Source organism: Globicephala melas, chromosome 7 (genome assembly GCF_963455315.2).
Source record: "Globicephala melas chromosome 7, mGloMel1.2, whole genome shotgun sequence".
Classification (NCBI taxonomy): Eukaryota; Metazoa; Chordata; class Mammalia; order Artiodactyla; family Delphinidae; genus Globicephala; species Globicephala melas.
The window spans coordinates 839,347-963,852 of record NC_083320.1 but is presented as its reverse complement, the minus strand read 5'-3'; the positions used below and the strand labels follow the sequence as shown (position 1 = coordinate 963,852).

Genomic DNA, 124,506 nt, shown 5'->3' with positions numbered 1-124,506 from the left:
ACGGGTCACCCAGAGAGTCATGACAATGAGGTGATAGGTGACGCATGGGGGTGGCGGTGGGGCTGGGTGGTCTTCGACCAGCCTGGGGTCAGCCAGGTGCAGGGCAGGGGCTGGCAGAAGAGCCGGGCACCCTCAGAGAATGGAAAGAAGCTGTCTGTGCCTGCAGTGCGGGGAGTGGGCTTGGGAACGAGGCAAGAGCTGAGGCTGGAGAAGCGTGTGAGGGTCCCGAGGCCGTTCCAGGAGCTGGGGTCTCGCGTCTTGGGCAGTGTGTGCCCCATGTGTGCCTGCTTGACATCTGTCTCTGGCTGGAGTCTCAGGAACGACTGGGGGGAGGCGACCAACCAGAAGGCTGCTGCCTTCTTGCAAGCGAGACAGGAGGGTGTCCCGGTGCGCGGGGACCGGGCGGGGGGCGCTGAGGGGAGAGGGCAGTGCTGTGGTCTGCTTGGAAAGCAAAGCCCGCAGAACGAGATGCTTCGTGCTTCCTTAATAGGTTTGGTTGTGCAGATGGACGTGAGGAGAACTGGGTGGGACCTTCCGACCCACGAGCATGGTGTAGCTATCCATTTTTGACAGTTTAATTTCTCTCAGCGATATTTTGTGGTTTTGAGCGTACCTGTTTTCCGTTCCTAGTTTGCTGAGAGTTTCTGTCATAAATGGTATTGAATTTTGTAAAATGATTGTTTTGCACCTATTAAGAGGATTATGTTCTCCTTTATTTTATTAATATAGCGAATTATATTGATGGATATTCTAATGTTAAAACAAACCTTACAATCCTGGGATACTTGTGCATGGTGGCTTATTTGTTTTCTATATTGCTGGATTCAATCAGCTAAAAGTATTTTATTAAGGATTTTTGTGTCTATGTTCATACATGATGTTAATCTGTAGTTTTCTTGTAATACCATCTTTGTCTAGTTTTGCTATGAGGGTAAAGCTTGTCTTTGAAAATATGTTGGGAAGTGTTCCTCCTTATTTATTTTCAGAAAGTGTTTAAGATTAGCATTATTTCATCCTTAAATGTTTGATAGAATTCACCAGTGACATCATCTGGGTCAGGCGTTTTCTTTGTGGAAAGGTTTTTAATTATAAATTCAACAACTTTAATAGATGCAGGCTATTCAAATTTTATATTTCTTCTACAAATTTTGGCAAGTTGTGACTTTCAAGGAATTTGTGAATTTCAACTGAGTTGTCAAATGTCTCTGCATAAAGTTATTAATAATGTTCCTTTATTATTATTCTAATGTCTGTAGGATCTAAATGATGTATCCTCCTTCATTCTTGATATTAGTAATTTATGGATTTTTTTTCTTTTCTTTCCTTTTTTTTTGAATTTTTAAATTTTATTTTATTTACTTTTTTATACAGCAGATTCTTATTAGTCAACCATTTTATACCCATCAGTGTATACATGTCAATCCCAATCTCCCAATTCATCCCACCACCACCCCCCTTCCACTTTCCCCCCTTGGTGTCCATACGTTTGTTCTCTACACCTGTGTCTCAATTTCTGCCCTGCAAACCGGTTCATCTGTACCATTTTTCTAGGTTCCACATATATACATTGATATACGATATTTGCTTTTCTCTTTCTGACTTACTTCACTCTGTATGACAGTGTCTAGATCCATCCACGTCTCAACAAATGACCCAATTTCGTTCCTTTTTATGGCTGAGTAATATTCCATTGTATATATGGACCACATCTTCTTTATCCATTCGTCTGTCGATGGGCATTTAGGTTGCTCCATGACCTGGCTGTTGTAAATAGTGCTGCAATGAACATTGGGGTGCATGTGTCTTTTTGAATTATGGTTTTCTCTGGGAATATGCCCAGTAGTGGGAGTGCTGGGTCATATGGTAATTCTATTTTTAGTTTTTTAAGGAACTCCATACTGTTCTCCATAGTGCCTGTATCAATTTACATTCCCACCAACAGTGCAAGAGGGTTCCCTTTTCTCCACGCCCTCTCCAGCATTTGTTGCTTGTAGATTTTCTGATGATTTCCATTCTAACTGGTATGAGGTGATACCTCATTGTAGGTTTTTTTTTTCTTTCTTTCTTTTGTGGTACGCAGGACTCTCACTCTCGTGGCCTCTCCCGTTGCGGAGCACAGGCTCCGGACACGCAGGCTCAGCGGCCATGGCTCACGGGCGCAGCCGCTCCGCGGCATGTGGGATCTTCCTGGACCGGGGCACGAACCCACGTCCCCTGCATCGGCAGGCGGACTCTCAACCACTGCGCCACCAGGGAAGCCCGTTCTCATTGTAGTTTTGATTTGCATTTCTCTAATTATTAGTGATGTTGAGCAGCTTTTCATGTGCTTCTTGGCCATCAGTATGTCTTCGTTGGAGAAATGTCTATTTAGGTCTTCTGCCGATTTTTTTTTTTTTTTTTTTTTTTTGCGGTACGCGGGCCTCTCACTGTTGTGGCCTCTCCCGTTGCGGAGCACAGGCTCCAGACGCGCAGGCTCAGTGGCCGTGGCTCACGGGCCTAGCTGCTCCGCGGCATGTGGGATCTTCCCGGACCGGGGCACGAACCCACGTCCCCTGCATCGGCAGGCGGACTCTCAACCACTGCGCCACCAGGGAAGCCCTTCTGTCCATTTTTGTATTGGGTTGTTTGTTTTTTTAATATTGAGCTGCATGAGCTGTTTATACATTTTGGAGATTAATCCTTTGTCCGTTGATTCGTTTGCAAATATCTTCTCCCACTCTGAGGGTTGTCTTTTTGTCTTGTTTATGGTTTCCTTTGCTGTGCAAAAGCTTTGAAGTTTCATTAGGTCCCATTTGTTTATTTTTGTTTTTATTTCCATTACTCTAGGAGGTGGAGCAAAATATATCTTGCTGTGATTTATGTCAAAGAGTGTTCTTCCTATGTTTTCCTCTAAGAGTTTGATAGTGTCCGGTCTTACATTTAGGTCTCTAATCCATTTTGAGTTTATTTTTGTGTATGGTGTTGGGAGTGTTCTAATTTCATTCTTTTACATGTAGCTGTCCAGTTTTCCCAGCACCACTTATTGAAGAGACTGTCTTTTCTCTATTGTATATCCTTGCCTCCTTTGTCATAGATTAGTTGACCATAGGTATGTGGGTTTATCTCTGGGCTGTCTATCTCGTTCCATTGATCTATATTTCTGTTTTTGTGCCGGTACCATATTGTCTTGATTACCGTAGCTTTGTAGTATAGTTTGAAGTCAGGGACTCTGATTCCTCCAGGTCCGTTTTTTTCCCTCAAGACTGCTTTGGCTATTCAGGGTCTTTTGTGTCTCCATACAAATTTTAAGATTTTTTGTTCTAGTTCTGTAAAAAATGCCATTGGTAAGTTGATAGGGATTGCATTGAATCTGTAGATTTCTTTGGGTAGTATAGTCATTTTCACAATATTGATTCTTCCAATCCAAGAATATGGTATATCTCTCCATCTGTTGGTATCATCTTTAATTTCTTTCATCAGTGTCTTATAGTTTTCTGCATACCCGTCTTTTGTCTCCCTAGGTAGGTTTATTCCTAGGTATTTTATTCTTTTTGTTGCAATGGTAAATGGGAGTGTTTCCTTAATTTCTCTTTCAGATTTTTCATCATTAGTATATAGGAAAGCAAGAGATTTCTGTGCATTAATTTCGTATCCTGCAACTTTACCAAATTCATTGATTAGCTCTAGTAGTTTTCTGGTGGCATCTTCAGGAATCTCTAAGTATAGTATCATGTCATCTGCAAACAGTGACAGTTTTACTTCTTCTTTTCCAATTTGTATTCCTTTTATTTCTTTTTCTTCTTTGACTGCTGTGGCCAGGACTTCCAAAACTATGTTGAATAATAGTGGCGAGAGTGGACATCCTTGTCTTGTTCCTGATCTTAGAGGAAATGCTTTCAGATTTTCACCATTGAGAATAATGTTTGCTGTGGGTTTGCCATATATGGCCTTTATTATGTTGAGGTAAGTTCCCTCTATGCCCACTTTCTGGAGAGTTTTTATCATAAATGGGTGTTGAATTTTGTCAAAAGATTTTTCTGCATCTATTGAGATGATCATATGGTTTTTCTCCTTCAATTTGTTAATATGGTGTATCACATTGATTGATTTGCATATATTGAAGAATCCTTGCATCCCTGGGATAAACCCCACTTGATCGTGGTGTATGATCCTTTTAATGTGTTTTTGGATTCTGTTTGCTGGTATTTTGTTGAGGATTTTTGCATCTATATTCATCAGTGATATTGGTCTGTAGTTTTCTTTTTATGTAGTATCTTTAGTTTTGGTATCAGGGTGACGGTGGCCTCATAGAATGAGTTTGGGAGAGTTCCTTCCTCCGCAATTTTTTGGAAGAGTTTGAGAAGGGTGGGTGTTAGCTCTTCTCTAAATGTTTGATAGAATTCACCTGTAAAGCCATCTGGTCCTGGACTTTTGTTTGTTGGAAGATTTTTACTCACAGTTTCAATTCCATTACTTGTGATTGGTCTGTTCATATTTTCTATTTCTTCCTGGTTCAGTCTTGGAAGTTTATACCTTTCTAAGAATTTGTCCATTTCTTCCAGGTTGTCCATTTTATTGGCATAGAGTTGCTTGTAGTAGTCTCTTAGGATGCTCTGTATTTCTGCGGTGTCTGTTGTAACTTCTCCTTTTTCATTTCTAATCTTATTGATTTGAGTCTTCTCCCTCTTTTTCTTGATGAGTCTGGCTAATGGTTTATCAATTTTGTTTATCTTCTCAAAGAACCAGCTTTTAGTTTTATTGATCTTTGCTATTGTTTTCTTTGCTACTATTTCATTTATTTCTGCTCTGATCTTTATGACTTCTTTCCTTCTGCTAACTTTGGGTTTTGTTTGTTCTTCTTTCTCTAGTTCCTTTAGGTGTAAGGTTAGATTGTTTATTTGAGATTTTTCTTGTTTCTTGAGGTAGGCTTGTATAGCTATAAACTTCCCTCTTAGAACTGCTTTTGCTGCATCCCATAGATTTTGGATCGTCGTGTTTTCATTGTCATTTGTCTCTAGGTATTTTTTGATTTCCTCTTTGATTTCTTCAGTGATCTCTTGGTTATTTAGTAACGTATTGTTTAGCCTCCATGTGTTTGTGTTTTTTACATTTTCTTCCCTGTAATTGATTTCTAATCTCATAGCGTTGTGGTCAGAAAAGATGCTTGATGTGATTTCAATTTTCTTAAATTTACTGAGGCTTGACTTGTGACCCAAGACGTGATCTATCCTGGAGAATGTTCCGTGCACACTTGAGAAGAAAGTGTAATCTGCTGTTTTTGGATGGAATGTCCTATAAATATTAATTAAATCTATCTGGTCTATTTTGTCATTTAAAGCTTCTGTTTCCTTGTTTATTTTCATTTTGGATGATCTGTCCATTGGTGTAAGTGAGGTGTTAAAGTCCCCCACTATTATTGTGTTACTGTTGATTTCCTCTTTTATAGCTGTTAGCAGTTGCCTTATGCATTGAGGTGCTCCTGTGTTGAGTGCATATATATTTATAATTGTTATATCTTCTTCTTGGATTGATCCCTTGATCATTATGTAGTGTCCTTCCTTGTCTCTTGTAACATTCTTTATTTTAAAGTCTATTTTATCTGATATGAGTACTGCTACTCCAGCTTTCTTTTGATTTCCATTTGCCTGGAATATCTTTTTCCATCCCCTCACTTTCAGTCTGTATGTGTCCCTAGGTCTGAAGTGGGTCTCCTGTAGACAGCATATATATTGGTCTTGTTTTTGTATCTATTCAGCAAGCCTGTGTCTTTTGGTTGGAGCTTTTAATCCATTCACGTTTAAGGTAATTATCCATGTGTATGTTCCTATGACCATTTTCTTAATTGTTTTGGGTTTGTTTTTGTAGGTCCTTTTCTTCTCTTGTGTTTCCCACTTAGAGAAGTTCCTTTAGCATTTGTTGTAGAGCTGGTTTGGTGGTGCTGAATTCTCTTAGCTTTTGCTTGTCTGTAAAGCTTTTGATTTCTCCATCGAATCTGAATGAGATCCTTGCCGGGTAGAGTAATCTTGGTTGTAGGTTCTTCGCTTCCATCACTTTAAGTATATCATGTCACTGCCTTCCGGCTTGTAGAGTTTCTGCTGAGAAATCAGCTGTTAACCTTATGGGGATTCCCTTGTATGTTATTTGTTGTTTTTCCCTTGCTGCTTTCAATAATTTTTCTTTGTCTTTAATTTTTGCCAATTTGATTATTATGTGTCTCGGCGTGTTTCTCCTTGGGTTTATCCTGTATGGGACTCTCTGCGCTTCCTGGACTTGGGTGACTATTTCCTTTCCCATGTTAGGGAAGTTTTCAACCATAATCTCTTCAAATATTTTCTCGGGTCCTTTCTCTCTGTCTTCTTCTGAGACCCCTATAATGTGAATGTTGTTGCGTTTAATGTTGTCCCAGAGATCTCTTAGGCTGTCTTCATTTCTTTTCATTCTTTTTGCTTTATTCTGTTCTGCGGTAGTGAATTCCACCATTCTGTCTTCCAGGTCACTTATCCGTTCTTCTGCCTCAGATATTCTGCTATTGATTCCTTCTAGTGTAGTTTTCATTTCAGTTATTGTATTATTCATCTGTTTGTTTGTTCTTTAATTTTTCTAGGTCTTTGTTAAACATTTCTTACATCTTCTTGATCTTTGTCTCCATCCTTTTTCCAAGGGCCTGGATCATCTTCACTATCATTATTCTGAATTCTTTTTCTGGAAGGTTGCCTATCTCCACTTCATTTAGTTGTTTTTCTGGAGTTTTATCTTGTTCCTTCACCTGGTACAAAGTCCTCTGCCTTTTCATCTTGTTTATCTTTCTGTGAATGTGGTTTTTGTTCCACAGGCTGCAGGATTGTAGTTCTTCTTGCTTCTGCTGTCTGCCTTCTGGTGGATGAGGCAATCTAAGAGGCTTGTGCAAGTTTCCTGCTGGGAGGGACTGGTGGTGGGCAGAGCTGGGTGTTTCTCTGGTGGGCAGAGCCCAGTAAAACTTTAATTCACTTGACTGCTGATGGGTAGGGCTGGGTTCCCTCCCTGTTGGTTGTTTGGCCTGAGGCAACCCAACACTGGAGCCTTCAGGCTCTTTGGTGGGGCTAGTGGTGGACTCTGGAAGGGCTCACGCCAGGGAGTACTTCCCAGAACTTCTGCTGCCAGTGTCCTTGTCCTCACGGTGACCCACAGCCACCCACTGCCTCTGCAGGAGACCCTCCAACACTAGAAGGTAGGTCTGGTTCAGTCTCCCGTGGGGTCACTTCCCCTGGGCCCTTCCCCTGGGTCCCTCCCCTGGGTCCCAATGTGCACACTACTTTGTGTGCGCCCTCCAAGAGTGGAGTCTCTGTTTCCCCCAGTCCTGTCAGAGTCCTGCAATCAAATCCCGCTAGACTTCAAAGTCTGATTCTCTAGGAATTCCTCCTCCCATTGCCCTAGCCCTAGGTCGGGAAGCCTGACGTGGGGCTCAGAACCTTCACTCTAGTGGGTGGACTTCTGTGGTATAAGTGTTCTCCAGTTTGTGAGCCAACCAACCAGCAGTTATAGGATTTGATTTTATCGGATTGCACCCCTCCTACCTTCTCATTGTGGCTTCTCCTTTGTCTTTGGATGTGGGGTATCTTTTTTGGTGAGTTCCAGTGTCTTCCTGTCAATGACTGTTCAGCAGTTAGTTGTGATTCTGGTTTTTTTGCAAGAGAGAGTAAGAGCACGTCCTTCTACTCTGCCATCTTGATTCAGGCTCCAATACATAATCTTGTATTATGTGTGTTTTACAAAATGAGGATAAAGAGGAACACAGAGATCATCTGGCCACAGCTAGTAAGTAGCAAGCGCTGGGATTTAAAGTCAGTCTGTTTGTATCCAGTCTGAGTTCCATTGCCTCCAGCTGATCAAGGAGTGAATGATCCTTTGTCTGGATTTTTTTTTCTTGATCAGTTTAGCCAGAGGTTTACCAGCTTCATTGATCTTTTCAAAGAACCAACTTCCATTTTATTGATATTTCTCTGTTGTAATTTTTCTATTATATTACTTTTACCTTTTCTTATTTCCTTTCTTCTACTTACTTGGGTTTAGTTTGTTGTTGTTGTTGTTTTATAGCTTCCCAAAGTGAAATCTTAGATGAATGATTTTAGGCCTTTTCTCTTTCCCAGTATCAGCACTTAAAGCTACAAGTTTTTCTCTAAACACTGCATTAGCTTTATCTCACAAATATTGATAAGTTGTGTTTTCATATCAATTAGTTCAAAATATTTTCTGATTTCCCTTTGATTACCTATTTAACCTTGAGTTTGTTATACTTATGTTGCTTAATTTCCAAATATTTGGGCATTCTTTAGATAGCTTATATCTTTTGCTACTGATTTCTCATTTAGTTGTGTTGTATTTGAAGAACATATTCTATATGATTTAAATCCTCTTAATTGTTTTGAGACTTGCTTTCTGGCCCAGTATATAGCCTATTTTGGGGACTATTCATGTGTACTTGAAAAGAATGGGTATTCTGCTCTTGTTGGGTATGCTGCTCTGTGGACATCAGTGTGGGCAAGTCGATTGATGTTGTTCAAGTCTACTGTATCCTTAATAATTTTTTTCTCAGTTACTGAGAGAGGAGTGTCAAAATAACCTATCATAAGTGTGGATTTGTCTATTTATTCTTCTGAGTTGATCCTTTTATCAATATGAAGTGTCATCTTTTTATCTCCAGTAAGAGTCCCTGTATTGAAGTCTACTTAGATATCAATACAGCCATCCCAAATTTCTTATGATTAGTGTTTTCATTTTACATCTTCTTCCATTCTTTCACTTTGTTTTCATTTTTTGCTTTTAATCTATCTATTTGTTTAAAGTGTATATCATTTAGAGAGTATATTGTCACTTCTTGCATTTTTAATCAGTTTGATAATCTTTGCCTTTTAATTGGAGTGTTTAGACCAGTTATATTTAATGTGATTATTGATATGGTTGGGCTAGATCTACCATCTTGCTATTGTTTTCTATTTATCTCATCTATTCTTTGTCTCTTTTCCTCCCACTTTTGGATTGAGTACTTTGTTTCATATTCCATTTATGTCCTCCGTTGGTTTATTTATTATGCCTCCCTGTTTTATCTTTTCAATGATTGCTATTGTGCTTACAATCTGCATATTTAACTTATCAATGACTGATTAGATGTAGGAGGGAGTGGAAATTGTGTGTTAAGAATGACACTCAAATATCTGGCCTGGGCCACAAGAGGGATCATTCTCTGAGATGGGGAACTCTGAAGGAAGATTACAGCATGGGGGTATGATGAAGGGGCTTGATGATGTGGTCAGTTCTGGTCAAGTTGCGCTTACAGTGCTTGTTATATGTCCAAGAGAAGATGCCTTGTGGACAGTCCATGTGTGGTCCAGAGGTCTGGGCTGGAGCTGGCAGAGGCGTCAGGGGATAGGGGTGCTTCTTGAATCAACAGGACTGGGTGAATCTGTATGGAGAGTGTGTGATGGGGCGAGAAAGGGCCCAGGACCAAACCCCAGCAAACCCCAAGTTAGGGACCCAGATGGAGAACAACAGGGATGTGAGAGGAGAAGCCAGAGAGGAAAGAGCAAAATAAGGCGAGTGCACCGTCTCAGAGCCAGAAGGGCAGTGGCCCAACAGTTAGCCTGTGCCCTGGGTCCTGCGGCCAGATCCGGACAGCATGCAAGGGCGCCTCGGAGGCCATCTGAGGCCCTCCCCCTTACCTGTGCACAGGCACCTGGTGTGCATTAGACCTAGTTAACATTTCATTAAAACATTTTAAAAGTAAAGAACTAGGGATAGTTCACCTCTGCACAGTGCTGCTGGGAGATGGAACAAGGTGGTCTGCCAGGGCCTGCTGGGTCTACGACATGGCAGCCAGAGGGCCCTCAGGGAGGAAGCCTCTATGTGCTGACCATGGTGGGTCCCAAATCCCAGTGGCGGAGCAAGGAGGGGTTGGGAGAAGCAGACACTGTGCATGCAGACGTCTTTTGTCTTTTGGGAGAACGTATGGGCCTGAGGCACTTACTGTCCTCTAGCCAGGCTCTGCAGAGGGCTGGGCCCCCAGGGGAGGCAAGCAGTCAGCCAGACCCAGGCCAGGCTTCTCCAGAGGGGGAAGTGCAGCGGGAGGAGCATCGCAGCACCATGGCCGACAAGGGGCCCATCCTCTCGGCCGGCAGCACTTCCCTGGGGACGGGTCTCACGAGTTGTGTCGTGCTCTGTCCTGCTCCGGAAGCTGCTCTTGCAGCCAGCCCCCCCCCGCCCCCCCGCCGGGGCACGGTCCGCACGCCCCACCCCTCTTCTGGCCACTTATCTAGACAGGAGCAGCCCCAGCAGCTTTCCACAGCCCTGCAGTCGGACCAATCTGCCCCAGTACTGACTTCCTGGAGGTGCAGCCCCACCACATGGGGCTGTGCAGACTGACCCTGACCTCAAGCAGGAGACCAGCTGCTTGGCTCAGGGGCTGCCAGAGGGCGCTCAGCAGATAGTGGGGGGAAACGAACAGCTGGTGGATGGGGTGGCAGGCCTGCTGCAAGGGGCCCAGAACGGGCAGGTGGGGGATATAAGAGCAGAGGTTGGTGGCCCAGGTGAGGGTGAGCAGGTGCGAGGGTAGGGCCCATGAATCCGCCCTGAACTGCTGTACATATACGTGTACGCATGTATACATATATGTGTAGACATGTATCTGTGCCTGTGATCGCGTCTGTGTGTCTGTGTGTGTGTGTGTATGTATGTGTGCATGTGTGTGTGCGTGCACGTGTGTGTACATGCGTGTGTATATACATACATGTGCATAGGTGGGTGGGGTGCTTGTTAAGTTGGGCTCGCCCCAGACAGACCGGCTGAAACCAGCCTGAGCTAAAGGCCGGCTGCTCTTAGGGAAGGGGGGAAGGGGGAAACCCTTCGTGGAGAGACAGGAGCCTTTCAAGGGAGACGCGCCCCTCCTGCTCTGAATCCAGCTGCTGACTTTAAGGCAAGGATGATGTGTGCTGGGCACACACTTGGGTTGCTCTCTGCCCATTGGACTCCCCAGCCCGAGGTCGTCGCCGGGAGCAGGGCCTGGGAGCTGCTGTTGGGCAGTGGGGGCCCCTGCAGGGGACTGGCCACCTGGTGAGGAAGGAGGGCGGAGAGTGGGCAGGGGATGCCTGGGTGGGGCGGCGCGGGCCGGGATGGCCATCTCTGCTGGGAAGGGAAGCCCGAGACCAGGTGGGATGCTGGCGCTGGAGGGCCGCCCGGGGACGTGGAGTCCCAGGGGGGACTGTCATGGGGCCAGCAGCTGCCTTCCAGGCAGAGAAACCCTGGGCAGAGAAAGGGGAAGGAGACCATGGAGCAGGCAGGAACCTGCGGTTGGAGCAGCACCATGGCCCACCAACCGCCCCTGCGGGAGGGGTCCCGGGGTTCAGGGCAGGTGATGGAGCGGGCGGCCTGGGAGCTGCCCCAGAGGAGGCCCGATGGGCCGTCAGGCGCCCCTGCCCTCAGCCAGCTGGGAGAGGACTGGACATCCCTGGCTTGGCCTCTGTTGGGCGCCAAGGGGTCCCAGGGCGAAGGGAGCACGGGGGTAGGAAGGGGCTGCAGAGCATAGGAGGGCGGAAGCGGGGTCTGTCTGGGGGCACCAGGGGTTTACGAGGGGGACTGGGTGGGGGAGCTTGCAGTGAGAGAGTAGTGGCGCCGGGACGGCCGGACGCCAGGGATGCCCGTCCCAGGGCACCGGAGTGCGTGCCCTGGACCCATGGCCTCTGTCCGCCGGGCCCCTGGCCTGTGTGGTGGTCACAGACGGAGGGACATTCCAGAGCCTGGAGAGCATCTGCCGCGCTGGCTGTCTGACCAGAGGACCACAGGCTCCCTGCCCCGGATGTGCCTGCTCGTTCCTGGAAACAGGGCAGCCATCCTTGGGCCGCTCAGAGCCGGCCCCCCGTGGGCTCCCTGGCCGGGTGGGGACCGGGTGGCAGTGGAGGCCAGAGGCCGAGGGCAGGCATGCGGCGTGGCCGCCACGTCCTCCCTGGTGTTTCCAAGCCCGGTGCTCTCCCTCTCTGGCTGCGTCCCACTGACTCCACCGTTTGAGGGGGAAACACGAGCCCGTGCGGGTGACACAGTGGGCGTCCAAAGGTGGCCCGCGGGAGCTGGCCTCCCTGTCCCCTGTCTGCGGCACAGCCAGGCCCTGAGGGCGGCTGCCAGGGCTCTGGCACCCCCTGCCCTCCTGCCCACACCCTTCCCCGCTCAGCCACATTTGCTGAGTGGGTGAACGAATGAGCGAACGGGGGGCAGGGTGAGCAGGGCGGGCCTCAGAGGCCACGTAGTGGCTTTGTGGAAGGACAGAGGTGGCAGCCGCAGGGGCAGGGGCTGGAGGCCTTCCGCGGGAGGGCCCCTGCTGGCCGTGGTGGCATCTGCCACTGAGCCAGGCGGGGCTGGCAGGCAGGAGGTGGGGTCTAGGAGGGAGGCGGGTGGCAGAGCCGCCGGCTGCCGCGCGTGCCCCCGGCCAGTGGGCAGTGCACGGAGGTGAGTCGTGGGTCGTGCCCGAGGCCCTGCGCTGGCGGCCGGGTGAGCGCCAGGCTTGGCACAGGGCAAGTCTTGGGTTGAGGGCACCTCGGGCCGAAGAGCTGGACTCGGGCAGGCAGCCCCTCCCGTTCCACGTGCCCTTGCTGACCGGCCGCCTCATCTGCCCACCTAACGCAGACCCTTCCCCAGCCACGCACCTGTGTCTCTATTTTTATAAACTTTTTATTACGGGAAGCTCAGCTGTATATCAAGGTAGGGAGTCTAGTACAGAGAACCCCAGGTCTCCTGCCCCATGAGGATCAACTCCCCGGCTCCTGTCCAATTCCAGCCACTGTGTCACCCCAGCCAGTGACACTTGAGTGCGCTTCCAGCAGACAGGAGGCCAGCCAAGGTGCCAGGAAGGCGCCCGAGGACAGAGGGCTGATTCCTGGCCTTGTCCCCTTGCTGGCCGATTCCCAATGTCCAGTCACAGAAGGATGCCTTCCGCAGGTGGCTCTCCCCAGGTGGCGGGCAGCTGGGCCTGCGAGGCCCCATCTGGCCGTGCCTCTGGTCTGTGGATCCCACCGCCGGGTCCCCTGAGGGGCTGTGAGGCTGTGGGCAGAGCCGGGGACCTGGGCTCATCCATTGCCCCTGAGAGAGAGAGAGAGAGAGAGAGAGAGAGAGACCGACCAACCTGCAGGGAGACAAAGGGAGTGAGGCTGGGAAGAGCCAGGCCGGGGGGTGGGAGGCAGACCCAGCAGAGAAGGGCTCCTAGAGGCCAGCGGCTGCTGGGTGAGGGGACGGGGGGACGGTGCCGGAGAGGAGGGGGCGAGGGGGCAGCCCGGACCGGAAGGGTCTGTCCCCTGCCTCTCCCGGCCTTCCTCTGGGGAGCTGAGGCTGGTCTGATGGCTCAGGGGGGACCCAGGGCCCAGGGCCTGCGGGGGAGAAGCAGCCCGCCCAGTGCGAACAGGGCCGGCAGCGGTTCAGGGTGCGGGGGCTCGAGTGGCTGGCGTGAGGACCCGGGACAAGGCTGAAGGGACTGGGAGGAAGAGCGGGCGGCCCAGGGCAGGGCTGCCGGCCAGCGGGAGGAGGGCGAGGGGGATCCTCTTCCTCCCCCGAGCTGTGTCCCCATCGCCCGCAGTTTCCTGAGGGGTGTGCTCCCATCCTCCTCCACTCTCCGTGTGGCGTCCTGCAGTCACCCCCGCCTTGCCCCACTACGGTGAGAGCGGGGGCAGATGACAGGGCCCCCAGGCTGGCTTTTGGCCAAACCAGCGGGAGGCGGGAGGGATGTTTCCCAGGCCTGGTTTCCGAGAAGAGGGGAACAGAAAGTACCTGCCGTGACAGAAGCCCACGCCTCCTCTCTCAGCCTCGCAGGCATGCCAGGCCCAAGGCTGAGCCCAGGGCCCATGGGCCCACGGGCCCACGCCATCCCGGCCAGGCGCCTGGGCCAGGGTGAGGCAAGTGAGGCCTCGGCCCGGCACATCTACGAGGCCCCACAGAAGTCAGTAATCAAGATAAAGTCTCCTTTGGTGCAATATTTCAATACACCAGAGATAATGCAGAATCCACGAGAACAGAGAGTCAGCTATACTAGATTAAAGGCAGGTGGTGGGAGATGGAAGACCAGCCTCCACGGCCCGCCAGGCTCACCAGCCTCCACGGCCCGCCAGGCTCTGGAGGTGCCTGCTGCGCAGGGTCCCCCTCCGCCTGCGCCAACGGCCACATCTCCCTGCGGGCGGTCCAGCTGCCCCGTCCGCCCAGCTGTGCTGGGGATCGTGCAAGAGAGGTTGTGGCTCATCTCCAGCCTTCTGTCCCGGAGCCGAGGCAGGCGTCGTGCTTCCATCTTCCAGGAAGCCCCTCCCCCTCTCCACTCCTCCCACCTCCCAGGTCCAGCTCCAGGGCCTCCTCCTTCAAGAAGCCTCCAGGTCCTGACCTGCCCTCTGTGAAGCCTCGCGATATGACTGCACGCTGCCCCGTGCTGGGTACGCCCACCTGGCCATGGCCCCCGCCCCCACCCCCCGCCAGCCATGTCCAGCACGCTTGCCCACGCGTGGGGCGGCGAGGGTGGGCACAGAAGAGGGGCAGACCGTAGTGTAGAGTGAGGTCGGAGTGGACACAGAGTGTATGTAGCCTGGGGAGGACAGCCTGGGTGGGTCAAGGCCCTTGGCCAGGGGCCACACTGCCTGGCTCAGGACACCCCACCTGGGTGTCCTCAGGGTCCTTCGTCCTCTTTCTCGGCCAGGGTCCTGAATCCCCCACTCTCAGAGCTTTGTCCCCTCCTTGACCCTGACGGCAGGGGCCTCGCTGCCACCCGAGGTGAGGAAGCTGGGGCCCGGGAAGCAGTGAGGTTCCCGGGTGGCGGTGCGGTAGGGGCCCTGGGCCACGTCCAGAGCCTACGCTGGAGTGACTCCGCCTCCGGGGGGCACGTCCCTCGAAGGGAGGCTTACCTAGATAGGGTGGGTAGTGATGCCTATCTCCCAGCTGCAGCTGTTGCCAGCAGCCTTTTTCTCTCAAACCCCAAACGTTCGGAGGGGTGGGGGGCCGGGAGGAAGGGGCAGGAGAGACCCTCCTTCAGACATGCGCCTGGACCGCCACCACCCACGGGCCTGCCACGTGGGCTCCCTAGCACGTGCAAAGCCGGAGAGGAGGGTGCTGGGACGAGGCGCGGGGGGCTCCACGGTGGGTGCCAGCAGTGGGATCCTTCCCGGTCCTTCTCTGAGGAGGGTCCTTTATGGTTTTGAGACCAGCCGGCAGTGAGAATGGGCCAGGCCTCTCGGAGCCCCGGGGATCCAGTGGGACTTGAGGAAAGGACCCGGCCCTCCCCTGAGCAGCCCCAGCTCCCTCCACTGGGAGGGAGCTGGCCGAAGGGCCAGTAGACGGAAGGGCCGTGGGGCAGGGAGGTGGGGAGAGACGCTCCATCCCACTCCAGGCCGACAGGGTTCTGAGCCTGCGGCCACTCCTGTTTGCAGCGCCCCGCTATGGGCCAAGAATCTGCTTGTTCCTTGGCGCTGGCCACCCGGTTGGATTCTCCGGTTGGGGCCCCTGCTGACCGGTGAACGGGATTTGTTGAGGCCCTACTATGCGCAGGAGTGGGTGGGGTCCCAGAACAAGGACACAGTAGACATTCAGGGGAAGCCCTGTGGAGGACGCCAGGCAGGGTGGGGGGCTAGGGAGGGGCCAGGGGAGGAGGCTGGGGAGGCTGGGGGTCGGGGGACGGGCAGAGAGCAGGCAAGGCAGGGGAGGAGCCCACGGGGGGACCCTCAGGCCTGGGTCTGGAGGGTGGAGCCCAGGCCCTCCTCAGGGGCCTCTGGGCAGGGTCTCTGCAGGCTTAGGAGGCCTGGGCCAGCCACTCCCCTTCTCGGGCCTCAGTTTCTGCCTGTGGAGATGGGCAGGGCTGGGGTCGGAGCTCTCGCAGCCCCTGGCAGTCTGTGCAGAGAGAGGTGCTGAGGCCAGGTGCTGCGGGACCCAAGCGGAGGGCTGCGTAGCCCGGAGGTGGGCTCTGCAGGGGGCGGGAGTAGCCCTTTGAGCAGGGTGTCCCAGCCCTGAGCTCAGAGTGGGGAGAAGAGAACGCCCCGGGAGGGCCTGGCGGAGCGGGGGAGGAGAACACTCTAGACCAGGGGAAGGGATGGTCTGGAAAGAAGGCCCCTGAGGAGGTGGGTGTGACGAGGTGCAGCTGGTGGAGGGGAGGGACGAGCCTGCGGCTGGAGCAGAGCTGCAGGAAGCCCCCGTGTGTCCGCGGTCACCCCGTCAGCGTCAGCGTGGGTGTAGTGCGTGCGAAGGTGCAGGGCCTTCCTGCCAGCGTGCCGGGGTGGCGTGCGGGCACCGACCGCAGCCACGGGGCTCAGCCCTGGGAAAGGCTCAGCGCCATCCAGAGAGGCCAGAGACGATGGGAGAGAGGGTGCCTCCGCGCCGCCTGGTGGTCTGGACTCGCTAGCTCGGGCCGTCTCCAGAGCGAGTGCTGTCTTAGCAAGCACACCACTCCTCTGGAGGTGTTGACACAGGCGGCTTCTGGCACCCCACTTCCTCTCCCAGAAACTCCCCCAGGCAGCCCTGGGGTGGGGCTGGTGCAGGTGGTGGGGAGCCATGTCACCCCGACTCTGCTGTCATCAGCCTGCCCACCGCCTGCCGGCTTGAAGGAGGCGTACAGTCAGGGGAACCGGCTCACCTCAGCCCTGCTTCCCCACCACCCCCATCAGGTAGCACCTGCGTAGGCTTTGGCAGCTCAGTGCCAGCAGGCCAGCACCCCTGGGGCCAGGGGTCTCAGAGCGGAATGAGGGCTGGGATGGGGTCTCAGCAGGTGAGGGCTGGAATGGGGTCTCAGCAGGTGGGGGCTGGGATAGGGTTTTGAACCTCAGCAGAGTGTCCTGATGGAGGAGATCTGCGGGAGGTGATGGTCTAGAAAGGGGGCAGAGCGTGGACAGCAGTGCAGAGGAACTTAGGGTGTCTCGCAGGGCCTGGGCTCCCACCTCATTAAGTCTCTGAAATGTATCCGTGGGTGGAGACAAGCATCTGAAGCTGGAGGAGGAGGCATCTGAGTGGGGTTTTCCTCGCACAGTGAGCGCTGCCTTGTGAAACTTGTCCTGGATCCTGGGCTATTTCTAAAGTGGGGTCACAGCTCCAGAGGTTGCTATGGTGCCCAGGCAACGGGGGTCTGTGCCCACTCTCTGCCCCAGATCCCATTCAGGGAGTCTGTGGGGTTCCTTGGGGGGCCAGCAGGGAGGGCTGGCGGGAGGCTGCGCTGTGCTCGGACCTCCCAAACATGACCAGACTTATCTCCAGGTGACAGCAAAGGTATTTCAGCACATAAGCAGAGGGTGGCTTCCTACGTCTTGCAGGGGAAGCCGACGGATCTCACTGTCACCCCTGGAGCAGGAAGCGACACCTCTGACGTCCTCCTACCCCTCGGGCCAGCCTCCCCCAGCAGGAACTGGCAGAGGGCCCCTGACAGCCGAGGACCCTGAGCACCGGCCGTGCTGCGAGGGGCCGTAGCTGCCACAGGGCAATGGTGCACAGTGTCTGTTGGAGGTGACAGGTCTGTACATCCAAGCAGGAGGCCAGCTGGGGCCCCTGTTCTCCACAGAGGGCCCCACGCCCTCACCTGGCACAGGCAGGGACCTCAACTGGTTGCCATGCCTTCTGGGGACCCCATGCTATTTGAGCTGGACCTTGAGACTTGACTCCCCAAACTTTTTTCACCCTAAAGGACAGAGATGAGGCGCCACGAGCAAGGCATTTCCTCAGGGTCTCGTGTGCACCTTGAGACGCTTGCAAAGTTGGTGTCCTTCTCCCTGACAGTTAGTTTGTTTTATTATAAAAGGGAAAATTGAAAGACTGCAGTTAGATTTTTTAACTTTCCTGCACAAAATATTGGGCCACGCTGAGGCTACACTGAAAGTTATACGCCCCGGGGTGTGTGGACCGGGGCCCAGACCCTAGGCAGCCGTCTGCGTGGAGGGCATCAAGGGAGGGGACAGGCCTGCCTCCTCTTCTCCCGCCCAGGCAGTGCCCTGGGCTGCGGGTGATCCAGAAGAGACAGCAGCCACCCACGGGTGCCGCACCACTGGCCCGAGTAGCGAGGGGCAGGCCCTGGACCCAGCTCGGGTGGGGAGGGGCACGGAGGACCCCCTGTGGCAGCTGGGCCTGCGGAATCAGGGGACATTCCCAGTAGGCTCTGCGGGCTCTGGGCTGGGGGTGCCACACGCAGCTGGCCTGGCTGCGGCCAGCAGGGCAGGCGGATGGGAAGGGAGGATCCCAGCAGTTGTTCCAGTGGGTTCCGGGGTCTGAGGAGACTGCCTGCGTGGGTCTGGGGGTCACAGAACCTGTGCAGAGTGTCGCTCAGAACAGGGCGAGAACAAGCAGAACCCTGCGAAAACGAGGAGAGAGGCTCCTCAGGGGCTGTAGGGATTTCAGACACGGTGAAAGGGCCCATGACAACGTAATTCCTGGCAAATGTGCCGTGGATAATTCAGCAGAGGTGGAAGGGGGGTAACTGGTGGAAGACTTCTGCTCTGGCTACAGTCTGAGCTCCTGCCTCCCTAGTGGCCTGTGGCCTGGAGGCTCCCAGGGGGCCGTGGCTGAGGAAGTGGGCGCCCGCATGCCGGACACCAGTGAACCTGACACTGCAGCCGCGGGCTCCAGGACTCTTCCCTTCCTGTGTGGGGAGGGGGCCGGCGGAGCAGAACACACCAACCTGGCTGCGGGCCCTCCCCTGAGTGGACTGAACCCCCTTCCCTACCTCACCTAAAGGTCAGCGAGCCCCCAACAGGGCCTGTGCCCATGGGGGAAGGAAGGCCACTCCCGTCCCACCCCTCCAGGTCCTTCCAGCCAGAGAAACAAAGGTGGGGGGATGGGAGGGGGTCTGGTGGGCGTGCGCCGCTCACGCATGCGTGCTCCGTGGTCCCGCACGTTTGACACCAGCACCCCCGGGTGCTGCCCGGCTCAGGGTGAAGCCAGAGCTTGACCTTTGCACCATCTGCCCCGGCCCTGAATGTCAGAGCGCTGACCCCGCCCACCTCCACCCTGGTGAGCTGATCCCAGCAGCCCCGGGCTGTGTCACGGAGCATGTCCAGGGGAGCGAGAGGCACGGAGGGTGAGGCCAGGTGCGTGCTTCTGATGACAGGGTGTACGACGCCCAGGGCCACCCTAAGGCCGGCTCTGAGCCACGGGTCTGCACCCGGAGGAGCAGGGCTGCCCTCATGGCCCTGGCTGTAGGGAGCTCAAGGGGACTCCTGACCCCAGGGTGGCCTCAGGCCAATCTAAGTGGGACCTCAGGGCAGAGAGCTGGGGAGGGTCTCGGAGGGAGGGAGGGAGGGAGGGAGGCTGGCGCCTGGGGTGGCCCCAGCCACTGTGCCCTCAGGAAGAGGATAAAGCACTGGTAGGAGGGAGGGAGGGAGGGAAGAGGGGGGAGGGGGGAGGGAGGGAGGAGGGAGGAGGGAGGAGGGAGACGGAGTTCTGGAGTTTTCTGGAGAGCTGGTTGACTGAGCCACAGACCCTGCTGTCCTGAACCTCGGCAGCCAGGAAAGGCCAGGCGGGGCAGGTGCCGGCCCACCGAGGTGCAGGTGTGGATCAGACGCGGGCACCACCTGCAGCTGGGTTTGCCGAGCGGGTGGAGGGGGCAGTAGGCGGCCCGGGGCTTTGTCCTCAGCCTGTCTCGGAGTCGCCTCTGAGCGTCCCCCCACCCTGTGAGAATGGTACTGGGTCTGGGGCGAGGCTGGCCCCCCTGGCCCCCCCATCCCAAGAGCTGGCAGAGTTGGGGTGGCTGGGACTGGAGGTGGACGGTGGGCTCCCGATTTCCTCTCTGCCCAGCGGCAGGCAGGTCCCTGCAGACGGGGCTCGGGAGAGGGGAGGGGAGCTGGGTCCAGCCCTGGGTCTGCTCACCGTGCACCTTGGGCCCGCGGGCCTCTGAAGGCCTTGGTTTCCCCACCCATCCAGCAGGTGGGGGTGGCCTGGAGGGTGCCTCAGAGCTCCTTTTGATTTCTTCTTTGGGAAGGTGAACTGGGGGCTCCTGACTGCGGGGTGGGCGCTCACCGCCTGCATCCCTGGCCGGAGGTGGGTGGGCCCGGGCTCCCCTCCCGGCCTGCGGCCTGCGCGCCTCACACCCTGCTCCCCTCCTGCAGCCCCAGGACCATGAACAGTACCTGCGGCTCCAGGGAGCTCCCCGGGCCCCAGGCGGTCAAGTACATCTTATTCATCTACACGGGCGGGCTCCTGGTGCTGGGTCTGCTGCTCAACGGCCTGGCACTGTGGGTGCTGTGCTGCCGCCTGCTGCGCTGGACAGAGACCCGCGTCTACATGGCCAACCTGGCCGTGGCTGACCTCTGCCTGCTCTGCGCCCTGCCCTTCTTTCTGCACTTCCTGAAGAGCAGCACAGACTCGCCACTCTGCCAGCTGTCCCAGGGCATCTACCTGGCCAACAGGTACATGAGCATCAGCCTGGTCATGGCCATCGCCGTGGACCGCTACGTGGCCGTGCGGCACCCACTGCGAGCCCGCGGGCTCCGCTCCCCACGCCAGGCCGTGGCCGTGTGCGCCGTGCTCTGGGTGCTGGTACTGGGCTCCCTGGTGCTTCGCTGGTTCCTGGATATGCAGGACGGCAGCTTCTGCTTCTCCAGCCGCTCCAGGCAGAAATCCTACATCGTGGTCTTCTCACTGCTGGGCTTCTACCTGCCGCTGGCCGTGCTGGTCTTCTGCTCTCTGCAGGTGGTGACCGCCCTGGCCCAGAGGCCAGCCGCCGACGCAGTCCAGGCGGAAGCCACCCGGAAGGCCTCCCGCATGGTCCTGGCAAACCTGGCCGTGTTCGTGGTCTGCTTCCTGCCCTTCCACGTGGTGCTGACTCTGCGCGCGGCCATGGGCCTGCGCACCTGTGCCATCGGTCTTGCCCTCCAGATCACTAGCAGACTCTCGGACGCCAACTGCTGTCTGGACGCCATCTGCTACTACTTCATGGCCAAGGAGTTCCAGGAAGCATCTGCGCTGACCGCCCTCCGCACCAGAGCCAAGGCCCACAAAAGCCAGGACTCTCTGTGTGTGACCTTGGCCTAGGAGGTGGGCCACGGGCTCCTGGGCAGTGCTGCCGAGGCGGGGACTCGTGAGCAGCGACGAGGAGCTCCGGGGTCGGGCTGGGGGCGCTCTCACGAGGCCCAGGTGGGCAGAACAGCCCAGGCACGGAGCGTGGGGAGGAGACACCCCTAGCCCTGGGGCCGAAGAGGGGCAGGGAAGACGGCAGGAGGATGAGGCCTGAGCGAGGCCAACGCCAGGGGCCCTGGGTGGGGCTGCACCCGGAGCCTGGTACCTCTGGGGTGCCGGGGGGTGGGGCCTCCTGGGTACTGTGAAGCTCTGATGGCTAGCTTTCTGCTGCTGCCCCACAGGGGCCGGAATAAAGCTCTCGACCAAGGCTCTGTGTGTGCCACCCACACTCACATGGCGGGAGGTGGGGGCCTGGGGGCATCTTCCCAGGTAACTTTCTAGAGCTTTCCCCGTGGGGGCTCTCCTCGGGCCCTGCCACCTGCTTCACACCCCTGCCCACACTCCACATCCGTCTGGCAGTTCCTGGAGGGGCCACGCTGGCCGCCCTGGAGGGCTGGCTCTCATCTGCCTTGCCAGGCCCAGTCCCGGGCCGTGCCGAGTGTAGGCAGCTGGTCCTGAGCTCCCAGGCCAAGTGTAAGGAGGGGCGGAGGGGACGGTTGACGTCTGTGTCTGGCAGGTGACACGAGCGAGCATCTGTAAGGGCCAGAGGTGGGAGGAGCCCCACGTGCCTCAGCCCGGGGCGTGAGGAGGCCCTGGAGACAGAGACAATCTCTGGAATAGAGAAAAAGTGAGAGATGGGAGAGAATGAGAGACAGACGAGGAGAAGGCAAGAGGCAATGGGGGTGGGAAGTGTGGAGGAAAGGAGCAGGGGGACAGAAAGCAACGGGGGGAGAGTGATAGGGAGAGCAGGAGAGAAGGCCCGGCCAGAGACGAGAGTGAGGAAGACGTTGAGCAGAGCGAGAAGGGGCATCCGAGGAAGGTGAGGAGGGAGCACGAGGGCAGAGCCGGAGACGAGGGACTAACAGACAGACAGACGACAGGTCAGCCTGGTCTCCCCGAGGCGCCAGGCCCTCACGCCCTCCTGCAGACCGGGAGCCCCAACGGCTGGCCTGGGAGCCCTTCTGGTCCCTCAGAGGGTCCCCGAGAGCGGGTGGGGGTCCTGGATTCTTGAAGAAGGGCCAGGGGCCAGCTCTGCCTGCCACAGGAGTCTGGGGACCCCACGCCTAGGGCCGCAGGAGGATGGAACTTACAAGGGGCCACGTGGCCTGGGCGGACAGGGTAACCGGGCGGAGGTGCGGACCGGCAAAGGTGCTGGGCTGAGCAGAAGCCTTGGGTGGAGAGGCCCAGAAAGGACCCCCCACAGAGCCCCCTGCCTGGAAGGATGCCACAGTCCATGCCCAGGCACAAGGCCAGGGGCTGGGGCCCCTCGTCCCACGGGGCAGGGTAGGGGAGGTCCACAGGCTGGAGGGGGCCTTGGTGGAACCCCCTGAGGTTAGGGGAGCGACACCCTGACCCAGCTTGTTCGGGAGCCCTGGGGCTGGCACTGGAAGTCAGCGGGAGAGAGGGAGAGAAAGATGGCGGGGCTGGGGGAGGGGGAAGAGAAAGGCGGCGGCATCTCCCTCCCTGGCCCAGGTGAAGCTCAGCCCAGCCGGGGCAGTGCCGGCCCCTGACCCGCTGAAGCTCCCTCCATCTCCCCCGCCCGCTCCAGGCCGTTGGCCTCGGTGCCTGTGGCCGCTGCCCCCGGGAACGACTCCAATGGCTGCGGTACGGGCAGGAGTGTCCTGTCCAGGTGGTGACCAGTGTCTCCATCTGCCTCCTCACGGCGCTGGGTCTGCCCTCAGCGGCCCGGCACACTGTGTGTTCTGCCACTGTCGGCGTAGGCTGACAGAGACCTGCATCACCTGGTCAACCAGGTGGTGGTGACCGCCCGCTGCTGCTGAGCTGGACGGATCCTGCCCCCAGGGCCGGGAGGCCGCCCGTGCGAGGTCCTGCAGTGTCTCCTAGGTCAACACCTACAGGAGCAGGTGCGTCATTTCAGCGCGGCCTGAGGGGAAGCTCCGGGGGACCCTGCTATGCCCAGATCGTCATGGACCTCAGGATGTGTCCACTCCACTGGGGCCAGAGGGCCTGGCGTGGAACCAAATGACTGGATCAGCACAAACACCTGCACTAAGAAGCCCAGGAAGGCGACCGTCCTGAGGACTCATGCTAGAGCCCGGAACCCCCAAACCGGGGCCGGGCAGTAGCGGTGGGTTCCCCTGACAACCTCAGGTGGCCAGGTGACTGGAAGAAGGATCGGGAGGCCCAGGCCCCTCGTTGGCCTCCCCAGCCACACAGGGAGATTTGTTCATGCAGAATGAGGGCGGACAGGCCGCAGGCAGGGCAGTCCCAGGCCAGAGCTGCTTTCCTGCCTGGCCACCAGCCTCAGCCTGAGGGAGACAGACTTCTTGGCACTGAAACAAAGCAGCAGGGCCCTGCACCTGCAGGGTGGTCAGCATGGCCTGCTGGTAAACCCCCGTCTGCCCATGCAGGTGCCCCACCCATGGCCTGGCCCCGGGGTCTTCTGCTGCCAGGAGGTCCAGGCTCACCTGGAGGCCCCGGCCACGCTGCCCGCCAGCAGCAGTTCACCTGTCCCCTCCCGCACTTGCTCTGGTGAGGTGGTGAGTACCTCTGGCCCCTGGGCGCACTGCTCTGGGCCCAGGCCCAGGGACGCTTCAGATGGCCCGTCAGCAGGCTCCTCAGAGAGGCCGTTTATGTAGCCAAGGCTGGTGGCGGCATCAGTGCCCTTGGCCGCTGCTCCAGTGCCGAGGACGTCAAGAGCAGCCGTCCTGTCCTTGGATCAAGTGCAGAGCTTCTCGGGGTGCCAAGAGCACGGCCACAGCCCCTGTCCCCGTCTCCTCTCGGGGCTGCCTGCTGGCCAGAGTGGCAGCTGGCCGGCAGAAGGAGGTGTAGCCCTGGCCCGGCATCGCCCCCTCTGGAAACTGCAGGGCATGAAGTCCGCCCCACGGGGTCCAATCCTGACCACCGGTGGGTGGGGAGGGGGTTCCTGAAGGGGGCACCGCCATGTCATCGTGAAGAGGCAGCGCCTTGGAGGACAACCCTGAGCTGCGAGTGACCCCCGGAGGGCCAGACCCGAGTTGACTTATTCATCAGCAAGTGGAGATAAAACCAGCCCCGTGACAGGCACTGGACCCCAAAACGTGCACCCCGGAGCCTCAAGGGCTGCGTTCTGAGGCCTCGCATGGAGGGAGCAGGGAGGAGAGAAGCTGGGAAGTGGGCCAGATAGGATCATGGGGCCTTGCAGGGGGATGCGGGCTCCACGGGTGCTCTGAAGGTGGGGGAGGGTTTGCGTCAGAGGAGCCGGAGGCGCTCTTCGTGCGGGCCTCTCCTCGTGCTGCGCTGGGGCGTCCAAGGGAGGGCTGGCCAGGGCCAGGGTGGCAAGGGCAGAGGTTGGCCAGGATGAGGGCTCCGACCGTGATGAGGGGCAACACGGGACTCAGTGGGACACGCTAGAGGGGCGTGGCTAAGGAGGAAGAAAGGGTGCCCTCAGGAGTCCGGTGTCCTGGTTCCAGTGCGGAGGGGTGTGAGGGCCGGAGGAAGCAGGCAGCAGGCAGAGGCAGCGGAGTGACCCTCCGTAACCAGGAGGGTGCTCTCTGGAGAACAGCGGGGCGGGGTTGCCCAAGGGTCACGCTAAGTTCTGTCTCTTCTCAAGGACACCCCGGACCCCACCCCCACCCCTGCAGAACCCCCACCGGTTCTGTAGTCTTTGCGCCTCACACACTGGACTGGAGGCCAGAATCGCTGTCCTTGACGATGCTCAACTTGCTGGTCCCAGCCCTGCGCCCCGCACGGGGCAGGGACAGGCTGGACAGGACAGCTCTGGCGGGCGGGGGCGGAGCTTCGGCGATGGGGGCGGGGCCAGGCCACCGGAGCCGCCCACGTCCCCGCCGCTCCAGGTTCCGCCCCTCGGCGCCAGGTCCGGCCCATGCCCAGGGCCCCGCCCCTTAGCGCCCCGCCCCGCCCCCTCCCCTCCTTTTCTAGGAGGTTCCGCGCCCCGTGGGGCTGGGGCCCTCTGGTGCAGCCCCTCTTCCGTCCTCAAAGACTGTTCAGGCTCCAGGAAAAGAGCTGGGGGGCGGCTCCCGGCGCTGGTGGGGAGGGGGAGGAGGGCCGGGGCTTTGCCTTCCCCCTCACCTGCCTCTCACTACGCAGCTGTGTCCAGCTCTGCTTAAGGTTTTAAGTTAATTTACGAAGGGAATGTGAATTCTGCACTGCGACCGAGACCGACAGGGTGAGGATGGCATGCTCAACAGAGACCCAGCGGGGCACACAGGCAGCTCGGGTCATGGGTCTGTCCTGCCTGCCACTGTCCCTCGGCCCTAACTCCTTCCTGTAGGACTGTCCCAGTCTGCCGGGCGGTGGGGCGCTGCAGCGGAACACCACAGGCTGGGTGGTCTGTAAGCGGAGCCCCGACATCAGTGCCCACTTGGTCCGGGTGCCGGCGTGGCCGGGTTCTGGTGGGGCAGGCTCCTGGTTCCCAGACCACCGTCTTCTGCTGGGTCCTCACATGGTGGAAGGGATGCGGGAGCTCCCCGGCATCTCTTTCATAAGGGCTCTAATCCTGTCCCCGAGGGCTCCACTGTCGTGACCTAATCAACTCCCGAAGGTCCCACCCAGTACCATCCCACCCGGCCTTAGGATTCCAACATAGGAATTGTGGGGACACACAGACATTGTGACCATAGCAAGGGGCAAGTGATTTGACTTCGGTCATCACCTAGAGCTTGCCTGGTACATAGTCAGTATCACAAGGTGCTGGTGTCTGTTAGGAACTTCCAAGCCCCCCTAGATGAGAACCACTTTGTTAGTGAGAAGTGCTACCCAAGAGAAACAAAGCTGAGCCCTGGGCCCCTGCCCTCCCCTCCCTGCGTCCCGGCCAGCACACACGCAACAAGGCCCATCTCCCCTCGCCTTTCCTACCACCTCCAAAGTTTACACCCCAGCTGCCCAGTCCTCAGCCTGCCACAGCCTCTGGAACCCTCCCGCCTTTGCCCTGTTGGCCTCAGCTGGGAGCCCAGTGTGCCAGGGCCGGCAGGCTCTGACCTGCCCTTAGGATAGCCTGAGGTCCCGCAGTCCAGAGCGTGGTCCCGCAGCCTGGCTGCCTGCGTGCAGGTTCGCGTGGCTTCCTTACCAGCCGCAGTGTTCTCGCCTGTATCCTGGGATCCTTGGATCCAGGGTCGCCTCTAACATTTGTAGGGCCAAGGACATGAGTACAGGTGAGACCCAGGCATTGAACTTACACCCGAACCCTAGGAGTCTGGCCTTAGTTCCCAGCCCAGGTCCCCAGGCCTGGAGACCCCATCCCTGGCAGGGCTCTCCGGGAACCTGAGGCATATCCCCAACTTAAGGGTCTCCCAGGACTCCTGGGAGTGAGTCCCCGGCTGGGAATGATGGGGGTCAGGGTGGCCTCCCTCAGGCACCCCTTTTCAGACTTGGGATCCCGAGGACTCCCCCAAGCCACCACGTGAGCAGAGGACAGGGAAGGGCATGTCCCGCCTGCACTGTCCCTCTGAGCAACTCTGAGAAGCGGTTTTCAATGCTCCTCCCATCTCATCCCCTGGACGTGCTGCAAGGCCCCTGGGGGTCCAGGCACCACAGGCCTTGGTCCCTCTGTTTGTATGTAATATTGCCATGAATGGTCACTATCTTCCTGTCAAGATGCCGAGGCAGCTCTGCATCAGACTCGGGGAAGGCTGTGGGCCTGGAGAACCCCAGGCAAAGCTTGAGTTTCGGGTGTTGGCTTTGAGGCCTGGAAATGGGGAAGGCGTTAGAGAGTCAGGATAAATGGCCACCCATGAGATTTGGTGGCGAGACCTTTGCTAAAACGGTCACCTGCATCGAGGTCAGAGCCAAAGATCACCAGGAAGCCTCCGTCAGCAGCCAGCACCTGTTTTTTTTTTTTTTTTTTTTTTTTTTTTTTTTTGTGGTACGTGGGTCCCTCACTGCTGTGGCCTCTCCCGTTGCGGAGCACAGGCTCTGAACGCGCAGGCTTAGCGGCCATGGCTCACGGGCCCAGCCGCTCCGCGGCATGTGGGATCTTCCCGGACCGGGGCACGAACCCGCGTCCCCTGCATCGGCAGGCGGACTCTCAGCCACTGCGCCACCAGGGAAGCCCCTGCATCTGTTTTATTACTCACTGCAGCGGGGGACTATTAAGATTCACATTTATAGCAGGCACATTTATAAAACTCTATCCCAAGAATTATAATTCTATCAGGTCCCCATTTGAGATGTTGTTTGATCACTTAGGCGATAGCATTAACACTGAAAGAGAAAAACATCAGAATTATTCTAGAAGACAAAACAAAATTCTTGCTGTGGGGCTGGATTATTTTATTACCCTGTTTGCGACAACAAGATACTGTAATTACACTTCCCACAAATGGAATAACTTGGAAGCCCTCACCTTCTAAGGGAAAATAAAAATGATTTTAGTGGGCAAAAGCATCTCTCTTGGTTCTAGATCTTCAGAAGCTCGTGGGAAGGTGGGGGCAACTCGGAGGTGACTCATTGCTGGGACCCCTTGACGTAGAGCCCATGCCCTGTGTTTCCAAAACCTGTGGGCGAAGTCCCAATAGAAGCGAACATTAGATCTTAGGAGGAGAAAGGAACGCAAGAGTTGATGAGACTGAAGTGAAACTTCGGATGAAAATTGGAATGCTTGAACAGACTGCAGGGGAGGTGCATCTGCTGTAGCAGAACGTATTCTGGGGATATGTACTGTGTCTGACTGGGGACGGCATCCCCTACCTAATCCCGTAAAACAGGAGGCGTGTAAACGCACCCTTCAGCCAACATTGATCGGGAGTTCTAAGTGGGGGTCAATGAGATTGTCCAGCCCACAGAGGTTATTAATACGAAATAGTATAGGACGCCTGATGGACGAAAGGGGATTACCATCTTCATTATGTCCGGTAGAAGCTGGAGCGCAGTAAGGACAAATTGAACTATAAGGCAAAAGAACTACTGCCCCATGTGGAGCACAGACTGGGCCTTAGGGTAAAAGTCAGCGAGCGCCACCCAGCGGGGACCACTGGGATGCTGGACCGGAACATTTCCGTCTGAGATGATTGGTCAGCTATTGGGCTTTGATTGAGATCACTCCTCTTACCCTGGGACGTAAAGTAATTCTGAAACATCCTAAGTGATGCCAAAGAAACCGCCAGTGGGGAGGTGCGTGACCAGAAGAGCTCCCCAATAAGATGGAAATTTTATTTACTTATTTATACAGGTGCATGCTCCCAGAGGAACATCCATGATCAGGGAGCCTGTTTCCCCCTTGCACTGACTTTGGAACCCCTGAGGAGCCGCCAGACGCCACTACCGCATGGACGGTGCCCTATACACAGCTCTCAGCAGACCAACAGAGGGCTGCCTGGTTTACGGACGGCAGTTCCAGGGGGATGGGCAGCATCCTGCTTGCATGGTCACCATGTGATCAAAGAAGGTAAAAACGAATCAGCTCAGTGGGCTGAATTGCATGCGGTTTGCCTCTGCGTTTGAGTTTTTACTGACTCGCGGGTGGTGGCCAATGGCCTGGCCATACGATCAGGTAGATGATCAACAGAAAACTGACCTGTTAAGGAGACAGTCCCACGCAAATCACTATGGAAATTTAAGGGGTGCATTAAACTAGGACATTTCGATACCCATCAGAAGAACCCCCTTCCAGGATCAGAGGTGATCGGGATTGGCAAATGGCTATCCCGGTGCTTTTGCCTAAGGTGGCCACAGGGACCCATGAAATGAGGGGACATGTGGGCACTGCAGCCAGGCAGAGATGGGCTGAATCTCTACAGGGTCCTCCTGCACCTGCTGAGGCACAGAGTGCCGACAAAGGCTGTGTGTCCATCAACGAGAGAGACTGAGACTGCAGACGGCTGGGGGTAGGTTCCCAGCTGGCGGTGGCTCCCACAGGGCTGACAAGTCAGATTGATGCCCCATGGCCCCAGGTGGCCACAAATGGGTCCCACTAGGAGCAGACGCTGACCCTGCCCTGGGCTTTGCGGGCCCAGTGGTAGATGCAAGCGCTCAGAGTGCCGGCAGGGTTTGCACCAGTTTGTACGGTCAAGTTCCGTTTCTTCAGGCCAGAGAAGACACTTTCATCTTCAGAGTAATGGTCTGACAGAGAATTGCAGCAGGCGATTGAAGCACTGGCTGTCTAAGCGGTGGGGAGATGTGGCACAAAGGGCCGGTGTGTGCTAGGGGCCATGGGCAGCTCCTCCCAGAGAGCTTCCTGTGTTTTTCTGGGGGGTCCAGGGAAAGGGGGTGAGGGAGAAGCTCGTCCAACTATACAAGTCTAGGAAGACTTGTAGAAACGGGGAAGGATTCTAGTGCGACTGTGCGGTTTGGTGCACATATATTAAGGATTGCCTTGTCTTCTTAGTGCATTTAACCCCTCTTATCAATATGTAATGTCTCTCTCTGTCCCTGGTAATCTCTTTGCTCCGCAGTCTATATCTGATATGAACATAGCCACTCTGACTCTAGTTCATGTTTGCACGGCGTATCTCTCTCCATCCTCTTACTTTCAGCCTCCTTGTCTGATGAGGGTTGAAGTCGGCTTGTGAAAGGCGGCATGGACTAGTGTTTTCATGTCCATCCAGCCAGGCTCTCTCAATTGGCGTATTTGATCCATTTACATCTCAGTGGATATTGACATGATAGGGCTTTGTTCTGCCATTTTATTTACTGTTCCTTCTGTTTCTGTCTTTCTTCTGTAGAATTTACTTTTAGAATAATTTTAGATTTGTAGACAAGTTGAGAAGATCGTACAGATAATTCCCACGTGCCCTGTGCTCGCTTCCCCATTGTTAGCATCTTACATCTGTGTGGTGCGTTTGGTGCGATCAACGAACCAATATCGATTGTTGTTATTGACTCCTGTCATAGTTCGTTCCTATAGTGTAGTTTTACCTAACGTACTTTTCATGTCCCAGCATCCCATCCAGGATGTCACGTCACATCTAACTGTCCCGACTCCTGGGCTCTCCTTGGCTGTGACGGTTTCTTAGACTTCCTCGTTGTTGATGACCTGGGCACATGTTTTGTAGGATGTCCCCCTATTAGAATTTATCTGGCCTTTTTTCACTATTAGACTGGGATCGTGGGCGGGGGGAGGAAGACACAGAGGTAAAGTGCTATTTGCTTCTCGTCGTATCAGTGTGCGTACTAGCAGCATGATAGATCACCGTGGGTGTTGACCGCGGTCACCTGCCTCAGGTAGTGCATGTCAGGTGTCTCCACTGGAAAGTTGCCCTTTTTCCCCTCTTTCCATCATGTCATCTTTGGAAGGAAGTCACTAAGAGTGGTCCACACCTATAAGGAGGATGGGATAGGCTCCCCTCCTTGAGAGCAGAGTATCTGCGTCAATTGGAATTCTTCCACACAGGAGTTTCTTCTACCTCATTCATTTATTTATGCGATAATTTATTTTTATCAGCGTGGATATTTATTTTATAAAGTGGGTTATTGACTCAGTTTTTTTTTTTTTTTTTTTTTTTTTTTTTTTTTTGCGGTACGCGGGCCTCTCACTGCTGTGGCCTCTCCCGTTGTGGAGCACAGGCTCCGGACATGCAGGCTCAGCGGCCATGGCTCACGGGCCCAGCCGCTCCGCGGCATGTGGGATCCTCCCGGACCGGGACACGAACCCGCGTCCCCTGCATCGGCAGGCAGACTCTCAACCACTGCGCCACCAGGGAAGCCCTTTGTTGTTGTTTTTTTAATTTTTATTTTATGTTGAGTCTAGTTGCTTTACAATGTTGTGTTAGTTTCAGGTGTACAGCAAAGTGATTCAGTTATACACGTATCTATTCTTTTTCAGATACTTTTCCCATTCAGGTTATTACAGGATATTGAGTAGAGCTCCCTGGATACACAGCAGGTCCTTTTGGATGATCTGTTTTATATATAGGAGTGTGTACCTGTTAATCCCAAACTCCTAATTTACCCTCCCCCACCTTCCCCTTTGGTGACCACAAGTCTGTGAGTGGATTTTTGCTGTTGCTGCCCAGACTGTTCCAGTCTCGGCCACTGGGGAACCTTTTCAGCTGGGTCCTTGTCCCTCTGACATACTCCCACCAGTGTGGGTGTTTGGGGGGTTTTCCTACCTTCCTGGCGCTACAAGATGCTGCAGGCTCACCTTGTGTACTTCCAGCCCCAGCCCTAGAAGCAGCCATTTCTCCAGGAAGTGCTGGTTCCTTTGATCGGAGGATGGGTTTAGAAATCAAGCTCTGGGAGCTGGAGGGGTGCTTTTGGGCCCTCTCTGCAGGCACCGGACTCCTCTCCAAAAGACCCCTCCCTCGCCGCAGCCGGGCTCCCACACCCCACGCAGCCAGGACGGGTGGGAGTGTGCTGGGGGGAGGGAGGGGCAGCGGCCCGGAGATGGGGGAGCTCTTGCTGGAGCCAACCTGGACGTCGGGCCTGGTGTCTGGAGCCCAGGAAGCCAGAGGTGTTGCAGGGCAGCCCGGCCCTCGCTGCAGGCCCACGAGACCAGCCCCTGGAGTGCACCCCCCAGCGCCCCTCCCACCACTACCCTGATCACTTCCTGCCTTCAAAATGGGCAGTTTAGACCATCAGGGGCTGGAGGGTCTAGGAGGAGTAGGGGTGCAGAGAAAGCTCCAGGGCTGTGCCTGGAGGCCTCAGCAGAGGGCAGCCCCTCTCGCCCTGTAGCCAGGCTACGGTTAACGCCCGCTGCCGACAGCGGGCTGCCCTGATTCCTATACGTACCGCAGCAGGTGCGGAGCAGCCCACGCCTGGGGCACTCCCCGCGGAGAAGCAGGGCAGCCCCAAGGCCTCCTTCGGCTGCGCAGCGGACTCTCTGGCCTCCCACTGACCTCTTTGCCGTTGCGCCTCCTCCCTGGAGGGCCCTGGGCTGGGCTGGGCACCGCGCGGTCAGTCAGCCTCTCCCCCCCCTCCGGCACAGGGGGCTGTGAGGGCGCAGCCAGGGGACCAAGGAAAGGTCCTTGGAGCAGGTTAGCGGCGCTCGTTCCTTAAGTGGCCAGCGCGGGGACAGCGTAGGGGCTTAACCAGCACCCGTCAGGTAACGCTGACCATATAAAATGACGGGGTTGCCTGGGCATGAGGCTGGCAGTACAGGGGTGGCATACCCAAGGGCACCTGGAGCTGTTCAGACAGGTGCAGCCAGGTACTGAGGGAAGCAGCTGGATGCGACCACGATAAACACCACCTTGTACCTCCCACCCCTCAAGGCTCTCTCCCCTCCCCACCTCGCCACTGGGAGATGCGTGCTGTCTCCAGACAGCGCTGGACACCTGGCCCTGTGGCTATTTCAGGCCCCAGCAAACAGACCTAACGCATCAGTAAAGCCAGGCGGAGACCCGCGGGTCTGGTGTTGCATGAAGAGCCATGTTTATTTCTTAACTGGACAGAGCCTTAAGTGCACACACATCGCACAGGAGCCTAGAGCCTAACACTTGGGTTTCGGACATCAGGGAACTAGTCATTACATCAGGATGGCAGTTACAGTGCAGGGGCTGGGGTGTGCCACACAACCACGTATGTACAAGCCACAGGGGAACTCAGGGGACAGTTGGCCGCAGGACGCACGGACTGGGAAGAAGCCACAGCCTGTCGTCTCTCCCGGGGGAACACGTGGCCCAGCCCCAGGGATACAGGAGGGTGCCTGCGGGGTCCCCACACTGAGGAGAGCTGACGGAGGACCAGCGTGGCCACCCTGCCCGTGCCTGCAGCATGGGCGACGTTTGGGGACCCTCCCCGAGTGCCTTGCGACATCCGCCCCAGAGGTGTCGAGGGGGGACGCGGACTGCCGGGAGACCACGTCACTGCAGCCGCCCTGGGGTGTGTGTGTGTGTGTGTGTGTGTGTGTGTGCGCGTGTGCGCGTGCGTGTGCGTGCGCGTGCGCGCGCGTGCGCGTGCGTGTGCGTGCGCGTGTGCGTGCGTGTGCGTGTGCGTGCGCGCGCGTGCGCGTGCGTGCGTGTGCGTGCGCGTGTGCGTGCGTGTGCGTGTGCGTGTGCGCGCACGCACGCATTGTCGGTGAGTGAGACAATGATTACTCAGAACAGAGAGGCCTTGAAGCTTACGAGCGTCTCGGTAGCCGGCCCTGGGCACCAGCCGGATCGCTTTGGAGCCGGGAGCCCAGCATCTCCCTCCCTGGGGCTCCTACTAGGCCCACAGCGGAAGGAGCCCACCCCTCCCTGGGGGACAGAGAGCCCTCTCCAGGCGAGCACGGCCTCAAGCACAATGAGGCTGCAGCCTGGGCGGCAGCAAGCCCTGCACCGAAACCCGTCCAAGAGAGCCGGCTTTCTGGATCTTTCTCTCCTTCCCCGCTCGCAGGACACAGCAGCCACAGCCAGACCTGACTTTCCTGTCTGCACCCCACAACCTGAGGACCCTCACGGGCCTCCAGACCAGCCTCCCATGTCACAGATGTGGCAACTGAGTCCCAAACCACTCGTCTCTGGCTTACGTGACACCGGGCACGAGAGAGCAGCTTTCCTGACTACACACGGGATTCTCGGACCCAGGCCCTCGCGTGGAGCTGGCCTGAGAGGAGGAAGTGGTGGCGGGTAGGGGCCACCAGGTGGGCCACACCTGGTTCCGAGTCACTGCCAAGACGGCGCAAGGCCCAGACGAAGCAGCCCTGGAGGCCTCCATGGCCGTGGAGGCCCCTGAATTGGGGGCGGTTCCCAGAAACCCTCCGGGGGGCCCCCTGCCCCACTCAGCGGGTGCTCTGCAGGTTGGCTGGCCCCAGACACCTGTGCCCGGGGTGAGAGGGCCTCAGACTCTCAGGAGGCCTCCGCCTCAGGCTGGCTGACCTGAGTGGCCGTGGCCTGGCCCTGCACCTCCAATCTCCCCGCAGGAAGGAGGGGCTCTCGGAACCGACCCATCTTAGAGCAACTCACCCCACCTGTCTCTCCTCCCTGCCCTCAAGGCCATCGTGGTGGCCCGCGTCAGCGCTTGCTCCAGAGTGTGCTGTCCCCTCTGCCTCTGCGTCTTGGCCTCTGCCTCCAGGGAAGCCCTGTGCGGGGGGCACAGGCCTGCTGGTTTCTGGACAGTGTTTGACTTCAGTCTGGAATGTGAACCCTCCGTCACCCCCTCTTGGGGGACGTGGTAGGGGCGGGTCTTGTGCTGCGGTGGCTGAATGTGCCTCTGAGTGTAGGAACAGGTCACTGAAGACCCCGTGGTTTCTCTGAAGGGCTTATGGCCTGGGCATGACACACGACCAGACTCTGAGCCCGGGGCTGGCTCCTGCCCGGTCTCGGGCAACCCTCAGGCATGGGGTCTGCAAAGGGGACGAAATGGATATTGTCACGAGAGGGCGGAACAAGACAAGGGTGACACCCTCGGATACAGGAGGAAGCCCCCTTGATGACGGATGACCCCAGCACTGGCTGCCCTCACCTGACCCCATGGAGTTTTCTCACCAGGACTCAGAAACTCCGCTCTTGGGGCAAAGAGGGGAAGTCACGATTCCTTCCCTGGAGCTCACCCCGGGTCTCACAGTGGCTGCAGACGCCGCACCAGAAGCCCCTCACTGCCTGGACCACCTCTAAACACAGCTCCCCGCACCCAGCCGGCCTGGACACGTGACACTCCCGGTGGGACCCTGACCACTCTCCCGTTTGGTTCCCACCAGGACAGCTGCCAGCCAGGCGCCTGCTGCCTCACCTCCCACATGCCGCCAGGGACGGGCTGCCCCACATGCTGCCAGGGACGGGCTGCCCCACATGCTGCCAGGGACGGGCTGCCCCACATCCTGCCAGGGACGGGCTGCCCCACATGCCGCCAGGGACGGGCTGTCCCACATGTCGCCAGGGACGGGCTGCCGGCGTCACCGGGACAGTCACACCTCGGGTAGCTGCTGTCCAGGTGAGACGTGGGTCCTCCCTCCTGCGAGGAGGATGCACCCACCTTCTGCGCTGCTCAGACCTCAGGCATCAGACCCCCCAGACACACACACGCACACGCACACACACGCACACACACACACGCCCTGGGACCAGGGCCTGCCCCACGTGCCGCTGGGCAGAGGCCTCAGCTCAGGCCGGGCAGGTGCCCCGTGGTGCCAACCAGGAGGCGCCCGGCCTGTCCAGACACCACCTCACTGTGGTCTTCCCAGGCGGCTGCCCCGCCTTGTGTGTCCCCAAGAAGCTTGGGAGGTGCGTTTGGGAGCAAGCGGGGTGGGTCCACCTGAGCCCTGCGGGTCTAGGTGAGGGCATTAGAGGTGCACACTTATAAATAAAACAGTCTTACAGTTAACTTCCGAGTGGGCTGTTTCAGTGTCACTAACTGATGTATATTAATTAGAGTCTGTCTATGCTTAAAAAAATATTAGAACGGCAGCGATGCCCCCGTGGCTCCTGTCCTCTGGCCTTCCTGGCGTCTCCCAGCTCTTCCCACCCAGGGTGCGTTCTGAATGAAGAAAGGACAACAAACGCGGCCTCTGCTGGGAGCACGACAGGTCGTGTGGCAGGTCCCCGGCCAGAAGAGGTCTTTTGGGGCCCAGCGCGGGCATCCCCAGGAGGAGGGGGCGCGTTGGCTGTCTGCTGGGAGCAGGGCTGGGCGGCGGATGACACGACAGATGGTGACGAGGGTGGGAGAGCGGGGCCGGGCCTGCTGGCTGTCCAGGAGGGCTCGGCTCAGACCCTCATCTGGGCAGACCTCCTCCTGGAGAGCTTGGACCTGCCGGGGGCGGGAGAGACGTGGCGGTCAGGGCGCCAGGCTGCTGGCATTAGCGTCTCTGGTTCCCCGGTCGCCCAAGAGCCGTAACCTCTGTCTCCTGTCCCTGCGACTCGCGGGGAGCGGCCCCCCCCCCCCGCCCCAGCTTCCTTTGTGAGTCACTGACTAGGGGCGGGGCTCCGTCCACCGGGGGCCTGGCTGTCCCCAAGCCTGGTGCAGCATGTCCCCGACGTGGAGGCCCGCCCTGGTTGAGTGGCGGTTCTGAAAGTCGGGGATTTACACACTCGGTGAGGAGCGACGGCCCGCAAACGAGAATCCACGTCCTCAAGACCGCGCCCCTCCCTCTGTAGGCAGGACGTACCGTATGGTCCCCGCCAGGAGGGGGTTGAACGCGTACAGCCAGTCGTGCATGTCCTTGTCGCTGCTGGCCTGCAGCAGGATGCCCCGGTGCTCCGTGCACACGGCGAACGTGTTGGGGGTCTGTGGAGGGGCGCTGCCGTGAGGGGCGCCAGGCCTCCCGCGGTCAGCTAGGGGCGGTCGCCGCTCCCCCGGGGCCCAGGTTGGGGGGAAGGGCCCTCCCCCCCAGGGGGAGCGTCAAGGATGAGGAAGCAGAAAAGAAGACCCCGAGGAGGGGGCAGCGCTGCTGCACGCACAGCCCGTCCTGACCCTGCAGGCGGTGGCTCCCCTCCGGAAGCCGGTATCTTCTGGTCATCCCCGTGGTCATGCCCGAGGCTACCTTGTCACTGCTCTGTGTCCCCGTGGGATGAGTCAACCCCTCACAGGCCAAGGTCCCTCCCCCGGGGACCCTGGCTCAACTGCTCGCCCAGATGTATCCTCTGGGGCCCGTTAATCCTGGCGTCTTCTCTCAGGCCCGAGCCCTCGACGTGGTGGGCGTGGGTGGCGGGCTGAGCTCACACCTCCCCCTCCCCCACCACAGGGAATCAGTGCCCAGTGGGCCCTGTGGCCACCAGCCAGGAGTCAGGGCTACTCACGTCCAGGGCCACCGCTTGCTCAGAGAGGAGCGGGGCAAAGCCAGGCACAGGGCGCTGGACTCCTGGGCCCACTGCCCCGCTGGCCCTACAGGGCTCCATGACACCCACTGTGGGCGTCCCCAGGAAGAGGGGACTGTCGTTAGCCATCAAATGGGAGAGGATTAACGCCTGCCGCACCCATCACCGCCGTTGTCACCAGGACTACAAGCCCCGTGGGTGGGCAGAGTGGCCCCGGGACACGAGAGGCAGAGAGACAGTGAGGCTGACCCCAACGGCCCTGCCCGTGACAGATGGGCCCGGCTTCAGTCGGGCAGTGGGCAGACGCAGGGCCCGCAGAGGAGGACCCGTCCCGGCTCCCGCTCTCCCCGCCCGCGGCCGCGTCGCACCTTGAGCATCGCCTGCTGGTCCTCGCTGTACTCAACCTGGGCTGTGGACAGGTTGAGCACAAACCTCTCCACGGCGTCCTTGTCGCTGTTGTACATGTAGGCGTAGGGCCGCCGCACCACCACGAAGCGCTTGGCCCAGCCAGCCGTGTGCGGCTCCAGGAAGTGCAGGTACCCCTTCTTGGAGACGATCGGGCTGGGGATGGGGATGCCCCAAAACCATCTTTCTGCAGCTGCCCACCAGGTGCCCAGCCCCCGCCCAGCACTGGCTCTGGCTCTGGTCCACCCTCCTGCCCTTTATGTCTGCTTATTCTCCACTGCTGTCCTAGGTCAGGGGGCCCTGCCCGACCCCCGGCACAGAGCTGTCCCCTGTCCTAGGTCAGGGGGCCCCCGGCATACAGCTGTCTCCGTTCCAGGTCAGGGGCGGCCCAGCTGTCCTTGCAGGAGCAGAACGGGCTGGCCGGTGCTTTAGAAGGGCCCTCACGCACCTGACCCGGATCTCCTGGATGTCGGGCACCAGCAGGCGCCGGGGCTCCTTGTCGGCCTCCGTTGCCCGGGCAGGGGAAGGGGACTTCTTGGAATCCATCTCCGGCAGGGGCTCAGGTTCTGGGCTGGCCGGCCGGGAGCAGGGCTGTGGGGTCCTGGGAAAGCACAGTGAAGCCCCTGCACTCCTGCCAGAAGGTGCCTCTCCGGCCCGGCTTCCCGACGGCCAGCGTTACCCGCTCAGAACCGCCAGGGCGACTGCCTGGGCCTGCCCCCCACGCTGGCTCAGACCTCCGGCCGGCCCGCCGCTGCGCCGCGCTGTGTGGCGGGCAGGGTCCACGCCGACGCAGCGCCTTCTCCCGTGGCATGTTCTGGCTCCCCACCTCCACCCCCTGTGAAAGCGGCTTCCGCATCTCTTGTCTCCAAAGTTAAACTGAGGCTGACCCGACTTCCTCAGGGACCGTGTGCGTGCAGGGAGCTGCTATAGTCCACTGGAGCCACCAGGCCCAAGCGACGGACCCGGTGGCCAAGGAGGCCTGACTCAGGATGGCGCCCAGAGGGCTTGATGCCTTTTTCTTTCAAGAAGAAAATCTGGAAAGCCTGAGGTGTTATACGACCTGATGGGTCAGACACGAGCGCTGTCAGCAACGTGCGCCCCGCTCCCAACACCGCTCGGCAGGTGTCAGGTGGGCTCAGGTGTCCTCTAGGCTCCGCTCTGTCACCACTTTTCCCACTGAGTATTTTGCGAGAGCTGCCACTGAAAAGGGCTTTTTGTCCAGTGTTCTGACCCGTTCCTGGTTTTATTCACGACTGTATTCTAAATCTACACTTTAGCAGAAAATGACCTTGGACGGCGCCGCATCAGCTGGGCAGGGCAGACCCCTCCCCCGGCCCTGCCCTAGTGCGCAGCTGTCCCCAGACACGCAGCCCCTCGAGCCCTGGCTTCTCGCTCTGTGCCCCAGTCACAGCCGTTTTGTCGGTCAGCTTGTGCAGGTGGAAGCTCTGCCGGGAGCCTGGAGCTCACTCACCTCAGTTCAGCAGCCCCGTACCGGCCCTCGACCAGGGAGGGGCAGGTGGAGGAGGGGGTGAGCGTGGCCGCCCCCAGAGGGGACATGGACGGGTCCCGCAGCAGGGTGACAGACATCTCGGAGAGCTGCGGAGGAGAGACGGCTCTTCAGGGACAGCCTCAGGGCCCTCTGCGGGTGGGGACATCCCTGCCGCGGCCCCTTTGCCTGCATTTTACCCCTGTTTAGGGCAACCCCACTCCAGCTGCGGGCTGGGCTCTCCTCCCAGCCTCCCCACCCTCTCCCAGCCCCCACCGTCCCCCGGCCCACCCCGCCCAGGGCTTCAGGCTCTGCCTTTTGCTGAAGGAGGTCCTCGAGGCTGTGGAGCCCCAAAGACGGAGCGAGGACCGCTGGGTGGGGGTCGGGGAAGGAGTAGCCTCTGAGCCCCGACTTCAGGGTGCGCAGCCTGGCAGCCGCGGCAAGAGGAGGTTTGGGCAGAGGGAGAGGCCGGTGCAGAGCACAAAAGCCGGGCAGGGCTGTCTACCAGGCTGAGGGGGGACGGGTGATGGGCCCGAGCGCTGGAAGGGAAGCCTGGAGCCTGACACGGGCCAGGGCCAGCCTCCAGCACGAGAGCCGCCCCAGCCTTGGGCATGGGTGTAGGGCTGCAAGACCAGGGTGGGCCCCCAGGTGAGGGAAGGAAGCCGAGGAGAGGGGGCTTGGCCAGCCCAGGACACAGGCAGCTGGGTGAGGGCCAGCCTGGACAGGGCCGGGGACCGGGGAGAGTGGGAGCCAGGGACGACACCGAGTGGACACCCCTGGGCCCGGCGGGCCCCTCGCTCCCGGCCCTCCACGGACCCCAGCCTCAGGCCCCGGGAAGCCAGCCCCTTAGCTGTGAGGCATCCCTTTAGGCTGGGAGAGGAATGTTCCTAAGAAAACCCTTATCTCCCTCTCTCGGCCACAGCAGCCCCCCCCCCGCCCCCCCCGTGGGCAGCCCCTCCACGCCCACCTTGCTCTCGCTGGCGCTGACGCAGACGTGGCTGTGGGTGTACTCTCTGTTGAAGGAGTGGGTGAGGAGCCGTAAGCACTGCCGGGAGAGCAAACGCCTGGTCAGGGACCTCCCGGGACCCGGCTCTGCCACGGACACAGGCCCAGGACACGGGAGACTGGCCGAGGGGCCAGGCACCCCAGGTCAAGGTGGGAAGCACCCTCACCTCTCCCAGGTAATGCGGCGGTCTGAGGAAGCCCCCCGGGGCAGGCCTGGGGCCTGGGCGGGGGTGGGGGTGGGGCCAGCACCCCCTGAAGTGCGGGAGGCCTTCCCCGTGGCCCACCCAGCAGCTGAAAGGCCAGCTCTGGTGTAGGTGGCGAGCTCCCCATCAGCACAGATATGCAAGAGAGAGCAGGTCACTGCCTGGGGGAGTAGAGGCTATAAGAGGTCCCCGGGTTCCAATGTGGGTAGGGTGGGGTGGGGGTGGGGTCAAGGTGACCCTACGGACTCATTCTCCCAGGTCCTGGTGGCCGTGACAAGTCACTGGCACCAGGAAAGGGCCAGGAGCATGGCCGTCGCCCACCTGCCACCCACCTTGACCGCCAGCTCCCGCTGCCTCTCGTTGGGAGCCTCCAGGGACGACGGCCGGCCCGCAGCCGCGAGCGGGGAGCTGGACGAGCTGTGGGCCTCGGAGTCCTCGCTGGAGATGGGGGACAGGGTCTCGGGAGCAGGCCGCTGGGCCGTCTCCAGCTTCTCCCGCAGCAGCAGGTAGTGCCGGGTCTTCTCCACCTGCACAGAGGAGCACGAGCGTGGCTTTGCCTCTGCCCCCGCCAGGGCGGGGAGGGCGGGCGGCTGCTCTGAGCCCCAGGCCTGCTCAGGCCCGGGAGAGCCGGCCCCCCTGCTGGGCTGTGGCATGTGACGTGGCGCCAACAGACCTGCCCGTGCGTCGCCGTGAGCCAACGGGACGGACACTGTGTTCCCGCAGCTGCGTTCCGGGGGGCCGTGCGCGCTGCAGCTGCGGACTCGGGAAGGGCCCAGAGGGTGGACATGGCCCCCGACGCCCGCTTCCCACCCGCGCCCCGGGTCAGCAGTCAGTGCCGCTGCTGGACACTGGCCGTCCTGGCCCGAGCGACAGAAGGGCCTCGCCCCGCCCACTAGCTTCCCTCCCTGTTCCTTTCTTGTCTCATCTACGTGCCCAACAGTCTGCGCTTGGGTCAAGAATGAACTCCCGGGCTTCCCTGGTGGCGCAGGGGTTGAGAATCTGCCTGCCAATGCAGGGGACACGGGTTTGAGCCCTGGTCTGGGAAGATCCCACATGCCGTGGAGCAACTAGGCCCGTGAGCCACAACTACTGAGCCTGCGCGTCTGGAGCCTGTGCTCCGCAACAAGAGAGGCCGCGACAGTGAGAGGCCCGCGTACCGCGATGAAGAGTGGCCCCCGCTTGCCGCCACTAAAGAAAGCCCTCGCACAGAAACAAAGACCCAACACAGCCAAAAATAAATATAAATAAATAAATAAATTAAAAAAAAAAAAAAAAAAGAATGAACCTCCCATCCTAGCCGGTGGCGTCATGCGGCCCTAAGCCCTGTGACAGGCGGCTCGAGGGCCACGCGCTCCATCCTGGGTGGGGTGGGGACCTGGTGGGCTTGGCCCTCTCACCTCCTGCAGGAGGCTCAGCTTCTCCAGCTCCCACTGGTGGTCCAGGATGAGGCTGTCGCTCCGCGGCCTCCAGCCTGCCAGGTTCTCCTCGCCCCGGACGTAGGCCACGGACGTGTCCAGCACCCGCCGGCGCCGCCGCTGCATCCCTGGAGCGGACGCCCGTCAGACGTGTCCCAAGCTGCAGGCTTATCCCCCGAGGGAGGCAGGACCCCCCCCCCCAGAGCCAGGTGTCCCGCGGGGTCTCGGCTGCCCCTCCTCTCCCTTCCTCTCTCCCCTCACTGTCCTCCAGCCACCCAGCAACTCCGGGGGGCACGAGGTGAGCACTCGAGTCTCCAGGTGAGGGGCCCCCAAATGGCAGCGTGGCTGAAGTCACCCAGGTGGTCCCAGGGACGGGGCTCCCTGACCTCCAACGGTGCCCCACCCCACCCCCGACCAGAGAGCCCAGGGCAGACGCTTACCTGGGCTGCCCGTGTCGGCCACGTGGCACAGGCTGAGCTCGTACACGCCCGTCACGCGATTGCTGCCAGGAGTGGTGGGGGATGGGAGGAGGAACGTCGCCACCTGGCCCCGCGTCGGCCAGGCACCGACTCTCGCCACCACCAAACGCACACTGGGCACGAGTCCTGCAGCCGCCCACGCCAAGCGGCCTTGCACGAGGTGGCAGAGGTGCTTGGTTCCCCGCGATGCAGTCCCTGTACACGGTCCCCATCCCAGACTCCCGCTGGGCCCCCCTTCCTCTTGGGACCACTGATTCTGCCAAGGGCTCCCCGCTAACCTGCTCATGGAGAGGGGCTCACGCTCACGGGGTGACCTCCTGGACGACAGGACCATGGCCAGCCCAGGACCCCCACCCCCCCTTCCTCCAGGCTGTGCCAGGGCAGTGGGGACACAGGGGCCACGAGACAGTGCGTGGGGAGCCTCACTGAAGGCTGCCAGTGGTGACCCCCAAGAATGCAGGTCAGAGCGCAAGAAGGGACGCGGGTCCTGGTGTCCGACTCCCCCACGTGCCCCCAGCCTCCAAGAGCACTGGCTTAGCACAGGTCCTCAGGAAGTGCTGTCCAGAGTCCCCCTTCCCGCCCAGCCCCATGTTTACCCAGTTTCTCCCACAGAGTGGGGGGAGCAATCCCAATAGCACAGATCCGCATGGCCCCTGGGGAGGAAGGTCACCAGCACCTCCCAGGGAGGCCCCAGAGTGGACACCTCAGGCCTTCCCACTGTGCCCTGTGGGGAGAGCCTGGCTCTCTCACACCCCCCAACATGACATCGGGGTCCCCACAAGTGCCCGGCGGCGTCCACTGACGGTCCGAGTGAGATGGACCCCAGAGCCGGAGGCCTGACGGGACCGGGGCGGGTCCTCCGTCTCATGGGCCAGCCGGCCCGGAGTGCACCACGTGACATACTGCTCCGCGCAGAGCCCAGTCTGGTACCCGCTGCGCCCAGGGCGCCACTGCAGGCTCACCTCTCCGAGGCCCGCAGGCTCCCGCTGCCGAACAGGTTGCGGATGGAGCGCGAGGCCGGCAGCTTGGCATCGCGGGAGTAGAAGACCATGCAGAAGTCCTTGGTGATGACGGCCGGCTGTGTGCAGTTCTCCATCTGCGGAGGGCAGGGAGGGGCTCGTACCCAAGGACACCCCGGGGGCTCGGCTCCAGCCGCACCTAGCCATCTCCCCCTCGGGGCACAAGAGCCTCCGCACCGAACCACAGACACGAGGGAGAGACAGCGGGGCACCCACTGCCGGGGGCCCCAAGTGTCCCGGACACGGGCCTCAGCTGCCTCACCATTAAATCGGGGTGACACACTCCCCAAAACGTTTGTGAGGATCTGACCGGACCCTGTCTGTGCACCCACAGTTTAACTCTCAAACGCCACAGGAAATGACTGCACAGCAAGCGAGGTGCTGTCTTAAACAGCCGGTTCTTTGGTTTTCCCGAAGCTCCGGGATAACTGCTGACAAAGCTGGTGTCTTGTCTGGGCAAAGCCCTGCAAGTGTTTTCTCAGCCTGAGCCAACCTCATCCCGTGGGGCAGTCACACAGGTAGGTCCCCTTATTACAGCTGGAGTAGTTAGGCTCTCAGGGGGTGGATGCCTTCGTCTCTACCATCCCGCTGGCTGCCGACCCCAAACCCCCGGCCCCATTCCTCAGTACTGTGTACAGCAAGAAACACCCACGCCCCCAGCCTCCTCCTGTGCTTCAGAGGGAGGTCACGGCCTGAGACCCTGGGGATGGGGAATGGGACGCTTCTGCTTTTGTGCTGCCTGGAAGATAGATGCAGTGTCTGGCGGTGCTGCAGCCATCTTGCAACCCCAAGGACAAACCCATACACTAAAGGTAGCAGCATTAGTTAACTGCGAGCACAGCCATTAAAAGCACATAGATTTAATTCAAGGACTTAAGAAGGCTTCTGAGAAGAGAATAGGGTTGACTGGGTTTGTCCAGGGCTAACAAGCACCCTCACTGCCCCTTGGCAAGCAGCTCAGGCTTGGGGGATGGGTGATTTTGGTGGAGTGCCCCGGGGGCAGGTTTCTTGCCTCAACGTAAGCAGAGAGGGTCATGTAGATCTTCTCTCGGTAAGGGGTGACCCGGTTCAGCAGGAGGGAGTTGTGCATGGAGCTGTCCCACGCAGCCTCAAACTGGTAGAAGGTCCTGGACGGAAGCAGAGACAAGGTAGAAGGTCGGATGTGGCTTGCTCTTGGTAGAGATGGGGACATGCAGACGGACAGACACAGACAGACAGACGTGTGGGCCACCCGCAGGGAGAGCCGCTGGGGCCACAGGTCAGAGGCCCAGGTGTTGGTGTCCAGGGAGGATGGAGCCCTCCTTACTCAGGACCATGCCAGGTGGGGGACTCAGGCGCCCCCCAGGGTGAGTGCGGAGCCCTCTCAGCTCCACCCTGGGCGAGGGGGAGAGGGGTCCCCTGGAGCTGAGGCAGGAGTGAGAGGATGGAGAGGGGAGGAGAGGAAAGGGGAGGGGGCTGTGACAAAGGGGAGGGAGGGTGAGAGGAGGGGGGAAGGGGGCAGAGGCGACGGTGGTGGTGGGGAGACCATGGGAAGGGGTGCCCAACTCCACCCAGTCTCGGCCTGAGTAAGGAGGCACCCTGGCCTCTCCCTGGCCTCAAGGGGAGCCCGCCCGGCTTTGCCGACACTCTCCATGGCCATCTCCTCCACCAACCGACTCGCCCTTGGGGGAGGATGCTGGGGGTGAAAACCGGGGTGGCCCCTCTCCCAGACGGCATGGCCTCCGCCCACCTCAGCCAGGCCCCGTGGAAAGGCAGGGCCCCACGCAGCACAGAGCGGGCAGTGGTGGTTTCTTCCTGTCCCCAGTCTCTAACCCAGAAAGTAATGACCAGTGCATGAGCCAGGGGCCAGGAAACCCCTCTGAGGGCAGCTCAGGGCAGGCCCAGGGCCCAGACAGTTTGGTGGCCTCCAGGGCAGGGTTTCCTGTCATACGACAGCTTCCGTTTTCAAGCATCTGATGGCAGAGCTCTAAACTCTTGCCTCAGGCCGGGTGCTGTTTTGAGGACCCTCGTATCTGAGCTGGGGCTGTGCCTCAAGGCACAGTGTGGCCGCTCTGTGGGCCCTGGCAGCCCCCAGCCTCACCCGGTTTCCGTCCAAGCATCCTCACGCAGACACAGTTGAGGAACGCATCACCACAAGCAGCCCTGACACGGCCCGGCCCCTGCGGAGGAGCCGGGCCCACCCGGCAATGCAGAGGGGAGAGGAGGGAAGCCGCGGAGGGGCAGGGACAGTGCCACGGCCACCCCCTCTCTCCATGGCGCAGTCCAGGGGCGCGGGAGAAGCAGCGGGACAGGGCAGGGCCACTGCCGGACACGCCACTGAGGAGAAAGTTCCAGAGGCAGGACGTGAGGACAATGGGGTAACCAGAGAATGGGCAGAGAGAGCGGGGAGACACCGGGGGAGAAAGGAAATTGAAAGTCAGAAGAGGACAGACCGAGCGAGCGCAGAAGAGAAAAGTGAGCTGTACCTAGTGTCACTTCCGAACGAAACGCTAAAGGCGGTGGCAGCCAGGACACACACGTACACACACAGAAGAAATTCACATGTCAGAACGAGCACCGTCACCCAGCCAGGTACCAGCTAACTGATACGGAGCAGGTGGGGCTGGGCCACACCAGCCGCGGAGCTGCTGACTGCCGTCTCGTGGGGCCCAGACGCGGCCCACGGGGGTGGGGGGCTCCCTGTGGGTGGGGCCCACTCTAAGCCCCAGCCCGGGGACCTGCAGACACCCCTTCCCCTGTGTCCACAGGGAGAGCCTTGGGTCCATCTCCAGCAGGACCAGCCGGGCGCACCTGGAGCTGCCACCCAGACCCAGAGGGATGCCCTCTGTCCCAGGGGTCCGCAAACGCCCCAGGTCTGCGGACAGAGCCAGAGGCCCGCTGCAGCGCAGCTCAGAACAAATGCCCCCCCGCCCCCCGCCCCCGACAGCCCAGCTCCAAATGCCACTTCACAGCACGTGACCTCGGGCTGACAGCAGACACCTCTGTGCCCTGCTTCCTGGACCAATGACGGGCAGTCACTGCCCCTCCTCATTGAGACACCCTGCGGGTTAAGGAAGCCGGGGAGGAGCTGAGGACAGGCCTGGGAGGCATTACTGTTATTACAAGTCCTCTCCCCAGGAGGCCCAACCGCACCCTGGGCACGGCCCAGCCTGAGGCCCCGGCCCTGGCAGGCTGGCCAGCCCCAAAGCCTCCCGCTGGCCCCGGGCCTGGCTCAGCGCTGCCACCTCTGTCCACCTGCCTAAAATGTCGCTACAGGACGCTGCCGGCTTCCTTCCCGCCGCAAGTGCTCGGGGCGTGAGGACCCAGCCCAGCCCAGCAGGGCGGGAGGGCGGCAGCCCACCGACGTGGGACCCAAGCAGCCCCCCTGGGCCGGGTGTCACATGGCAGGAAACTAAGACCCAGCGGGCTGAGAGGGAGCCGCGGTGCCTCCCGGAGGTGCCTGGCCTGCGGGGAGACCACGCCAGGACCGACTTGTGAGCAGCCCCAGCGGACCCTCTAGGGTCAGGTCACCCGGAAGGCGCCCCTCCCCTGCGGCGTTGCTCACTCTACCTGAGCGAAGTTCAGTCGGCCCCCCAGGTACACTTTCAAGGGGAACGTGTGGCCCAGACTTGGGGTCCCTGGACCCGCAGCATCTGCACCACCGGGAACTGATCAGAAATGCAGATTCCGGGGCCCCCGCACTCACGGAAGCAGAAACGCTGGGGTGGGGCCACCTTAAGGGCAGAGCATCAGAGCTTCACCACCGGCTCAGCACCGTCATACTGTGGACCCTCTGCATCCAGCCCATTCTGGGGAAAGTGGCCAGTCCCTCCCTCCAGCGAGGCCGTGCCAGGCTCCACCATGGATCCTGGTCCTTCGCCCTTCCCTCTGCGTGCCGTGCCCTGGGACCCCGTTTTAAAGAAAGGGGCCGCAGGCAGGCCAGCCTGCACCCGCAGCAGAGCCCCAGGGGGTTCCTGCAGGGCCCCCAGCCGGACGGAAAATGCCCATCAACACAGTCCCTCTGCAGCAGAGTGGGGACCCAGCATGGAGAAGTCCCCCACTCAGACACCTCCGGTCCACTTCCGGGAGCCTCCGGCTGACATCCTGACTCCAAGCGAGCCTTCCAAGCCTGGGAGGGAGGGGTTCCTGGACGAGGAGGCCTGTCTGGCGGCTCTCCTCCAGCCAAAGGGGTCAGGCAGCAGACCCCGGAAACAGAACCACCCCAAATTAGCTCTGGGACGAGAGCGTGATGCTCAAACAAGCGAGGACCCACACGGGGAAAACTTGAAAACTCAGTTAGAAAGTTCTGTTGACGAAGAAAATGCCACATGTTGTAAACATCTTTTCTGTCCTGCCACAAGTAGGCTGCAGCTGCTTCGTTTTCCCCGGGGTTGGTGGAGCGGGAACCCTGCCTGTGAGCACGTGTGGGTCCGCGGGAGGCCCTGGGCTGCCCGGGTGGGAGGTGATGGAATCTCAGGGCTCTCGACACGAGCACCTGGTCATTCTGTATGAGACTCTACCACGCCTGCTGCCGACGGCCCATCAGAGCTCGTTTAAACTTCTGGCGTGCGCCACAGCCATCGTGTAGCAACAGGCCGGCGTGGCGGGCACCCTAAGGCGGATGGGTCTGCCGAGAAGCTGAAAATTAAACCCCACGCTCGAGGTTGCAACCTGAAGCTCGTGATGCTCTGGGAACTATGTTTCTCGAAAGAGTGTCACACTCGCAGGAGTGGCCCAGGTTCTTGGGGGTGGTGATCTGATGGGCAGGTTTCCAGGACTGAGCCCCCGGACTGCAACCAGGGCAGCCCTCCTGTCCGGTGGGGACCGTGATCCCAAGACGTGCCCACGCGGCTAAGAGCAGTGGAACGGCCTCGAACCTCAGGAATTCTGCTGTGTCTGGATGCCACACGTGCTCGGCCAAGTGGCATCACCCACCTCGCAGAGCGAGCTCTTAGACCAGAGGGACACAGGGGACGGAGGATCGAGGGGATGAGGGGACAAGCGAACCCCCGGGCCAGGCTTTGAGCTTCCTGGGGACAGACTGTTCCCATCTTAGTCTTTAATCCCCCTTTCTAACACCCCAAAGAACGTGGCTCACATGTGACAGATGGATGAATGAGTGAGGGAGGGTCACGGCCCCATAAGTGGCGCAGCATGGCAGGACAGAAGGGGAAACTCAACAAGATCCCACATCTGGGCCCTTCCGGGGAGGCTGGAGTAGCCTTTGGGGCACCTGGGCCACCTGTTTGGGGAAATCAGATCCCGCGCCTGGTGGGATGGTGGGGGTCACCGTGCACTGCCAGTGTCCCCCAGCCTTCTCCTCAACACCTTTGTGCTTTAAAGGGTCATGAGGACCCTTTCTGCTCCAGGCGGGTGGAAACCCGAGCCCTGGGCAGGAGCGTGAGCTGGGGTGAGAGGCGCGGACAGCGTGGAAGGTCTGACCCAGCTCTTCATGGGTCACAGGCTGTGTCACAACCCCTCCTGCGTGTCTCGGGGGCTCCGCAAGGTGGGCGTGAGTCCCTGGTATTTAAGTGGGGCCCCTTCGGCAAAATTGGAGTGGTTAGAAGAAACAGGCTTTTGCTCAGGAGGTATGTGTTTTAAATTAAGTACGAGTATTTTAAATTAAATACTAACGAGGTAGTAGTGAAAATAACCACACAACTTACATTAATGAAGTTCCACACGCAAGACCCCTGCTGAGAGCTTTCCACGTTCATCTCATTGAACATCACAACCTTAGGCCCTAATAAAATCCCCATCCTGAGGCGGAAGGAAACCAAGGTTCCAGAAGATTCTGCCACTTGTCCACATTCACAGCCAGGCTGCCCCAGCCCAGTCGGTACAGCCCCAGTCCCCACCCCACTCCAGATGGGATGGGTGGGGGTCACCGTGCACTGCCAGTGTCCCCAGTACTGGGGACTCTGCTAGTCCCCAGTACCACCCACCACAGTGGTTTCCTGCCCCGCAAAACACAGCCCCATGAAGCAGGCACTAGCCCGAGTCTTGGGGTGCTGACCCCTCACCCCTCTGAGCGCCCTAAGCCTCCTCTTCGGGTCAAGTCCACTGGGGGCCGATGAGCCCACCTCTGAAACTGGGGGCTGGGGCCCCCTGCTCGGGTGCAGGGGTGAGGTCCTCCTGAAGCCTAGGGGCTGGCGAAGGAGGCCCTGCCGGGAAGGAGGGGCTCCCCCTTCCTTTCCTGGTGCCATGTCTCCTCCTGGCCCGAGGGTATGTTTCCATTTTACCCAGAACCCTCCTGGAGGCATGAGGTATTTGTAGGGGGGTGTCCAGGACCAGCCTGAACACCCTCTATCATGCTGGGCTGCTCGTGGAAACGCAAACTTGAACAGAATGCCCACACACCCCCGTGCGATCGTACTGATGGGCCTGGAAGTTTCCACTCATCAGGGAAACAGCCCCTACATCGGGACCCCTTCAGGGATGAACCCGAGCCGATGGGATCCCGCCCCAGCGCCTTCTGAGACCCGGCAGACTTCCACCTCCAGGACCAGCTGGTAAGCTGCCACCTCCAGCAGGCCCTCCGGGCTGCCCGAGAGGCAGGTCCCTGCTCTGGGCTCCGCAGGGCTGTGACCCTCCCCTGGTACAGAGTCCACTGCCGTTTCCTCCTTGACCAGGTCTCGGCCGCACCCAGCTGCGTGTCCCCAGGGAGGGCAAGGATCTGCTCCTGGAGTGGGTGCGTACGTCCTCGGGCACACCCCGACAGGAACCACAGTCTGCTCACTGCCCCAGGGGGCCTCAGCTACAACTGCCCGGGGCACATTCACAGTGACCATCTGTCCTGACACACCACACCCATGACCTGACAAGGACACGGCCTCCGAACGTCCTGCTGTGCCCCCAACCTGGTCCTGGGGCTCCCCCCTCACAAAGGGGCAGGTGCCACCCGTTCCCCTCCCCGCAGCTTAAAGCCTCAAACATCGGCACTGGAAGCCTTCCTGCCGCTCCTTTCATCCTTCAAAACAGTGACCCCCAGGGCCACCAAGCTCTGGCCACAATCCACAGGGACCCATGAGCTGCCCGCCCCGGCTTGGCCCCCAGAAGCCTCTCCCTCCCTTGCCGCCCAGCCTGGCAAGACAGTTACGGCCTTGACCCTCCGCTCAGAACAGACTAGAGTCTCACGGACAAAGTCTGAATTAGGGACCGTGAGGCTGTCCGCCCCCAGGGTCTCAAGGACCCTGCACCCAGTCACCGCGCCAGGGCCTCACTGGAGTCGCGAGGGATCCGCTGTCCCCGGCCCAGGAGCCCGTGCCTCGGGGGGTTGGACCTGGGGCCACCCGAGCGCGTCCAGAGCCTGGGCCCACCCACCTACTTCCAAAAAGGGTGTGCGGTTGGAGCCACCCGCCTGGCCAGTCAAGGGGCTCGCACCCAGGCCTGGGAAGCGCAGAGCGAGGGGATCTCAGCCGGGCTGCTCCTGTCTACGGCCCCTCCCCCCTCCCTCTTTTCTCTTTCACTTTGCGGGGAGTGGGCCTGGCCGGCCAGCCTGCATGCGGGTGCTCCCGCTGGGGTGCAGGGACGGGCAAGGCTCAGGGGTGGGGTGGGGGGAGGGGAGCAGGAAGTCAGCCAGTGTCTACCGAGGGCAGGAAACTACCAAAGCGGCCAAAATCAAGAGTGGGGGCAGAAGGGACGCAGCCAGGGGAGGGTGACGGGGAAGGAAGCGGTAGGAAGAGAGAAATACAAAAGGAAATAAAATGAAAGGAGAAGATGGGAGAGACGGCAGGGAGAGGTGAGCAAGTGTGGAAGGAATCCAAAAAGCGGAAATGAAATCTCAGGGCTGCGGGGGTGGGAGGCGAGGCTGGAAGGAGACCAAGGGGCGCAAATGGTACCTAGGCATGTCCGAATCAAGAAACTGCCTGCAAAACACAAACAACCACAGGTTAGTGAGGGCGGGGCGGCGCGGAGAGAAGCCGTCCGCGGCCACAGAGGGGCGGGGCAGCGCGGGGAGAAGCCGTCCGCGGCCACAGAGGGGCGGGGCGGCGCGGAGAGAAGCCGTCCGCGGCCCCAGGCCCACTCTGAGCCGGGGAGGCTGCAAAGCGCGGCACCTTTGAGCGGGGAGGAGGCTGAGGCCGCGGCAAAGCGGGTGGGCAGCTGAGGCTCCGAGGCCCAAGCAGACCTGGGTCTCTGAGCCTCAGCGTCTCTCGGGGCAGAAGGGCCTGCCGGGTCCCCCGCAGAGCAGCCGGGCCCATCGCGGCTCCGCGGACGTCAGCCACCGTCCAGGGAAGACGAGGGCCCTCGGGAGGAGCTGCCGGCCTGGCCAGCTAAGCCTCAGAATGTCTCCTGCCGGGGGCCACCCCCCGAGGAGCGTCCCTGAGATTTTCCAGGCCGGGCTGGGGTCGGGGCAGTCCTGGGGCCGTACGGCACGGGCAGAAGCCAAGCAGGGGGCAAAGCAGCTACGGGCAAGGACTACAGCCCCAGCCCAAGGACGTCCTTGAGCCGTGAGGGCCCGGACCAGCCCAGAGCTGGCCGGCCTCACTGCCCACAGCCCCCAGGGAACAGGACAGAGCCCGTCAGCGATGGGTCCTCTGGCCTCCAGGAACAGGGAGAACCTCTTTAGCCAAAGCCCCACTGACCCGAGGTCCAGCCAGGAGCAGCTGTCCCCTCCACTGCCTGGGGACTGAGCCCAGGACGAGGTCCCCCTGTGCCCTGCAGCAGCCATGCTGGCCGGAGGACGGGAACCCAGAAACGCAGTCTCCCTCCTCAGAGCAGGGAGACCGTGTAGGGCGGGAGGCCCAGAGGCACCCCCGCCCCCTTCTCTCCCCCCCCCCCACCCTTTCTTGCCCCAAGAATCTAGGAATTGCCGAGGCAAAGGAAGGGTCAGAGGTCAGGGGAATGCTGAGGTCATTCTCCAGGTCCAAAGCGGCACTCAGCATGGCAGACAGAGCCCTCCCGGGCCCCACCTCCCCCGGGGTCCCCACCCCTGACGGCCCGGGCACAGCGGCCCGTGTCCCTGCAGGCAGCCCGTGCGGGTGGGCGCCAGGCCCTCTCTGCCATGTCCCCAGGGTGTGTTCTCATGGCGACAGGCCCCCCCTGCCCCCGCACTGTGCCTCACTGGCCCCTGCCCCGAGGTAAGCCCCGCCTGCCTGTCATGGTGTCCCCCGCCCCTGTGAGAACACCCCCCCAGCATTCTTCACCCAATCCCTCCCCGCTCTGGACATGAGTGCAGGGTGAGTTTCTTCTGGAAGGTTCTGGGGCAGGGCTGGAACCAGAGCCACACCTGCCCCTGGTGGGGTCTCTGCCCCCACCCCCCAAGCTGCCCACACCAAGGGATGGTTCCCTACAGCCACTCTCCAGGGAGTCAATAAAGAAACTGAGCTCCGTCTGGTCCCAGGACCCTTTATCCTTATGGATCCAGTTCTCCCTGCACGTGCGGGGTGTCCGCGCTCCGCTCTGAGCGCACCCAGCCCTCAAGACAGCTTTCCTGCAAACACAGCCGCGAAGCCCGCGGAGACGCCCATGGCTCGAGCGCAGGGCCAGCTCTCGGCTTCCTCCTCCTGGGCCTGGTCGAGCCCTCGGGACTCGGGAGCGCCCTCCCCGTGTCCCCGAAGCCCCAGAAAGCAGCACCTCAGACACAGCCAAGCCTTCCGACCTTCCCCCCGGGAGGGCGGCTCTCAGTCATGAGCTGCCTGCCCCGGCCGGGCCCCCACAGGCCTCCGCCTCACATCCCCGCCCGGCCTGGCAAACCCCGACAGGCCTGCTTTGTCAGGGGCTGCCGGGGGGCCACATCCACCCACCCTGATGCGGTCAAGCTCAGACTGCCCAGGTTGCAGAGATCTCGGCCATCACCTGGGAGCTTGGAAAGGAACAGCCCAGTGACGAGGAGCGTGGGCTAAGCTGTGCCGCTGGGCAGACCTCCACCCCGGGACGCCAGACTGCCGACCCAGCTCGACCCTGAACTCCAGGACCCTCGGCCCCAGCACCCCTGCCAGAGGGTACAGACTTGCCCGCAGTGGTGTGGTTGGGAAATCCAACCTGTTTGTTCGCCCCATGCTTCCCACTGCCCCATCCCGCCCACCCACCCACGACACTCCCGAGGACAGGACCCAGCTCATCCGCCGGCAACTCCCACGCGGCCCCTCTGTCGGGTGACCGAGTGAGCCAGAGACAGGACGGTGCGCAGACAATCCTGCCGGGGGAAGTCGCGGCCACAGGCACCCCTCCCTGCACCCCTTCCCGGAGGGCTCAGAAAGGAGGGCTTGGAAAGCTTTGGGCCCTTTGTGGCCGGGGGGGCCAAGTGGATGAGCTGAGAACGCACCCTGGGTTCTGACGCGGACCCTCCTCCAGGGAGTCGGGAGCAGCCCTGCCGCCGCCCCCAGGGGACTCACCGGTCGTCCTGGGCCGGGTAGATGTATCCAGACGAGAGGATGTTGAGGGACAAGATGTTGGGGTCGATCAAGGACTCGTCGGTTTCCGGGGTGTTTCGGATGCGACCTACAGGAAAGGGGACAGGCCGCGTGTCACTGCCCAGGAGGGCAGGTGGGGGGCTGGGTCCCTGCTCTCCGCCTCTGCCTGGGCCGGAGCCTCCACCTGTGAGGCCACATCACGTGGCTCCCCACGTGGCCACAAGAGCACCTGACAAAAGGCAACACCGGGGGCGTGGGGGACAGGGAGGCCCACACGGGGTCTGCACCTGCACGTGGTGCCGCCTGTCAGTGGGCGTCCTGCCATCTTTCCCTGCGGCCTAAGTTCTGAGTTTCTCAGTCTTTCAGCCATCGATAACTCTCGCAGTATCTCCCCCACCCCAACTGATAGACGCCAGTCCCTCAGCCTAGAACTCACAGGCCCTCCTACCTGCTGGAAAAGGAAATCTTAGCAAGATGAGAAGGAGAAAATGTTCCCTTTTCTCTTTACACTTAAAAAAAGGAAGAAAGAAAGAAAAGAAACACTATCTGCATCAAAAATCTCTCCCTGTGAGAAGCATCTCCAACAGCGCCCTCCAAGGCGCCCGCACTTGGGTGGGGGGCGGGAGTGACTGTAAACGGCACCGGAACCACTGAGTCAGAACTCCCTCCTGGTGGTTTCAGTAATAATTTCGTGCCTTGTAGAGATCCTTAAATTCACTGCTCTGCTTCCTCGAGGAATAAACAAATACTGACTTTTCTTTGTTAAGCCAGAAAGGAATCCCTGGCCTCTCCCCTCCTCCCCGCGCCCCATGCAGAGTTGAAATAAGACCCAGCACCAGGACAGAATTCTGAGCCCACACCCTGGGGCTCCACTTCCTGGAAGACTCTAGCAACATTTGAGCTCTGGGAGAAGGCAGGTGTGGGCCTCCAGCCACGTGTCCCCGAAGGGTGTGTCCCCCATGGCTGGAGGCTAAGGCAGGGGAGGGCCACACGGCCCCTCCTGGGGCAGCTCAGCTGCAAGAAGAGACCTGGCCCGTGTGCCAGCCTCACCCCTCCTCACCCCCCGGGCGTGGGCTTCAGCGGAGGCTCTTCGGAGGGACTCTGTCGGCTCAGAGTCTGCCCAGGGCTCCACCTGCAAAACTGATGCCCTCGGAGCCCCGGTCAGGCCGAGACGTCCACTCAGGTCTGCGAGGTTGATGCAGCCCAGAGCGGCAAAGCCCAAACCCCTTAGCCCAAGAGTGGGGGCCTTGGTGTTCCTGCCAGCATCTCCCCGAATCCCCTTCAATAGCACCCTTATCCCCTCACCACACACACAGGCGAACACCCCTGTCTGCATTTTCAAATGGGATGTGGCCCGGAGAGCAGAGAGAAAGGTGGGATCCCGGGACCAGGGCCTGGCTCCCCACGGCCAGCGAGGGTGCAGCCTCTGTGCAGACACAGTCCTAGGGATGAGGGTGATGGGGTGGGGCGTCAGGGAGAGTTTCCACCAGGACCAGAGCCGGGTCAGTAGGTGGTGTAGACCCTTCCCTCTGGGCAGAACAGGCTCGGGGTGACGGCGGCATCATTTCCCACCCACGTGCAGTACGTCCGCGAGCGAGCTGGGGGTCTGCTTCACCTTCTCTTTAAATTGATGCAGAGTTTTTAGACTCACCCTAAACAACATCTGAAATGGGTGTGTGTGTGCTTGTTCGACTGTTTTTCTGATTTGTGTGAAAATAGATGCGAAACGTCTAAACTAAAAGCGTTTGTCCTGGGGCCCCCAGAACCTCCCTGCCCACAGTCCTGCACTTCGGGTGCAGGACGATGGCTCCCTTGTCACAGTCCTGTTACTACACCCTCAGAACCCCCCCTACAAGCCCCAGGGACACTGCCCTGGAGCTGTTGCCCCCCGGCCACAGCAATGCCCCAGGGTGGGCCCTCCACGGGGCCCTCAGCTCCAGGCCAGGGTGGCGCGGGCAGCTTCATGCTGATGACACGCTGGAATGGACCGTGGTCCCTATCCTTGAACGGAAACTGGGAAGACAAATTCTTTACAAAGAATCAGCAAAGGAAATGTTTCCAGTAGATGAAAGAGTTCAGGACATGAAGTTACAGAAGGAAAGCGTCTAAGCTCCTGGGTGATCTCTGTAAGTTGAACTGTGTCCCCCCAGAAAGACGTGTTGCAGCCCTGACCCCCAGAACCTTATTTGGAAATAGGACCTTGGCAGACGTGATCAGTCAAGATGCTATCACGCTGGAGTCAGGTGGGCCGTCATCTAAGTATCTAGGCCCTGTGAAGACGGAGGACGGGGGAGATGTGTCTACAAGCCGAGGAGTCCCTACCAACCACCAGAAGCTGGAAGAGGCAAGAAAGGATTCTCCCCTGAGGTTTCGAGGCAGCGTGGCCCCTGCTGACACCTGTGTCACAGCACTTGTGCCTCCAGAACGGGGACAGGATACATTTCCGTGGTTTTAAGCCACCAGTTTTTGGCACTTCGTTACGGCAGCCCTAGCAAGTTAGTACAGCGATTAAATAGAAACCTGGACTCGTCACCTGAGGCCAAGCCCTTCTCTTCAGGTGAGGGGCTGAGGCACACGGCAACAGGGGCAGGGCCGCGGTTAGAACCCAGGCGTCCGGCCAGGGCCCGGGGTGAGGGGGTGGTCTGTGCTCTTCCCCCGAGGCCCCCCCCGCACCACTCACCCACGACCAGCTCTCGCACTTCCTTCCAGTGAATGTGGCTGCCTGTCTCGTGCAGCAAGGTCACGGTTATCCGTCTCTGGATGCCCTGCGAGGCACCAGGAGAGAAGACACAGTCAGATGGCCTGGGGTCCCTGGGGGGGGCGGGCACTGGAGGCTGGCGGGAGCGGCAAGCGCTTCGCACCTGGTGAAGCAGGAAGGTCCCCATGCACGGCATCCCGCCACGGTGGTCCACCACTGCAGGGATGTAACTGGGAGAGAGACGTGAGAGCTGAGGGCCGCTCCCCTCCTCCCTGCCCCCCACCCACAGCGCACACACCCGGCCCCCAGGAGCAGAAGGGGTGAACACAGGAAAACAGATCAAAGGTGGGGCGGCCCGGTCCAGGGAGACCAGATGCCACCACGTGCCACCTGGCCCAGCCCCCGGACCCCTCCCTGCCCCACAACCCCAGAGGACCCCAGCCCATCCCCAGCGTGGGCTGCACCAGCCTTGGGACTTACTCGCCATTGGCCTCCAGCTCACAGATCTCGAAGTAGACCAGCAGGTCGTACTTGCAGTGGCAGGGCCCGGGGCAGGGCCGCGTCAGCGTGCTGAGCTTGGTGGCGGGCACTGGGGGCGACAGGGGAGAAGCACACACTGGTGGGAAACTGAGAAGCCACGTGCCGAGGGTGCGCTCAGAGGGGAGGCCAGGGAGGGGACGCCTCAGGAGCAGTGAGGTCGTTGCCCTCCAAGGTAAAGCACCAGCAGACCCCTCCCCAGGGCCCAGGGTACGCCCCGCTCTGGGTACTGATGGGCCTGGGGACAGACGTGACCGTGGGCCTCTCTGTGCCCCGCGGGAGGAGCGCTCAGCCACGCGCACCTGGCACGGGCTCTGCAGAGGGCGGTACTTGAGCCACACAGAAGCAGCAGGACGGAGGAGCCCTGCCTGCTCGGAGGCCACACAACCTGCCCAGGACCCTCTGCTACACCACCCTCACCCTCAGCCGCCGCACCAGCCCGAGCACCTGCCTCCAGCTCAAGGGGCCCCGGCCCTTGGCTCCCACTGCCCTCCACAGCCCCTTGCCCATCAAGTCCCACCTGAGCCCCACCGCTCCACCACAAATGTGCATCTGGGTGTCCCCCTGGAGGCTGCAGGGAAGGCTGAACAGCCCAGGAAACACAAGGGGCCAACCTAAGACCCACAGAGAGGCCAAGAATAATGTCCACAAGTGGTCTGCAGGCCTGGAGGGGCTGGCGTGCGTCCCCCTGCGGCGCCCTCAGTCCGAAGGCCACCATCTTACGGGGACTCGGGGGCGGGTACGCAAGGGTCACCGCGGACGCGGCCCAGGAAGCAGCAGACGCACCTCCTGCACGGCCCCTCTCGGGCACCCATGCCGGGGACAACGCCCCCCGACCTCCAGGCGGGTTCCTGGACTGTGAGGGCCTCAGCTGCACCGCCCGCCCCCGTGCTGACGCTCCAGCCTTCTAGAGACTGTGTCCCTGGACTTCAGCCCTTGTCGTGAGGGCAGGAAAAAGCCCTATAACCCCTTTAAACTAAAACCCAACCGATCTCAAGAGCTCTTGCTCCGCCCACCTGCTCCCGGGGAGGGGCTCTGGGCGCCAGGCAAGGTGCGGACCGTCCAGGGACCCCACTGGCCTGGCCACCACTAGCGTCAGCCTCCTGTGGACCAGCTTCCGGGTCTGCCTTCCACCCCAAACCTCGTCCATCCTACGAGGTTCAGCTCAGATGTCCCTGCCCCGCTGAAGCCCCTGCCCCCCCACTGTCGGCTCCAGGCAGCCTCACGGGGCTCTGGGCAGGCACCCCCTGACCATTGCCCTGCTGCCCTGTACGTGCCGAGGGGTAAAGGACGTCCCTGTACCTTCGCCCTGTGCCCCCCGCTCCAGTGTGAGCCCCTTACTCCATGGGGACCCCATGAGGCCAGCAGGGGCAGGGTGGCCCCAGGAGGCCGGGAGAGCACCGACCCGTCACCAGGACTGCGCTCGGCCTTGGAGGGACCGCCTACACGGGCACCCCCTCGCCCAGGCGTGCACCCAGGAGGGCCCCGCCTACCTGGCTTGGACAGAGGCATGACCCGTGGGAAATGGCGGCGCGAGGGCCTCAGGGGGCTGTGGGGACAGAAGCACCCATGTGAGGTGACCAGAGGCTGGCGTCTGCAGGCCCCCAAGGTGGAGCGGGCAGCCGAGGGCAGGGGCTGGCCGGGGAGGCTAGCAGGCTGCCGGCGCCAAGCCCGGGTCTCCCTCCCTCCCTCCCACAGGGCCCGGGGAGGGCCCGGTCTCAGGCCCTCCACCAGCTCGGAGCGAGAGGGGGGCCCCTCAGGACCCCAGAGCCCACCTGCGAGGCCCCACGAGGCCCCGAGAACCGGGGCAAGGGCCAGGGGCTCCCGGGACAGGGCCCCCTTGGCACTCCCAGGGACCGACAAGGGTCCTGGGGCCAGGTGCCCCGAAACCAGCTCCTCCCTGGGCCCTCTCTTTCCTCGACACCCCAGATGCTTTGCTCTGGGCCCCTCGTGTCAGCTGAGGGGAGATGGAGGTGGCAACAGGGGGTCCCACTGCCCCAGACGCCCATCGGCTGTTCCCCCCACGCTCTGGGTGGGGTGGCCCAGAGGGCACTCGCCCCCCATCGAGTGAGCCCCCGGCAGGTTGCAGTAACGAGGGAGCAGACGAAGGGCCCCGTTCAGTCTGCGGAGCTGAGGACTCAGGGACCCTTCGGCGGAGTTCTCGGGGGGCCACAGAAGCCGTCTCCCCGTGGGCCACCCCGGCCTCCTCCAGCCCAGCACCCGGCTCCCCTCGGCCCCAGTACGCGGTCCATGCCCAGCCCAGGCTGAGGTTCTGACAGCGACGGTCTTTAAGAAACCCCTCCTCGGTCCTCAGGGGTCATCTCTGACCCGCTCTGGGTCCTGCCGACCCGGGAAACCGGCCGCTGTAGGCGGGAGATAGGCGGTGGGAGGCGCACGGCTCTGCGGCCGCCACACCAGGCTTGTCCGGGGCACGGGCCGACCCTGCTGGCCAGGGGGTGGAGAGGCCCTGACCCCCCGGCCCGGGGCCGCTGACCTGAGCACGTCCTTGCAGAGGGGCGGGAACGGGTGCTGCTGGTAATGACCGAAGACCTCGAACACGATGGGCTGGCTCTTGATGTACTCGATGAAGGACCTGGTCACCTCCACGGCGATCTGGAGGGAGGTGTGGTCGAGGGGGGGAGGGAGAGGCACAGAGGTGAGCGCTCAGCCCCCACAAAGGACTCGGCACTCCAGGCCCACATTGGAGACCCCCAGCCGGGCTGACCTGTGCCCACGAGGGGGGCAGTGCTCCTTGCCTAGGTCTGTCCAGCCCACCTCTCCTACTGTCACACTCCCAGTGGACAGGCCACCGGGCAGCGGCCCTAGGGCTCGCTCCCCGGGACAGATGGGGCTGGGGGCCCCTAGGCTCAGCTGCTCCTTCAGAGCACAGAGCTGGAGGAGGGGCCTCTGTGATCCGGTCTGACCCTCCTCGGGCCCTCGCCCACTCACCAAGAGTTGTGGGTTGAACTGTGTCCCCCCTGATTCATAGGCTGAAGTCCTAACCGCCCCCCGCACGTATGTTTAGAGACAGAGTCTTCACAGAGGTGATCAAGTTAGAATGGAGCCCCAACCCAACATGACTGGTGTCCTCGTAAGAAGGGGACATTGGGGCACAGGCACGGACGGAGAGATGCCGTGAGGACACAGGGAGAAGACGGCCGTCTACAAGCCAAGGACGGACCCTCCATCACAGCCTCAGAGGGACAGCCCTGCCCACCTGGGTCTCGGGCTTCCAGCCTCCAGGGACGAGAGCGGCTAAGTCTTTGCTGTTGAAGCCCCAGGGCGTGGGGCTCTGCTGGAGCAACAGGAAAGGAGTCCACCACGCACACCTTCAGCCCTGGCCCATTTCCCTGCCTTAGAAACCACGGGAGCCCCTCTTCCGAGGGTCAGGACAGGCCATAGCTCGCAAGGCCTTCTGAGCAAGGCCCCTGTGCCTGCTTAGGCTACACACCCACAGCCGGGCGGCCAGGGTCAAACTCGCATCCCCTGGCCGGGCCCCTGAGGCCTCGCCACCCGACAGTTTCCGGCATGGCCCCATTTTCCTGCCTCACAGCAGCAAGTCCCTGCTCTCCTGACAGCCTGGCTTGGAGACACTCCCCGGCCCGGAGCTCTCCTGGCCTCTCGGGCGTCTGCCCGGGCACCCTGCAGCTCTCCGCGTGCCCTGCCCCGGCCTCAGCCCCAGTGCCAGTCCAGGGTGGCCTCGCCGGGCACCCCAGACACTGCACGTCCACATCTGCCCAAGGCTCGCTGCAGGGAGCCCTCGGGGGCTCTGATCTGCCCCCACCCCCAGTCTTAAACCCACCAAGGCCCCCGGTGCCCAGGACAGGGCTGGTGCTCAGAGGAGGGAGAAGCCGTGTCGGAGGGAATGAATGAAGCTGGGGGAGGCTGCACGAGGCCCCGGGCCCAGGAGGGGCCGGCCATGGGGGGGAGAAGGGGCTCTAGGGACGTACGTTCTGGACGTGGTAGAAGCCGAGTGGGGGCCCCCTCCCCGTGTTCTTCAGGGGCTCCGTAGAGAAGGCCTCGTCATGGCGATGGATGAAGCTGTGAATGGGGAGGAGACGTTCGGCGGGTGTGGGGCCTGGACACGGGGACCCACAGCTTCCCGGGGGTCACCAGGTGCCCCCCGCACCTTGCCGAGACCCACCAGCACAGCCCGGCCCCGACGAGACTCACTTGAACTGGCAGAAGATGTCGGCGTACTCGGCGGAGATGCTGGACGCCTGCAGGACGGTCACGCGGAAGGTGAAGGTGCTGCCCAGGCCGAGGTGGTCCAGGGCGGCGTCCAGGGGCCCGTCCAGGGTGGCTTTCTCGGGGCTGTCCAGGAGGCCCTCCGGGGTCACTGCTGCTGGGAGCCAAGGACAGAGGGGCATGGCGGGACCCAAAGGGGCTAGAGCCCGGGCTCAAGGGCTGGGCCTCACCGCCTGTGCCAGCTAAGAGGCGGGGAGGGGGTGCGGGGCGGGCGAGGAGGAGTTCCAGGCCCTCGCGGGGTTGGGCCGTGTCCCAGAGCCTGTCCCAGCAGCCGCGGGGACCCACCTGAGCAGGTGTTGTTGTTGACCTCATCGGCCGAGGGCCCCGCGTCAGCACCCTGGCCCTGGCCCTCCACGATCCGCAGCTCCTCCTGGGAGGTCCCCGAGCGGGACATCCCCACCACGGGGCAGGACTCGGACTGGAACTGTGTGGGCAGGGGACACAGTCAGACAGAGCCGGCCTGGGTGCGGCCACTAGAGCGGCGTCGAGGACCCCGGGAGCCTCGTTCCAGGACTACCCTGCCGTGGGCAGGCACCCACCTCCCCAGGCCTGTCTCTCATGCTGTCACGGCCTATATTAGCCTACCAAGTGGGAAAGGAAGGTGGGAAACGGTCTCTGGCCTTAAGTTCTGTCCCCTCTCCCCAGCCAGTACCCCTCCCGCAGCTCCTCCCCACTGTGGGCAGGACGCAGTGAGACTCTCCCATTGGCTTTCAGGGCCCTGGCCAGGCCCCCCCATAGCCTCTGCTGCCTCGTCCTCTCGTCCTCCGCACTCTCTGCCTGATGCCCTCTGCCCCTCCTGTGCATCCCCAGCACCGACGACCCCTCCGATAGGGACCGCGATCGCTGGGGGGCTCTGGGCCCAAGGCCTCAGAAGCACTGAGGTTCAGGGTGGGGCGGTGGGTGGCTGGGTGGTGTCAGGTTAGGAAGGGGCCTAGAGGAGAGAGGAGGAGCTGCCCGCTCCGGGGGGGCACCGAGCGGGACCCCCTCCTCCGCCCTCTCGCCTGAGAGCACAGATGGGAGCCCTGGGAGGGAGACACCGTCTGCCCTTCCTCCGAGTGAGGCCCGGAGTGCTGAGGACAGGCCAGAGGCCCGTCCAGTGGCGCCCATGGCTGCACCACCCCTGCACGCTACCTTCTCAAAATGCTGGTCGTCAAAGGAGATTTTGGCGGTTCCCGACTGGCGGACGCCGGAGCCGTAATCAGGGGCCTCTTCGTCGGCTGAAACGGGAACGGAGCAGGTGGTCAGGGCCCAGCTGGCCCCCTGGTGGGAGTGGCAGAGCTGCCCGGTGCGGGGAGGGCACGGGAACCAGGACGGGCTTTGACCCACTTTGGGGGGAACCCCGACACCGTCAACTGGCTCTGGAAGAATGAGGGCGCCGTCCTGGGCACACTGACCCCCAGCCTGTGCTAGCCCGGGGCCCAGAGGCAGCCACGTCCTCAGCACGGCCTGCTCTGACGGGCCCGCGAACTCCACATTTTCAGAACAAAATCTTCAACCCCTGCCCCTCTCCCCCCCAGCCCCGCCCGCCTGCCCCCACCTGCCCTGGCCCAGACTCAGATGCTCCAGCAGAACCCAGGGGTCCTCCGGACCCTACCTCCCCCTCAGCAGGGCCTGCCCCACCAGGTCCTCCTGGCTTCCTCTGGGAATCGCACCTGTCCCTCTGCCGCCACCGTCACCCATCTGGACACTCAGTGCCCCACACGCTCTCACACCCCGTCCTTCACAGCGTTTGGGGTTCCCCGCTGTGCTTGGGACAAAACCCTCCTCCTGCTGCCTAAAGGACCCCAGATCTGACTTCCCACAGACTCCCTGGCCCCCAAGTCCAGCCACTCTGGCTAGATGCCACCCCAGCAGACTTCACAGACCCCAGGGGGCTCCAACCCTCTGTTCCGCGGCCTTGTCGGGGTGTTAACACCACCGTGCTCTCCACCCTGGTTGCCCGAGGGGCCGTGGCTCTGTCCCGCCATCACCCAGGGCCGGCCCAGGGCCTGTGCACAGCCGGGCTCCGTGCTGGGAGGCTGGATCAGTCGACCCCTGCCATGGTCGAGGGCGGGGGCAGGTGTGGCTTCTGAGACCGTGAAACAACACCCTGTGGCTTTGTAGCGTCCCCTCTCCTCCACCACAGCCACTAGACGGGGGACGCTAGGTGTGGCCCGAGCACAGACCGTCGACCTATAAGGCAGCCGGCTCAGGGGGACCCACTCACCAGGGCTGAGCGGGTCAGGAAGGGCCCAGGGAGAGCCCAGGGAGGACAGGCCCCCGGAGGCTGCGGAGGCAGCGTGCCCCGGGGCATGAGGTAGCGCTAGATGCTCCCAGCATCCCTGTCACCTAGAGCCACCCTCCCCCGAGCCCAGGCTCCCCCTTCTCAGCTGGGTCCCCAGGGGCCTCGGCACCATGGTGACATGACTGGGAGGTGCGGAAAGAGCACCTGGAATGACGGGGTAGTGAGAATTTGGCGACGGGGGACCAGACATCCAGAGTGGGGTTGCGTGAGCTGTCCAGTGGGAGCACAGGCCACCCAGGTTGCTCACACTCCGAGCCTCCCTGTCTCAGCCTGGAGACACTCCGCTGCCACACACTCTGTCCTGCCCCGTTCTGGCCCCAAGGTGCCTGGGCTGCTGAGACGTGTAGAGGAAAGAGAGTCCCGTGGAGGCCCCGGGGGCCCGAGGGCAGAGAAGGGAGGAACAGCCGTTACGGTGCGAGCACCAGGCCCTCTGGCCGAGCGCGCCCACGTCTGTGTTCTCCAGTGACCTCTCCGCACTCCTGCCTCTAGGAAGCTTCAAAGCGGACGCCATTCTCAAGGCAGCAAACCCAGGCTCAAAGGCCTGTGTGGCTGCCCACGGCCAGGAGGGGGTGCTGGGAAGGTGACTAGGCAGGGCGAGGGTGTCTGCCTCTGCAGTGAGAGGGGCTGTATCGCCAGGCCCACGGTGGAGGGGGTGTTCATGGCCTCTGAGGACACAGGCCAGCACATGAGAGGTCAAGGGGTCCAAAGCGGGCAATGCTGGGGAGTCAGGAAAGGCTTGGGGGCTGCAGTGGGCAGGGCCGGAGCTAAGGGCTGCAAGTCTGTGCGCCTGCCCTGGGGCAGAGATGGCGGTGGAGGGGGTGTGGCGGGGGGCACCTCTGCGCCAGGCTGGCTCCGTGGGTCCACCTGGGGCTGCCTGGTGGCAGGCCCGAGCCGGAGTGGGCTCAGACAGCCCTGGGCTCGGCCTGCACAGCCCCGGGGGCCCCAGCCGACCAGGAAGAGTCCAGGAAGCTAGAGCCAGGAGCCGGGCAGCAGGGGCTTCTCCCACAGGGAGAAACAGAGGAGGCCGGGGGCCTGGGTGGGGCTGGATGCACGCGGACCACCATGCGAGGCCCGCAGAGGTCTCCCCACCCAGGGGCCCCATCGGTGAAGGGACAGAGCCAGCCCGGGCCGCCCCGCACGCACCTGAGATGGCCTGGACGGCCACGCGGAGAAAGCCCTTCACCTCGCCCTTCTCGCTGACGATGGCCACACGGTGCACCAGGGGCACGGGGTACAGCAGGTTGCTCAGGTACACGAAGGCCCTGGGGGAGGTAGGGGCCACGGTCAGGACCAGCCCGCTGTGCGCTGTGACAGGCGGCAGCGGCTGCACGGCCCGGGCTCACGACACAACACTGCAAAGCAGAGCGAAGCGGGCAGCCAGGGCGGCAAGCAGCAGGGCGGGCGGGCAGGCGGGGCACTGCGCTGGGTGGGGAGGGGAGGGGTCCTCGGCCGCAGAGGAGACGGGAGGAGGCGCAGGGACGGGGGGCACGGGCGCCGACGGGAGCAGAGGCTGTGGTGAGGGGGTGGGCCGGGGCGAAGCCCGCGGCCTGAGCAGAGAACAGCCGAGGAGGGAGGTTTCAGCCTGCTTCAAGGAGGAGGACCTGGGACCCGCCTCGCTGACCTACGACCCTCACGCTGGTGCTGATGTCCCCCCCCCGCCCCTGTCTCCCCACCCGTTTCCCAGTGGCCCCTGACGCTTGCTCACGGACCCCACGACGGAATACGCCTCACGATTCCCTCTGGGCCCCTCCAGGAACACGGCGGGTCGGAGCTCCATGATGTCAGTAAAGCCAGGGCACCTCCCCCTCACCGGGGCCCAGGGGTCCGGCTGAGCCCTGAGGGACACCCCAGAAACCGTGGCACTGCCTGGCACGGCCCCACCAGCTCCCAGGGTGCCCAGAGCCACCCTCTCCTGTGCAGCTCAGCTGTGCACCCAGCTAGTGCCAGCACAGGCGGGACAGAGGCCACGTCACCCTGGCGGTGCCCCTCTCCCCGAGCCGGCCAACGAGTGGGAGTCACACGGGCAGCCAGGAGGACAGGGGGGTCCCTGGAAGAGCCTGTGCTGCCCCGCCGGGTGGGCCGGCTGCTGTGAGCACAGCTCCTCACCATTCGGGGCACCCTCCTTTCGGGGGTCACCCTTGCCTCCCACCCTGCTCTGCCCTCCCCTCCAGCCCCGAGGAGCAGACCTCGGCAGCCCTGAGCTCGCTGGGCTGGGGGTCCGGGGTGGTGGTCCCGGGGGAGGGGCACGGCTTGGGCAGGATTTGGACAGAAGAGGGTGGGAGGCGCTGGGGAGGAAGTGCAGAAGGAGGGGTGAGGGAGGCCCAGGGCCTCAGTCAGGGATGGGGGAAGGTGGGAACAGAGGTGAGAGCAGCAGGGAGGACAGTGGAGGGGAGGTGGGAGTCTGCTGGCCAGGTGGGCGCTGGCACCTGGTGCATGGCCAGTGGCGGGGGGAGGACGGAGCTGGGAGGACAGGAGGAGAGGCGTGTCATCCCAGGCACCCTGCCCCTCGCCCAGGCTGAGCCACTGATGTCGCCCCACACTGAGAGCTCCAGGGTCCCCACTCTGGACCCCCTGTGGTGAGAGGCACGGGGAGGGGCTCTTCCCCAGGGGCCCTGATTCCAGGCCCTGGTGTCCCTTCTCAGGTGGGCTCCGTGTCTTCCCGCCACCCTCCCCCCGCAGGAGGTCGGAAATCTGAGCACCGTCCTGGCTTTTATCTCAGATGCATCAGCTCTACCTCAAAACTCTCTCTGAAATCCGCCACCCAGCCCATCACCCCTGGCCTCCCACCCGCTTCCTTCACGGCCTCCACAGCCGCCAGAGGGGACTTGAGGCGCGACCAGACCCGCACCCGCCGTGGCCCCCAAGCTCTTTGCATCCAAGAGGCACCTGAGCCCCTGCGGCAGCCCCACCCGCCCGCTCAGCCCCACTCTGGCCCCCGGCGCCCATCTCCCTGCTCCTGCCACTGCCCCCAGCGGCTCCCATCTCCGCGTCCAGGCCGCCTTCTGCGCGGCTCTCCCTGTCTGTCTGAATTCACTCGTGGCCCATCTCTGTTGACTGCTTTTCGCTTTCTGGGCGCCCACAGGCCAAGGCAGGCCCCCGTCAGGGGAGGGTGTGCTGCCACCTGGGCCACCCTCCTGGGGCTAGAAGAAGCCCCTCTTCCCCAGCACAGTGCCCCTTCCTCCCACGAACTCTTCGGGGGCATGGTGTAGACAGATGGTGGGGGCGCATCTGCCCATCGCGGGGTTGGTGGGGGCCTGGGGCTCCATTGCCCCGACCACCCACTAAGGTGAGCCCCGGCCCTGGTCCCAAGAGGACATTGAGGCCACAGCAGCAGAGGGCACCAGCGGGCAGGGGACGGCCGGGGTGGGCTGCTGGCCTCATCCAGCACCCACCTCGGGACGGGACGGTGGTGGCCTTCCCTCGCCGGACACCCGGGCTCCTGGCCAAGGGCCTTTGATTGACATTGCGAGTGGGAGGGGGGCTACCATGAAATGAGCAAAGTCATGAGGTCCAGAAGGGGAAACGGAGGGGGCCCAGGACTCAGGCTGTGGGAGGAGGTGCAGACCCTGCTCTGCCCCTGCACCTGGAGGCCTGTCCCCTGGGTTGGGGCACCGCCCAGCCACCCCACCCTGCCTGAGACAGCTTAGGGAGCTGGGTAGGACAGCCCCAAGCTGCAGGGCCAAGTCAGCACCCACCCTCCAGCAGGTGGAGGGCCTCTTCCCCAGGGCAGGACCCCTTCCCCGGGGCACTGCCCGCTGCAGAAAGCCGGGTGTCGGGAGGCTCCCAGAAGCCCCAGGCACAGCCGGAGGGAGGGGCCGCGGCCTGCCCACTCCACCCGCAGCCTGCAGGGAACCCACAGGAGGACCCTCGGGGAAGGCGGGGACACCTCTGGTTGTGGGCTAGGTGAGGGCATGGTGCCAGGCACAGGGGTGCCTAATCAGCACAGCTTGCCCGAGGGAGAGTTTAAGGGCTGTCCAGGGCCACCTGGCCAGGAGGGGAAGCCAGGCTCAGGGCCGCCTCAAAGCCCCCGGCCCGCCCAGGGCTGCCTTCCTGAAAGGGCCAGGGGGCAATTCCACAGGGACTTCAAGCTCCCAGAAGGCCACTTACAGAACCCTGGAGGCGACCCAGGACCGCCCCTGAGGGGCAGTAACGGAGGGGCAGGAGCTACCCCTCCCCCTTTTTGAGTCCGCAAAGGCCAGGCCAAAGGGAGTCTGAGGCACTGCACAGAAGTAAACTGAGGCAGGCGCCGGACGCAGCCCAGGTCATAGGCGAAGGCCATGGCAGGCGGGCCCCCTCCTGGCTCCCCCCCCAGGGCCTCACCGCTCCACAAACCTACCGTGGTCTCCCAGGGGGCGCTTTCTACCACGTGGCCCACCCGTGGGCACAGACGCCAGGGTCCCACACATCAGAGGGGGCTGCGCCCCTCGTGTCCTGAGGCTCAAACAATCCCACTGGCAGCCCACGAGACTGAAAACTCCAGTGAAGAAACCATATGTGCCTGTCCCTCCAAGCTCACGGGGGAGGCACTGGAGCCCCCAGCACCCCGGGCGGCAGGTGCGCCCGCGTCTCCTCCGTTCACATCCCAGCACGGAGACCAGGGCCCCCTCACCAACGGCGCATCTTAGCTGGACTGGCTGCGTCTTTCTTTCTTAGGGGCACAAATACGGTGCCGGAGAGCTAAGACGCCGTGTAGAGCTGGTAAAATACGCCATTCCTGCCCCATTTCACAGGTGAAGACGGAGGCCCGAGGACATTAAGGAAGTTGCTGGCAGCAGAGCCCCAGCTGGCGTGAGACCCCACAGGCCGGCTCCTGTGCAGCTCCCAACCGTGCGGACGCCACGCCCCGCCCCCCACCGGCTTAATTAATGCAGCTCATTAACTAAGCAAATCTAGCCTCTCTTGATCTTTCAGGGTTTCCTCGCGTCAGAGGGGAAAGAAAGCCCGGGTACTTCTGGCATCGAAAAACGGCAGGGCCGGGACCTCGAGGGAGCCCTTGGCTGGAGGTTAGGGCCTTACAATGAAGAACACGCCTGGAATCCACGGCCACACTCCCTCCCTCTGAACCCCATCACCGGCTGTGGGAAGGCTCTCACGCTCACGGGTGCCCAGGTGGGCTCGCGTGCAGATCCAGCTGCGGCTCCCAGAGGCAGAGGAAGAAGCTACGCTGGATACTCTCTCCTTCCTGCTGCCCCGGTCCCTGTCTGATTGGTGACAGTGACGGGTGCACTCAGCCACAAGGGACCTCTGCGGGCCCAGCAGCCACGGCCCCTGCTGGCAGCACCACCTTCGAGGGCAGGGGGCGGGGGCTGGAAGACCCCAGGCCCACCCCGCCCGGCAGCCCCAGAACTTGAGGAATGGGGCCACGGTGCAGAGGCTGGGCCTCCCCCTCACTGCCCACCAGGTGCCGGAAACAACCTGGCGTCAGCACCCGCCACCCTGGGCCAGAACAACCCAGCCCTGTCCAGAGAGCCCTGCCGGCCACGGCGCACCTACCCGCACACGGGGTGGCTTGGAGCCTCGCGGGGGCCGATTCGGGCTGAGCGGCTCGGCACACAGAGCGCACCCAGCTGGGAGCCGAGGGCCCAGCCTCGCCAGCCCAGACGGCACAGAGCAGACACGGCGGGTCAGTGCTTTCCCACCCAGTCCTGAACACGTCCCTTGGGCGGTCGCCAGTCCCCCTTCCCCGGGACCCTCCATCCCAGACAGTCACCCCCTCGCCTTCCTCTCTCTGCAGCCCACCCGCCTTCTGAAAGCCACGGTCTGAGCAGGGAGGATCATGGGGCAAAACGGAGCCCCCAGGCCCACTTCCTCCACCTGGGTTGGCCCATCTCACCTCCCAGTTCACTGGCACCCAGACCGCCAGAGGGAGACCCCCCGGGGGGCTGACCCTGGACTTGGGTGAGGAGCCCCGGCTGAGGACGGGGGAGGCCCCTGCCGGGGGCCCTGTTCACAGAGGTGAGGCACCTTGAAGCAGGCTGAGACCCGCCGGAGAGAGAGGAGGTGGCAGAGCCGGGGCTGAGTGTGGGGCAGCGCTAACCACGAGATTGGTGAGGTGCAGACGCATGCTGGGGCCCGGGAAGCCTGTCCAAGGGAGACAAGAGTGGGCGCCCCCATTTCGCTCAAGCCTTGGAGAGAGAGCCAGCGGCTACCAGAGGGAGAGAAGGAGACCAAGGGCGGGCCCTTCTCAGGGCCTGGGCCGGCACAGCTGCTGCGCGGGAAAAGCCAATTCTCGCCAAACCAAAAAGATCAGGACGTTTCCAGATGAACCCCTCGCAGACGGCCGCCGTGGGGAGCTGGCCTCTCACTCGTGGCTTTGGTTTGGCTTGGTGGTTTTGTCACATCCCAGATCCACAGAGGGGGGAATGTCGGAAGGACCCAGCTCTTTCCGGCTGAGACTGCGAGAGCCCACCCCCGTTTCTCCCGGTGTCCTCGCCCCCGTGTGCCCCGACCCCACGCCTGCCTGGCACCCGGCCACCCTGGCCCTAGCGGCCGGGCGTTCTGAGAGGCCCGCGTGCAGCTGGCCCTGGGGCCGCACCTCCTCCTCGGGCTCAGCAGAGCAGGAACCCAGCCGGGGCGTCTCGGAGAGAGCCACGCGGTTTTGTCCAGTGGGCCAGCATCTCACACTCAGGGAAGAGTAATCAGAATAAATCCATGACGCGCCAGCTGAGAACCTGCTTCCTTCCAGGAGGAACCAGTGGGGCCTTCACTCCACCACCCGCACCCAAGGGCTCCCAGTGCAACCCCGCTATCTGGGGACCAGCCTCGGCCTTCAGCTTTCAGTACTGGTGCTGCAAGGTCAAGACCTCCAAACACTTCCATCGGTCTAGCCCAAGGAAGCAGTCTGAAACTCCTAAAGAGTGCTGTTAAAGCTATCTTACACCTTTGCCTATACGTAAATTCCGTTTTCATGAGCTGAGTTTCCTACTACTGCAGCTAGGTTGCTAGGCCTTTCCTTCACCTTCCTGCTTGCATTCCATTCCATGGTCATAGACATAAGGATGGACTGGGTACGCCCAACCTGCCTGCAGGGCGGGGGGCCCCCGCTCCCCCACTGAACTTGGCCTCTCTCCTCTGTCCAGGAAACTGAATCATGGGCTCCTCTGCAAAGGGCACTTTCCCATGAGGGCACACGGCCACTGGCACCGTCTCCGGCACTGGGGGTCAGGAGGGACAGAGAGAGGCCGGGCTGCCCGGGACCCAGGGCCTCAGAAGGAGGCCCTTCCACTGCCCGGGCACCTGCCCTTCCTTCCCTGCCCCCCGGCACGGCCGGCTCCAGCTTCTGCCCCTCTCCCCACAGAGAGGGTAGGGGCACTGGGAGCAGACCAGGACCCTCCATCTCTTCTGGAAAACAGTGGAGGGAGGGAAAGCCACGCTGGCCGGGGTGGGGCGGGGGGGCCGCAAAGATGCACGGCTCCGCCTTTCCGAATGCCCCCGCGGGCCCTGAACGGGCAGGGGCGTTGCTCTTCCCGAGTCCCGGAGGCCTCTCTGCGGAAACAGGCCCACCAGTGAGGAGCCCGTGCCCCGGGGCACCCTGCCCTCCTCCATCACTGGGGCCCCTGCAGGAAGGCCAGGAACCCCCGCGCCCCCTCACGCCCTGTCCTGGGGAGGCCCCGCTAGCCGGGGGCCGCGCCCTGACGGCGGTCAAATCGTGCCCGCAGCAGTGCTCCTGTGCAAAAGAGCTGGTTCCTTCCCAGCATGCTGTCCTCGACCTCACCAACCTTCCTACTACACTGAACAGGGGGGGCCGGTCGTAAAACGGGTCCCGGCCGTCGCACGGCATGCGCTCCGGAAAGACGTCGTCCTCCAGGTCCTCCTCCTCCCCCACGCTCTGCTCCTCAGCAGGCTCGGCAGCGTCGGAGTCGGGGCTCGAGGAGGCGGGGGAGGGGGTGAGAGCAGCCATGCGCTCGCTCATGCATGTGTTGAGAAGAGGGTAGCTGTTGCAGCCAGAGGTGACTGAACTGGGGTTAGTGCGACAAGACAGAGAGAAGTTAACGCCAGCTCCTCGCGGGCGGACGGGGCGGGGCAGGGGCTTCCGAGGAGAACCCAAACCAAACACACGACCGTCGAGGATGCTGCCTCGACAGGCAAGAGAGCCAAAGTGCCCGGTCCCCAGGCGTGGGCAGACACCGCACGGGGGTCAGTGTAGAGCTCCGGAAGGTTCCGGAGGGCACCGGCAGGTATGGTCCCGACCAGGTGCGGCTGAGGCCGGTGAGGGCCTCGGGAGCCTGGCCGCACTGAGGCCTCAGGAACCTTGCCCCGTGGGGGGCAGGGGCCGGGTGCAGCCCCTGGACCAGGAGGCTGGGGACATTAGGCGTGGACTCTGAGCTCTGGGAGGACACGGCTCCGCCTCCCGCTCACACCCCACCTGAAAGCCTGACCAAGCCTCACATTCACACACACGGACAGGTGTCACCTGACGGCCATGGTCCCGGAGCAGGGGTGGGTGGCGATGCTGAGACCCCGCTCCCTGGCCAGGGCCCACCGATGTGTGGAGAGGACTGGCCAGGGGGCTCAGACCAGGAAGGACCAGGGCCGGGGAGTCGGGATGGAGAAAGGCATCTGGCCGGCCCACTCCTCGTGTCAGGGCCAGGGCCCAACCCCGCGCTGCCCCCCACCTTCTCTCAATCTCTCAGCCCGGGGGGAGGAGGCGCCTACCTGCCCACGAGCCGGAACCAGGGGAAGCGGTCGTAGAAGGGGTCTCCACCAGTCACCACGTTGTCACAGTCCTCGATGACGCTGGAGGGCACCTCGGCCGCCCGGTCGTACATCTCCCGCATCAGGTCCAGCCGCTGCCTGCAGGGCAGAGGTCAGCGTGGGCCCCGGGGGAGCATCCTGGGGTCTCAGGCCCAGCACGGCTCAGGCCACAGCATCCTGCTCAGGGTCACCCACGGCTCAAGCTGGCTTGACAGGAGGACCCTCTGGGGTCCTCGGAGTCAGCCGACCGTGGCCAAGGGGCTTGCAGTTCGCCACACGTTCCTCTCGGCCCCCGTGATGGCCGCGGCACGTCAGCCGGGTGGGGTCGGGGACCAGCCCCGCTCGGGATGGGGAGTCGGGGCACGGAGCCCCGGAAGTTCGGGGGTCAAAGGGCAAGTTGTGAGAAGACACAGGAAACAAGGCGTTTTAGAGGCTATCCCCCGGAAAACCGGCCGGTGGTGGGAGAGACGCAGACGTCTCCCTCGGGGGCTCAGGCGCACCAGGAGGGACGTGGGGTGGTGGGGGACATCCACCCTCCAAGAGCAGACGGCAGCCCAGGAGGACGGGGTAGAGGCAGTCACGTGTCTGTGAATGCGCGTGGGTCAGTGTGTGTGCCGGGGGCGGGGACCTCATAAGAAGGGAAAGCGTCTGCGTGTGAGGGTGTGTGAGCGGAATGGAGCGCGTATAAACGTGTCTGCGTGCGTGAGCACGTCGTGACCACGCTTTCCGTTCTCTGCATCTCATGACGTTTCCACATCTCTGGGGCCTGCCCCGACAGTGAACAGCCTGTGGGTGAGCCCACCTCCACACAGGCCACCACCCGCCCCTTAGCCGACTTGCACGCCAGCCGGCTCCCCAGCCCTAAATCACCCGGGCACAGCCCGGGCCCGAAGCCCGCAGGCGTTATGCTGACCAGCCGGTCCTCACTGTTCACCCTGCCCTGCTTTGCCCATGAAAACCTCGCAGAGGCCGTGGCAAGGCCCCCCTCTCCCTCCTTGGCCCCCGGACGGCCCTGTGCCCACGCGCCTCTCGTTTCTAGGGGCACTTGAGCAACATTAAAATTGTCTTCAGTGGCAAAGAGCCGTCCTGTCACCTTCACCCAGGAAGAGCCAGGCGCACGTCACGGTGGCCGTGCGGGACCTGAGGTAGAGCCGTAGGGCAGACACCTCCCAGGACACCTGGCCGGCCTCCCTGGGGGCCCCACCCGGCCCTCCTCCACCCCCCCAGGTGGAGGAGCCCCCAGCTTCCTGCAGCGCCTCACCCGCCCCTTCCTCCAAACTGTGCCACTGCTCTGGTCGAGGAGAACGTGGATTCTATGATGAGGCTGGATCCTACTTACATCTTGTCTTCTGATTTTAAAAGAAATCGAAACAGGAGGAATCGCTGCCTGGACGCGTGCGCCCCTTGCATCCCACGCCCGCCTCTGTCTCAGCGGCCTCGGCCCAGGCCCGGGGAGCAGCCCCGCCCCACTGCCCACCGCACGGCCCACCCACTGCACCTGAGCTTCTCCAGCGTCCAGTAGTGGGTGGCCCCGTTCTTCTGGTCCTGGACCTCCACGGCCACGATGGTTCGGGGGAAGGGGCGAGTCTCTCGGTCTTTGGCGGCCTCTGGGGGCAGCAGGTCAGGCGGCAGTGGGGAGTACAGTGTGTCCGTAAGGAGGACAAACTGGAACTGGACCTGTGACCGATGAGGAGGACGCCCGTCAGCCCCGGGGAGGGTGGAGCCTGGCCCTGGAAGGGCCTCCTTCCCGCTGCCTGTCCCTCAACCGTCCTCGGAACCTTCCCGCCGACTCCACCTGGAGAGGAGGCTCCACCTGCCCACCGGCCTGCCTACGCGTCCTGCTCTGTCAGTCTGGGGCCCCCCCTCCAACCGCCCGCCCTCCTCCCGGGGGCTGCAGGTCAGGGGGTCCGCCCCGCCCCCCCCCGGGAGGCGGCGCAGCCTGGCACCGAGGCCCGGCGGGAAGCAGGACGGGTGACGCCCGCCCTCCGAGGCACAGACAGCAGGGGCAGGCGCAGCGGCAGGGGCCCACCTTCTTCTTGAGCTCGACACTGATGGCGTTGGCCTCCTTGAGGAAGATGGCGTTGCCCCACAGCAGGTCCCGCAGGGACGTGAACTGGTACCACTTCCACTTCCGGAAGGCCCACAGCGCCAGTTCACACTCCCTCTCCGTCCACTGGACTGCGGGGAGAAGCGCACGGGGTCATCACGGGGCTGGGCGCTCAGTGCGCGGGTCCCCAGTTGCACACTAACTGGCAGGAAGCTCTGCCGCAGGGGACGACCCTCGTGCCCCAAAGAGGCCGCCGGCTACCCCAGTGTGAGCACCAGGGTCCTGAGAGTCAGGCTGGAGCTCAGCAAGGACCTGGGGGGCAGCAGTGGGACGGGGGCAGGAGGGCAGACCGGGGCTTGTCCCACACACCCTCTCGGGTGGACGAGTCCAGCCGGGGGAGACCTGGTCACATCAGCACAAAGGTGCCGACCAGCTGACCGGAGGCCGAGCTGGACGTGAACACCCTGCCCTTGGGCTGCCCTCGGACCCCCAGCAGCGAGAGGTCAGCCAGTGGGCCGCCCAAGCAAATGCTCCCAAAGCGGGTCCCGAGGTGTGGAGCAGAGACCAGCCTCCCTCGGGCAGGACAGGGGTGAGTGGACGCAGGGCACCCGCCTGGGAGCACCCACCCCGCCCCGCCCTCCTCATGCTCCAGGCCGCCCCTGCCAGAACCAGCGGGTGGGTGCACACACGGGTGTGTGCGTATGCACGGGTGTGTGCTGCTGCAGCTCAGCCTCCCGCATCCTGCCTGCAGACCAGGGACCCCAGGGCAAAGGTGCCAAGCAGCTGACCTGCAGGGAGCAGCCCGGGGCCGCCTCTTTCCTGAGCCCCCTCTGCAGCCCACCCCCACGCGGGACAGGGCCCCTCACCTTCGTCCTCCGGCCCCTCCTCCTCCTCATTCGCCTCCGGGTAGCCCCGGGAGCCCATCTGCTTCTGCAAGGCCTCCAGCTTGCTCTCGTAGTCCTGGCGCAGAAGCGAGGCTGGTGGTCTCCACGTGGACACCCGTCCGTCGTCCCCAGCCCTCCCGCCCGGGCCCGGGCCCAGGGCGCCCGGACGCAGCCCCAGCACAGCAGGCCTCCCCACTCTCCCTGGTTCCACCCATCGGTCCCTCCTCTTTCGGCCTCGAGCGCCCACCGCCCTCACCAGCCTCTGCTGCTCCAGGAGGTAGGTGGCCTCCTCGCGCTCCCGGCGGTACTGGTCCTCCAGCTCCTGCAGCCTGCGAGAGCGTGCGGGGGTGAGGGCGGGCGGGACAGCGGCGGGTGCGGGGGGCGCCCGGGCGGCAGCCCCTGGGGCCTCACCTCTGCTCCATCTCCTGCTTCATGTCGATGCCCTGCTTCTCCAGCAGCTCGCGCTGGGCGAAGGCCCAGTCCACGGGCTCGGCGGGCGTCTCCGCGCAGGGCGTGCGCTCACGCTCCTGCCTTGCCTGCTCAGGGTGGTTGAACCGGAACACGTGGCTCTTTCCCATGATGATGCGGTTTCCTGGGGGATGGAGGCGAGGCCAGAGTTGGTGGACATTTGGCCTCGGCTGGTCTCGGGGGTGAGAGGGGGGAGGAGGAGGGAGAGAGGACGAATGCAGCCGGGGCTGCATCCTAGCACCACCCACCCCTGGGGGGGCCTCCAGCCGCCAGGAGCCGGCCCCCCGGGTCCTGTGCCCGGGGGTCACCCTTGCCCCCGCCAGGGGGCCACCTCCCCCACCAGGACCCGAGCGGGCCTCCCCACTCTCCCCGGTTCCTCCCCTCGGCACCTCCCCTTTCAGCAGCAGTGATGGTGGCAAAACACAGCCTGAGGCTTCTCCACTGCCCCATCCCCTCCAGGGCCCCACGGGTGCCACCCCCCGGGGCCAGCCTGGCCTCCTGCTCCCGTGCCCTGGGCCTTGGCACTCCCCTACCCGAGGGCTGGGCTTGGCCCCCTCCTGCAGGGAGCTTCCCTTCCCATCTGTCCCACCGGCGGAAGCAGGGCAGGGGTCTGCGTGTTTCCGGGGCAGGGTCCACCCTGTCTGCAGGACCCTCCAGGGTGCACCTGTCCCACGAGGGCAGGGCCTGCTGTCTCTGGACAGTCCTGCCGGTGGGGGTCTCTTTGGATGGCCTAGTTTCTCTCCAGCTTTTTCTCCAGGAACCTCGGCTCTGCCTTGCGGCCTGCAGAGCTGGTTCAGCCCCTCTCCCCACAGGAGAACCCGGGCCTGCAGGCTGGTCCTCCCCAGGCCTCCCTCAGCCCCTCCCCCAGCTCCCGAGCTCGGCCGCCCCTCCCAGTCCGGGCCCTGCCCCGGGTGCGCAAGCCCCAGGCCCCATCCTGAAACAACAGGGGGAGAAGGGAGCTCTGGACCTGCCCTTGCCCAGCTCAACTGCCCCATCTCCCGACACTGGCGGCCAGGCGAGGACACCAGCCACTGGCGGCCAGGCGAGGCCCATGAACCCAGGATGCACGGTGTGTCCCTCCCTCAAAGCATCCCTCGGGACCCCAAAGGCAGGACCCTGGGTCCTGGAAGCTAAAAACAAGGCCCTTCAGGGTGGCCGGAGAGGTCTGCACGTCAGGCTGCCAGGCGTCGCCTTCTAGGCCTCCCATCCCCTCTGCACCCCCAGTTGGGGAAGGGGAGGGTCCCCCTCATTCTTAGCAAAAAGTCACCCCAGCCAAAGTTGACACGATGGTCAGTGTTGTGTCAGTTTGGCTGGGCTGGGGAGCCCAACGGTGCACCTACAGTCACGTGACCTCGGGAAGGAGCCCACCCACCGTTGCGCAGGCGGGCCTCCCCCCACCGGGTGAAAGGCCTCAGGAGCTAAACTGAGGCTGCCCTGAGGAGAAAGTCCCGCCTGTGGATTTCAGACGTGCCTGTCCAGCCCTCACCACGTCCTGAGCCAATTCCATTAAATAAATCTCTTGATAGGTGAACAGACAGATAGATAGACAGACAGACATATCTCCAGGTGTGATTTAGAACACGAGGACACGAAGCCAGGGGGCCGGCGTCCGGAGGCCGGTGCAGCGCACACCCCGCTGGCTGTTCCTCTGCTCCACCACGCGCCAGCCCACCGGGGCTCTGGGACAGGCACCCCTGCCCGGAATCCCGCCTCGGCACCCCTGGAGCGGCCTTCTCCCCCCACCCGCCCCGGCCCGTGCGCTGCCCGGCTGGTGGGGGGCGGATTGGGGTGCCGCACGAGCAGGAGGGGCGCGCGTGCAGGGCGGGCGGCACAGGGGCCACCCCTGCCTCCACTGTACCTGACCGCAGGACACTGGGCTCCGTGACTTTCTTGCCATTGACGTAGGTGTCTGCCCCTTCACAGGGCTCCAGGGTCACCACGGCTATAGGACAGATGGGGGCACGGAGAGGACCGTGAGGGGCTGTCCTCCTGGCCACGTCCCCGTCTGAGCCCAGCAAGCCCCACTCAGGGTCGGGGGCAGGGGGCTCCACCCACCTGGCCACCTGCCACCCAGGCGCGGCCCCCACCAGGCCCCTCTCCCCCCTGTGGCACCTGGCTTGGGCCTCGAGAAGCCAGAGGGGCCTCTCAGCCCCTCACAGATGAGGAAAGTGATGTCCCGTCGGGAGGCTCACGGGCCCAAGTCAGAGGTGGGGAGGCCGTGCTGGGTGACCGCCCCGCCCCGCAGGGTCTCCAGGTGGGATGGGAAACAGTGGCTCGCATGTCCCCAGGAGTCCCAGAGCCCCTCCTGCCTTCGTGCCCACCCACCGAGGGGAGAGAGAGCTTTGGGGACGGAATTCTGGGAGAACCAACGTCCGCAACACTGTTTAAGGCCACCCTGAAGTGGCCTGGTCACAGAGGGGGCTTTGGTCACTGGTCTGCCTCCCAGAGGCTGTCCAGACACTTGCCCTGATCTCGGGGGCCGTGGGCACTGGGACAGCCCAGCAGGTGCCTTCTTGAGAAGGAAGGGTCATGCCCAGAACCGGCAGTGGGGATGGAGGCCCGAGGGCAGGCCGGCCAGGGAGATGGACAGATGGCCGCTCCCAGCCCACGGGAAGGCGTGGCCTAAGAATAGCCGTCCCTTCGATCCAGGCTCAGTGCCCTCCTGCCCGTGAGCACCCCAACCAGCCCCCTGTGCAGGGACAGAGCTGCATGTCCCCAGCCCAGCCTTCAGAGCACCTTTCGGGGTGGGGCAGGGGGGCTCCCGGGACTGAGTGGGGAGCCAGGAGGGCCGACACCAGCAGCGCCGGGTAGGGGCGGGGCTGGGGGAGGCCATACCTTCACCGCCCCCTCGGGAGTCGCTCCGGAAGACGCAGTGCTTCTCCTTGATGAAGTGTCCGCTCAGGACTATGTCCTGCCGCTTCTCTGCGCCTTCCCGGCCCACTCTGTGTGTGTGGTGCGGTCGTCAGCGCCGGCTGGACCCAGGGCGCCACGACGCCACCCACTGGCCCGCCTGGCCCCCCTGCAGCCCCCAGCATGCCCAGCTCTTACGGGAAATGCCTGGAGAGCACAAGCGGGGGCCCAGGGGACAGCCCCCAAAGCGGCCTGGCCTGGGGGACCACACTGCCCAGAGGGGCCCACAGCACCCCTGCCGGCAGGCGCCCGGGCTCAGCGGCCCCTCAGTGGGGGAGCCCAGTCCTCCCCTCGCCCCGTCGACCCCCACCTGGTGATCCCATCCTTGATGTAGTAGAGAAGGCACTCGGACATGAGCGGGTCCTCATTCAGGTTGACGAGATGCGGCGTCTGCGGAGATAGAAGGGTCACCTCTCTTCGGGGGGCAGGGGGGGAGCCCGGCCCAGGCTGCCTGCTGCCCTCTCTCTCCCCAGGACCAGATTGCCACCCACCCTAGGCCTGGCCTCTCGGGGGACACAGTATCCTCCCAGCCTGGCAGAGAGGAGAAGACTTTGATGGGGACTCCAGAGTCTTGGGAGGACAGCTGCCAGGCGGCACGTGGGGGGCTGGGCTTCGGGAGGGGCTGGGACCCCAGCTCTGAGCACGTGAGTGCCCAGGGAGTGCTTGGAGGCTATGGTAGGCCCTTGGATGTGCAGGGCAAGGCTGGGTCTCATGGGGCCTGGGCCTGGTCCTCCATCCTAAAACGGGGCTGCAGGTCCCCATTCCAACCGGGGCAGCCAGGAGCTGAGGGCCCTGGGATTAGGACGCTGGGCAGGGAGGGGTCGGGCCCTGGACGCCAGGGAGCAGAGAGGCTGTGATAAAAGTCCCCTGAGCCACCCAGGTCAGACGCCTACACCTGTCCTAACCACGGCTCTACCAAAGCATGACCCAAGGCCAAGGTGACCGCTTCCCGCAAGCTGCCCCGTCTGAGCGCTGCCCTTGGCTCCCCACCCCAGCCCGTGCCCAGGGCAGCCACTGCAGGCTCTGTCCACTGGGCCTTGGACCAGCACCCCCTCTCTTCACTTTCTCCACTGCTCTCACCCGGGGTCTCTGGGCCCCGACACTTCCTGACCTCACACCCAGTCCCGGGCAAGGATCCTGCAACATGGCGGAGGCTGGAAGAGCTTCCTGTCTGTTCCCCACCTGGCACCTTGGGCCAAGCTGCCCCCACTCTGAGCTACAAACCCCTCTGACACCCCTGCACAGGGCTGTGGACACCTGGTCATCAGACACAGGACAGGCCATCCACAGCGGCCCCTTCCCCTGAGCACAGAAGGCATCCAGCCAGGAAGGGCCTGTGCTCCCTCCACGGGGCCGAGCGGGGGACCCAGCTGGCCCATGTGCTTCTCCAGAGTCCAGTGGGGACCCCACTGTCCTCCAGAGGAAGTGTCCCTGGTGGTCCCGAGGGCCGCCCTCCCACTCCTGGACAGTGTCCAGACCCGGGGCCACCAGCAGATCCCTCTGCCACCAATGAAGCCAAAGGACTGCACAGCCAGTGTCCCCAGCTTCGCCTGCCCGCCCCGGGGCACTGCACCCACTGACAACGCAACAGCTCAAGAGCGAAGCATTCCAAACGGAAACCAAAGGCCCATCCGACAGGCACTGAGGCAGGACCCCGCCAGGGCGCCACCTGCTCCCCGCCCTGCCGAGGGCCTCCCGGGCACCCCTCCTCCCTGCTTCTGGGCCTCAGCTGCTCCCTGGGCCGGAGTGCGTGGGTGCAGGAGAAGCCTGAGGAGCCCGGCCCTGTCCCCAGGGAGCAGGCACCCTAGCGGATGTGCCCATCCTACCAGCGCCCCGTGCTCCTTTCCCTTGGGGCCCCAGTGGCTCCGTGGGGCTCCACGTGCCGCCAGCTTCGCAGGCTGGCGAACGAAGAAACCCTTTGCTGGGGTGAAAGGTCAGCCAGGCAGCAGGGGCAGGGCCTGCGGAGTCCCGTGCTGGCGTCAGAACAGACGCCACTGCCTTCCAGGCAGGCTTCTGGGCTTGAAGCTAAGCTCCTAAGGGCTCTGAGGGTCTGGCAATCTTGGGGGTGGGGGCATGGGGGTGGGGGTCTGGGTCCTAGAATCACACAGAGACTTTTCCCCTGATGTTCATGCTTCGCCCCATCTGAGCTACTGAACAGGGGGCGGTGCTCTGCTCCACTTGAGGGCCGGGGCCATGGGCAAGCTGGCCTGGGTGGGAGAAGAGGGGTCCCTGCTGGGACAGCCAGACCCTGCCCATGAGGGCTACAGGCTCCTGGGGGGTCCAGGCCCCACCTGTTTCAGGACCCCGTCCACCCCTCAGGCAGCTAAGTGACCTCTCTGACGTCCTAAGGCCATAGGGACATCCCACCATGAGGAGACAGGGTCTAGGCTCCACACAGGGAAGGGAGGGCTGCGGGTGAGCCTGGCCGGGTGCCTGGAGCCGCTCTCCCTGCTCCCAGGAGGACCCTGCTGACCTTCCAGGAGCCGACACCTGCCAAGGGCCGCAGGTCCCCCAGCCCTGTCCACATCGGGGCAGCCCAGAGAATGGCCGGCTCCTACCTTTTTGGGAGAGAACACCCCCAGGGTGCCGCCGTCCTCCCTCATGGCCACGCCCATCTCGGCCAGCAGTGCTTCCCTGGGGGATAGAGCAGGGGTCAGCACCCGCACAATCTTTCATCTGGTCAGTGAGTTCAGGTGTCCACTTGAGGAACTGGTCCCCTGACTGGGGATCGGCTCAGTGGGGCCATTGGTGACAGCGGGGGGCGTGTCACTGGATGAGAGGGGACGGGTGTGTCCTGCACTGGGCGCGGCCACCCCTGGGTGCAGGAGCCGAGAGCTGAGCACAGGGCTGCTGCCGGCCCCCAGCCCGCACCGCCCACCTCTCCATCCGGATGGCTTCCGTCCGCCGCAGCTTCTCCTCCCAGGTCTCATTGAGCTCAGCGATGATCTTCTCCGTCTCCTGGGGAGCAGACAGAGCAGAGCGAGGTCAGCGCGGGGGGCAGGCAGTGGACAGAGGCCTGCGTGCCAGGCAAAGGAGAGACGAGTAGCCGGGCCTGCAGGGTCCAGCACCCCAATTCCCAGGTCCATCCAGACTGCTCGAAGTCTGAAAGGTCAAGGTGAAGGGCTGAGGGCTAAGACGTGCAAAGGACGCGTGTCTTTGCTGTGGACACACAGAGAACAGAGGGAAAGGCAGAATAAGCCCAGAGGGAGAAACAAACACGCAGGGAGACGCTGACACCGGTTCTGAGGCTCGCGTGCCCCTGGACCACGGGTGAGACGGACGACACTTCCCACACCAGCACCGCCTCCCCGTCTCCTTCCCAGCCCCCGCATTCCAGTGGGCCTCTGTACCCCAGGTCCATCCCGGGTGGACGCCTCCCACACCTCAGGTGGGCCCTACGCCCCAGGGTGGCCGCACAGCCCACCCCCTCATCAGCCCGGGTCTGGCGCCTGTGCCGTTGTCCCCTCCGTCTGGGCTCGCCGTCCGCCACTCACACCCGGCACCTTGTACCCACTCGCTGAAGGAAGCCAGTAACCCTAACTCTGAACGCAGGCCGCCGTGGCCAGGCCGGGAGGGTGAAGACCATGCAAGAGCAGGTTTAAGCACGGAAACCCGGGAGGGAGGGCGCAGAGGCCCTAGGACCCCCGCCCTAATCAGCAGACGGGCCCCACGGTCCTGGACAGGGTGCACCGACCCCCTGGACGGGGTGCTTGGGGTCGGGGGCCGAGACGCCCCCCGTGCCCCCCTGCATGGCTCACTTCGCCTCTGACCAAGCACCTCCGCCTGCGACCATCCAGGAGGAGGGGTCTTGGCCTAGCGCCCACCAGGTCCGAGCCCGGCCCTGCCTCACCTTCAGCCTTTCTATGGCCTCTTCACTGCCCGGGGCAAACAAGATGCGCTCGTGCAGGCTGGACACAGAGGCGGCACGGCTGGACAGGGCCGAGAGCGAGGACGACGGGCTCACACCCACCAGGGCGTTGGTCACTGTGGAGAGATTGTCAGGGACTGCACTCAGCTCCACCCCGCCACGGTTACAGTTACTGTTCTCAAGGTCGGACACGTCTACGGGAGGAAGCGGGGAAGACAGACGGGAGGAGAGAAAAGAAAGACCAAGTTGGGAAAAAGCAAGAGGCAGGTGAAGAGAAGGTAGCAAGCAGGGACCAGGAGCTGGGCACCCGCACGAGCACATGCACTGCTGCCCCTGCCACGGTGCGGCTGCGCCACCAGGTCCCTCGGCATCCCCGCCAGGGCCTCCGCTCCCCCCCCCGCACACATGCCGAGCCTGCGGGCCACCGGCGTCCCTGCCCCCCTGCCCCCCTTCCCACTGCCCTTTGCTGCCACTGCCCAGCGGCCCCCCTGCACCCAGGCCCTGACTCTCATCCTCATCCTCTCCGCCCCTCGAGCCCGCCACCCACCAGCCTGCCACGCACCCCGAGCTGCGGGCGCGGGCGGTGCTGTCCGCCCCGCCGAGCGGCCTGGCCGAGCCGTGGACTGTGGGACCTCCGAGGGAGCCCACGCTCCTCCACCCCAAGAAGCTGCTCTGGGCCCCCCGCCACCCCAGCCTCCCTGCCCCCCAAGGCCTGGGAGTTGGGGCTGACGCAGCCCCTGGGGCGGGAGGTGCCCAGGCCCCTCCTGGCAGAAGCAGACACACAGCAGGGCAGCGGCAGACATAGGACAGCACGGGCACTGCGGAAACTGAGGGCGCCCTGTGGCCCCTGGGGTGGGGAGGCCCCAGCGCGTGCTCCTGCCCGGGGAGCCGGGCCCACAGCCGGCGGGAGACGCAGGCTGGGAGGACCTGGCCGCATTCACACTCCTGGCGTTTCCAGGGGAAGGGGCCTCAGGGTGGGTGGGGTCAGAGGGGGGCCAGAGCCAGGAGTCGGGGATGGACCCGGCCCTGTGAGCTGTCCCAGCCTCTGCTGACATTCAGGCCTGTAGGAGCATGGCGGGCAGAGAGCCTGACCCCAGCCGCGCTCAGCCTGAGGCCTTGGCTGCCCCACGCCTCCCGGTTGCCTCAGTTTCCCAGCAGACGCGAGGGTGAACCAGGATCACGGCTCGCAGGGTGCCGTGAGAGAGAGGGCTCAGGTCCCCCAGACCCCGGGGGGGAAGGCCAAGGAGGGGTGGGTGCGCCCCGCCCCCCCACCGTGCTGCCCTAGGTCCCGCGGGGCTGGGCCGAAGCAGGGATGCGCAGAGAGCAGCGGAGGGGATACACACATTTGGGTCCTCCGGGCACAGTGTTGGCTAAGGGGGGGAGGCGAGGGGGAGAGACAGAAACAGAAGAACAGGTTTGTCTCCAGAGGGCGCCGTCGCAGGCCGGGCATCAGGTAGGGGGGTGGTGGTCTTCAGCGGGACGGGGGGACAACCCCGGCACCGCGGCCGGCCGCTGTGGCTTCCGGGGAGACCGTCACCGGCCTGCTTGGGCCAGCGGCAAACCCGAACCATGCAGCTCCCCAGGCCCAGTCCAGAACCCCGGCCCCCCACCCAGCGGTGGCTCTGCCTGGAGCCCGGAGCAGAGCCTGGGCCTCGGACCAGAGGGGCCGCGAGGGCAGCGGGACCTGCCCCAGCCCCGCAGCCCCGCTGCCCTGGCCAGGACGGGCGGGCACGGACACTCACTGTCGGCGATGTCACCGAGCCCCTGGGCGTACAGCAGGTCCCGCAGCCGCGTCACCTCATCCTTCAGCTCGCGGATCAGCTTGTTGTTGGGGTCCTCGTTGATGACGGCGTTACAGCGGATCTGCTTGGCCCGGTCCGCGTACCTGGGTGGCAGAGGGGGGCTGGGGGCTGTGCTGCCCGGCGGCCAAGGGCACCCGGAGCCCCGCCTGCGCCCAGCTGCAGGGGCATCTCCGACAGGGAGTCACCAGGGCCACTGACCTACGGGGGGCTTGCCACTTGGGGAAACCGAGGCCCCGGGAGGGGAAGGGACGGGGTGGAAATTTCTGCACACGGCGAGGCCTCCGCGTTTGGACTTGTGGTCCCAGGTGGACGCTGCGAATCTAACCTGCACTCCAGTCCTTTGCTGGGGCAGCCAAGAGGCCAGAGCGCCGAGCCCGGCCGCCAAGCTGCTTCCCGCAGCCCGGGACGGCCCCTGGCCGGAGGGACCTTCAGACATGCCTGCCCCCCCGTGGCTCGTTAAAAACCCCGGCGGCTCTGTGGACCACGGGTGGGGGCGAACCGCTCAGCCCGCGAGCCCAGCTCTCCTGGTCAGGTGGCAGGGCCCTGGGCCACTCGAGGCCACACGCGGTGGGAAATGGAATGGGGCCCGGAAGCACCAGGTGCCCTGCCAGCCATCTGGAGCCTAAGAAGTCCAGGTGAGCCGGCCCTGCAAGGAGGCACCCGGAGGATCCACTCCCGCCCAAGCCGGCTGGTGGGGGACAGGGAGGGTCCACGCCCCGCGGACACACCTCAGGGTACTCAGCGTCTCATCGTAGTTGATGTCTGCGGGGCTCAGCGCCGCCACCATCGCCGTCCGCGAGTTCCCACCTGTGGGAGGAGAGCAGGTGGTCCCAGAGGAGGGTCAGCCCCGCTGCTGCGCCCCCTGCCCTCCGCCCGCACAGGCGTAGCTGGGAGGTGAGCAGACAGCAGGCGGCCGGCCTCCCTCACCGCGCCGGGCACCCTGCTCACTTTTCGTCTACATAAAACCATGCTTTTCCGACGTTTGGGGTCACATTACAACCAACAGGCCTCCCCCTCCCCATAATAAAGAGAAAAGTTGTGGAGAGTTTTATGGCGTTTACTACAAGGACTGTTTCTGCTCCATAAACGTTTCACTTTTATCCTTCTTATTTGATACGTTTCTTAACGTTTCATGTCAGATTCCCAGCTCGGGTCACGTGGATCCCAGCATCAGGAAACGCACGGACCCACAGGGACCTGTGTCCCGGGGACCACATCCCCAGGGTGTGGCCTCCAGCAGACTGCGAGGCGATGCCGCGAAGGGCTCGGGGTGCCATGCTGTGAAGGGCCTCCCCACCCACCCTGGGGCGGGACCTGGGTGTGGCCCTGGGGCAGAGGCCTCCGTCCAGGCTGCATCTCAGGTGAAGGGACACTCACTCCTGTGACTCTCGCGTCCTCTCTTGGGGGCCCACCTGCCCCCGGGGTCTCCCATCTGCCCTCTCCTCCACCGGGAGGCCGGCCACTGCACCCGACGCTGGCCCGAGCCGCGGACCAGCTAGGCTGGTTCTGGGGTGCAGGGTCAGCCAGCCGGGGCTCCCCAGAATCACCGAGGCCCAGAGGGTGGGTCCTGGCTCAGGAGCGCTGACACAGTGTCTGCTCATGTGCAGCCCCAAGGGCCATCCGGGTCCCCGGGCCTGGCGTCGTTAACCTACTGCTGACCCCTGGCCCGGGCCCCCGGAGGAGCCCCCGGGCTCGCTGCACAGCCCGGGAAGCATGGGCACCCGCCCAGGCCGGGGAGGACGGCGGCGGCCGGGCCGGGCGAGTCCTCACCCAGGTTTTCCCGGAGAAGCCAGGTCAGCACCGAATCTCTGTAGGGAATGAAGTCTGTCTTCTTCTTTTTCTTGTTCTGCGGGAGAGGAGCGTCCAAGGTCAGCCCCGAGCCGCCGCAGGGGGAGGGAAGAGGGGCTCGAGCACGGGTGTGTCCCCGAAGTCCAGGCGCCTGGGGCTCGGGGTGGGGCTGCTCCCAGGGCCTCTCCGCCCCCCAGTCCCAGTGCCTCCGCTCGGGCTGCGACCAGGGACTTGCTAGCACGTTCCGGCCTCCCCCCTCCTCCGTCGCCACAGTGTGTCTGGGCCACACGGCCGGCCGAGCCCGGGCGGGCTGATGCCAGGGGCCGGGGCCAGTGCGTCCTCGCTCCGCGCCGTCAGAAGGACCAGCGCGAGCCCATCGCCCCACAAACACCGCCAGCAGCTCTGCTGACGGAGGGCAAGAGGCCCCTCGCCTGCAGGAAGCCCTGCGGGGCCCCTCCCCGTGCACGCGAAGCCGCCTGCGCCTGCGCCAGGCCCGGGCCCGTCCCGCCTAAGCGGCTCCAAAGCCCCCAGCAACCTGGTCCCCCTCGGCACCCGCTACCCCCGTCAGGACGGGGCTCCCGCGGGCACCACCAAGCGCGGCGCGGGGGCTTCCCCGCCTCCCTCGTTCGCGCACGTTTTTGCCTCAGGAGCGTCTGCTCGGCAGCCGCAGCGGCCCCCAGGGCCCCGCGAGGGCGTTCCTCAGGGCACAGACGCATCACCCGGAGGGGAGCCTGCAGGGCCCGCGAGTCACGGACGCTCCGAGACCCGCCGCTGGGGGGCGGCTCCCCCGCGAGAGCAGGTGTGGTGGCGTCTGGCCACCAAAGCGCAGCTTCCTTCCCACCGCAAGCTTGGGGGGTGAGGAGACTCCACTTCCACCTTGTGCTTAATCATTTGACCCCTGAGGGTGAATTCTCTGCCACGTTTGTCACGCTCCTCGTTCCCACAGTAAATGCCCCACGGTCACCCGCTCACCCCATGAGGAGCCCAAGCGGCGCCTCTGACTTGGTGGCTCCCTCCACTCCGCCCGCCCGGCCACGAGTGCCTCAGCTCCAGGACCTTCGCCGCCCCGACCCTCCGCCGTCCTGCCGGCCACCGCAGCCGCCCCTCCTGCCAGTGGCTCCTCACACGGCAGCCCGAGGGCGCAGCCAGCTGCAGTCAGTCTTCCTGAGCCTCCGGCCAACCCATGGCCGCTTCCGCTAGATCACAGTCAGCTGCTTCCTGGTGACGCTGTGGAGCGGGTCAGGCCCGGCCCTCTGGCCTCATCGCCCACGGGCCCCCACGCTCCCGGCTCCAGGCGCTGAGCCCCCAAACTGGTCTCGCTCTGTTCCTGCAAAGTCTCCATCGCAGCCCCTCACAGTCCCTTCCTATTTCCATCACACGGTTCCCCACACAGTTCCTCACATAGTTCCTCACACGGTTCCCCACACGGTTCCTCACACGGTTCCCCGCACGGTTCCCCACACGGTTCCTCACACGGTTCCTCACACGGTTCCCCACACGGTTCCTCACACGGTTCCTCACACGGTTCCCCACACGGTTCCCCACACGGTTCCTCACACGGTTCCCCACACGGTTCCTCACACAGTTCCTCACGGTTCCTCACACAGTTCCTCACATGGTTCTTCACACCGTTCTACATGGTTCCTCACAGTTCCTCACATGGCTCCTCACAGTTCCTCACACGGTTCCTCACACGGTTCCTCACACAGTTCCTCACATGGTTCTTCACACCGTTCTACATGGTTCCTCACAGTTCCTCACACAGTTCCCCACATGGTTCTTCACACCGTTCTACATGGTTCCTCACAGTTCCTCACATGGCTCCTCACAGTTCCTCACACGGTTCCTCACACGGTTCCTCACACAGTTCCTCACATGGTTCTTCACACCGTTCTACATGGTTCCTCACAGTTCCTCACACAGTTCCCCACATGGTTCTTCACACCGTTCTACATGGTTCCTCACAGTTCCTCACACAGTTCCCCACATGGTTCTTCACACCGTTCTACATGGTTCCTCACAGTTCCTCACATGGCTCCTCACAGTTCCTCACACGGTTCCTCACACGGTTCCTCACACAGTTCCTCACATGGTTCTTCACACCGTTCTACATGGTTCCTCACAGTTCCTCACACGGCTCCTCACAGTTCCTCAAACGGTTCCTCACACGGTTCCTCACGTAGTTTCTTACACAGTTCCTCATAGTTCTACACAGTTCCTCACACTTCCTCTCACACCTCCACAGTCTCTCACAGTCACACCCAGCTCCTCACACACTTCAGCACACAGTGCCTCCCAGTTCCACTCAGAGCTTCTCAGAGCTCCCACAGGTTCCCTCACGCACTTCCACACGTCTTCTCACGCGTCCCCACACAATTCCACACGCATGTCCCTCACAGGTCCTCACACCACCTCCCACACTTCCTCTCACGTTTCCACAGTTCCCCCGAATCCGCACGCTTCCTAACGATTCTGCTTGTCGTTGCACATGTTCCCACACGCTCCTCACACCTTCTTGCACAGGCCCCCTCCCAGGCCCCACCCCACGCTGTTCCTCACAGCCCAGGTTCCGCACGGCTCTCTCCCCGCCACACGCAAGACCTCACACGTCCTCACGTGTCTCCTCACACAGCAGGTCCACACCTAGCTCCTCTCGCAGCTCCTCACGGAGCCCCTCACAGTTCCCGCTGTGCTGCAGCTTCACTCGCCTCCTCACGCAGAGTCCCTGCACAGAGCGTCACGCTTGCAGCACAGCTCTGCACACAGTTCCTGCCAGTGCCGCACACATGCCCGCGCCTGTCACACGTGGCCCTTCAGCCTTCACGCAGCTCCTCGCAGCGCCCAGAGTCCCTCCGCCTCCTCACAGAGCTACCCGCTCGCTTCCCCCGACACGGTCCACGCTTGCCTACAATTCGTCACACAGCCCATCACACGGGTCCTTCGCATTTGCCCCCAAAGCGTCTCACGCTTCCTCTCACAGCCTCGCCCGGTGTCGCGGTCCGCGCGCTCTCTCCGCTCCTCACGGAGCCCCTCACGGCGCTCCTGGGACCCCCGCCACCGCACGCGCCTCCTCCCACCGCTCCTCACACAAACCAGGCTCTTCCACCTCAGCGCGTCACACGCTCGGCGGGCTTCCCGCCCGGTGCTTCCTCCCCCGGGGTGCTCCCCAGCCCCCAGCCCCGGAGCCACGACGCCCCCGGCCCCCCAGCCACGCGGGCGGGAGGCCACCCTCCTGCTCAGGGTCACCCTCGCAGCCCCGTTCTGTCCTCCACGAGGCTCCTCGCCGTTCATTCACCATGATCTCAGTTCCCGCCATCTCTCATCCACCCCCGCGGGCTGCTCTCCCCGCACCGGCCCCGGCCCGGCTCTGCTTCTCAGGCACCCCCCGCCCGCCCGAGAGGGCTGAGACCCCCCCCGCTCCCCGAGAAGCGAGGAAGAAGATGCTTACCTTGTTGGGCCCAGAGTCCTGCAGAGGCAAAGACAGGGTCTGAGGACGGAGCACGCCGGGCCCAGGGGCAAAGCGGTGGGGGGAGCCCGAGCCGCCCGAGCCCCCCGCACTACACTGCCTCCCCTCCACCGCCCCCCAGGCCCAGCCCCTCAGCCCGGGGGTCCCGGCTCCTCCCGACAGCCCGGGGGCCACCCAAGGCCCCTGCCCCGCCCGCAGCCCAAGGCCGCCCCCAGGGCCCTGTGGGGAGGCGGCACGTCCCCATTTCACAGGTGGGACAACTGAGGCTCGGGGGAGGGACAGGGTCGTGGCTCCATCTCCAGCCCGGGGACCCCCTCACCTCCAAGCCTCTGGGCTTTTCCGTGAACCTGGCCCCACAGCAGGGACAGGTGGCCGCTCCCGGCACCTCCCCAGCAGGGCCCCCCACCCCCGAGGCCACCCGACCGCAGCGCTTGGAGCCGCTCACCATCTCGGCCAGCGCGGAGATGACCTTGCCCAGGGTGGTCAGGGACTTGTTGATGTTGGCCCCCTCCTGCGCGGGCAAGACGAGGCCGGGCGTCAGGAGGCCTCAGGCCCCTCGCTCCGGCAGGACCGGGCCTGACCACTCGGCCCTGATGGAGACCCAGCGCCCAGCCCTGCACCGTTGACCCTTCCCGCTTCCCCGTCCCACGAGAGCAGGGGCAAAGGGGGCGACCACCCGAGACGCCCTGCAGCCACTGGGCGCCAGGCCCCTCCGGCAAGTCGGTGGGGACCCTGGTGGGGGCGGCCCTACCTTGAGGCGCGTGCCCTTGGCCCCCGTGGAGTCGGCCCGCTCGCTCCCGGCCAGGTCCACCAGGCTGACTTTGCTCACCTGCGGGGACACGTGTGTCACGCGCAGGAGCTGTGACGCTGCGTGGCCCCCGCCTCCCCTGGGTGCGGCCTGCAGGGGCCCCCCTCCCTGGGGCCGGAGCGCCCAACCCTGCGGAGCACAGCGGCCCTGCTCTCAGCTCCTCTGAGGAGGAGCCCACCTTCCCTGGGAGGCTGCACGGCCTCTGCCCCGGGCACCTGGCACCCAGCTGTTCCCTGCCTGCTGGCCGCTCGTCACCTGCACGTCACTGTCGCTATCACCCGTTCCACAGACCAGGCTCACCGTGTGGTGGGATTTGAACCTGGCTCCGGGAGCCCCTTCCCCCACTGCCCGCTGCCCCCGGAGCCGCCCGGGCACTGGGCAGGGGCTCCCTCCCCAGCACTCGCCCAGCCCGGGCTAGGCAGACACATGCACCCAGGGAAGCCCAGGGCTGCGGGCAGGAGTCGCCTGGTGGGCCTGCCCGCTGCCCTGAGCCCGAGGGGTGGGAGCTGCAGGCAGCCCGCAGCCAGGCCCCCGGGAGGACGGCGCCAGGCCGGGGTGACCCAGCCTCATCGGGGACTGAGCACCCCGAGCTCCCCCAGCCACTCTGTGGACCTCAGGGTGCTGCCCCCGGGAGCAGGGCCTGGCTGGCAGGGTGCCCAGTCAGAGAAATCGAGATGCTTAGGGTCAGAGCCACGGAGGGCGCCCGCCCTACTGCCCCTGCAGCGCCCACAGTCAGCGTGTCTGGATAAAGGCCCCAGGAGACGAGGCGCCTGCCTGGGTCCACTGACAAGGCCAAGGCTCATGGGAAAGGCATCTGGGGCGGGGGCAGTGGGCAGGGCCGCTCAGCACAGCCTCTCCTTTGTGCTCACAGATGCCGGTGCCCACGGGGTGAGGGGCACCCCCAGCCTGCACCAGGGCCCACGGCCAGCCTGTGACGGGCACTCACAACCTGCGGCCTTCGACACCGCCCTCCAAAGGCCCCCGAGGCGCCTCCGGCCAGTGGGGCTGCCCCGGAGACGTCCCTCCTTGGGCCTACAGTCTCCACCATAACCGCCTGGCAGGAGGCTGTTCCAGGGTCCACGGCCCCTCCACTCAGTCCCTTCCCCAGCCACGTGGCGCCAAACACCGAGAAGAGGTGGTCTCGCAGGGCTGGCCAGCCCCTCACCGAAGCCCGGGCTGGGCAGGGAACGGCCCGCGCCCACGCCTCATGGGCCGGCACCCGGCTGGGCCTCCCCACCCGCCGGCCCGGGGCCCCGCCCGCCGAGGCTGAACTCACTTTCTCTGTGGTGATGTTGGTCTCTGCGTCATGGCGCTTCTGCGTGAAGATGATGTTGAAGACGGCGTGGGAGCGGCTGCTGGTCTCGTTCATGTTCGTGGCCGCCACGGTCCTGGGGAACAGAAGCCACACACTGTCACCCAGGGTCCCGTGGTCGGGCGTGTGGGCCGCTGGTGCTGCCGGCCCGCTTGACCAGGTCACTAGACGTCAGCTCCCCGGGCTCCCGGGGCCGCCCTGCCCGGCCTGGTGGCGACCGTGCCTCCTGTAGGGCTCGGGCAGGGCCCACACTGCCTGCCCCACGGCGTCCGGTGCGGCTCCTTCGGCCCCGACTCGAGCCTGGCACTCGGGGCCCCGTGACTGGGGATGTCCTGCTCCCAGGGGCTGAGCAGAGCCCCCTGGGCGGCGGCCTGCAGGCTGTGACGTGGAAAGGCCCCCAGAAGGGAAAGGGGGCTCTACTGTCCATCCACACCGGCCAATCCGGGGAGGGCCAGCACAGCCGTGGGGGAGAAGGCCCGAGGCTGCCAAGTGGAGGCCAGTGGTTGGTCCCGATGTCGCCGCCGTGCAGAGCCCCCAGGGAAGCCCCCAGGCTGGGCTCGCTGCCCGACAGCTGCCTCCACAGAGGTGGAAGAGCCCCTGGGGACCCCTACTGAGTGCAGGGTAGGCCACTGGCCAGGGATCCTCACCCTCCCGCGAGTCCCTGCGTGGCAGAAGGCAGGGGGACTGTTGCCACGACAACCAGGGCAGACCCTCCTAGGCTGGGAAGCCCAGGGCAGCGTGGTCACGGAGACCAATAGCTCGTGGCCGGCAGCACCTTGTGGCCGACCCTCCCCACATGCCCCTGTCCAGAGGGCCATCTGCCCTCCAAGCAGGCAGGGCTGGTCCTCACAGCCTGGCCCCACCCAGGGCAGCCACCACCCCCCAGGGCGCACAGCCTGACCCCCCACGAGGAGCAGACCCTGTGTAGGCGACAGCGTCCCCTTCCTGGGGGAGCTGGAGGCCCCCATGGGCTGGCATGTGCCCTTGATGTCCTTAGGCCCACGAGGCCCACACCTCCATGGGGGCTGCTGGACAGACCCCATGGGGATACCAACAGGCACCCCAAGGACAGGTGTTCCTCGGAGAGACTCGGAGCTGCGCGGGTGGGAGGGGGAGGGCAGGGAGGGTGGGCACGTCACCCCGCACACACCGGGCCTTGTTCCCTGAGTCCATGAGGTCCTGGATGTCATTGTAGGAGGTGACAGCCAGCTTGGACAGGTCCTCCACGTAGGGCCCCAGCAGCGGGTGCTCCCTCACGCGCAGGTTGCCCTTGTTCTTGGGGTTCAGGAGGTCACGGACACGCTCGCAGTAGATCTCCATGTAGCTGACCTGCGGGGCAGCGAGGACATCAGGGACCTCTGGGGGGGGGAGCACACGGTGCGGCCAGGCCCCCCGCACGAACATGTCAGTGGGGGTGTCAGCCCACCCCCTGCCTGGCCCTCCCCACACACAGCCGTGCCGGGGGCTCACCCAACACGGTCACAGCGGGGCCACCCGGGCCACGCAGCTCGGAGCAGCTGCTCAGCAGACACTGCAGAGCGGACACTGCCCTTCGCTCCTGTGCCCGGCGTGGGCTGGCACGTTTGCCACATGCACGCGTGAATGACAAGCTAAGGGCACAGACCGGTGGCGGGCACTGGCTTTAAGTCAGTAAAGCCACGCTCCGAGGGACGGGTGACGGAGAGCCCTACCTCCACGGAGTAGGACATGTTGTCGTTGGTGGTGTCGTTGATTCGGGAGAAGAGGTCCTCACAGAGCTGCAGGGACAGAGCACACCACCAGACGTGAGGCTGGGCTGTGCCCAGAGCCTCACCCCTCGAGGTGCTGTGGCCCCTGCGACCCAGGCTGGACTCTGCTCTCCCGGGCCCCTCCCGCACCCTCCCGCTCCACCTTAAAGGCACTGAGACGGCCTATAGCCAAGGAGCCACTGTCTTCTGCTAACTCGGGGGCCCCCCAGCTGACGTCTGATCCCCTCCTGTTCCTTGCATCATCCTTGCCTGCATGAGGTGGAGGGTCTGCCATGCGACAGACCACCCAGCACTCTCCCCTGCCCTGACCAGGTCAAGTACTGACCAGCTCAGGTTCAGAGACCCACCCCGTGGGCGTCCCCTTGTCCCGGGCCTCTCCCTGCCGGGAACTCCAGCCCTCACAGCCCTCCCAGGAAGAGTCGGCCCCTACCAGCAGCTGTCCCAGCCTCCCTGTCTTATGGGTGTGACCATGGTGGGCACTGCCCAGGCCTGGGGCCCTCCCGCAGCTCCCCACCCTCGGATCTGGGTCTCCAGCCCCTTCACAGCCCGTCTGCCCCACGCTGCCCCTCCTGCCCTGCCCTCCCCGCCACCCCCATGCTTTACCTTCCCTCCCGGCCCCCTGCTCTCCCGGGTCTCAGCTTGTGCTCGCCTGCCTGTCCTGCCCTCACCGGGTCCCCCCGCCCGCTGCGTGCCTGCGGGATGATGCCCTGCTGGTCCCCCTCACCGGCCCCCCCACCACGTGCCTGCGGGATGATGCCCTGCTGGTCCTTCTCCTGCTTGCCCATCATGGTGTAGGACTTGCCGGCCCCGGTCTGCCCGTAGGCGAAGATGCAGACGTTGTAGCCCTCGAAGGCGTGCTGCAGCATCTCCTCGCCAATGTCGCGGTACACCTGCTTCTGCGAGGCGTAGTTCATGTCTTCCGGCTGCGGGACAAGGAGGGTAGCAGCTGCAGGGGGCTGGGCCTGCCGTGCTGGGCTCTCGGCCCACGATGTTCACTGAGAGACTGCGTCGCACCCAGGGCCTCCGGGCGCCAGGGCCACAGCACCGTGGGGAGGGACGCCTGCCCGGCCCATCCACTCACAGGAGACCCGGAGAGGGGAAATAGTCCTGCCTGGGAGGCAGCTTCCGGAGGGAAGGGTGGGAGGAGCCAGCCAGTCTAGGGCCAGACAGAGTGGAAGGGCATTTTAGTAGTGGGAAGAGCATGTGCAAAGGCCCAGAGGCGGGGGTACATGACGTGGTGCTCAAGGTAGCAGCTGTGGGGGTGACGAGGTGGGGCTGGAGAGGCAGCAGGGCAGGGGCCCAAGGAGTCCATGGTCCTGGCTATCACCCCTGGACGCTGTCCTGAAGACAGCGGTCACTTTAGGCAGGCCCAGGATTACCCTGACGACGTGAGGGGCGGGGCTGGATGGGGAAGGTGAAATGGGGAGCCCTGGGGCCGTCCCAGGACCAGGCGCTCAAGGTGTGACCCTAGGTGGCCCTGGCCCTGGGGCAGGCGGCCTGGACACCTTCTCAGGTTCAGGAGGCTGGGGGATGGGAGGACTGGTGTAGGCCCAATGGGGGATGTGGAGGCGCAAGGTCCGGGGCTCTCCCAGGCTCCAGGGGGCGGGGGAGGGCGTGCAGGGGCTGGCGCCAGGGGGGCAGCTTCCGCTTCGGACACCGAGCTTGGGGTGTCTGGGGAAGAGGAGAGGCTGGCAGGCAAACGGCTGTACGGCTAGGACCCTGGGAAACTGCCCCCAGTGGGCTGATGGCCCCTTGGTCCCTGCCGCAGCTGGGCAGTGTGTGTCACAGCTCACACAAGGCGGCTCAGGAAAGCAGGTCCCTCCCCACAGGCCTCACACCTGTGCCCCCACCTCCCAGTCGGCCCTGCAGAGGAGCGGGGTGGTCCCTCGGCCCATTGGCGCAGAGAGGTCAAGGCGTTGGCTGAGGGCCGCACAGCGGGCAGGGCTGCGCTGGCACCCGCACGGCAGCAGCCCACCCCCTGGAACCCCAGCCCTGGGCTTACCGAAGTGTGTGACCAGTAGGAATAGTCGAAGCTGAAGCTCTTGGGCACCTCCTTGGGCTGTTTGGGGTTAACGATGGCTGCGGGGAGGGGACAGGCATGGCGCTCAGCGCTGTGCTGCAGGGACAGGCTGACCCTGGATGCGCCCGCCCGAGGGGGACCCCAGGGCAGGGAGGCGGGGTCCTCAGAGGCCTTGGCCCCAACAAAGCCAGCCCCCATGCCAATGGGCAGCGACAAGGGCCCTGTTTCCAGGCAGACCAGCCATCTCTGCCCCCTACCCTGTCTGACCTCCCCCCAACCCCCGCCAAGGCAGCCCAGAACAGTCCCTTGGCACAGGCACTGGGTCAGACCTCGAGCCCCTGGCCCGTCCCACCTCTCGGGTCCACACCCCACTCCCCCCCAGCCCAGGTCTGTCTTGTCTGCCCTGCATGCGAGCGCTGGGAGGTGCAGCACAGTCACAGCCGCGTCCCTGCTGCTTTGGGGCCCCATCACGCCCGCGTGCTCATCCATGTCGGGGGCGTGCTGGCTGTCCCCCCGCAGGGACACCACACGTGTCCCTCCTCCTGCCGGGGCACCTGCAGGTCCCGTCCAGGTTGCTCTCAGGGGCTGTGGGACTGTCCTCTGCTTAGGTCCTCTCCCAACCCGTCCCCCTCCTCCAGCAGCTGCACCTGGGCTGGCAGGAGGCGGTGCTCACAAAACGTCGGTTCATCAAAGGAGGAGCAATGCCACCGGCACACACCGCCGGGCCTGCTGGGCACCCCGGGAGCCCCCCAGGCAGGGCTGAGGCATCCCATGTTCCCAGGCCCTGGACAGGTCTCGGCTCCCTGAGGCCCGGGCCCAGCGGGCGGCACGTCTTCGGTGGCTGGGCAGAAGGGGCTGCGGCCCCCGCGCCCGCCAGGCTGCCCTCTGGGACGCTGTCTGAACCCCCGATGTCTGTGTGGGTAGAGGACCCCGAGGACCCCCGAGGGCCCACCTGGCCGGGGGTTTTCACCTCCACCAGGAACTTGGGCTGTCCTGGTGGGCGAGGGCTCCAGGCCACCGCTCCACGTCATCCCATCTGAGGGCCACATTCCCCCACCTACTTGGAGATGAAAGACATGTCTGCCAACCCCTTGGACTGGCTTTCCCCAGCTGCAGTGGGCTGGGGGCCTCGCCTCTCTGGACTCCAGGACACCCCACCCTTCCCCACCAGCACATGTCCAGGGTGACCTGTAGCTCACACCAAGGGGACAAGCCCTGGCCCTGTTGCAGCTGAATTCTACCCCTCAAAATTCACATGTTGAGTCCTAACCCCCAGGACCTCAGAATGTGACCTTACTTACATACTTGCAGACGTAACTGGTAAGGATGAGGTTATACTGGAGTCAGGTGGGCCCTAATCCAACATGACTGGTGTCTCATGAAAGGGGAAATTTGACACAGACTCACACGTAGCGTGGAGGCCATGTGAAGGGGGAGGGGGAGACTGGGATGGTGCTTCTGCAAGCCAGAGGATGCCGGCATTGCCAGAAAACCACTCGGGGCTGGAGAGGCAGGGAACGGATTCTCCCTCTGGACCCCAGAAGGCACCAACCCGGCGACACCCTGATCGGGGACTTAGCACCTCAGGAGCTGCCACCTAAGCCGTCCAGTCCACGGTGCTCTGCTCCGGAGCCCTGGGACGCTGGGACTCCCACAGCCTCACCCCACTCGGTAGCTGCCCCGGGCCACGGCTTGGCGGGCAGGAGCCGACCGGCTCTGGGTCCCAGACCCCAGGCTTTATGGGTTCTGGGAGATGACCCGGCACCCTCGGGAGGCCGGCAGGAGGGAGCAGGTGACTGACCATCACAGCCCTTTCTTTGGAGCCGAGGGGGGTCACGTCCATGCTGGCCCCAGGAGTGAGGCTGAGAGGAGACCTCGCCATCCCGGTTTCAACTCCTGCTGGACCTGGGGATGCGGCCGCCAGAACCCGAGCACGGTAACGCCGGCGCCATGGGAACGACAGTCACGGCATCTCCGGAGCGCAGGCAACCTGGGCAGGGCCCCCGACGGCGCCCACCAGTGCCCCACCTCCACCCACCCCACCCAGCCACTCCTGCTCGCGGGCTGCGACACCTGCCCCCCCGCTGACCTTGCTCTGACTGTGTCCTGGTGCGGGGCGTCTGCTGTATACCCTGTGTGGACCGGGAGCTCCCTGACGACCCCCCCACCAGGGACGGGGCACGGATGTGCTCAAGGAACGCTGGGTGGGCAGGGGACAGCCGGCTGCGAGGGTCAGTGAACGCGGAGTGGGCCACGAGGAGAGCCCGCAGTGGGGACCACCAGGCAGAGCTGCTCTGGCCCGCGGGAACTGCTGTCACCTGCCCCCTCCCCCTTGGGCGGGGTCCCCTGGAGTGGCTCTGACCCCTGCCCTGGTCCTGACCCCCAGGTGTCCTGCGGGGGTCCTGTGGTGTCTCCGTGATCACAGATGGGGTTCTGCGCTCCAGAGGGGACGGCGCTCCCCAGGTTCCACCCCAGGCCTGCTCTCCACCGACGCCTGGGAGCCCTCACCAGGGCGACCTGCCTGGACTAGGCCTGGACGGCAGCCCCCTGCCGGCACTGAGGCGATTTGGTGGCGAGGGGCTTCCCGGGCAGCTCTCGGGTCGCTTCCTCCCGTGGGTTTGAGGAGGGGGACGGGACCGCGGGCTGTTGAGCGGGGGGCTCCGTGCCCTCTGCCCCTGCTGCAGGAGCACAGAGGACAAAGGCGACAGCTGGGAGGGCCCAGCTTGAACAGGGGGCGGGAGCAGCTAAGCAAGGGAAGCCGTGTCCTCAGAGCCTGAAACCCCACAGCCGCGTGCGGCGCCCGCCCTTCTGGGAGCCGTGGCCCAGCTCTGCGGAATTCCACGGGTCTGTGGTTAAACCCTGGGTAGCTTGCACCGTGGGGAGAGCACTGACACCACGGAAATCGGCAGACAGGGTGTGTGTGTGTGTGTGTGTGTGTGTGTGTGTGTGTGTGTGTGTGTGTGTGTGTGTGTGTGTGTGTGTGTGAGAGAGAGAGAGAGACAGGAGAGAGAGAGCGAGCGAGGGGCCTCGTGAAAACGGAGACCGAGACCTCAGTGTCGGGAGTCTCGGGGACGTTCTCAACACGGGGCCGTGCCGGTCCTCATGAGCCCTCAGCGACGGCTCCTCCCACTGACCTGACTTGGCCCCCACGCTCCACGCCCCCGGCAAGGCCCCCCACGCCCGTCACTGCCTGCCTGACTGCGATCTGTGGCCCTTGTCACCGGCCCGTCTAGTTCCATCTCCGTGTCCCCACTGGAGCGTCACCCCCAGGGCAGTGAGAGCCTCTGCCCTGCTCCGTGGGGCCCGATGCCAGGAGTGGAGCCTGGTGCAGGCTGGAGCTCAGCGATGTGTGCTGACCTGACCCCACCAGGCCTCGTTTCCCCACCTGGACCGTGGGAGCACCTCAGCCCTGAGGGGCTCAGGCAGCCCTAACCCCAACCCTGACCCTGACCCTAACCCTGACCCTAACCCTGAGGGGCGCAGGCAGCCCTAACCCCAACCCTAACCCTGCAAGTGGAGAGCCCGTCGCGACTCTCACGGTGGCCCCCGGGGAGAGGCCGCTCAAGGCAGGGAGTACAGGGGCATCTTGGCCTGGGGCCAGCCAGTGGCGGCAGGCCCCCAGCACCGTCGGCCAAGGCTGCTGACCAGGACTCTGCTGGCCCCCGGGGTCCGTCCTTTGACACCACGTGTGTGGAGCCGTTCCGCTAACAGAAAGGCCTGCACCGCGTCACCACCTCCTGGCAAAACCAAGCTGCCTGCTGTGGACTCCCAGGCCCAGTCTCACTGTATTTGGAGCCCAGAACATTCTAGAATAGTGATGGCAAATGGGGCCGACTTCTCGGATGGGTTAGGTTTTGAGACCGCACGGGGGCTGCTGGTCAGTAGGGTCCCGGTGGACCTTCCAGAATGGTGGTCCATTCCCTGAAAGCACACACTGGGCCCAGCTTGCCAGGGTCCAGTTGGAAGGCTGGGGGCCCGGCCCTGAAGACATCACCCTGTGGTTTTGGGCGGGTCCCTCCCCTCCAGGCACTGTCCTGGGTTGAACAGTGTTCTCCCGGAACCTCAGACAGTGACCTTATTTGGAAATAGGGTCCCAGCTATAGGGACAGAAGCACACATCACATACAATTTGGCTCACAGAACTGCTAGATTTGCCGTGTTTCAGATGAAGAGCGCTGTTATCAAGGCCATGATTACAGGATAAGAATTTAAACCGACTTTTAAGCGTTCTAATTTCTGTGTCACAGTGGAGATTCCGGGTGGCACGTTCCAAGAACTGGGGTCTCCTGCTGTGCCCCTCGTTTTGAGATTCAAGGAGTACGTCACCGCCCCCGCTGACAGGGCTGGCAGATCAGCTCCTACCCTGACAAAACGACCGTGAGCTGCTGCCCAAACCCAGCTCCTGTGAGCCTCTGCCTCCGGCCGGCTCTGGAGCCGCCTGCCCCGCCCTAGCCCCTGGCCCGGGACCCCCCGGAATAGAGCTCACCCCGCCCTCCGACGCCACTCCTCAGGCAGGCTTCCCTGTGCTGGGGGCTGCCTCTCTCTGTGTCTGTCTGTCTCTCTCTGTCTCTCTTTGTCTCTGTCTCTCTCTGTCTCTGTCATTCTCTCTGTCTCTGTCTTTCTGTCTCTCTCTGTCTCTCTGTCTCTCTCTCTGTCTTTCTGTCTCTCTCTTTATTTCTTTCTGTCTCTCTCTCTCTATCTCTGTTTCTCTCTCTGTCTCTCTCTCTCTCTGGTCTTTCTCTCTGTCTCTGTCTCTGTCTCTAACTCTGTCTCCCTCTATCTCTCTCTCTGCCTCTGTCTGTCTCTCTCTCTATCTCTCTGTCTATATCTCTCTCTCTGTATCTCTGTCTCTCTCTCTCTATCTCTCTCTCTGTCTCTGTCTCTCTATCTCTCTGTCTCTGTCTCTGTCTCTATCTCTCTCTCTGTCTCTCTATCTCTCTCTCTGTCTCTGTCTCTGTCTGTCTCTATCTCTCTCTCTGTCTCTATCTCTGTCTCTGTCTCTCTGTCTCTGTCTCTGTCTCTATCTCTGTCTCTATCTCTCTCTCTGTCTCTGTCTCTCTGTCTCTTTCTGTCTCTGTCTGTCTCTATCTCTGTCTCTGTCTCTGTCTCTGTCTGTCTCTATTTCTCTCTCTGTCTCTCTGTCTCTATCTCTCTCTCTGTCTGTCTCTGTCTCTGTCTCTATCTCTGTCTCTATCTCTCTCTCTGTCTCTGTCTCTCTGTCTTTCTCTGTCTCCCTCTGTCTGTCTCTATCTCTCTCTCTGTCTCTCTCTCTGTCTCTATCTCTCTCTCTGTCTCTATCTCTGTCTGTCTCTATCTCTCTCTCTGTCTCTGTCTCTGTCTCTATTTCTCTCTCTGTCTCTCTGTCTCTATCTCTCTCTCTCTCTGTCTGTCTCTGTCTCTGTCTCTATCTCTGTCTCTATCTCTCTCTCTGTCTCTGTCTCTCTGTCTTTCTCTGTCTCCCTCTGTCTGTCTCTATCTCTCTCTCTGTCTCTCTCTCTGTCTCTATCTCTGTCTGTCTCTATCTCTCTCTCTGTCTCTGTCTCTGTCTCTGTCTGTCTCTGTCTCTCTCTCCGTCTCTGTCTCTCTCTGTCTCTCAGGCCCCAGGTGGATCAGAAGTTCCCCTGAGTGCAGCCCGCCATCATCTCCAGCTCTTTGCTTCTGTGACACCTGCCCCACCCTGTCCTGGACCGCCCCCAGGTTCCAGGGGAGACACAGGGTCGGCCTCTGATCCTTTGTTCTTTCTGTCCATTCTACAGGTTCCCGTAGGGTTTGGTCACCTGTGAGCCCCTCAAGCTGAGACCCCCAGCTAATGTCTAAGGTGGCAACTATGCCGCTGGGGCCTGACCCAGCATGGACGGGGATTCTCACAGCCATTCCTGATGTCCTGGGTCACCCAACAGCGATGTGGCCGCAACCCTATCAGCTCCTCGTGCAGATGCCGCCTGCCCACCCAGGGTCACGCTCCCACCTGCGGTCACAGTCCCTGGCTTCCCACCTTAAGGCTTGAGTCACACCTCCTGAGCACTTTCTCCAGCCTCGAGGGGGCCAGGCTGGAGATACAAGAGAGCCAGGACCTGAACGGACCCTCCGCCCGCGTTGGGCAGCAGCTGAACAAGACCCCCAGCTTCCTGGGGAGGACAGCCCAGAGGTGCACTCTGTATTCAGAGGGTCCCAGCGAGCTGAGCCCCCGCTGCCCGTGGCGGCCACCTGCTCACCTGCTGCTTCGCAGCTTCTGCACCCCCGCAGTGCATCCAGGGACCACCTCCCACATAAGCTCTTGGCACCCAAATCCTCACCTCAGTTCTGCTTCCAGGGACCAAGCAGAGGCAGCACCACTCACAGAGTCACTATGAGCCCCCAGATATGCCCAACAGACCCCCCACAGGCTCTGAGTGGGGCCTCCACAACCTGCTCCAGGGCCTCCTGCAGAGACCCCCAGCCACGCCCGAAGCCTCAGCCCCAGAAGAGGCCTAGGGCGGCAGCCGCCATCAGCCCTGAGCGCCCTTCCCCTGGGGCAGCCCCTCCCTCCAACCCGGTGGATGACAGAGGGGGTGGGGTTACTCAGGTGCAGGCGCACCACGGGAGCCTGCGGTGACGGTGACGGCAGCAGCTCCAGGTGCAAACCTCCCGGCTGAGCCCTGCCAAACCCACAGCTGGGAGAGAGGACGGCGAATTCTTGCTCTAAGTCACCGAGCGTGGAGGTGGGCTCTTGACCAGCAGGAGATGCCAAACACTGGTTTGACTTCCAGGGGACCCCAAACAAGCCTCTAACCTAGTGTTAGAAGCAAGGATGCCGGCTCCCCTGTGGGTAAGGGTGGGTGGGGCCGGGGAGGGGGGCTTCCGGGTGCCGGCATCGCTCTGTTCTCAGCAGTGGGGTGCTGCTGAGAACTCCTTGAGCTGCACACTGGGCTCTGTCCACTCTTCTGCAAACGTGCCCCAACTCAGGACAAAGTCTGTGGCACCAGAAAGAGCAAAAGGGGAGGCCCGGGGCTAAGTCCTCTCTGCGGCTCCGGCAGCCGGGTCCTGCGCACTAGAGGGGCCCTGGAGGCCATGCCTGTCCTTCTGACCTTCTCGAAATTGCCATTCTGTCTCTTCCTACTCCCTGTTCACCCTGTTGACCCCAGGCCTCCTACTTCTCAGAAAGGCTTAAGATGACTTTCAATTAGAAACAAAACAGAAGAGCAGACAAAGTAAAACGCAGCTGAAACAAGACAAGAAACAGGAACCTTGTGCCCTGGGTTGAAAAGCGGCCCCGCCAGAACTCCTGTCTACCCCGAACCTCAGAACGTGAGAAACAGGGCCTTTGAAGATGTAGTCAGTTGTTGAAATGAGGTCACACTGGATTAGGGTACATCCCATGGTCATCAGGTCACACAAAGACACAGACATGCAGGGAAGAAGCCACGTGATGACAGCAGAGCTTGGGGTGATGCGGCCGCAGGCCAACCTGGCGGCCACAACTGGAAAAGCCACGAGAGGCAAGAAGGATCTTCCTCCAGAGGAGTGTGGCCCTGTCAACACCTCGGTTTTGAACTCTGGCCTCCACAACCACGAGAGGATAAATTTCCGTTGTTTTAAGCCACCCAGTTTGTGGTCATTTGTTACTGCAGCCCCAGGAGACCGACACCCCGGGTGGACCAGGAGGGAGCCAGGGCCCCGAGGGCCCAGCAGCAACGGCCCCGAGGGAGCAGCAGCCACGGCGGCCCCGAGGGAGCAGCAGCCACGGCGGCCCCGAGGGCCCAGCAGCAACGGCGGCCCCGAGGGCCCAGCAGCCACGGCCCCGAGGGCCCGGCAGCCACGGCGGCCCCGAGGGCCCGGCAGCCACGGCGGCCCCGAGGGCCCAGCAGCAACGGCCCCGAGGGCCCAGCAGCAACGGCGACCCCAAGGGCCCAGTAGCCATGGCCCCGAGGGCCCAGCAGCCATGGCGGCCCCGAGGGCCCAGTAGCCACGGCCCCGAGGGCCCAGCAGCCATGGCGGCCCCGAGGGCCCAGCAGCCACGGCCCCGAGGGCCCAGCAGCAGCCACGGCCCCGAGGGCCCAGCAGCCACGGCGACCCCGAGGGCCCAGCAGCCACGGCCCCGAGGGCCCAGCAGCAACGGCAACCCCGAGGGCCCGGCAGCCGCGATACTCACTGGTGGTGCTTCCGGACATCTGGATGATGCACTTGGAGTCGCGGCTCATTTCTCGGGAATTGAAGGGGCGGACGCGCACCGCCACCTTCACCGAGGCCCCAGCCATCTCTGCGGCCTTTGTGGGTCACTCCTAGTGGCGGCGGGAGCCTCAGCGGGCACAGGAGACACCTTGGGAAAAAGGGAGACGCGAGTTAGAAACAATATCCACAAGGGCAGCGCAGATGTTTCCGGCTGTGACACCTGCTCGGATAACCAGTCCACAGGAAGAGGAACGGAGCAGGGCAGCTGCGGGTGAGAAATGCCGCGAGTTTTAGGAAAGAACGCCAACGGGATGAGAGGAGCCTAGGAAAGCTGGAGCCTAACCAGAAACAGCCGATTCGCTCTCTGGGACCCGGAAAGACTCCGGGTGCCTCTGAAGGTCAGCGGCTGGGTGGGACCGAAAACAGGTGTTTGTGGAAAGTTAGCAGAGGGAGGGTCAGGCCATGTCATGGGTTAAATTGTATCCCTTGAAAATTCACATGCTGAGTCCTAAACCCCAGGACCTCAGAACGTGACCTTATTTGGGGACAGGGTCCTGGCACTATAACTGGTTAAGATGAGGTCCCACTGGAGTGAGGTGGGCCCTGCCCAGGGTGACCAGCGTCCTTATAAAAGGAGACGCACACGGAGAGTACCACGTGAAGACAAAGACAGAGGTCTACAAGCCAAGGACTGGGGGTAAGCCGCCAAAAGACAGGAGAGAGGCAGGCAGTGGTTCTCCCCCACGGCCTTGGAGGGAACCACCCTGCACATCTGGGACTTCCAGCCTCCAGACTGTGAGACAATACACTTCTGTTGTCTAAGCCCTCAGTCTGTGGTACTTTGTTATGGCAGCCCCAGCAGAGTAATGAAGACCCCGAGACCACCATCCCCACCCGGTGAATATCCAGGACCTGCCCCCCCACCCCATGCCATCATCAGGCAGGAGGCCAGAGGCTACCCTCTGGGAGAGTGAGGCTTGGTCCAGCCTGGAGTTCTGAGGACCCGCTGAAGGTGGGTGTGAAAAGCCCAGTGAAGATGCCCAGTAGTGGGGGACCCCAGCCTCCTCCTCCTGCTGCAGGGCCCCCACCTGCTGGCTGCCAGGGAAGAGGGCAGGGTCCTCTGCTGGGGAAACAGGACCACAGCCTCTAGCAAGCAATACAGAGACTAAAGCAAACAGAAAAGGAGCACAGCAGAAAGAGACAAAGCAGGAAGAGAAGAACAAAAATGTTTCAACACCTTGTAATTAATATCCTCAGAAAGGAAATTTACTCACCCACGAGCAAGTGAAGTAGCTTTTTTTCAAAGGACCATTTAATGAATAAGAAAGAGTCCTTGGAAATTAAGACTATGAAAACAGGACCTTCAGAAGTAAATAAAAAGGCTGGAAATACAACTAAGTAATTTTCTGTGTGAGAAGAGAAATAAAATTTGGGGATCAATGAAAAGAAGCTACTAAAGAAATAATTCAAGAAAACTTCCCAGCACAGCCAGTCATGAGTCTCCAAATTCAAAGGGTCTACCTACCCCACCTGCTATAAAAGGTCAGAAACCACAGCAAACTGTGAAATCTCAGAACCTCAGGGCTAAAGGGAAGATTCCAGAAGCTTCCAGAGAGAAAGGATGGAGACTCAGAATGGCACCAGCATCTCAGGGATACCAGATGAAGAAACACTTTCAAAGTGCTGAGGAATGGCGACTTTCGGCCCAGAACTCTGAGCTCAGCCACAGCACAACCGGGAGGGAGGGTGAGAGGAAGACCCAGGAAGACTGCAGGAGGCTAGAACCTGTGCTCCAGCAGGTAGGTGGCTGGTGGGGCAGACGTGGGTGCGGGCCCAGCCCGGAGGATGGTGAAGGGGTCCCAGCAGGACCCTGGGGCTGCCTCGAGGGGGGGACGTCCCTCATCAGAGGGCAATGGAGGGGACCCAGCCAGGAAGAAGACGGGGCTGCGAGGCGGGAGGTGGTCTCCCTACGCGGAGAAGCATCCACCAGAGGGTTTGAGGAGAGATCAGTGATGACCCCAGGCATTACGTTATCACTCATTCCTGACACCATGTTCTTCAAGAAAGAGAATATAAGCAGAGTGCACCCCTGAGAGCAGCAGGAAAGAATGTCCACTAGTTCTGCTGGTGTAAACACAAAATACTAACCAACACACAGGAAACACAGCAGGAAGACGGGGAGACGCGTTGCATGCGGTGGGGTCGTTAGCAGTGCGATGGGGCAGAAAAGCTGACTCTGTCCCAGTGGGATCTAAACGGATCAGACAAAACCAAAACCGGACTGTGGAGGGTGAGGCCCGGGCGGGGTTGCTGCTCCCGTGGAGACTCGCAGCCCTGATGGACCTGGATGCCACGTCTTCATGTTACTTTGGAAAAATTTTAAGAACAAACAAAAGGGGAAAGCCAAGAGGGAACCCACGGTGTGGCCAGGCTTGGGGCAAATGCCTGAGGAAGGAGGGCAAGGGCGCGGCCACTGTCTGGCCACCACGGAGTGAGCCTCTGCACGCGGCTGCCGCTCCCTGGGCCTGCTTGGCCACCACCCAGGTGTGAATGTGAAGCTGACCCTCACGTCCACTTGCAGGTCACACTCACACGGAGGAGGCACCCCCCACCTCCCAAGGACGCAGGCCCCGGGCAGGCTCCACGCCAGGTCTGTGCCGGCTCGAGAGGGCTGTCCCTCCCTGGGCTGGAAGCCCACGGGCCCAAGATGAATGGACAGAGCAGAGCCCACGAGACTCGGGTGAGCCGGGAGAGTGATTCCATGGAACACTGAGGTCCCATGACCTCTCCCCTTCTGAAAAGGGAAGCTTCTGCCTCAGTCTCCCTGCCTGTAATGGACACCCTCAGGAGAATCTGGCCCAAAGACCCCCTTCTAGAATGGGGCAGGGACCTCTGTACATGGACCCCAGGACCAAGAGCAGGAGGGGCCTGCAGAGACCCTGGGGACCCTCTCTCTACAGATGGGGGAGGGCATGGCCAGGGCTGAGGTCAATGCTGTAAAGTCCCAGGGCCAGCTCCTAGGCTCCCCAGAACTTCCCAGAGCAGGCTGGGCACGGAGCAGGACCGTCCCCTCAGGCAACACAGCTCTTCCAGAGGCTACAGGGAGAGAGGGAACTGCCAGGCCAGCCAACAGCTGAGGGCCAACGGGTCCAGGACACGAGCAGAAGCCCAGGTGGGTGGAGCAGAATTCAGGGGCTGGAATCATGCCCAGCTCCACCCCACAGCCCCTCACAGACCAAGTGCTCCCTCATCTACACACCAGGAACGTTTTTTCCAACACTGTTTCACCTTCTTACATCCATGAATGACCGTCCAGGGTGGACTGGAGGACGTGCCTTTCTGAGAATCCATGTTTCCTTGTGCTGGAAAATCTTTGCCCTTTCTAAACTGAGAAAAGCCTTAGGACATGCTGGCTGGAGTGGGAAGAGTAGGAACAAGGTCATGAATTCTTGGTGAGAATGCAAACTGGGGTGAGATTTCTAGCAAGCCTTTAGCAACGGGCCTCATGCCTTAAAAATAAAGGCCGTACCCTTTGAATAAGTGATTCCCAAGTGGTGAAATAGTAATAATTAGAAACGAAGAAAATATTTATGAAAGATGTTCAATTTGACATTGCAAAATGTTCAATTCTCCTCAGACTTAGCTATATTAATTCAGCGCAATTCCAGTAAGCAAAATATTCCATCAGGATTTTCAGTGGAATTTGGCAAGTATTTGGAAGAGAGTTTTGAAAAATAAGAACAAAGAGGGGGTGCATCCCCTGGCAGCTATCGTATTTACTCTAAAGCTACAATAATTTACAAAGTCTAGTAGTGACACAAGAACAGAGAGATCAATGGAAAAGATGGAGCTTGGCCACAGACAGACACACACACACACACACAGACAAAGCCAACATATGATAAAGCAGCATTGCAGGGACTGGGTGAGATTGGTATCGGACAACTGGCTGTCCCATGTTGAAAAATAGAGCTAGAACTTTATCTTGGAAAGTGTTACAAGAACATACAGGAGACTCTGCTTATGGCTCTGGAGAGAAAGTATGCATTGACGCCAAGCATGAAAAACAAAGGAGGACTCGTGCGTCCAGATGGCGGAACGGCTCCCCTCCGTGCACAGCTAGAGGAGCTGCATACAATTTTTAAATCTGTTTGAAGGTCTAAGAGCTACAGAAGCCACGCAGACAGGCAGGCCAAGATTCCAGAGATGGGGCTACCGGGGCAGGGGAGGACTTTCCCCAGCACTTTCTCCCTGAGCGTTTTGCATTCTGGTCACGGGCTCGGGGCCGGGAATCTAGAGTTTTCCCAGGCAGAAAGCCGTTGCTGAGGGATGGAGAACCTGCAGAGCTTTTTGGTCGAGAAAAACAAAACTTGAGAGGTCAAGATCCCAGGAGAAAGAAGCAGAGACTTAAGCCAAACAAATGGTCAGTTCTCCCCTTAAAACATCTGCCTAACTCCGAAGGCATGAGGGGCGGAAGTTTAAAACTCAAGTAGGAAGCCTCTGGAAATCAAAGAGAAGTCTTCCACGGTCTCAGGTGCCAAGGAGTCGGAGGTTAGATTTCTGGGTCCACTGGGAGGAGAGGCCACAGCAATCATGCCAGGGTCTGATTTGAAAGCCCTGAAGGGCACAGAACCTACAACAGGGCAGAGCCACAGGTGGGCTGCACCTTGTCACACTGCGGCCAGCCCTGGCTCAGCTCAGCCTCTGACTGAATGAGGGATGACCCTCTCTCCACCTGCCTGGAAGAGAAAATCTGAGCCATCTGGAGCCTCGCATATGTATTCGCAGGCAACTTCTGAGACCAATCAAAACTCACAAGTCATGAAAAGAGACGGGGCTATATGCCTCAAAACAAATTGGGAAAGAAAGGTAAAAAGAAACAAACCTACATATGATCCAGATCTAGGACTTATCAAACGAGCACTTTAAAATAATCATGACTTTTATGTTCAAAATAAGAGAGGAAAGGATGGAGAGAATAAAGGGAAAATGGAGAATTTTGCAAGAGGATTTGAAACTATAAAAAAGAATCAAATGGAAATTTTAGAACCGAAAATACAATCACTGAAATTAAACACTGAAGAGATTAGACACATCTGAAGACAGAGTTCACGAAGTGGAGAACAGGTCAACGGAAAGTTAAAGAACAGAGAAAACAAAGAACAGAAAATATAAAACTGAGCGTCAGAGAAATACAGGACACAGTGAAATGGTCGAACATGCATGCAACTGAAATCTAAAAGGAGAATAATGGAATAGGAGAGAAGCAATACTTTAAAAGATAATGACCATTAATTGTCTAAAACTACTGAAGTATTTTAGTACTTCATCCAGACTCAAGAAGCTCTGCAAACACCAAGAATACTACACCAATGCACATCACAGTAAGACTGTCGAGTACCAAAGACGGAAAGAAAAGTATTAAAAGCTGGCAGGAAAAAAAGACCTTTAAAGGAACAAGAATAAGATTGACAATTGAGGACTTCCCTGGTGGCGCAGCGGTTAAGAATCCGCCTGCCAATGCAGGGGACAAGGGTTCAAGCCCGGGTCCAGGAAGATCCCACATGCCGCAGAGCAATTAAGCCCATGCACCGCAACTACTGAGCCTGTGCTCTAGAGCCCTCAAGCCACAACTACTGTGCCCACACACCACAACTACTGAAACCTGCGTGCCTAGAGCCTGTGCTCCGCAACAAGAGAAGCCACCACAATGAGAAGCCTGCGCACCACAAGGAAGAGCAGCCCCAGCTCACCACAACTAGAGAAAGCCCGCACGCAGCAACTGAAGACCCAATGCAGCCAAAAATAAAATACATAAATTTATATTAAAAAAAAGATTGACAATTGACTTCTCAACAGAAATGATGGAAGCCAAAATACAGGTTCTAAGGTTTCAACGTTAAGTAGAAAAGTAATCATTTATATTAGACTCTCAAGGATACTTGTTTCAATTGCTAGGGTAACCATCAAAAGAGCAGAGAAAGAATGTACAACTAACAGGTTAATAGCAAGATAAATAGAAAAAATTTTTAATATTTTTATTAATCCAATAGAAGGCAATACAGGAGGAAAAACAGAACAAAAAAAAGTGTCAAATGGAAAATGAAGATTGAAGACCCTAGATAAAAGCTCAAGTCAATTAGTATGGACCATTCACTCCAAGTCAAATGTTACAGTTGTCAGAACAGATTTTTTTTTTAAAGTTATAGTCTGTTGACGAGAGACATCTTTAAATAAAAAGACACAGAGAGGCGGAAAACAAAAAGATAAAATTTTTTCGTTTTCCTATTCTTTTTTTTTTTAAGTGGACCATTTTCAAAGTCTTTATTGAATTTGTGACAATATTGCTTCTGTTTTACGTTTTCTGTTTTGTTGTCTTTTTTGGCAAGGCATGTGGGATCTTAGCTCCCCGACCAGGGATCAAACCTACACCCCTTGCATTGGAAGCCGAAGTCTTAACTACTGGACTGTTAGGAAGTCCCTGCTTTGCCTATTCTATCAGCTACTGAAAAGGAAAAATATCTATCATGCACGTTCTTTTAAAGCGCCCATGGAACATTTACTAAAATTAGCCATAGGCTGGTCATAAAGTAAAGGCTAGCGAATTTCAATTTATAATTAAATCCATTAATTTCATAAAATTAAATTCATATGTTCTCTGACCACAGTAGAATTAGGCTATACATCAATACCAAACAAAAAAGCAGTAGGGCTTCCCTGGTGGCGCAGTGGTTGAGAGTCCGCCTGCCGATGCAGGGGACACGGGTTCATGCCCCGGTCCGGGAAGATCCCACGTGCCGCGGAGCCGCTGGGCCCATAAGCCATGGCCGCTGAGCCTGCGCATCCAGAGCCTGTGCTCCGCAACGGGAGAGGCCACAACAGTGAGAGGCCCGCGTACCGCAAAAAAAAAAAAAAAGCAATAAAAAAACCTACAACCAGGACTTCCCTGGTGGTGCAGTGGTTAAGAATCTGCCTGCCAACACAGAGGACATGGGTTCGAGCCCTGGTCTGGGAAGATCCCACATGTCGCGGAGCAACTAAGCCTGTGCGCCACAACTACTGAGCCTGCGCTCTACAGCCCGCGAGCCACAACTACTGAGCCCGCGTGCCACAACTACCGAAGCCTGCACACACTAGAGCCCGTGCTCCGCAACAAGAGAAGCCACCGCAACTAGAGAAGAGAAGCCCGCTCACCGCAACAAAGAGTACCCCTGCTCACCGCAACTAGAGAAAGCCCTCACGCAGCAACAAAGACCCAGCACAGCCAAAAATAAATTAATTAATTTAAAAAAAACCCCAAACCTACAACCTCTCGACTGTTTGGACATAAAGCAATACAATTCTAAATAACCTATGGGTCAAAGGAAAAAAAACTCATTGACTGTTAGAAAATATTTTGAACTGAATAATGAGGATACAACATATCAAAGCTGTGGAGTGCAGTTCACACAGAACTCACGAGGAAATGTATAGCTTTAAGTCATGGGGGTCGAGGTGGGGAGTCCTTCACAGCAGTCCCAGGTCAATCCAGAACCCACCGTCCCCCAGGGAGCCATGGCTTTGCCAGGCGGACCTTCGGGACTTGAAGGTTTGCCTTGAGAAGGACCTGGTGCACGTGAACCAGCAGCTGAGGCTCTGCCAGAGGAGGGTTGTCATCTCGTTCACCCCTTAACCCTGGCGCCAGCAGGAGATGCCTGGAGATGTTTGGGAGGAGGCTGGATGTGAGCATCTGAGGAGGGGTCAGGGCAGGAAAAATGCATCAGTTGCTTGTGAGCACTGACTCTTTAAGTCATGGAGATGGACGCGATCAAGGAGGGAGAAGGGTTAGAAAGGAAGAAAGAAATGGGGAAGGAGCAGGTGGGGAGAATTCTCAGGAGTCTAGCTGCTTCTCGAGCAGCCTTTGGACCCGTCTGCCCAGGGCAGCTGGGGGCCCAGTTCCTGAGCCTTGTGAGGACGTCCGCGGGCTGCTTCCCAATCTCCCTCCATGCCTTTGGCTTTCCTGGACCTGCTGTCAGTTACCACGTGGGCTCTGCCTTTCATTTTCCAAAACGTGGTTGCTGAGCCTTGTCTCCTGTTTTTTTATCCTTATGGAAGCATTTAGGTCTTTCTTTAGTTTACCTCTACTGTTATTTCAATGGCATTTAAGGAGGGAGAGAAGATAAATTAGAAAGGATGAACCAAACACTGAATTCTATACAATTCTACCTATGTAACTTCTGAAACAGGCCAAAAATGAGCAGAATAGCACATTATTTAGCAATCTAGAGCTAAATAACAACAGTAACAACAACAAAAAGTAACAACAACAGCTAAAGGGAGTTGAAAGAGGTTGCAGATAGACAGCAAAAACTGCTGATTCCCTAAATGAGTTTTGTAGATACATTCGACTCTTCTAAATCATGTTCATATTTTACCTAAAAAGAATTATTTTAAAAATAATTACCAAATGGTTCAGGGAAAGAGGGAGAGAGAAAGCTAGCTCACTTTCGGTTGACAAGCGCTGGTGTGCATGAAGACAAAAATCAGTTTTGCTCATTAAAATTAATATTTCAAAACTGATGGGGGGAGAAAGGTGATTGAGAGACTCCCATTTCTGGCAATATGATGGATGAGATACCCTCCCATTAGACATCACCTAGAAATTTGGGATAAATAACAAGCATCAGAATAAAAGAAGAGAATTCTGGAAAAGGGGGGAAAAGAGGAAGGAGGAGCTGAAATGAAAGTGGGGAGCCCATCCCACAAGCCCACCCAGAAGGAAGCTGCAGGCGTTTGCTGATGCCAGAAATGCAGAGAATTGGGTTTCACCTGCTGAGTGGGGGGATGGGAGACAGCCTCAAACACAGGCAGTCGGGACTGGAATCAAATGCCACAAAAAGTTGGATCCTGCAAAGTTACAGCCCCCGTGGAGTGGAAGGCTGGGGAAAGCCATCTGCCATCAAAGGGATGTGGGCATTGGTCTGAAGGACTCTCAGCTCCATTGGTGAACAAGCCAGTGCTTCTGAGAATTTGAGGCCACAGCCCTGACCTCATGCAGGTTTGGGTCTAAATTCACCAGCATGGTTAGGGAAGCCCAAGGTTGAGAAATTAGCTCAGAGCAGGTCTCAGGTGTTGCACCCAAAGCACCTCACAAAGGCAGATACAAATCCTCCTTGGAAATAGCTTCCTACCCTTGGGGTCCCAGTATTCCCAGAGATGAAGATCTGTCAAGTAGCAGCTGATGGTGAAATGTTACCCGACACAGAGATGAAATTCACCATGAGAATCAGGAAAAAAGGAAAAGAAAACCAGAACTAGATCCTCAAGGACCTCAGATGTTACAATTGTCAGATACAGGTTACAAAATAAGTGCACTTAAAATGTCTACAGAAATAAGCAGGAATGGGAAATAGTGCAGTAAAACACGAGGGAAAAGCCATGCAGAACTTTTAGATATAAAAATGTAATCCTTTAAATTTTCAAACTTAGCAGACACGTCAATCAGCAAATTAAGTGGAGCTGAACAGAGAATTAATGAAGTGGAAAATATGTCAGAAAAAATTACCCAGAATGGCCCCAGAGAGACAAAATGATGAAACCATAAAACAAAGGTTAGGAGTCATGCAACATGGAATAATTCATTAATTTACCACGGCAGTTTTAACACACCTCTCACTAACTGACAGATCAAGCAGACATATAATTAATGAGGATGCAGAAGATTTGAACAACATAACGATCATGAACTAATGAACATACGTGCTCCCTTGCCCTCAAAAATTAGAGACATACTTTTCTAATACATAGGGGACATTTTCAATATTTTACCTTGTCGTAGGCCATAAAGCAACTCCCAATAAATTTCAAAGACTCTGTATCAAATCATCATGTAATTTGAACACAATTAAATTAAAAATCAATAAAAGATCATTAAAACCCATATGTTTAGAAATTAAAAAAATAAACTTCTAAATAACTAACACACAAAACAAAAAATCACTACAGAGTTATAAATAAACTTAGTAGTAAATGATCATGCAAATACTACCAGCAAAATTTATAGCACTTCCACATCCAGCCATGAAGGAGTTACAAGGACCATACTTAACCTCCCACTGTGAACAACAACTAGCAAACTGGACAAAATAGATGAAAATGACTGTTTTCAGACATGGCACAAAAAGCACTGAGAGGAGGGAAACGTATGAGTCTCCCTTCCCTCCAATCACTCCAAATCTTCCTAGAGACAATGTACAGACCTCAGGCACTGGGAGGTGGGACCCAAACAGCTCAGCAACTCTGATGAGTTGGGGAGATGGTAGTCAGAGTTTGGGTAGGTTGCAGCTGCTGGAATCTGTGGGTCAGAGTTCTGGAAAGGAAACAGTTGCTCAGTAATAGAGCTCCAGAAATCTGCATAGGGATCCCCTTGCATCTTTGTAGACTACTAGTCCATGCCCATGGACTGGACAAAGAAGACTGAAGACTGAAGACTTCCCAAAGCTCACACAAAGTCAGAAGACATCTGTGCTTCCACCAGCCAGAATACAGTTCTCTTGGTCCCTCCATCCCAGGCCCCCAGACATTCAGTAGAGACTCCAAAGAAATCATACTTTAGTGTGGGCTTAACTAGTCCCAAAGTGAAATCTACCCTAGAGCAACTCTATAAAAGCTTAAAATCAGGCCTTGAAGGATCAAATAAGTCCTCAAGTAATTTAACTGCTTTTGCCAAAACAAAGCCCAACATTCTTTACAGGAAGAAAGCATAATTCAGATGCTCCACAATGTAGAAATGTCTAGAATTCAATTTTAAAAATTACTACACGTGCCAAGAAGCCAGAAAAGATGACCTATAACCAGGAGAAAAATTTGTCAGTAGGAACTTGAATTTTCCTACACTCATTAAATAATTGATTCAATAGTTTAAAATATTAACCACCAGAAAAGTAGAAGACTCAGATACTTTTTATGAGTTCTACCAGACACACAAAAGACCAGATATTTCCAACCTTATACAAACTATTTAAGAGAACAGGAAAAAGAGAGGGAAACAGAGGGAGAAAGTTTATATCCCCAACTCATTCACTGAGGCTAATATGACCTTGGCATCAAATTAGACAAAGAACATTTGAGAAATGACCAATTTCACTGATGAACATAGATAGAAAAGTTCAAAATATTAACAAGAAAGTCCAGCAGAAAATAAAAAAGATAATACAGTAGGTTTATTTCAGGAATACCAGTATGGTAATATAATGCATGGCTTAACATTAGGGTATCTATTAATACAATTCAGCACATATCAGATTAAAGGAGAAAAAGGCCAAATGAGGTCCTCTATAGATACTGAAGGAGTATTCAGTCATTTTCAAAATCCATTTGTGATAAAACTCTTGGCAATAGAAGGATAAAACTTCTTTAATCTCATAATAGGTATCTAGTAAAAATCTACCCAAATACCACACTTAATGGTGAAATAGTAGGAACATTTCCTTTAAATTCAGGAACAAGTTCCGGATGCCTGCTGTCACCACTTGTATTCAACATTGTAGCAGAGGTTCTTGCCAGAGTGATAAGGCAAGAAAAAGGAATAACATGGGCAAAATATGGGTTGGAAAAGAATAAAACAACTTGTCATTATTTGCAGACTATTTGCTTATCTACACAGGAATCAAGAGGATCCAGAGACATATTATTTTAATTATTTAATTAGTGGGAGGGGTCAGCAAAGTTGCTAGGAAACAACCATGTTAGTATGCACTAGAGACAAGAGTTTAAAAATATTTTTTAAGGTGGCATTGAAAAAATAACCAAAAATATAAAGTACCTTCATAGGAATAAATGTCACAAAGGATACATACAACTTTTATGAAGAAAACTTTTAAACTTTACAAAAACATTATAGAAAATCTAAATAAATGAAGGCTACAACCTGTTCATGAAAAGGAAATTTAAATGTCTTAAAAATGTTTATTTTCACCCAAATGAATCAAAACATTCAATGTAATTTCAAATGAAATCACAAACAAGTCTTTTTGTGAAACTAGACAGATTGCTTCTAAAAATTTATATGGCGTAAGATACTACAAATACCAACAACAAGCTTGAAGAAACACAAGAGGGTGGGAAGCAGCCGCACGGCACAGGGAGCTCAGCTCGGTGCTCTGTGACCGCCTGGAAGGGTGGGATAGGGAGGGTGGGAGGGAGGGAGACGCGAGAGGGAGGAGAGATGGGAACATACGTATATGTATAACTGATTCACTTTGTTATAAAGCAGAAACTAACACACCATTGTAAAGCAATTATACCCCAATAAAGAGGTTAAAAAAAAAAAAGAAACACAAGAGGTAGAAGGCAATAGGCCCCACTGATAACAAGACTTAATATAAAGCTGTAGTCATTAAGACAAGGTGGCTGGGACAAGCAAGTCACCACCATTGTAACAGACGGGACCCCAGAAACAGACCTGCACACACAGCCCTTCTGACAAGGAGGCTTTACAGGCTGATGAGAAGAGAAAGGGATGCTGACCCAGTGATGCTGAGAAAACCGGTGTCATGGACTGAATGTCTGTGTTCCCCCCAGATTCCTACGTTGAAACCCTACCCTCCAGTGTGATGGTGTTGGGGGCGGGGCATTGGGGAGGCTATAGGTCATGAGGATGGAGCCTCATGAATGGGATCATCGCCCTAAAAAGGTCCCAAGAGAACTTGCTCCTTGTCTCTGCTCAGCCATGTGAAAACACAGTGAGTCAGCCATCCACAACCCAGAAGAAGGCTCTCACCAGAACCTGGCCATGCTGGTACCGCGACAATGCTGCACCCAGACCAAGCTCATGCCCTCATCCTGTACGTCCAGCCTCAGAGCTGTGAGAATTAGTTTCTGTGGTTTTTAAGCCCCCCAGTCTGTGGTACTCTGTTATAGCAGACTAAGACAGACCAGCACAACTGGCCAGTCCTACAAAATTAGAGCCCTTTTTATTCCAAAACAACTTCCATGCAGACTGAAGACCTAAATGCAAACAACAAAGTTCTGGAAGAAACCAAACACTGTTATCTCCATGCTCACCTTTAAGAAGGATTTCTAAGCCCATGGAAGACACCAAAAGGAAAAGTCCAGGCATCGAGATACCATTGAAAGGGTGAGGAGAAGCCCACCCACCTGGAGATGTCTGTAGCCCATATGATCAACAAGGATTCATGTGCAGAACATATAAAGAACAGACAAAATCAAAGAAAAGAGACACAAAAGAAAAAATGGGCACAAAGATATGAACAGGCAAATTACAGGACAAGATACTCAACCACAATAGTAATTAACAAAGTGTTGTCTAAAACCATACCCAACAGATCACAACGTTAAAACGTCTAACAACCCCAACTGTTACAAGGATACAGCAACAGGAACTTACAGATCACCTGGGAAAAGTTCATTGGTTCAACCGCTTTGAAAACAACACGGCAATTTTCTAGTAAGGCTGCAGACCACATGGCCAGCAGCTGTGCAACTAGAGGTGTTGTGCATGAGTCCAGGAGTTGAGAGGGAGGGAATGGAGATGCCTAAATGCCCCACACCTGGGGACCAGTCAGTCCTACGGGAGCTCCATCCAGACGCAAAAGTGAATGACGCATCCTAGGGGATCTCACAAACGTGGTTCAGGCAGCAACGTGCAGACAAGTGGACAGGGTGAGACCAGCCAGTAGAGCCGCACACTCCTGGCAACACTACTGAGAGCCCAGGGGTAAATCATGGAGTTCTGAGAATGCTGACGCCGATTTCAGGGTGGCAGGGAGACCCCTCGCCAGGGGTCCAGCCGACTGGGGCCAAGGCCTCGAAGTGGACCTCCAGGATGCCAGCAGCATGGGCGGAACTCTGCACGATCCTGTGACCCCATGTGCAAAGTGGGTAAGACAGGCCCTCCCCCGACTCCAGGAGGATTAGGGGAGCGGTCCTCTGTAGCACAATAGCGGGGGCCTCCGGGGGCTCTAGGCTGAGGGCTCATGGACCCAGCAGTGGGCAGGAGTGGGGAGTGAGGCTGAAGAGGGGGCGCTGGGTGCAAGTCTGCCTGTGAAACCACCACTTCGATGGTGAAACCCTCACCCCTTTCCCTGCCTCCTCTTCAGAGGGCCGTGGCTTCCAAATCCTCAGGCAAAAGGTAGGAGGCTCTTCCCTACAGAAACGGAAGAAAACACCAGGCAAGAGTGATGTCCTCAATGTGGACGCTGGCCCCCTGCACTCTGGCGCTTGGGACACAGCTTGGCATCCAGCTCCCACACCTTTGCCTAAAGCAAACCTGCCACTGGGCACCCCCCACCCCACACTCGGCTCCAGTTGGAATCCCACCCAGATCGCAGGAACCCTTCCACTACCCAGCAGGCCACCCGGCGGCTTCAAAGTGAGAGACCAGTAAACCAGCAGAAAACAAGCCCTGTGAGAAAGGGTAAAACCATAAGCAAAAACAAGCAAACCGACAAAAAACCTTTATAACCTGACTCAGAATGTTTCAAGATGCTACATTCTCAAAACAAGAACAGGATGCTATGAAACGGGAACACTTAGAGACAAGGAAGACGGTTCTTTTAGAGATAAACAGTGTGAATGCTGAAACACAAAACTTCCCCAAAGAACTCGAAAATGAAGTCCAAAAATTGTCCAGAAAGTAGGACATAAACGAGGAGACAGAATGAGAGAAAAGGCCAGAACACAGAAGACCAATGCCTGAATTCAAGGAGGAAAACAGAAAAAATGAAAGGGAAGAAACATGAACAGATGAAAGAATAGAGCTTGTCTTCAGCTGAAAGGTCCCACCGAGCACCAGTAAACACATAAACCCACACGTAACCCAACTGCATGGATGGTCAGGAGTCCGCAGATGAAGAAAGGATCCTAAAAGATTTCAGGAAGGAAAGTCGAGTTGCTGACAAAGTCTTCTCATAGGTGACTGGATGCAGAAGGTGACGATGACAAAGGCTTCAGGGTGATTTACCAACAAAAAGTGCTCCCAGACAAAGCATCGACCAGCGTGAGGACAGAGCGAAGACACGCTCTAGAAGCCGAGGACTCATCACCCTTTTTAGGATGTCACACAAGGATGCGCTTGAGCCAAACAGGACAGGAAACTAAGAAAGAAGCAGCTCCGGGGCCAGCGGACAGAGTCCAGCCCAGGGGATGCAGCGGGCAGCAGGAGGGGGGTGGCTTCCGGGGCTGAGAGCGCCAGGAAAGAGGGGACTCAGCGGAAGAGAGAATGTGATTGAGAAGCTGGGGAAGGTGAGGATGAAAGGGATGCATTCAGTACAAGAAAGGGACAGCTGAGATCGCCCACCGCACCACTGCTCGTCCCGGAGCTGCCGCCCTCCTGGGCACAGCCTCGGCCGTGGTACAGCCCTGGACCCAGAAGCAGGTGGAGAGTGAAGACCAGATGACACTAGCAGCTGAGTCACCCTCTGCCCCAGCCCCATGATGGCCCCCAGAAGCATGGTCCCCACTGACCCACAGGCCTTGAGCCTTGATGACCAAGCCCTGCCCCTCACCATCCTGGCTTGAGCTGGTGACAGACGGGGAAGGAAACTGAGGACTACCTGAGTGTTACTTGCAGGGCTGAGACTGGGGTGGGGGGCCAGGACTCCTGACACCCCTGAGGATAGGCCAGAGGCTGGGCTAGGGGAGGGGGCCTGCAGGGAGCTGGGCCTACAGGAGCAGTTGGGGCATCCCCACCCTTATCCCAGAGCTGCATTTCAGGAGCCCTGGCAGGTCCTGATGGAAACACAGAGACACACAGACAATCCCCACCCCCGACAGAGAGGCAGCTGCTCGCCCTGGGGCCACAGGAAACGAGCGCCTTGGGCTAAAGCCACTGGCCCAACAAGGAACCGGCATTTACGGAGTGGCCACTGCGTGTAAGGCACTGTGCTGGCACGGGATGGGGTGGCAATGGGGTGGGGGTGGGGGAGCAGAAAGTGCTCGAAGAGCAAAGTTTTTGGAGTCAGAGGCAGCTGCGGTGGGACCCCAGGTCCTCTGTGACAAGTCACATGCTTTCTCAGGAGCCTCAGCCTCTAAATCTGGAAAACGGGTGCGATGCCACCTGCGCGTTGAGGAGTTGGGAGCGCGGACAAGGCGGCACACGGAGGTGTGCAATGCAGTCTGCCCCGATCAGTGTTCCCCTCCTCCTCACTGACCCCCAAGCTACCTACGTGGGGTGGGGTGGCCCTCAGGGGTGCTTACGGCAGGCTTCAAGGTGCTGGCAGCACTGGAGGGGGGCGGGAATCTCACAGTGGGGGCTTATGTGGAGTGCTCCAGGGGAGAGAGGACCAGGCAGGAACAAGCCGGGTGAGGGCTGCAGAATCTGTGTGTGTGAGTGTGTGTGAGAGCGTGTGTGTGAATGTGTGTGTTTGCGCGCGCGTGTGAGTCTGTGTGTATCTGTGTGTGTGAGCGTGTGTGTACACGTGTGTGTGTGAGTCTGTGTGTGTCTGTGAGTGTGTATCCGAGTAGCAGCTCCAGTCAGCCCAAGAGCCAAGTGGGGAAGGTGAGGAGTGAGAACAGGAGGCCAGGGCTGGGGGGTCCTGGCTTGTCCTCCCCAGACCCCAGGGAGCCCTGAAACCTAGGTAGAGGGAGGGGCAGGGGGGCGTTTCCCCACCTGGGGCTCCTGAGCAGGGGATGAGGCGGGGGCGGGGACCCAGGGTTCAGCCGGCCCAGACACAAGGACAGGATTAGGAGATTAAATCCAGCAGAGGCATTAGAGAAGCAGCAGGCAGAAGCGGGGCCCAGCCACGCAGGCGGTGTGTCCTTCCCAATCCCAGGGGTGACACCTCGGAGGCCGCAAGGGGAGTGGCTTCCGGCAAGCACGGGCGGGGGGGGGGGGGGGGGGGGGGGGGGGGGAGGGGCAGCTGGGAGGGAGCGGGCTCAGGGTGGTGTGTGTCGGGGGAGGGGAAAGCCCACAGGAGGGGCTGCGGAAAACCCCAGAGGGGTCAGGAGGCTCAGCCTCGGCTGACCGCTGACCTTGACCGTACCCTCCACCCTTCCAACGTCTCCATTACTCTGGGCTGGGGAGCTGGGGGAGCCCGGGGACAGCCAGCGGCCCCTCAGCCCGAAGCCAGGACCCTGGTGGTGCTCAGCAAACCCACTAGAACAGGTGGGACGGTGCAGCACACCTGCCACCAGCCCCATCCCCGCCCCCTGCCCTGGGCCTGCCTGTTCGGGGTGAGGCCAGGTGGGAGGAGTTCCACCAGCTAACTGGACAGAACCACGTACTGAGCAGGCCCAGCAGCCCGGCGGCGCCCCTGGGCACCCTGGCAGAGCAGAGAGGTTTGCGGGAGGGCACGGTCCGGCCCCTCCAGCATTCTCAGAGGTGCTCCAGGGTATGGGGCAGGGGAGACAGTGGGAGTGGCCCACCTGGGTAGGGGTGGTGAGCCTGGTCCTTTGGGCCGAAGAATACTGAACGGGGAGTGCTCTAGGGAGCACGTAGGACTGGGCAGGAGGGCAGCCACGCACTCATCCTGGGGGTCACTCGCTGCGGAGCGACCCCTGGCCAGCCACTCTCCCTCCCAGGGGAGGCAGCCCAGGCCCCTCCAGACTCAGAAGGGTCTCAGGTCTGAAGGGCTTGGCAGGCCTGAGCACAGGCCCTGGTCAGTCAATCCTGAAGTCCAGGGTGGGGTTCCCAGTGCTGGTAGCCCTTCCACAGGCCCCAATCCTGTGACAGCAGGACCGCATGAGAATATCCCCCCCCGCCACGCCCAGCTCACCCACCTTGGCTGGCCTATTTGAGCTGAATGGGCCTAGGCAGACTGCCCCATCCCTTCTGAGCCTTCTCCTGAGGCTATGCCCCCCATCTCCACCTCCCCCAACTCCCGGTCCCTCCCCCAGCCCCATCCCACACTCCACAGAGCCCAGGGGAGGACTTCCCTGCTCCGCGTCCAAAGGACGTGGTCAGCCCTGGGTCAGCAGTGGTGACACCAGGGGGACTGAAGGGGGACGAGGCTGGGGGGCTGGACCCCCTGCACCCAGTGAGTCTGGGTGTGACTCCCACTGCACCCCACCTCTGGGCTTCAGGCAGAGCCTCGGCTTCCACCTGGCCGTGGCTGGCCCATCGGGAGGCCCCAGGACGGGCAGTCTATGGGCCACTCCTGCGGGGGGAGGTGGAAGGACAGACACTCAGCAGGGGTAGCAGCCAGTGGGTGGACACAGCAGGCATCTGGCAGGCCCTCCTCAAAGAGGCCCTCCCTGGGAGCCTTGGGGGGGAGGGGCCCTGACCCCACACCGACCCTCCCTCTGTCCTGTGGGCCGCGCCCCACAGGCAACTCCCTGCTCACCTTCAGATCCAGGCATAGCATGGGATGGAGTTTCTAGTCCCTTCCCTGGCTCTGACCCAGTACCCTCACCAGACTTCACACCCAGGTAGAGACTGACTGTCCCCTCCACCTCGTCTGGGTCTCTCAGCCAGTGGCCTCCTTGCAAGCATCAGCCCCTGAAGGTTCCTGGATCTCGACCCCAGCCAAGTGCAGTCCTGAGATCCGGCCCTGGCCCCAGCAGCATCCTTCACCGTACACCGCAGACACTGCAACCCGCTGGAAGTGCCGCACCTGCTTCATTCCTGACTACCCCCATCCCTCAGGCTCAGCTAAGGCGGGTGGCCGACCACACCTGCAAAATGGCCGCCGCAGGTACAGCCCCAAGCCCCCACTCCAGACCCCAGAGCTTCCCTTCAAACCTGCGGCGGCTTTCTCAGCCCGAGAGGGGGATGGGCACGGTTGCCCCGGTAAAGGGCCCTCAGCCAGCTCGAGAGCAGGGAGAGGATGGGTTAGGTGTGACTGTCCTGCAGAAGCGCGCGCTGGGTGTCGCGCTGACTCCCCAGGGTTAGGACAGGGGCAGCCCTGCGCCGCAGGGGCCTCTCCGCACCACCTCCTCTCCGCAGCCTTAAGATCCAATCCTTTGCTCTAACAGGCCTTTATCCCAGCAATGCAGGCATCCCCTGGAGGGGGCGGCCGCTTAGGGAGGGTCCGCGGGTCTCTGTGGGAAAGTCCCTCTTCCCGGGAACGTGGGCGCGCATCGGGTCCGCGCCGGGGCGACGTCGCGCCCGCGCCAGGCAGGCCCCATGACTTGGCATTCCCTCCTTCCCCTCCCCCTTCCGCCCCTGCGGCCCGAGGTCCCCCAGCCCACCCAGCGCCAGGCAGACTGCGGACCCTCCCTGCCCGCCGCCAGGGCTGCGCGGCGGGTTTGGAGGGGAAGTAAGGGCGACAGGCAGCTTAAAGGACTAGCGAAAGGGTCTAAGCTGCAGTGTCCCTGTCATCCGAGCTCAGGCGCCTGGGGAGCGCCGCCAGCCGAGACGTCGCGGCCCCGCAGCCCCCTCCCCTCCTGCAGGCCACACCTGTTACTGGGGCGCTGGCTGCGTGGACGCAGGCCGCATCCACAGGCGGCCCCTCCCAAACCGTGGGTCCTTCTGGAAGGGAGAAGGGGTCTCTTGGGAGGAGAACGCGACTTGGGGTGGGGCGATGGGCAGTCTCGGAGGTGCGCACCAAGCTGGCGGCCCAGCCCTCCCGCCGCAGCCCCCGCCCGCCCCGCCCGCCTGCCTGTTTGGCTCTCGGCTCCAGCATCCGCCCTCCCCCACCCCGGGGACCAGGGCCTCCGCTCGCGCCCGGCCGCCCTGAGTGCCCTCCCCTCAGGCCTGGCCGCTGCAGTCGCGCCCCCTCCCGGATGCCCCATCCGCATCCTCTCGCCTTCTCTCCATCCCTCCCCTCCCCCGCCGGTCCGGTCGCAGTCCCGGCCGCATCCCTAGGAATGGCTCCACTCCAGGGGAGGGGAGGATCGGCGAAGGGGGGGAGGGTGTCTCGAGATGCAGCCAGCTGCCTGCGCCCTCCCCGTAACGACCCCCGCCCATCCCAGACGAGAGTCCCCCTGCAGCCGGGGCCGCATCGGAGGGGCCTTTCCGGAGGGCCCTGCCCAGCTGCTAAAGAAGGGCGGACACCCCAGAATTTGCACCATTGTTCTCCGCGGGGACGGGGGAGGGTCGGGGGAAGGGAAGGGGCCGCGCGGCGCCAGCGCCTCTGGCCGAGAAGAGGACGCCAGCGCAGGGCGCGAGCTCCCCGCCCCGGGGCGCAGACGATGCAGGTGCAGGATGCGGGGTGCAGGTTCTGGACGCGGGGCTCGGGAGGCCGGGAGAGCCGCTGCCCTACCTCTCCGGCGTCAGTGGCGGCGGCCCGGCATGAGCACGGGCATGGGCGCGGGTCCCCGAGCGCGGAGCTGCTGCCGCTCCCGGGCTGCTCTCGGCGCTCTGACGGCGGCACCGCGTGACGGCTGCGGGCCCCCGGCCCGGCCCGCCCCGCGCCCCTCCCGCCGCGCTGGTTGGCTGCGCGCGGCGCCCAAGCCCCAGCCGCCAGCTGGTTTGTCGCGCGGGGAGAGGGACGGGCGTCGCGGCTGCGGCGGGGATGGGGCTGGGGCCGGGCTGTGACATCACCGCTGACACCGCGGTGCGATAGGTGGGGGAGTGGGGGACCGACACCCGGGCCCGGACGCGCCGCCCCCTCCCCTGGCGCAGCCCTGGGCTCCCCCCCCCCGACTCGGACCCCTTTCAAGTGAAACCACTAAATCTTCACCTGCCCCACCCGCGATGCCAGCAGTACAAACGCATCGACGCTGAGGGACAAAACTCGCGTTTGTCCCTCCGAGGGCCTCCCTCCTTGCACCGTGGAGGGGCTGTCGGGGGTGGTAGAGATACTGACTTCTAGGTGTAACAGGTGAGTTTTCAATCGCGCCTGGCGTCTGGGCCAGAGCCCTGGAGGGAGACCAGAGCATCGCAGACAGCCCTCCTAGCAGGGATGATGCAACCGGCCGGCCAGTGGACCTGCCGCTTCTCCTCCCGTCATGCCTCGGGTGGAGACCCCCGCCATCCTCTCGCCCCACTTCTCCAGGTCGTCAGCGCCCCCGTCCTCACGGCCTGTTTCTCCAGCTTAACTTCCTTGGACCGAGTCACACGCGGCTCTTGGTCCCCACTGGCAAAGCCCAGCCTTTGTCAATCCCCCAGCCGGAAAACAGGCCACCAGGGACGGACTGGCATCTTTGCGTGCCACCGACCTCCTTCCGCATACCCCATTGCTGGGCAACTTTGACAAAGCCTCTGGCCAGCTCGCCCACCGGAACTGCGGTGGGTGCGGTGACGTCCTGCCGCCCTGAAGCCGGGGCGCCGGGACCCCCTTCCCACGCAGCCCCTGCGTCAGCCTCCTCCGCATCCCCAGGGCCTCGGTGGCGTCGGGCAGGTGCCAGGCGCTGCCCCCAAGGTTTACCCGGTTAACCATTTACCCTTCACACTGTGCAGTAAGGGAGGTGCTTCACCTCCGTCTGCAGCATCCGTGGGGCTTGTGCCTTGAACGTAGCAAGGGCACAGACACATACACTTCTGCAAAGGAGACCACCCTACCCTCCGAAGCCCCCCAGGTAGCTTCTGTTTTTCTATTCCCTGGCACCACCTGCAAAAAGAGAAGTTATTGTTCTTCCAAACTTTTGGTAGAAACAATAAAACTACGTGGGCCCCCCAGGGAGGGTGGGTCTTTTATCCTTTCTATTTCCAGCAGAGTTATCCCTCTGGTCAAATTCTCTATTTCTTGAGCCAGATTTGGCATTTTACATGCTTCTAGGAATTGGTCCATGTCACGGAGGCTGTAGAATAAATACTAGCATGTTTATTCTTATACCTACTGTTTCTGTACTTCTTTCTCCTTTTTATTCTGTACTTTGCTGATTTGCATTTTTCTCTTTTTTAACATTTTCAAAGGACAAACTTAC

At 60.9% G+C, this 124,506-nt stretch overlaps 2 protein-coding genes across 24 annotated transcripts; one reads left to right on the top strand and one right to left on the bottom strand.

Moving 5' to 3' along the window:
- The first annotated feature begins 20,049 nt into the window (after nucleotides 1-20,049).
- GPR35 (G protein-coupled receptor 35) lies at nucleotides 20,050-20,967 on the top strand. Its single transcript, XM_030852009.2, has one exon. The coding sequence runs from the start codon at nucleotides 20,053-20,055 to the stop codon at nucleotides 20,965-20,967; it is 915 nt and encodes a 304-aa protein (XP_030707869.1). The 5' UTR covers nucleotides 20,050-20,052.
- Nucleotides 20,968-32,355: 11,388 nt separating this feature from the next.
- Nucleotides 32,356-123,042, bottom strand: KIF1A (kinesin family member 1A). Of its 23 annotated transcripts, none has more exons than XM_060301580.1 (51): nucleotides 122,901-123,042; nucleotides 102,740-102,907; nucleotides 94,591-94,667; nucleotides 93,332-93,511; nucleotides 92,532-92,597; nucleotides 91,991-92,169; nucleotides 90,805-90,916; nucleotides 89,472-89,549; nucleotides 89,166-89,231; nucleotides 88,703-88,720; nucleotides 85,237-85,312; nucleotides 84,195-84,273; nucleotides 83,407-83,549; nucleotides 83,008-83,034; nucleotides 81,647-81,858; nucleotides 80,675-80,754; nucleotides 80,355-80,430; nucleotides 78,107-78,186; nucleotides 77,722-77,828; nucleotides 76,745-76,828; nucleotides 74,830-75,010; nucleotides 74,675-74,747; nucleotides 74,401-74,494; nucleotides 73,517-73,665; nucleotides 72,986-73,164; nucleotides 71,449-71,586; nucleotides 70,512-70,751; nucleotides 63,937-64,055; nucleotides 61,641-61,726; nucleotides 60,795-60,933; nucleotides 60,435-60,603; nucleotides 60,212-60,302; nucleotides 58,756-58,874; nucleotides 57,755-57,810; nucleotides 56,205-56,313; nucleotides 55,888-55,954; nucleotides 55,707-55,791; nucleotides 53,009-53,114; nucleotides 50,513-50,539; nucleotides 45,158-45,181; nucleotides 43,705-43,819; nucleotides 42,636-42,769; nucleotides 41,635-41,696; nucleotides 41,177-41,322; nucleotides 40,112-40,306; nucleotides 39,539-39,616; nucleotides 38,557-38,681; nucleotides 37,534-37,686; nucleotides 37,049-37,241; nucleotides 36,032-36,150; nucleotides 32,356-35,673 (listed from the first exon to the last, which is right to left on the bottom strand). In XM_060301580.1, the coding sequence occupies exons 2-51, from the start codon at nucleotides 102,843-102,845 to the stop codon at nucleotides 35,631-35,633; spliced, it is 5,460 nt and encodes a 1,819-aa protein (XP_060157563.1). In that variant the 5' UTR covers nucleotides 102,846-102,907; nucleotides 122,901-123,042; the 3' UTR covers nucleotides 32,356-35,630. The 23 variants fall into 23 exon arrangements, with proteins under 23 accessions (XP_060157563.1, XP_060157568.1, XP_060157564.1 ...); XM_060301585.1 differs by having other exon boundaries at nucleotides 81,647-81,780; XM_060301581.1 differs by lacking the exon at nucleotides 122,901-123,042 and adding an exon at nucleotides 122,096-122,116.
- Nucleotides 123,043-124,506: the final 1,464 nt, after the last annotated feature.

What these genes read in the sequence shown, in the direction of transcription:
- GPR35 (XM_030852009.2), top strand. Translation starts at nt 20,053, where the DNA reads ATGAACAGTACCTGCGGCTCCAGGGAGCTCCCCGGGCCCCAGGCGGTC.
- KIF1A (XM_060301580.1), bottom strand. Translation starts at nt 102,845, where the DNA reads ATGGCTGGGGCCTCGGTGAAGGTGGCGGTGCGCGTCCGCCCCTTCAAT. An exon ending in CTGTTCAGTGTAGTAGGAAG is followed by an intron (nt 64,056 to 70,511) that starts GTTGGTGAGGTC and finishes TACCTCCCCCAG; the next exon opens with GGCCTTCGTGTACCTGAGCA. An exon ending in TCAGCGCCAGCGAGAGCAAG is followed by an intron (nt 38,682 to 39,538) that starts GTGGGCGTGGAG and finishes TCTCCTCCGCAG; the next exon opens with CTCTCCGAGATGTCTGTCAC.